The sequence below is a fragment of the Suncus etruscus genome, chromosome 9, assembly GCF_024139225.1.
Source record: "Suncus etruscus isolate mSunEtr1 chromosome 9, mSunEtr1.pri.cur, whole genome shotgun sequence".
Classification (NCBI taxonomy): Eukaryota; Metazoa; Chordata; class Mammalia; order Eulipotyphla; family Soricidae; genus Suncus; species Suncus etruscus.
In genome coordinates this window covers 111,394,788-111,533,644 of record NC_064856.1, presented here as the reverse complement: position 1 = coordinate 111,533,644, position 138,857 = coordinate 111,394,788, and the positions used below count along the sequence as shown (strand labels likewise).

General features: G+C 53.2%; 5 protein-coding genes across 5 annotated transcripts; 3 read left to right on the top strand and 2 right to left on the bottom strand.

Moving 5' to 3' along the window:
* Window positions 1-4,230: 4,230 nt before the first annotated feature.
* Window positions 4,231-15,525, bottom strand: IGHMBP2 (immunoglobulin mu DNA binding protein 2). The gene is made up of 15 exons (XM_049781189.1): window positions 15,434-15,525; window positions 14,352-14,518; window positions 12,753-12,942; window positions 12,483-12,580; window positions 11,960-12,123; window positions 11,034-11,234; window positions 10,718-10,826; window positions 10,423-10,597; window positions 8,956-9,135; window positions 8,740-8,858; window positions 8,420-8,514; window positions 7,693-7,816; window positions 6,691-7,527; window positions 5,412-5,584; window positions 4,231-4,425 (listed from the first exon to the last, which is right to left on the bottom strand). Exons 1-15 carry the CDS (start codon window positions 15,517-15,519, stop codon window positions 4,231-4,233), a joined length of 2,913 nt encoding a protein of 970 aa, XP_049637146.1. The 5' UTR covers window positions 15,520-15,525.
* Window positions 15,526-15,707: 182 nt separating this feature from the next.
* On the top strand, window positions 15,708-22,712 carry MRPL21 (mitochondrial ribosomal protein L21). The gene is made up of 7 exons (XM_049781253.1): window positions 15,708-15,814; window positions 18,424-18,481; window positions 19,292-19,377; window positions 20,141-20,304; window positions 21,620-21,672; window positions 21,940-22,043; window positions 22,584-22,712. The coding sequence occupies exons 1-7, from the start codon at window positions 15,712-15,714 to the stop codon at window positions 22,649-22,651; spliced, it is 636 nt and encodes a 211-aa protein (XP_049637210.1). The 5' UTR covers window positions 15,708-15,711; the 3' UTR covers window positions 22,652-22,712.
* A 14,924-nt stretch (window positions 22,713-37,636) lies between these two features.
* On the top strand, window positions 37,637-83,743 carry CPT1A (carnitine palmitoyltransferase 1A). The gene is made up of 19 exons (XM_049781198.1): window positions 37,637-37,757; window positions 51,261-51,408; window positions 54,847-54,986; window positions 58,264-58,435; window positions 59,906-60,007; window positions 60,702-60,839; window positions 61,673-61,750; window positions 62,613-62,720; window positions 63,908-63,995; window positions 64,847-65,042; window positions 65,801-65,989; window positions 66,676-66,781; window positions 73,067-73,183; window positions 73,926-74,090; window positions 78,311-78,445; window positions 81,002-81,154; window positions 82,296-82,409; window positions 82,851-82,943; window positions 83,450-83,743. Exons 2-19 carry the CDS (start codon window positions 51,268-51,270, stop codon window positions 83,534-83,536), a joined length of 2,322 nt encoding a protein of 773 aa, XP_049637155.1. The 5' UTR covers window positions 37,637-37,757; window positions 51,261-51,267; the 3' UTR covers window positions 83,537-83,743.
* A 3,678-nt stretch (window positions 83,744-87,421) lies between these two features.
* On the top strand, window positions 87,422-125,326 carry TESMIN (testis expressed metallothionein like protein). Its single transcript, XM_049781218.1, has 9 exons — window positions 87,422-87,829; window positions 90,573-90,731; window positions 93,434-93,554; window positions 96,072-96,148; window positions 100,669-100,760; window positions 118,278-118,380; window positions 120,324-120,461; window positions 123,399-123,574; window positions 125,134-125,326. The coding sequence occupies exons 1-9, from the start codon at window positions 87,422-87,424 to the stop codon at window positions 125,324-125,326; spliced, it is 1,467 nt and encodes a 488-aa protein (XP_049637175.1).
* A 1,031-nt stretch (window positions 125,327-126,357) lies between these two features.
* GAL (galanin and GMAP prepropeptide) lies at window positions 126,358-135,499 on the bottom strand. The gene is made up of 9 exons (XM_049780893.1): window positions 135,426-135,499; window positions 134,693-134,765; window positions 130,047-130,071; window positions 129,476-129,636; window positions 128,968-129,060; window positions 128,578-128,632; window positions 127,404-127,490; window positions 127,207-127,278; window positions 126,358-126,425 (listed from the first exon to the last, which is right to left on the bottom strand). Exons 1-9 carry the CDS (start codon window positions 135,497-135,499, stop codon window positions 126,358-126,360), a joined length of 708 nt encoding a protein of 235 aa, XP_049636850.1.
* Between the last annotated feature and the right edge of the window lie 3,358 nt (window positions 135,500-138,857).

Below are 138,857 nucleotides of genomic sequence, written 5' to 3'. Positions count from 1 at the left end.
GAGCAGAGCCAAGAGTCAGCCCTGAGCATAGCTGGGTGTGACCTAAGAGAAACCAATGTAAGTGTGGGTAGAGGACGCGAGGCTGGAACTTGGGAACTGGAACTGGCATGCAGAGAACCCCCTAGCATGGCATGGTTCCCCCTAACACGAGCATAGGGCAACCCTAGTGGCCCCCAACACTGCCAAAGAAAACCTCACACCTTACCAAAAGCCAAAACCAAGCCCACAAAACACGAGTGGGCTGGATTGTGGGAGAATTTTTGGCCCCACCAAGGGGTAGGAACAGTCTCACGGAGTCTGAAGACCAAAGCTGGGTTGAAGCAAAATTCAGGTGCACAGGGGCGTCACCACTGAGTGAGGGGGCTGGGGCACACATCACCCCAGCGTGTTCCCCTGAGACACCACTGCCTGGCACCCGGCACCCCCTGAGCCATGCTTAAAGCTGAGTTGGAACCCTCTGTTATGTTGTCTTGGAAACAGGGCATCTTTGCCCAATGAGTCAGTCACTGGCGCCTCTGAAGTCTCAGCGGGAACATGGCGTCATTCCAGCCCCCCCCTCATCCCCTCTTTCTGCCAGGCCGGGGACCCACAGTGCCTCGGTGGTTCCTGGAGGAGACAGCGCCTTCCTGTGTCCCTCTCTGCAGCACATGCCCAGGTGGGGAGCACTTCTGTGCAGGGCCGGATTCGGGGGACCCCTACACCTGCCGAGTGACTTCAGTCTCTAGGCCAGGGGTCCTCAAACTTTTTAAACAGTGGGCCAGTTCACTGTCCTTCAGACTTTTGGAGGGCCAGATTATAGTAAAAACAAAAATTATGAACAAATTTCTATGCACACTGCATATATCTTATTTAGAAGTGAAGAAACAAAATGGGAATAAATACAATATGTGGTCCGCGGGCCGTAGTTTGAAGACCCCTGCTCTAGGCCTCTTGCACACTGGACTATCAGGCAGGTTGGGGTGCAGGGGAAACCCCAGGATGCTTGGGAGCTGCCACAGATCCCCTGGGTGCAGTATCTAGGGTTCCCCAATCTGTATTAGGGAGTTTTGGGGTTTCAGTGGCATCAACAGTCTCTGGGCTCAGGACAGAGCAGAGAAAGCAGCTGGCTCAGGTAGGAAGGCACTTGCCTGGCACGCAGTCAATCCAGCTTCTGTGCCCAGCATAACAGGGTATCCCAAAGACCACCAGGAGTGACCCCTGAGCACCAAGCCAGGAGTAAATTCTGAGCATTGCTAAGTGTCCTGTTCCCCCCTGCCAAGAAATGTAAAAGTAAACGCCAGAGTGATCAGACAGAAGGAATGAGGCCCTTTCTTGCCTTGCTTACTGCGCTCAGCCCCAAGCACAGAGCCAAGAGCAGCCCCCTGAGCACTGCTGGGTGTGACCAAGGAGAGAGGTTCAGGGATGAAGCTCAGGCAAGCTGGTGTGGTACTCCATATTTGGTGTCCTGCACTGTGAGGTCCCCCAAACACCACTCAGGGTAGCCACTGGGTCCCGGATCCTGGCTTGGTGGGTGCAGCTTTTTGGTTTTGCTTGATGTGGTTTTGTTTGGGGCCCACCCCCAGTAGTGCTCAGGGCTTACTCCTGGCTCTGCACTCAGGGATCACTCCTGACAGGCTCGGGGAACCCTATGGAATGTGGGCAAGGCAAATGCCCTCCCTGCTGTGCTATTACTCTGGTTCCAAAAGGGTTCACTTTTTCTGGGACCCAAATATTCCTTTGTTTCATAAGGTATGGCTGGGTCTGGCAGGACCCTGAGAAAAGCCATTTCTGAGTGAGGACAGACAGACAGACAGACAGACAGACACACACACACACACACACACACACACATTCCCATATAAGTCTGGCCACAGACCCCAAAGGAACGAAGGGGCCATGTGGGAGAGACCCCTTGGCACCCGAGAAGTCAAGGCTGGTTTGTTCTAATGAACCCAGTGACAGAGCAGAAATGGCAAAGCCCAGACACCTCACAGGGCCGGAGAGAAACTCAAGCGATGCCAAAGCCCCAGTGCCAGGAACAAACTCAGCAGGAAACAAAAATGAAGGGAGCTCCAGAGTCGCCCGTCAGGGGGTGCCCCACTTGGCCACGGGCACCCGGATGATGACATGTGCCCCTCCCTGAGTGGTGAGGGGTGGGGGTGGGTCCCCTAGAATGAAAAACCAACAAGTGAGGCCAGAGCAAAAGTCCAAGGGGAGGAGGACGTTTGCCTTCTATGTGGCTAACCCGGGTTCGATCCCCGGCATCCCATAGGGTTCCCTGAGCACTGCCAGGTGATTCCTGAGCACCACTGGGTGGGAACCCCAAACAAAAAAACCTCACAAAGTTCCACAACACAATGGGGGGAAGCCGGGAGTTCCCATGGGGTGTCTTGGATGAGGGGTTCCCGTGGGGGTAGCAGATGAGGCGCTCCTATAGGTCAGTGGGTGGCCCCCTCATTCAGGCCACAGCCCCTCCCAATGGCCCTGGCCTGCTGGGACCAGCGGCCGCGTCCTTGCTCTGCTTCTCCTCCAAGCAGAGAAGTTTCCAGACCAAATAAGGTGGCGCATTTTCCGATCTCCTGGCACTGATCACTGCCTCGTCCCTGTGCCAGGATGGAGCTCAGCCCCCTCAGGAGCCCTAGCCAGGCTGCGGGGGTGGGGGCAGGGTGACAAAACAAGGGGCTGAGACCCCCGCCTGGCCAGGGCCTCTACCCAGAAGGACCCTGTCTCTCCCCAGGGCCTCTCACTGCCTGGGCTCAGAGCGTCAGTCCAAACTGCGGTCAAGGGGGAAACTGAGGCACAAGACTGCTGGAAACCCACCTGAGCCTCTACCCAGAAGGACCCTGTCTCTCCCCAGGGCCTCTCACTGCCTGGGCTCAGAGCGTCAGTCCAAACTGCGGTCAAGGGGGAAACTGAGGCACAAGACTGCTGGAAACCCACCTGAGCAGAGCCCAGAGCGGGGCTGAGCCTACATCCCCCAATAAGAAACTGCCCTACCAACCCCCTGACCTGAGTCTGAAGTCTGTGGGGGGTCCTCTAGCCTCCCAGGGGGACAGCACCCTCATAATGGGGAGATCCTGATCCAAGCTTCACACAGCAGTTCCCCAGAAAATGCCCCCAAACCTTCTCTTCAGGCCTCCGGGTCAGGGGCAGCAACCAGGCCTGAGTGACACAGCAGCCTATCTGGGTAGTGTGAGGGCAGGGGTGCAGCCTAAGGCCACAGAAGCAGAAGCCACTCACAGGCCTAACCCCCGCCTCCCGCCTCTATCACCCCCAACCCCTCTCCACCCCTGCTCTACCTGGATCCTTCACCAGCTCGAGAATCATGGGAAAAGTACGTTTCTCTTAGTGAGAGGACATTGGACCAAGCACTGCTTGTGTGGGGCAGGTGGATACCCCGAGAACCGAGCGGGGAGCCTCTGGGTAGTGGCAGAAAACTGAGCTGGTTCCTTTCCACCCAAAAGTGGGTTCGTTTCAGAATGCTGGGAAGAATGGTGGGTGTCAAGGGCGTAGGTCCAGGAGTTTGGGAAGAATGGGATGGCGTCAGGTGTGGCTGGACCCCGGAGCTGCGCTACCAGGTGAATCCCTGCTTGCCTGGTCCCCTCCTCAGAGGCTTCCTCCAGCTGTGGGGCTGGCTGAAGCCCCTTTGGGGGAAGCAAGTGAGTCTTTGTTCCCTTGCCATGTGGGACTCTCATACCCAGATATGGCAGACCTATGGGAGAGGCGGGGCTGATGGGTTGGATTAGAGCCCCAAAAGGTGTTTCCACCCCCGACAGGCTGCTTCCCTGTAACCCACAGGTGAGGCGTCCACCACGGAGTCTGCCCACTGGGCTCTCTACCCTCACTGTCCCACACAAGTCTAGGTAGTCAAGAGACCATGCCGTGTGTCTGCACCGTTTATTTGTGTAACAGCTGAGATGCTGGAACACCCGGCCCTGGGCTGAGGGGAGATCCAGGGGGCCTTCTTGAGCCCGGGCACCCCAATCCTGGCTAGCCAGGGGCCATGGGGACACCCCTGATACTTTCCCTGAGTCTAGGCCCCAAGCAGTCTCTGATGGGGCAGAACCTTCCGGATCCTCCTGGGAGTGCTAGAGTGTGAGCAGGGCAGGTAGGAGGGATGACTGGGGTGGGCAGGAAAGCCCAGCATCCCCTGGGAGGGGGATGAGAAAGATGAGAAGGATGGAGGGAGGAGGGTGAGGGTGTGGGCCCAGCGCCCCTGCAGCACTGCGGTGGGTGGGCCTGTGGCCCGTGTCACTTCCGCCCCCTCCCCCGGCCCCTTCTCTGCCCACTCAGCTCATCCAGCTTCCGGTCCAGCTTCCTCTGCAGCTGGGCCCGCCGGGTGGGGTCCAGGCTGCGCTCTCTGGTCCCGCTGCCGGGGTACAGCACCCCCTCCCGGCTGATCTGCTGCCGGGCGTGCACTCGCGCCTGCTCCCCGCAGCCATGGACCTGCGGGGATAACAGCGGTCAGGGGCTGACTCAACCCAGGGGTACCTGCTGCAGGAAAGGACCCCCCAGCTCCCAGGAGGAGGGTTTCACATGCCGCCTTGGGCTTGGCTCTCTGAGTGACACAGCCCGGGGCAAGGTCTGCTGGCTTTAGGTTCTTTGCCTCTTTTGGTCTTTGACCAGGATGGAGGCCAAAGGAAGATGGCTGAATTATAAGATGCAGGGCTAAGAATGGCCGAATGCTTGAAAGGTTATGAGATAGGCCACACACCTGTGGTGGTCAGGGCATGAATAAAGCTGATGCTTCCTGATGCCTGCCTGTGAGTGAGTTCTATACCCATCGCTTTCCTGAACCCCAGACCCGCCGGTAGATGGGGAATGAAGCCACGTGGCCGGGGCCTAAGAACAAAGGCCTCCATCCTTCACCATCCAGTTCAATCGTTAATTATTTAATGCTATAGGAACCCACCTTTCTGTGGTTCCAGAATGGCTAAGGGGGGGTGTGACCCCAAAACTCCAAACCCATACCCCTGCCTCAGCCACCCACTGGCCTGACTCCCACCCATCAGGTGACCCTATCCCACCCAAGGCTACGGGGTGTGGGGGGGGTGACAGAGCCAAGTACTCCCAGCATGGCCCTGTGAACCCCTCAGCTTTGAGTCTCTATCCAAGGACCCTTCCTCCAGGCAGCTGGCCATACTGGCCCTGGTGTGCTCACCGGGTCTGTGTGCTGGACGTCTGTCTAGGTCCCATCAAGCCCGGCACTCCCTGACCTCTGCTGCTCGGACCCCAGCTCCAGGCAGGAGTTGTAGTGGCCCAGCCAGTAGGAACCAGGGGTGCCTCTGCCCACATTTTTGGTTTTTGTGTTTGTCTCTGTCTCTCACTTGCCTTCCTGCTGCACTGAGCCATTCACTTATACCCCATTCCTCTCCTCCCTCCCCTTCTCCTCTCCCTGTGTCTTTGTGTCTGTCTCGGTCTCTCCCCCCTACCTCGGGCAGGTGGTGGCTGAGGCAGTAGCGCCGCCTGCAGTGCAGACACAGCTGGCCCAGGGTCACAACGCTGGCGGAGCAGGTGGGCAGCGCACAGATGCTGTCAGCCCTCATGGCCGCTGAGACCAGCGTATCGAAGTCATCCCCAACGGGCAGCTCCAGGGCTGAGTGTCCTGCAGAGACAGAGGGAGGGTTGGGGGCTCTGAGGGGGGCCCAAGGTCCCATCTGAGGATCTGGTGATGTTGTGCACCCTGAAAACAGGGCCTGAGAATGGCCCAGAACCCCAACATGAGAACAGATGCAGGTGGCCGCCCAGGCTGAAAGGACTGTGGGAGCCCAGAAGACCTGGGGTGAGACTCGTGACATCACAGCAGGGCGACTTGGGCAAAGCACAGGAGATGCTGGGAACGGCCTGACTGCTGAGACGGTGCCCTGCCCCTTCTTGCAGGAATCCCCCCAGAATAAGACCCCATCCAGAACCCTAAGGATGCCCACCCCATCCCCGGCTGAGTCAGCAGGAATCTCAGCCCTTTATTATTTTACTTTACATTTTTCATTTTTTGATTTTTGGGCCACACCCAGTGACGCTCAGGGGTTACTCCTGGCTCTGTGCTCAGAAATCGCTCCTGGCTTGGAGGACCAAACCATGGTCTATTCGGGATCAACCGCATGCCAGGAAAACACCCTACCGCTGCTCCATCACTCCGGCCCTACTTTTTTTCATTTATTAAGCTCTTCCTTTTGTTTGGTTTTGGTTTAGTTTTGGGGGCCAAACCCAGTGGCGCTCAATGGTGACTCCTGCTCTATGCTCAGGAATCGCTCTTGATGGTGCTTGGTGACTCCATGGGGATGCCGAGGATGGAACCCGGGTTGACCGTGTGCAAGACAAACACCCTCCTTGATATCCTAGCCTATCCAGTCCCACTTCTGGTTCTTTTGGTTTGGGTTTTGGGGTCACACCAAGGGGTGCTGGGGGCGGTGTCCTGGGAAGGGCATCGCTCTGGGCAGTGCTGGGACACCATGCAGTGTTGAGGATCAAACCTCCACCCACAAGGTCTGTGCCCAGCGTACCCCAAGTCACTGCCCAGGCCCCAGCTCAAAAGTTTCCAGGGGACCAAGAGGCTTCACTTCACTTCCTCCATGGGGCGGTGAGCCCCGGCCTTGGGGAATGAGGCGAGTGGGATGCTGAGCCACACCAGGTGGGGCTCCTGGGACTGTACCCCCTATCCCAGGGCCAACTGACTCGGGGCCTTGTCCATACAGGTTGGGGCTCACTCACCCCCGGACTCTTTCTTCTGGCTCTTTCGGGGGGTCTTGCGGGGCCTTTCCCTGGCCTCCGGCTGTGGCCCCTGCCAGCTGCGCTCCCTCCGCAGTCGCTCCTCATGCAGCGCCTTCAAGTCCAGTGGGTCTGGGCCTTTTGCCTTGGTATCTGGGGGCTCGGCCTGAGCGGGGCCGGGAGGTGCGGGATCAGCGGGGTCAGCAGGGTCCATGGCGGCGACCACGGTGGCGGGGGTCTCCCGCTTGCTCACAGTCAGGATGCGCTGCCGACCCTCCCCAGAGCTCTCATGCCTCAGCCCCAACTCCTCGGCCAGCTGGTGGACGCGCAGTCGGTCCAGAGCGCTCAAGGTGGCGGGGAAAGGCAGCTGCATGTCCCCGCTGGCCACAAAGGCCAGCAGCCTGGCCCGGAAGCCCTCGATGGTGTCCTCACCAATCTCTGCATCCTGCAAGGCCTTGCCCTTAAGGCTGGAGTGAGTCTGAGCTGAGGCCTCTGGGCCGGGCGGCAGCTTCTGCTCCTGCCTGCCCACTAATGCGGCTGCGGCCTTCTGGGTCCCCCCTGGTCGTCTCCCGGCAGACTTCTTGGAGGCAGTGGCACCTTGAGAAGGCTTAGCTGCTGTTCCCTGGCTGGGGGCCGGGTGGGAGTAGTTTTCGGGGACGAGGTCGTCCAGGTATTCAAAGGCCGTGCGTACCTCCCCATGCTCGGTGATGTGGTCAAGCAGGCGCCGGAGAAAGGAGTGTTGGCCCACGGTGTGGGAGTCGCAGATTAGGGCCACATGACGGCGTGCTCGGGTGACAGCCACGTTAAGGCGCCGGTCCTCAGCCAGAAAACCCACTTCTCCTGTGGGGTGGGGTGGGGTGCTGAGCAGGGGACCCCAGTTCCCCCTTATACACACACACACACACATACACATACACACACACACACACACACACACACACACACACACCCAACACACACCCCCCTGACTCCATGCCAAGCCCCAGGACACCCCTTCTGTCTCACCTGCCCTGTTGGACCTCACCAGAGACAGCACTGCTGCCTCCTTCTCCCGGCCCTGGAAGCCATCCACGGACTTAATCTCTAGCTCGGGGTGCCGGGCTGCCAGGCTCTGCTGTAGGAGGTCCACCTAAAAACAGCGCCCCGCAAACTCAGGGCCCTGCCAGCCCCGAACCCCACCACCAAGGTCCCCATTTCTCCAGGCTCATGACTGGTCCCTGCTCAAACCAGTGGGGGCAGGATGGCTTAAGCCACCTGAGCCCCAAGGCTGGAGGGATGGATAGTGGGGGGTTTGGGAGTTGGGTCTTCGCTTCCGCCCAGACACAGTAAGTGCGGACTCCGGGCTTCATGTCCAGGGTCACGTGGAGAATGACCCCAGGGACGGAGAGGCTGAGCTGGAGCACAGGAAGAGCCGATGAGGCAGACAGACGGAAAGGCCGGCAAACAGACAGATGGACAGGCTGGTGAACCAACCGGCATGGTAGAAGGACAGACAGGTGAGGCAGATGGAAAAGGGACAGGTGAGGAAGATGGGTGGAAAGATGATAGACAAGTGAGGCCAGTAGAAGGACAGACAAATGGGCCAGTGGAAGGACCGATGGACAGACATCTTGTCTGCAGTATACTCTGGGTTTAGAGCCAGCTGGGAATGGCCAGGCCCACCAGGCTAATAAATGCCCCTTTCCTCTCACTGGCCTCACTGGACTAGGGGGTCCCCCAACCCCCATTGTACCTGGCGTTGGTACGGGGTGATGACGGCAATGTCCCTCGGCTTCACCCCAGCGTCCACCAGAGCCTGGATGTGCAGGTTCACGAGCCGCACCTCACCTGCATAAATTGAGGGGCTGGGACTCAGTGCCCCCAAAATCACCCCCACCCCACCCCCAGTACATCACCTGGAACCCAGCCTCCGTGCCCACAGAGCAGGGCAGGAGGCTCCCACCAACACAAGCGTCTACCTCCTGAGGCCAGGATGCCCCTATTTCAGCCCCCATCTGGCCCCAGCACCCCAGAAACTGCGGTGCGAGCTGGAGTGTGGGTGCTGAACCTCACCAGGGTTGCCCCGAGACTGATCTTCCTCCTCCTCCAGCTCCAGGAGTCCACAGCCGGCTGTGTCCACCAGCAGCAGGGCCAGGCCTGTCTCCTCAGTGTCAGCCACACCCGGAAGGTCCCTGCATGCAGGTGACGCCCAAAGTGAGACTTGAACCTGAACTTCCTCCAAGCCCCCCAGACCCTGCAGTCCTGGCCGGCCAGTGTAGAGTCACTCACCGCAGGAGGTGGTTAGCCACGGACGGGTGTGCTGTGAGCTGCCCATCGTACATCGCATCGGAGGCCCAGCGCATGATGGCTTCGTGCATGCGGTACTGCGTCGTCAGCATCCGCACTGCCCCGGCCCGCTCCTGCACCAGCCGCTCCATGAGGCTGAGGGCCAGGCCCTCCCGCGCCGCCCTGCATAGGACAGGGCTTGGGTTCCACCCCAGAGGCCAGCTCCAAACCCCTCTAATCCTGGCAGGCCCAAGAGGCAGGAGGGCACTGTAGGTCTGGACCCCCAAAATGAGGTCTGTACAGGACACTTACCAGAGGTGGAGGGCAGAGAGCCCACCCCGCTCCCAGGACCCCAAAAGGGTCTTGGGCCATGATACCCTCACTTTATTTCTTTCTCTTTTTTGTCTTTTTTTTTTTTGGTTTGGGCTACCTGGTGGCATTCAGGGGTTACTCCTGGCAGGCTCGGGGGACTCTATCTGGAGATCCAATCTAGTCAACTGCATCCAAGGCAAATGCCCTCCCTCCTGGCTGTGCTATCGTTCCGGCCCACACCTTCTGATTTCTGGACTCTGGGGCCCCCTTAGAGAACAGTGGCCAGTGGCTGGTCAAGGAGACCCCAGACTCCTTCAAATGCTCAGAGCACCTCCGGAGCATTGTCAGCCTGCTGGGACCCCTCAAAACTGCACGTCCAGTAACTCCCATCCTGGCCGCCTACACCCAGGTGGGGGACAGTGAGACCCAGAGGTCAAGGCCTCAGTCTTGGTCGTCCAGCCACAAGCTACAGTGCCAGGACCCAGCCAGGCCACCAGGCTCAGAGCCCATGGGGGCAGGGGGTGGCAGTGTCCTGGGGGAAGGCCAAGCTCTGGGTCTGTTCAACCCAGCCTCAGCGATGGCCCAGTCACTGAACAATGAACAGATAGGCCCGGGCGCCCCCTGCTGGCGGAACAGGCTGAGCAATGCAAAGAGCCAGGACCAGCCAGTCCTCCCGGAACAGAAGGAAAGTTCTAGATAGGGTGAGGGGGACTGGGGCGGAAATGACAAGGACTGGGATGAGTATGGGGGTCTACGCAGTGTACATCCCAGAAGTACAGGATGGAGCCATGCCTACAAGGGGCCCAGCTGGGGTACAGTAATGGATGGGGGCAGGGGTCACTGCAGCAGAAGGGACAAGTCCCTGGGGAAGGAGCGGGAAGGGTGTTCTGTTCAGCTGGTGTACTGGACATGCACCAGGATCTGGGAGGCGGAGAACTGGGGCCTTGTACCCCAACCTCCAGAAGACCCTAATCTAAGCTGGGGCCTGAGAACTAAGCACGCCCCTCAGGCCAGTGCAGTCCTGGGACACAGGGACCTGGGGGGGGGACACAGAGACCCAGGAGCCCAGAGAAGGGCCAGACTCCAGAATGGGCAGAGGGAGAATGTGAAGAGGGCAGGCCTATAAAAGGACAGCGAGCGGGCATTCAGGGCTCCCACCTGTTCGAGACAACGATGGGCGGCAACTGCTTGTGGTCTCCGGCCAGGATGCACTTGGGGGCCTGCAGCAGCGGGATCCAGCAGCTGGCCTCCAGCGCCTGGGCGCACTCGTCGATGACCACCAGGTCGAAGTGGGCCTCGGGCAGCAGCTTCAGGGGGCCGTCGGGGGAAGCCCCTGCAGACCAGACCCAACCCGTCCTGAGTTGGAGTCTGGGCCCCGAAATAAAGCAGCGACACCCCTCCCCCCATGGCCCCAACCCTGTGGCTCTCCTGGGGCTTGGGGCTCTGCACGCACCCGTGTTGGTGGCCAGCACCACGTCAGCGGTCTTCAGGCTGCCCAGCACTGCTGCTTCCTCGCGCTCCCGCAGCTCCCGCCGCAGCTCCCATGCAGTTCTGCTTCTAGCCTGCAGGGAGGCACCAGAGACTGTGGCTGGGAGTCAGCGACACCCCACCCATCCCTGCAGCCTCCCTCCACCATCGGCTCCTGCAAGGAGATTCTAGGAACTTCCTCCACTATGGAGCCACAGCTGCAAACAAGAGACAGGGCCGGCGGCAACTTCACCACCTAAGGGGTCTGGCCCAAGAGGGCACCCAGGCCAGCTGGGATATACCTGCGCCTGGTCGATGTCCTGGCGGATTTCGGCTACAATACCAGTGTGCTCGGCCCGTGCCAGCACCGCATCCAGGCAGTGCTCTTGGATGGATGGCAGGAGACGGGCCGGGTGGCCCAGACGGAGTAGCCGCAGATGGCAGCGTGCCAGGCGCTCCACAAGGTTGTCCACTGCCACATTGGAGGGGGCACAGCACAGGACCTGGGGGGGAAGATATGCAGCTTACAGGCTTCTCTTTTTATTATTTTTTGTTGTTGTTGAGGGGGTGTTTGGGCTACATCGGGTGGCGCTTAGAGGCTACTCCAGACTCTGCACTCAGAAATCACTCCTAGCAGGGATGCCGGGAATCAAACCCAGGTCAGCTGTGTGCAAGGCAAATGCCCCTACATGCCTTTCTGAGTGAGGCAGCTTGCACTGAGGTAGACAGAAAGCACATGGTCATTCCTGCCCAAACCAACATGATTCCAGAGAACCCAGGCCAGGACAATGCCAGCCATTGCCACCCATCTGCCCCAGGACTGCAGCTGCAGAGCAGAGGGGCTATTCAAACCCCAGCCCCTAGGAGCACCAGGAAAGGGGGCCAGGCTGGCCTTGGGCAGAGACACCCCCATCTCATAGACACACCAGCATGGAACCAGCTTGGCTCCAGTCTCAGCCAAGAGCCCATTCAGGAGGAACCAGAGAGACTCAGGTATGTGGACAAGAACCCTGGATCCCCCTAGGGAGTGTCTGCCCCAGCTTAGTACTTGGCCCAGGACATACTGACCAAGGATAGCCCAACTGTTTAGCACACTCTGGGGCCACCGGCAGACCTCGGTCTTGGGATCCACGGAGAACTTACACACAGCACCCAGAAACCTGACCTGCCGCTGGGGCCCAGACATGCTCCTAAAGCAGCAACAGAAAAGGGTGTGTCCGGGGCCCACCTTCAGGCCCTGCCTGACTGCCTGCTGGATGATCTCCACCACCGTGGTGGTCTTGCCGGTGCCGGGGGGACCGTGGATGATAGCCAGCTCTTTCTGCGACAGCGCGAAGTGGACGGCTTCCTGCTGTGAGGCGTCCAGGGATGTATTTCCAAGGGCCAGAGGAGCTGGGGGGGAAGGCGTGTGGGTAAGGGTGGGTGGAGAGGAAGGAATAAGGTCCCCCCTTTCCCAGAAGCAGCCAATCAACACAGCTGACCCGCCAGTTTCCAACCCAACGGGGTGGTGGTTGTGGGGACCTGGCTGTATGCATGTCCCAGTTGGGTTTGAGGGGGACACAGCACATGTGGGGACACTCTCTCTCATCTCTCGCTCTCTCTCTCCCTCCCTCCCTCCCTGCTCTCAGGAAGCTGCAGGCCCTAGAGGCGTCAAGACCTCCTAAGTGTCTGTCACTGGGGTGGTCTCAGAGCCAAGAGAGACCAAACTCATGTTTACACAGACCCCGTTCGTCTTCCCCAACTGTACTTACAGATCTCGCTGGCGGGGCTCAGGTCTGACTCCCCAAAGAGGACTTCAATGAGTGCGGAGGCAGGGCTGGAGTGGCACTTCCGGAGGGTGATGAGAGCACTGTCAAAGGAGACAGGGCAGAGGGAACTGGGAAGCAGCAAAGACGAGAGACGGCTGCGCCCCAAGGTCCCCTCTATGGGAAGCTCAGTTTCGCCCACTCCAGACCACCAAAGACCAGCTGCTTCAAGGCAGGTTCCAGGGAGCCCAGACTGGCTAGGGGCCACACGCTCACTTTTTCAGGCGACGGTAGGTGACATCGTTGGTGAGTTTCAACAGGCGGTAGAGATGTTCCTGGTTTGAGCTCAGCTGGAAATCCTGGGAGTCGTCAAAGGCCACGGTGAGGGACCTTGCGGTGACGCGAGTCAGGGTCCCTGTGGCCAGCAAGTTGTCCCCCTGGGCTTCATACAGGCCCACGATGTCACCTGCACACAAAAGACTCGGCTCTACCCTCTGCTGTGAGCACTTGGACAAAGAGCCCTGCATGCTTCAAACATCAAGTCACTCAAGTGAATAAAATCAGTAACGCAAAGGAAAGATTTGCGGAAGGAACTAGGGGCCAGAGTGACAGCACAGTGGGGAGGGTGCTTGCTTGCCTTGTACATGGCTGAGCCGGGTTCGATCCCTGGCATCCCATAGCATACCCTGAGCCCCGACAGGAGGGATTCCTGAGCACAGAGCCAGGAGTAACCCCTGAGCACTGCCAGGTATGGCCCAGAAAAAAAAAATAGTTGGGGGAACAAACACCTGAATCCAACGTGACAACTGGCCCAAGACAAGAAATGAATTGCCTAAAACAAGAATGTGACTGCTTGTGTGGGTGTGAAAGCACAGTGGGGAGGGTGTTTGCCTTGCATGCAAAGACTCGGGTTTGATCCTCGGCGTCTCATAAGTCCCCCAGAGCATTACCAGGAATGATTCCTGAGTACAGAAACAGGAGTAAGCCCTGAGCACTGCAGGGTGTGGCCCCAAAATACAAAAAGAATATGGTTAGGGGCCAGAGCGATAGCACAGCGGTAGGGTGTTTGCCTTGCACACGGCTAACCCAGGACAGACCTGGGTTCAATCCCTGGCATCCCATATGGTCCCCTGAGCCAGGAGGTATTTCTGAGCACATAGCCAGGAGTAATCCCTGAGCATCACCAGGTATGGCCCCAAAAGCAAAAACAAACACAAAGAATATGGCTATGGGGCAGAGCAAATTCCTGGCATGTGTGAGGCCCAAAGAACCATCCCAGCACCTCTCGAGCTTCCCCCAGAATGAAACCAGAAAAGAAGTGAACAAACAGCAAGGCAGCTATGCTGGGAACCCCATGGTGCCAGGGACCAGTCAGGGACCTCATTCATGTGATGCATTCAGCCCCGAGATGTCTACCTCTCCCTCTCCTTGGGGGAACAGGGGTGCTCTCTGTGTGTTCCTCAAAGATGAAGGATTTTCATGAGTGCAGCAGAACTATTTACTACTGTTGTTCTGGGACCACACCCGTCAGTGCTCAAGGGTTCCTCCTGGCTCTGTGCTCAGGGATTCCTCCTGGCAGGCTCAGGGGACCATATGGGGTGCTGAGGATGCATGCAAAGCAAGCGCCCTACCCGTTGTACTATCTCCCAGGTCGTCGTGTTTTGCTTTCCTTAGAAGGGGGACAGTGGCTGCAGGAGCTCTGGGCATTGTGCTGGACCTTCAGAGTCTGCCAGGAGGACCCGTGGGGACAGCCGTCAGTGTGGGTGGGCCAGCTCTTCTCGGTGCTGGGGACACCAGGATTCTGCAGCCCGCTCCCCGCAGAGCGTCACGTCACCCCACCCCTAGAAAAACAGCATCAGCCTCCCCGCCACTGACCGAAAGTGAAGTTGTGGGCGGGAAGAACGGGGACGCCGCCCCTCCTTGGCTCCAGGGTGACCAGCAGCCGCCCGTACAGCCCTGTGCGCTGGCCCGAGACCTGCAGCTTCAGCAGACAGACGCCCTTGCGCTGCAGCTCCTTGGTGGACACACTCTCCTGCCAGCACCTGTGTGTGGGGGGAGAGAAAATGAGATAGAGAGACAGAGAGAGTTTGGAGAGAGATAAAGAGAAAAAGAGGAGAGAAAGAAAGAGAGGAAGAGAGATGGCAGAGAAAGGGATGAGAAAGAGGAGAGAAAGGGGGAGAGAGAGAGGAGAAAGAGGAGAGAGAGAGGAGAATGGAGAGAGAGAAATAGAGAGGAGAGAAAAAAGAAGGGAGAGAGGAAGAGAGCGGGGAGAGACGGGGTAGAGAGGGAGAAAGAAGGGAGAGAGGGAGAGAGAGAAAGGAGAGGAGAGAAGGAAGAGAAAGATGAAAGAAAGAGGAGAGAAAGGGAGAGAGGAAAGAGAAAGAAGAAAGAGGGGAAAGAGATAGGAGGAAAAGGAGAGAGAAGAGAAAAGAGAGATAGGAAAGAGAAAGAGAAAGCATAAAAGAGGAGAGAAAGAAATAGAGAAAGAGGAAAGAGGAGAGAAAGGAAGAGAGGAAAGAGAAAGGGGAGAAAGAGGGGAAAGATAGGAGAAAAGGGAGAGAGAAGAGAAAAGGGGAGAGAGGAAAGAGAGTACAAGAGAGGAGAAAGAGAGAAACAGAAAGAGGAAAGGAGAGAGAAGGAGAAAAGAGAAGAATGAGAGGAGAAAGAGATGGAAAGAGGGGAGAGAGGAAAGAGAAAGAGGAGAAAGAAAAGATAGAAAAGAAAGAAGAAAGAAAGAGAGAAAGAAAGAGAGAAAGAAAGAAAGAAAGAAAGAAAGAAAGAAAGAAAGAAAGAAAGAAAGAAAGAAAGAAAGAAAGAAAGAAAGAAAGAAAAGGAGAGAAAGAAAGAAGAAAGCAAGAGGAGAGCAGGAGGGAGAGGGGGAAAGGAAGGCTTGGGAGCAGCGCAGCCAGACGTCGCAGCGCCAGGGCCGGGCGGGTGGGCCGCCAAGCCGGCGCTACCTGCGCTCCTCCACGTCGGCGTCGCGCTCCAGCTCCAGCAGCTCCAGCTGCTTGGCCACGAAGCGCTCCACGGCGCCCGAGCCCATGGCGGCGGCTGCTGTTCGAGCGGGCCCGGTCCCGGCCCCGGCTCCGGCCCCGGCTCCGGCCCCCGCGCGGCGGCCCTGCGGCGTTTCCCACCCGGGCGGTGCGTCGACGAACGCGGTCCGGGTGGGGGAGGGCGGGGAGTCGCGCGGCCGCTTCCGGGTCAGGCTTCTGCTTCCGGGTCGAGCCCGGCCAAGATGGCGGCGCCCATGCTGGCCGCTTCGCTGAGGCTCTCCCTGGGCCGCCTGGTGTCCTCGTGCGGCCGCCGCCTCCCCAGCAGCGCGTCGGGGCCCGGAGCGGGTGAGGTTGGGGCGCGCGGTGCAGGGCCGCAGGGCGGGGGTTTCTTCCCGGGTCCAGGGCGACGTGATGCCCGGCCCGGCTTGGCCGGGTTTTGGAGCATCGAGACCTGCGTCCAGACCTGGAAGCTTGGAGCTGCCCTTTGGACTCATTTATTTATTTATTTGCTTATTTACTTAATCATTGACTGATTGATTTTCCGGTTTCGGGTGTCACACCCTGCAGTGCTCAAGACTCACTCCTGGCTATGCATGCAACGATCACGCCTGGCTGTACTCCGGGGATGCCGGGGATCGAACCCGGGTCGGCCTCCTGCAAGGCCAGCGCCCTCCCCGTTGGTGTCGGTTGCTCTGATCCCAAACCTTCTGCCCATTTGAGGGCGTCGCTCGCTCTTGAGGGCGTCGTCCTGGTTGCTCTTCAGCTTCTGGGCCCGCAGTGTGGAGCGTTGGCCTGGCAGCCCAAGGCTCAGAGAGTGACCTGTCAGACGCCCCGCCCCAGGCCACACAGCGGGCCAAAGGGAGCAGCAGATCGCACAGCTTTGCTCCCACCGACCTCGGGCTTTCATCGTTGTGCTCAGACTGAGCCTCCCTAAAATGCATATACAGTGATCTCATCTGCGCCGTGGCTGTGCTGTGTCCACGCCTGTCAGCTGGGTCCTCCAGCAGCCGACTGGCAGAATGTAGGCACCAGCCTCTTCTTCCGCAGGCAGAAGCCCCTTTATGCCCACCTGAAAGGACCGCAGTGATGTCTATGAGGGTCTTTTATTAACCCCAAGTCATTCGAGTGTTTGACCTTGAAGAAAGAGTTGCCCCCCCTTCTCCAGGGAGCCGGCCAGTCTTTCTAACATAACACTGTGGTTATGTTTGCCGGAGTTCCAAGTGGGATCCCTGGCACCTCTTTATCCCTTGGGTACCACCCCAAGCCACCCCCCATCTCAGAACCTGAGTAGCCCCTGAGCAGCAAAAAAAGGTGCCCGTGGACCAGAGCCCGGAGTAGGTAGACAGAAGTAGCTCTGTGGGGTATGAATGTTGGGGACATGAGGGCCCAGTGCTCAGTTCTCTTGACTCTTGTGGGTCTGTCATTTCCCGTGATGAGACTTGGGTTTGGAGAATATGGGAAGGACTTATCCTCCACCTGAGCATTTTGCTGCTTTATGTTGGGAGGGAAGATTACAGGGGACTTTCGAGCCTCTGGGGTCTGGAGATCTATGTGGGGTCCCACCCAGAGTGACCATCTCCTTTTGTCCCATTAATTTGCCTCCACCCTTGGGGACCAAGCCATAAGCACTGGCCCTGCCCTGATGGGCTCAGGGATTCTGGGAACAGAGAGACTGGTTTGGGGAAGGAGCCCATCCCGGGATGCTGCTCACTGCACAGGCCTGTGTTAGATTGGAGAATCGGGGACTGGGCAAAAGACTCTTTGGGGGGAACTTCTGGAGGAAATGGAAATTACCCACCTTGTTGGGGACCAAGCACTGTCGCAGCAAGGTTCCGAGACTTGTGCAGAAAGAGTGGGGCAGACGGGCTGGGGAGCACAGGAGAGGAGGTCTGAGGGTCTGAGAAGATGGGACTGCCTCAGAATGAGCATGAGGGGTTGTTAGTGAGAATGGAGTATGAGGCATCACTGCGGTTGTGGGGCAGGGTTTGAAGAGAAGTAACAGAAGGGGCACTTGAGGGTGTAGTTTAGGATTGGATGGGGAGCCTGTGAGATGGGGTGTCAGGCTGTGGGTGTGCTGTGGGGTTTGAAGCCCACTGTCCCTAATGTAACACCCCCAGGGAACAGCCAATTCAGAGCCCAGATACAAATCAGGTGCCCTGTGCCAGTGAGAGATCAGCACAAGGACCCCCCCAGAAGGTCTGCTCAGGGATGAGCTGTTTTGGGGTGTTATAGAGGTGACACGTGGAGGTGCTGAAGCTGCTCCCTGGTCAGTGCTCAGAGGACTACGTGATGTGGGGGAGCCAACCCGGGTTGCTATGTGCTAACCAAGTGCTCAGTCCATTGCTCTTTCTTGTTGGAAACCACTCCCCACCCCCCAGGTTCAGAGGTGTGGCCTGGTGGGTTGTGAACTGCACTCAAACGAAAGTAGTGGGGGGGGAGGTGCCACCAGGGCATTCACGCCAGGGCCTTAAACATAAGCTCTATAAGCTTCTGTATGGAAGTCCCGCCTTGCCCTCAGACCACGCCCCTAGTCCCATCAACCGCCCACCCAATTAGACAACGACCACACCCCATCAGACTGGACACCCAATCTTTGTGTCCCATCCTGAGACTCTTCAGACCCTGCCCCTGCCTGTCTCCCTCTTGTGCCAAGCTTCCCCCACTCCACCCACCACTGCCAGGGTGCCCGCACCCCTCTAGATAGACCCCTGTTGCACTGTGAGTGTCCTGCCTCCCCACCCCAAATAGCAGCTGGCTTGGTGCCCTTTCACCTGCTACAGGCATAGACCACCACCTACCCCAACGGAAGACAGAGTGACTGGGACGGGGGCGGAGGGTCAGTCCTGCGGACCTGGGGTCCAGGTGCCGTAACTTGAGTGCATTCGGGCCTGGCCCAGCGCTGTCTAGAGCGGAAGCCCTGTGAGTTCAGTAATGGCCTATTTCTCATTCTTCAGCCTACCTGCAGCCCGTTTCCAGAAGCTTCAGCTCGCCAACCAGGACATTTCCGCCAGGGTAAGACCCCATGCAGGCTGGGGGTGCCCATGACTATGGGCCTTGAGGTGACAGTGTCCATGGGCAGGTCTGAGGTGGGATTTGGGAGAACATTCAGATTCTCTCCAAACTAGTTTTCTGGATTACATCCTGTTCTCTGGGGGGGGGGGGGGTAGGGGTTGCAGGGTTGCTGGGGACCCATAGTGTTCCTGAGGCAAGTCTGCATGCAGCCCTCTCCAGCCCTTCTGGAAATTTTTTGGTTTGATTTGGGGGGGGGGGTTGGTTTTGGGGGGGGTCACATCTGGCAGCGCTCAGGAATTACTCCCGGCTCTGCGCTCTGATCTCGATCCTGGCAGGCTCAGGGGACCTTATGGGATGTTGAGGATCTAACCCAGGTCCATCTGGGTCTGCCGTATGCAAGGCAAACACCCTGCCAATATGCTATTGCTCCAGCCCCATGTTTTGGTTGGTTTTTGAGCCATACCTGGCAGCGCTCAGGGGTTACTCCTGATTCTGTGTTCAGGAATCGCTCCTGGCATGTTTGGGGGACCTTACAGGAAGGATGCTGAGGATCAAACCTGGGTTGGCTGTGTGCAAGGCAAACAACCTCCCCACTGTGCCATCCCTCTGGCCCCACTTCTGGAAATTCTTTGACTTTTTCTTAGACATGTGACACAGTGACATGTTCCAGAATGTGGGTGGTCCTGGACCCCTAAGGAGGGAGTCAGAGACCTCGGGTCCAGGACAAGGGGCAGGGTGTGGGAATGCCACAGCCGGGTCCAGAGTAGCTGCTTAGCCCTTGTGTGATACAGCGTGTGACTGTCACTACAGATATGTGCCCCCCACATCGCTGAGCTCGCCACCCTGGCCCACCGTGGTTCTGCCAAACCCCGAGGAGGAGATCCAACACCATGCTGGTAATGGGGCACCCGAACCCCCAGTGCAGCCCAGCTCCTTGCCAGTTCTGCTGAAATCCTATTGCTTTGGAGCAGGCGGAGGGAGGGAGGAGGACTGTTTTGTCCCACTGTGCTTGGGGACATAGGTGTAGGGACAGACCTGGGGTGTCTGCAGGAAATTGGGGGTCTTCCGCCACAGCCCCAGGGCATGCAGATGCCAGGCCATGAAAGGCAGATTTTATGCTTGGTCCCTTCTGCTTTATTTTCCGGAGAGTGGGAAAGGGGGGGGTGGTCTCAGCCTGTCACAGCCCCTGGGCACCAATTTCCTTGGGTGCCAAGCGGGAAGAGGTAGGGACCCCAAAACAGAAGAGCAGCTGAGTCGATGGAGGTGTAGCCAGAGTTGAGGGGGACAATTAATCCTCCTTTTTTTTTTTTTTTTTTTAAGTCTTCCTTTTTTATTTTATTTTGTTTTTTGCGTCACACCCAGCAGCACTCAGGAGTTACTCCTGGTTCTATGCTCAGAAATTGCTCCCGGCAGGCTCTGGGGACCATATGGGATGCCGGGATTCAAACCGGAGTCCGCCCTGTGTTGGCCGCGTGCAAGGCAAATGCTGTACCATTGTGCTATTGCTCTAGCCCCCCATGTAGTCTTCCATATCCCAAATGCCTCCCCACTGCCTCGAGCCAGCAGTGCCCTAAATTTATTCATGTGTCATTGAGAGGCCAGGGTCCCCCCTTCCTGGCCCTGGGGGAGCAGAGCCCTGAGTGCCCCCCATCTTTATAGCCGTGGTGGAGAAGGTGAACCAGCTGATCGAGGGCGGCCAGTACGGTCGGCTGTTCGCCGTGGTGCACTTCGCCGGCCATCAGTGGAAGGTTACCTCCGAAGACCTGATCCTCATCGAGAATGACCTGGACGCCGCATGCGGGGAGCGGATCCGGCTGGAGAAGGTGCGTCTGTGTGGGGAGAAGGTTGTCCCCCACCAAGCAAGCTCCCAGGCACTCCCGGTACAGGCACTGGGGCTGTCCCTAAGTCGGCCCTATGACAGCCAGACCTAGGGCTTCCATCTTCGGATATGGGGAAAGGGGCCAGGCAGTGGGCAGGGCTGGACACTTCTTTGAGAGGAAATCAGGGTTTCGGGACACCCTAGGAAAATTCACCCGTTTGTTTTTGGGCCACACCTGGTGCAAAAATGGGTAACTCTAGTCCAGTGGTCGGCAACCACATGTGGCTCTTTACACTTTTTTTTTTCTTTGTTTGTTTTGGTTTTTGGGCCACACCCGGCGGTGCTCAGGGGTTACTCCTGGCTGTCTGCTCAGAAATAGCTCCTGGCAGGCACGGGGGACCATATGGACAACCGGGATTCGAACCAACCACCTTTGGTCCTGGATCGGCTGCTTGCAAGGCAAACACCGCTGTGCTATCTCTCCGGGCCTGGCTCTTTCCACTTTGAATTTGGCTCTTCTGTGTGCCGGGCAGCCGCTCCAGGAGTCAGAACTCTGCTCCTAGCCTCTGTCAGTGCGCACCCTGTGTGGCTCTCAAAGTAAATTTCAGTCGTGGTTTTGGCGAGATTTGGCTCAGTTGAAAAAAAAGGTTCCTGATCCCCAAAGACAAATGTAAGGGAAAGGAGATGCTCTAAAGACTAAAGGGAGCACTGTGTTCAGTTAGCCAGCCGCACACTTGGTACCTCATGGGCACCCACCCAGAACCCCCAGGAGTCCTGGTCATAGCCGGACATTGTCTTTAAAAGGGGGTGGGCAGATAGTCCAGTGGGAAGGGAGCCTGCCTTGCACGCAGCCCTACCCCAGTTTGATTCCCCAGAACCGCACAGGGTCCCCTGAGCCCCACCAGGAACAACCCGAGTGCAGAGCCAGGAGTCAGCCCTGTGCACCCCCAGGTGTGGCCCGAAAATGTATAAAGGAAAATAAGACAGAGAAAAACAACAACACGGAGGCAGGTTCATGGTGTGGGCGTGCTGAGTGACGGGCACAGAAGTGGGCAGGAGGAAGGAAGCCAAGTGCCCACGGAGCTATCAGGCACCTGAGCACCCACGAGTGGCCCTGGTGACGCTTCGTGTTACCAGGAGGGGGTAGATGGGTGGTGAAGATGAGGCAGGTTCTCGAGACTCTGTCCTGGGAGCCTGCGGTGCTAGTGTTCTAGAATCTGGATTCCCCACATGATGCCACTTTCAGCCCGCTGTTCCTGGGGACTTCCCTGTCCCTCCACCAAGCTGCTTCCCGTCCTCATGACTCGTCTCTCCTTCAGGTCTTGCTGGTCGGCGCTGACAATTTCACGCTGCTGGGAAAACCACTCCTGGGGTGAGGCTCCTGGCTCCGGGGGTGCAGGGATGGGAGGGCCTGTGATGCGAACAGCTGGGGTAGGGCCTCTAGCACAGAAGCCAGAATACCCCTGACTTCTGCTGGGAAGTGCCCAGTAACGGTCCAGTACCATTTCCCAGTTTGCTGGGCAGCTATGTAGGGCAAGCACCTCACTCTTGTTTCGGGGTGATAGGGAAGAGGGAATGACCATTGTCATGGCGGAGAAGCATTAGTTGCCAGGCGGGTCACATGTGTCCTTCCTTCCAGAAGGGACTTGGTGCGTGTGGAGGCCACCATCATCGAAAAGACCCACTCGTGGCCAAAGATCAACATGAAGTTTCGGAAGAGAAAAAACTTCCAGAGGAAGAAAAGTGAGTGAGCGAGAGAGCGAAGGAAGAGCTGTCGGGATATGGGCCACACCCCATAGCTAGGGCCCTAGGGACGAGGATGGGGAGATGGCCCCTGGCAGGAACTCTCAAAAGCTACTCATTTTGAGTACCCCAGTCTCCCCCAAAAGTCCAGCTCTCCTGGACCCCCCTTGTTACCCACCTGATGTCCAGACACTGAGAAGGACAGGAGGTGGCTCTGAGACCGGCAGAAACTTTGCCCACAGGGTGCCCCTGGATCCCCAGGACCCACTTCCAGGCAGATGTGTTAGGGGAAGGGGAGGCTGCAGAGGTGGGGAACTGGGGCTGGAAGTCACCTCTGGGGTACCCAGAGCCCCATAGCTGGAGCAGAGGATGGGCGCAGGGGAGCCCCAGCAGAGGGTGGGGTCCTGAGAGCCACTGGCCCCTCTGTCCCAGGGCCTCATGGGGACGGGAACAGGGTGGGGGAGTCCCTCTCCGGGAGGTGGGAGATGGGCACCCCCAGGCAACAGGAGGCGAGACTGAGCTGCGACCTTCTCTCTCCAGTCACCATGAACCCCCAGACCATCCTCCGCATAAACAGCATCGACATCGCTCCAAGGCTTTGCTGCTGACTGTTGTGGCCCGAGAGTGAAAGAAGAAAACTCAGGGCTGGAGCCTCATGGGACTGGCTGAGAACATGTGGCTGCACTTGGCCGGGCCGAGGGGTGCCTGCCGAGCAGAAGGCCCCGTGCCCCCAAGATCTCAGGAAGCAAGGGGTGCAGGCAGGGGGACCCTGTGAGCCATCTCAGGCCTGGGAACCAGTTTTGTACCTAGAGGCCGTGGATCTGGTTCCTGACACCACCTGGGTCCCCCCCAAAGCCCGGCCATTTGTGGCCCAGAAAAGGAAACAAAGAAAGAATTCCAGGCACGGCCTCCCAGGGCCGGAAGTGAACCCTTTTGTTCATGTTTGCGCCGCCCCAAGTTCTTGGCTGCTCTCCACCTCTCGGCAGGTGGCAGGGCCAGGCTGGGTGGGGGGGAGGGATGCGGGGGCCATCTGGATTCTTCCTTGGGGTGAGGTGCCTGTGCCCAGCTATTGCCACTCACTTCCTCCTTCCTGCCTTTGGCACGCTGCCTTTATAGTGTTTTGTTTTGGGATTGCACCCTGCTAATGCTCAGGGGTCACTCCTCCCGCTGTGCGTAGAGATCGCTCCTGGTAGTGCTCGGGGGACCCTAAGAGAGGCCGAGGATTGAACCTGGGTCAGTTGCGTGCAAGGCAAACTTCCTCCCTGTTGTGTTGTTGCTCTGGCCCTCCAGACACTCGAAGCTTCTGTCAAGTACATTTCAGGCTCAGGATCTCCTCCCTGGGGGTGGGGGTGGCCCAAGGCTCCATCACAGTCCCAAGGCCCCCCCCCAGAAGGATGGACCAGCCATGGGACCCCGCCGCAGACCCTTAGACTGGGTATCCCTTAATAGCAGGTACTCCGGGGCTGAGGTCAGCTCTGATCCGAGCTCCCACTTCTGCTCCTATGTCCTGTGCCCGGTGTCCTGTAGGGGGCAGTGGCCCAGCGCAGGCTGCTGGATCCCTCAGGGGCCTGCTGGAGAGTTTCCCTGGGGTTACTTCAAAAGTGGATGGGGTGCCCTGTCTCCCTGCTGTCCACCTCCCAAACAGACCAGGTACCCGCAAACCCGGGATCAGGCAGCAGGTGGCAAGAATGGTGTAACCCCGAGAGGCTGAATATGGTTTGTTCCTCCCAGGCCTGCCCACCCTTGGGGGGACTTGGCCGACAAGTGCTCCGTCGGGTCTGGAGACAGATGCCCCTTGCAGATGGGCTTTGGCACCGGCCCTGACAGCTCCGAGGTGGACAGGGCTGGACTGGCCTTGTGGGAAGGAAGGTGACAGACAGCATGGGGACCCACTGAAGGATCATGTGGGCCTCGGGGAGGAAGCAGCACAAACCAGGGGTTCCGAGAGCACACACTAGGACCACTGGGGCCACAGAAAAGTCTACAAATGCCAAGTGACAGCTTTGTAGCCTCAAGGCTGGGGCGAACAGCCAGGGAGCGTGAGCACGTCCAGGCTGGTGTGTTTGTGAAGTGGGTTTGCAGGGGAGCCAGCACACGGAAGACTCCAGAGTGTGGGTGTAGGGCCAGAGTAATAGCACAGCAGTAGGGCATTTGCCTTGCAAGCGGCTAGCCCAGGACAGACCTGGGTTCGATTCCCAGCATCTCATATGGTCCCCTGAGTTTGCTAGGAGCGATTTTTGAGCACAGAGCCATGAGTAAATCTTGAGCACCATGAGGTGTGGCCCAAAAAAAAAAGACAAAAATGTGGGTGCAGCCCAGGGCCAGATGGCCTAGTTGCCTAACTCCCTCCTGCACACCTGGCACCCTCAGCTGTCCAGCTGTGTCCAGCCTTCCCACCACCCGAATGCAGAACCAGGAACCCCATGAGTACCCTGAGTGAGTGCCCCCAATCCCCCAAGTTGAGCCCAACACACAAGCAAAGGTAGGGTCCGGGGGGTTCTGCACACTGACAACAGTGGGTGGTACCCCCACCCCAGAGCCCCCCATCCCCCCTTGTGCCTCTGCCTAGAGCCAGATGTGTGGTTTAGATGGGGGACTCAGTAACCCCAAACCTCTCTCCCTCAAAATAAAAATGTAGAAAATCAGTTCAGAGCCAGAGATGGCACAGCAGGTCGGGTGCTGGTCTTATACATGGCTGACCTGGGTTTGGTCTCCAAATTCTGTCAGGTGTGACCCCAAAAGTAAGTAAAGGGAAGGAAGAATGATCTGGAGAGATGATCTCAGGCCGTACACAAGCTGCACATGGAATTCCCAGTCTGAACCCCAGAAGCCCACAGTCCCCATTGACATGCTGCAAGGGGTGCTTGCTAGGTCCCCCTTGTCCACAGCCCAGACATTGCTCCCAATGGATGGGGTGTTCCAGAATTTACCCACTAGGGACCGTAAAGGGCAGGATTGCACCCCCAAGGGTCTAAGTCATGTGGGGACTGCCAGGTGGGGCAGGGCTGAGATCCAGGGGATCAGGGAGCCCTACCAACTCACACCCTACATCTGGGGCTGCAGGGCACTTTTTGGGTGCGGGCAAGGCCGCCCACGCTGCCTCAGAGATAAGGCTGGCTGGCTGGCACATCTGCCAGTGGCAAGCCAGTGCCCTTTGCCCCACTTCCTGCTCCCACAGAGGTGCAACCTGAAAGGTCTGTGGTCTCCACCCTCCCCCACAGCCTGCTCCGCTCCAGCCTTGATCTGCCAAGCCTAATGTGGGGTCAGAGGAGCCATTGTAAAGTCACATGGTGTGGGAGTCACAAGGAGTGGGGCTGTCGGGTCCAAACCCAACTGCCCCGTGACCTTGGACAGGCAGGTACCCCAGAAGAAGTGCCTGTGTGTGTACTTAAGGCACTTTCAAAACTTGGCTAGCACTCGCTACCCCCCAATTCTGGGCCCTTCTGACACTGACAGCAACGTCCCCCCTCACAGCCAGGGTCATAGGGCCATGTGGGGCTGCTGTGCTGGCCAAGGTGTCTCAGTTTCCCCTCATCTTCTGCCCTGCCCCGCAGGGCTGCAGAGCCAGACAGGCCCCTGCTAGTTGTTCTTTCGTGTGACTCCAGGTACCTGGCAACCTGCCTTCCAAAAAAGTCTCTTCTCCGGGAAGAGCCTGAGGGGAGCCTGCCCCTTTAAACGGGGGACTCAAAAGAGTCAGGTTCCCACCCCAGTTCACCCATTTTTCCTGGCTCCGTGCTCAGAAATTATTCCTGGCATGGGGTCGGAGCAATAACATAGTGGATAGACCATTTGCTTTGCATGCTGTCGTCCTGGCTTGATCCCTGCTATCCCATGTGGTCTCTGAGCCTACCTGAAACGATTCTTGAATGCAGAGTCAGGAGTAACCTGAGCACCACTGAGTGTGGCCCCAAAACAAACAAAAAGCCCAAAAAAATACCCAGAAGTGATCCTAGAGCCCAGAGCCTGGAGTAACTCCTGAGCACTACTGGGTGTGGCCGAAAAAAAACAAAAACAAACAAACAAATTTAAAAAAACTTGGGGCCGGAGAGATAGCATGGAAGTAAGGCGTTTGCCTTTCGTGCAGAAGGTCATCATTTCGAATCTGACTTCCCATATGGTCCCCGTGCCTGCCAGGAGCAATTTCTGAGCATGGAGCCAGGAGTTTCCCCTGAGCACTGCCGGGTGTGACCCAAAAACCACACACACACACACACACACACAAAACTTATTCCTAACAGGCGGGGAAGGCGTTTGCTTGCAAGCAACCACTCGGGTTTGATGCCAGCGCTGCATATTCCCAATCACTACCAGGACAAGGTGCTCTGAGCATGGGATAGGACTGAGCCCTGAGTACTTCTGGGTGTGACCCCCAAAAGCAAAAAAAAAAAAAAAAAAAAGAAAAAGAAAGAAAAAACTGGAACCCTCCTCGCATAGGCCAGCCCAAGCCTGACTTCAGAGGGTTTAGTCTGGAAGTGTTTCTCCACATCTGGCCCAGGCCGGAAGCTCAGCTGCTTGAAAGGTACCACCAGGCTTGGGGTGGATGGAAGTGAGCTGCCCCAGAAGCATTTCCCAGCAGGACCCCGGGAGGGATTACAGGTGGGAGCCACCTGCCTTGTAGACAACTGTTTCCCAAAAACGCCACCAGGGGTCGCTCCTGAGCACCTTCAGGTGGCCCAGCCCCTCCCCCCTCAAATAGGGTTTTTGGGGTCCAGGGAGAAAGCGCATGGACTGGGCACAGGCTTAGCTTTTGTTTGGGGGGCCACATCTAGCAGAGTTCCTGGTTCTGCATTTAGGGATCATCCTGGCAAGGCTCAGGGGACCCTATCGGATGTCGGGGACTGCACCCCGGTAAGCTTGAGCTTAGAGCCATGTGTAAGGATGCTCTGTGGCCCAAAAACAAAACAAACAAACACAAAACGCTGGGTTTCTCGGGCTGAAGTGATAGCACAGCAAGGAGGGGGTTTCCTTTGTACGTGCCAACCTGGGTTTGATCCCCGGCATCCCATAGGGTCCCCTGAGCCTGCCAGGAGTGATTCTTGAGTATAGAGCCAGGATGAACACCTGAACACTGCTAGGTATGCCCCCCAAAAAAGGTTGCATGCAATTGTGCCATGGGTGAAGGGTCTAGATGCCTTGCATGCAACTGACCCCAGTTTGCTCCCTGGCATCATTCATGGTCCCTACAAGCACCTTCAGGGGACATCCCTGTACATAGAGCTGGGACCACCTCTGAGCACCACTGGGTGTGGCCAGAAACATCACCCCTTCACCCCTAGAAAAGAAAAAAATTATCTAAGGATGCATTTTGGTTTTGTTTGTTTTGGGGGTCACACCCAGCATCACTCAGGGATTACTTCTGGCTCTGCGCTCAGAAATTGCTCCTGGCAGGCATGGGGGACCCTATGGGATGCCGGGATTCAAACCACCATTCTGGATCTACTGCGTGAAAGGCAAACACCCTACCTCTGTGCTATCTCTTCGGCCTCCTAAGGATGCATTTTTATTGGTTTTGTTTTTAGGTGACCCCACGGATGCTTAGGCGTTACTCCTGGCTCTGCGCTCAAGAATCTCTCATCAGGAGCCAAAGCAATAATAGCACTGCGAGTAGGCATTTTCCTTGCACGCAGTTGACCCAGATTCGATCTCTGGCATCCCATAGGGTGCCTCAAGTCTGCCTACCAGGAGTAATTTCTGAACACAGAGCCAGGAGGAACCCCTGTGTGGGCCACAAAAAAACAGAAAAAAAAAGGACTTTCATGGCTGTGCTTGGGGGATGTCAGGGATCCAACCCAGGTTAGCCACATGCAAATTAAAACACCTTAAACTACTGAACATTCCAGTCCTCAGGTACATTATTTTTCTGCCCTCTGCCCAGCTGCCTAGACACCTACCAGGTTTGACTCCCTGGGAGAGGCTGAATCACTTAGGGGCCCCTCGGACTCAGGTGCCAGCATCCCGACCTTGACTTGGCTCTGGAACTCCACCCAGGGGCCAGCGCAGGGCTGGGACTGACCTTTGGATGGTTCTTGTTTCAGGCAAAGCTATACCCAGGGCCTCGGGGTCCACTGCGTTACGGCTAAGTACACCCTAGGCTGGAACACCAGGTCCCTCCAGAGGGGTAGGACACGGCAGAAACATGGGAGGGAGTGACCTTGGGAGAGACACAATCTTGCTACAGGAAGGAGCAAAATCAACAGCTGCTGCTCTTCTAAGTTAGTCCTGGGGGGGTGGGGGGGCCAGAGGGACCCAGTTAGAGGTGGGCAGAGATGGCATATCAAGGCTTTTTTCCGTTTGGAAGCCACAGTCAGCGGTGCTCCTCACTCTGTGCTCAGGGATCACTTCTGGCAGACTCAGGAGGAGGGATCATAGGGATGCTGGGGATTGACCCCAGATCCGACATATGCAAAGCAAGCACCTTACCTGCTGTGTTCTCTCTTCTCTGACTCCAGGTCGATAAGTTTAATTTTTGGTTTTGGTTTTGGTTTTTGGGCTACACCCAGTGACACTCAGGGGTTACTTCTGGCTATGTGCTCAGAAATCCCCCTGGCTTGGGGGACCATTTGGGACGCTGGGGAACCAAACTGCAGTCCATCCTAGGTCAGTGTGTGTAAAGTATTGCCATTATTCCAGGTGGATTTGGGTCTCATACTCTGTGGGGAGGGAGGTAGGAAGACCAGGAAGAACAGACAGAAGGAACCAGGACAGGAGCACAGCAGGGAGACCCGACCTGGGTTCAATCCCCAACACTCCATAGAGTCCCCTGAGCACCGCCAGAAGTGATTCCGAGCGCAGAGCCAGGAGAAAACCCTGAGTACTACCTTGTGGGCCCCAAAACAAAACAGAAAATGAGCATGGGGCCGGAGTGATAGCACAGTGGGGAGGGTGTTTGCTTAAATGCAGCTGGCCCGAGTTTGATTCCCCCACCTCCCATAGGGTCTCCTGAGCCTGCCAAGAGTGATTCCTGAGCACAGAGCCAGGAGTAAGCCAGTGCCAATGGGTATGGCCCCAAAACAAAAAAATAAATAATTAAAAGTTAAAAATCTTTTTTGTTTGTTTGTTTGTTTTGGGGTCATACTCAGAGCACTCCTGGCTCTACACTCAGAAATCTCTTCTGGCAGGCTTGGGGGACCATATGGGATGCCAGGATTTGAACCACTGTCCATCTGCGTCTAAGGCAAATGCCCTACTACTGTGCTATCTCTCCGACCCCAAAAGTTAAAAATCTTGGAGCCAGAGCAGTGGTGTAGGGCGTAGTGTCTGTCTGTCTGCCTGTGTGCACTAGCCTAGGACCAACTGTGTTCGATCCCCCGGTATCCCATATGGTCCCCCAAGCCAGGGACGATTTCTGAGCATATAGCCAGTAGTAACTCCTGAGCATCACCAGATGTGCCCCCCCCCAAAAAAAAAAACCCAAATAAGAACAGACAGAAATGAGTTCCCCACATCTAAGGGGAGCTAGGAGCAGAGGAGACCCACCCAAAGGAGGGGCCCAGAGGCACTAGGGGTGAGGCTTGAGGCAAGAAGACAAGCTCTGGGGTTTTCAGGAGCTGAACACATCTACACTCCCATTAAACGTGTCATTTCAAGAAGTAATGAAGGTTAAGATCTGATCTGATCCATGCCACCAGCTACACCCATGGGCCTTGGCCTCTGAGAGTGGTGTAAACACACTCAGCCTTGGGGAATGTCAGAGAGGAGCAGCCTTCGAAGTGCAGCTGGCCTGGACCACCCCCCTCCCCAATATCCCACACCTCACACCCCAGAGCCAGTCACTAGGTCACTTCCTCCTTCTGTTCTTCCAATTCGGACCCCTCTTTTCTTTCCATCCTGCAAAAGTCTGGGTTGGCTAAACCCGGCGGAGGGGGGCTCAACATGGGAAATCCATTGATCTGAGTAGGGGCTGGACACAACCTGGAATTCCCCCCCCCCAGTTATGGGCCCCCCACCTCACACTCTTCACAAGTGTTAATTCTTGTATGTGTATTTGGGGTAATCCAGGAAGGCTTTTTGGAACAGGTGGTGTCTGAACTGAACCTTGCCAGCTAAGGGCTGGATGGTGTTCCATGTAGGAAAGTTCCAGGTCAGAGCCGGCAAAGTCGGGGGGCTCTGTCAGGGGGTGAGTGGATGACGGATATAGCCTGTCTCGTGATAATCCCCACCCCCATACACAGGATTGACCCCTGATAAAAGTCACAGACTTCCGGGAGGGAAAGTTCCAGAGTAAGGGAACAAGCTTGGGGACAGGGACAGACACCTCAGGCAAGGACATAGTTTCTGTCAGGAGAGAACATGCTGGACCCTCAGCCTGTGGATTGGTTGCAGTCTGAACCTCTGAATTGTGCCCTGGAATAAAAAATGCCAGCCGGGGACCATGAGTGACTCAGTGCTCAGGAGACACTGGTGGGGAGGGGAGAGGCTGGGCAGGGCCTAGGGGCCCCCCTACTATCCTTATTGTGCCCTATTTTGCAACAGAGGAAAGTTCAGGGGCTCAAGGCTGGGAGCGGGCAGAACAGTTGCTGAATCAGAACCCCGAGATTTCCCTGAAAACGTTTGGGGGGAGTTGGAACGGGGGGGGGGGGGGGAGTTCTCCCCATGGGAGAACAGAGGCCCAGAGGGCCAGAACAGGGCAGGGGTGGGGTTGGAGGAAGCTCTGAGCTGGGCCAGGCGGGGCAGATCCTAGGAATGAGGGTTGACCGAACTGTTGTGGGAGCCTGTCCTGGTAGCAACAGCCGTCCCAAGAGCACCCAGCCCCCGGGCACACAGGACACAGGACCAGCCTTCAGAACCTTGTACTTGCCTAATGGCCGGTTGTCATGTGGAAATGAAATGACCTTCTTACTCATTTTGGCACATTGCTCGGCCCTTTCCCTTTGGGCCTCACAAATTATCTGCTTAGGTAGTCCCAGAGGACACATCAAAGACTCTGACAGTCCTGGGTCACCAAGGGAAGAAGGAAAGATAGGAGGGAAGTGAAGGGTACAGGGGTTTCCCTGGGCTGGAGCGATGGCACAGCAAGGAGAGTGTTTGCCTTGCACATGGCCAACGTGGGTTTGGATTCGATCTCTGGCATCCCATATTATTCCCCCGAGCCTGCCAGGAGTGATTCCTGTGTCCAAAGCCAGGAAGGAACCCATGAGGGGGGTGCCCCAAATGTGGCTCCAAAAAACCAAAGTCAAAACAGAAAGATATGAAAACAAAAGTACAAACAAGAGGGGTACCACTGAGGGAGCCGGACAGGCGGGACAACAGAGAAACCCAAGGTTTGATCCCTTTAGGGTTGAGCATCCTTAGGGTCCCCTGAGCTCTGCCAGGAGGGATCCCTGAGTATAGAGCCAGGAATGATCCATAAGTATCATTAAGTGTGATTCTACAGAACCCCCCAAAAAATTCACTGAAATTCTCATTTTTCCCTTATGGCTGCTTTGACACAGAAGCGTATGTTGTGACTGAATCACAGAGCACTTGCCTGGCAGCTGTGATACCCTGGATTGAACTGACACCCCCTTCCCCCCAAAATCTACCAGTCAACTTTACTGAAGGTAAAGTCCCAGATGCTGGGGGCCTGCACGCACCCCAGGATGTGTCAGCCTGCGGCCAAGACACCTTAGTTCAATGACTTGGGTCATTTTTCTCCAGAAAGAGGCTTTATTATTTTGGTTGTTTTTCTCTCATTTTGTTTGGGTTTGGGTTTGGGGGCTACACCTGGCTCTGTGCTCAGGGAGCACTCTTGGGGAGCATTCAAGGAGACCTTGTGAGGGTTCTTGAGATCAAACCAGGCACTTGCAAGGCAAGAGTCTCGCCCTCTGCACCTTGGCTCCAGCCCCGGGAAGGGGTTTTCCTCGGCCCTTGACTGGAATGAATGATTTTCATGCCTCTGAGAGCTGCATTTAGTGAGGTTGGTAGCTGGTGAAAAGTAGCATTGAAGACCTCTCCAGAAGGGCTTCAGACAGTGATTCATGATTCGGGCAGTTTCAGTCACCACAGGGTTGCAGCAAATGGGAAAATTTGACCCACAGAAACCAAATGAGCCTTGAGCCCGTTTGGGGGAAGAAGAGCGTTTCCGGGAAGGCCTGTTCTGTTCCCTGGGGTGGCCCCGCTACTTCCTGTCTGGGAGCTGCTACCATTGACCAGGACTAATTATATTACATGATGTGTGTTGTTTGTGTGTGTGTGTGTGTGTATGTGTGTGTCTGAGTGTGTGAATGTGTGTAAAAGTGTGTGTTTTTAAAAGTGAAGTTACATGGGGCCAGAGAAATAGCATAGAGGCAAGGGCGTTTGCCTTTCATGTAGAAGGACGGTGGTCCAAATCCCGGCATTCCATATGGTCCCCTGATCCTGCCAAGACTGATTTTTGAGTGTAGAGCCAGGAGTAACTCCTGAGCTCTGCTGGATGTGACCCAAAAACAAACAAACAAAATAAAATGAAGTTACCTATGGAACTTGGGCTGCTGCCAAGGGTATGGTACAAGCCACTGCACTTGTGGTCTCTTGGGAATGTATCTTCATTCATTCATTCATTCACTTATTCATTCATTTAGTTCATTTTCTTCATTCATTCATTAGTTCTTTATTCTGTGCATGAGCCCCTTGCTGAGTCACACATGGCTCTGACCAGTGTCTTTTGCCCAGCACCACCTAGTAGCAGACTCATTTAGCACAGACCCACCACATGAACACGAGGAAGCCCCACGTTTGGTCCCAGCCCCACCACATGCCGAGTTTGCTCCCAGCAGCTCTGCCGTTGGTGGGTCCCTTTCACTGCAAGTTTCTGTTTGGTCCCTGATGCAGGTACCACAGCCAAGGGGTGATGCTCCTGGGCCCCACAGTCCATTCTGTGACCCCGGATGCTAACGGAGGTAGCTGCAGAGAAGGGAAGGGAAGTGGGAAGCATCGGAGGCTCTTAAATTCTGTTTAAAGTGATTGATGGGGCCGGAGGAATAGCACAGTAGTAGGGCGTTTGCCTTGCATGTGGCCAACCCTGGACAGATCCCGGTTTGATTCCCAGCAGCCCATATGGTACCCCGAACCTGCCAGGAGCGATTGATTTCTGAATGCAGAGCCAGGAAATAACCCCAGAGTGCCGCCGGGTGACCCAAAAACCAAAATACATAAATAAATAAATAAATAAAGTGATTGATTAAAGGGCCAAAGCAATAGCACAGAGAGAGAGAACTGGCCTTGCACATGACCAACCTAGAGTTGATTTCTGGCATCCCATATTGTTGTGTGTGTCACCTCCCACCACCCCATCCCTCACTCCCTCAACCAGCCAGATGTGATCCCTGAGCTAAAAGCCAGGAGTAAGCCCTGAACACCTGGGGGTGGTACCCAAAAGCAAACAAAGTGACTGATTAAGGTCTTGGGGCTCAGCCAAGGGCCTAGGGGGTGGGAACTTTAAGAGGGCAGGATGGGGGGACCCTCAGTGGAGTTGTTGTTTCTGCCAAGATTCAATCCTGCACCCAAAGGCAGTCATGGTCTCTGCTGAAAACCTGGCCTTTCATTTTTTTGGGGGGGTTTGGGTCACACCTAGCAGGGAAGCTCAGGGGTTACTCCTGGCTCTATGCTCAGAAAATGCTCCTGGCAGGCTCAGGGGACTTATATAGGATGCCAGGGATCGAACCTGGGTTCATCCCTAGTCTGCTACGTGCAAGGTAAATGCCTTACCACTGTGCTATTGCTCCGGCCCTGGCAGAGTTAATTTGAATTTGGCAAGACCCACTTGGTGACAGGAGATGGAGGAAGCTGACTGGACCTTTCAAAACACCTCCCAGATAAAACATACATTCTCAGGAGAATTTCAGGGTTTGAAATAACAAGCATTTGTTCTTTGCTGGGACAAATATTCCTGGTTTTCTTTTATTGGGGGGGGGGCATACCCAGTGGTGTTCAGGGCTTATTAGCACTCTGACCCCCTTGAATATTTTGTTTTGTTCTGGGGCAACACTAGCAGTGCTCAGGGCTTACTCCTGCTCTGCGCTCAGGAATTACTCCTGATGGTGCTCAGCGAACATATGGGATTCCAGGGATCAAACCCAGGTCTGGCAGTGCGCAAGGCAAGTACCACTGTCTCTCTGGCCTCCCCTGGAGCGATTTCTAATGTCTCCGCTCATCTTCCTGGCCCTCAACCAAGCTCTGTAGCTTCCGGACTTGGCTGGCACCAGCCCCACTTACCAGCCCTGGCTTTGCCGGCCAACAAGCTGCCCAGTATCCCCCATGGCATGGGCACGCTGCTTACTGCCTATGGGACTGGGGCTCGCCTTCAGAGGGGGTTGAGGCTCCTGTGAAAGGAGAGGTAGGGAAGGTCAAGGAGGCCCCTTTGCATGCCAGGGGAATGGGGATCTGAGCTCCAAAGTCACTTTTGGATGCCAACCAGTTGGGGAGCTGCCAACCAGAGGTGTCTGGGGAACCAGAGGGCCGGGCGTCACTGCGGCTTGGCAGGACGCAGGGCTGTCAGGCCTCTTGTATTACAGTTGTTCCTCTGCCACAGCCAGGACAGTGGTGCCACAATGCTGCGTGTTTCAGAAAGGAAACTTGGGGGTGGGGGGGCTGGAGAGACAGGATAGCAGGAAGGCACTTGCCATACCCTGGGCTGACGAGGGCTCCACTGAAGATCCAGTAAGTCCAACTTAAGCACCGAGCCAGGAATAAGCCTTAAGCATGGCTAGGTGTGGCCCTAAAATACAAAACAAAACTAAAACAAAAACAAATCCATCCCCAAACCTAGGAGCGATAGCACAGCATGGAGGACATTTAACTTGCACGTGGCTGACCCAGGTTCGAGACCCAGCATCCCAGAGGGTCCCTGGAGCCAGCCAGGAGTGATTCCTGAGTGCAGAGCCAGGAGAAACCCATGAACACCACTGAGTGTGGTCCAAAAACCAACCAACCAAACCAAAACAACAACAACCATAAAAACAAAACAAAACAAAAATAACCCCATGGGAACAGAGTGATAGCACAGTGGTGGGGGCCTTTGCCTTGCAAACGGCCAACCTGGGAATGAACCCAGGTTCGATCTCTGGCATCCCATGTGGTTCCCTGAGCCTGCCAGGAGCGATTTCTGAATACAGAGCAAGGAATAATACCTGAGCACCACCAGGTGTGCCTCACTTCCCCCAAATAACCCCAAAACATCTAGTTTTGAACTCGAGAACTTGTGCACAGAATGGCTGGACACACAGAAGGGTGTGTGTGTGTGTGTGTGTGTGTGTGTGTGTGTGTGTGTGTGCGTCGGTTCAAAGACAAACAAACATGTTGAGACTAGCGTGATCATGGAGAAACCCCATTTCGGTCCCTGTACACGTCTCATTAAACTTTTACGCGTTTGGCTTTTTTCCACAAATAGCTATTTTTGGAGTCATAAAAGGGAAATCTCTTAGGGTTAATTAAAACATGACATGAGGTAGAATAAAAATCGTTCCCTGTAGACGCCGTGGGCAGTTGCGACAAAACCGTGTAATATTCGGTTCAAACCGGGAAGATTCTAGGAAAGTCCGAGTCTGGGATATTTTGGGTCCAGAGGGATTTGGGGACCAGACGGAGCTCGGAACTCTCCAGGCGGCTCCCAGCCTGGGCTTCAGATTTGCTGCCACAGCCTTGCGGACCTGGGGAGCTGCAAGTCAAGGTGGCTCCAGGCGCTGAATTGTCGGGGTGCGCCCTGCGAAGCTCCCAGGCTTCGCGGGGCACCTGGGGCGAACAGACTGGCACCGGCGCCAGTGCAGGCAAGGCCCCGCCTGTAGGTGTCCCTGAGACCACGGGCAGGGCCCGGAGCTGGTCAAGGGCGCTGAGTGGATCCCGCAGGCGCACAGCGGGCGCGCTCCAGCCGGGAATGTGACCTTGGATGGGGACAGGCCGCCTTTCTAGGGAGAAGAGGGAAGGGCATTCGGGGTGACGGGTCCAGGACGCAAGGCAAGTGCAGGGGAGGTCACTGCAGCAGGGTCACGGTTGATGCAAACCCCTCCCCAGGACCCCCATTCCTTGACATCTGCAGGTTAGGGATCTGGGACTGTCTGTGGGCAGCTGTGGGGGGCCGGGAAGTGCCAAGTTGTAACGCTCTGAACAATGCCAATTAATGGGGGGAGGAGGTAAAGTCAGTGGGAGCTACGTAGTTTGTTTTGGGGCCACACCCGCCAGTGCTCAGGATTCACTCCAGGAGGTGCTCAAGAGATCCTATAGGACGTTGGGGATCTAACCTGGGTCAGCTGCGTGCTAGGCGAGCGCCCGCCCTCCATTCGGTGGCGGATAATTTGCTATTATCTCGCCTCCCCCGATGCAAAACGAAAATAAGGAGAGCTCCCAAACCTCCTTCTAAACTCGACAAGAGATTTAAAAATAAAAAAAAATCAATTGCAAAAATAAATAAATAAATAACCCACTGTGATAGCGCACGGAGCTTGGCCAGGTTTTTTGGCTTGGGTTTGGGAAAACACCAAGTTCCGTAGCGGGTGCTGGGGACCGGGCCTGGGCCAGCAGGTGCCCAACAGAGCTTCTCCAAAGGGAGGCTAAGAAATGCCACCCCAAAGGCCTCCAAGGGTGGAGGCCTTTGACTTCCTGGGTCCTCCCCTTCCCGGGATCTGGGGCGAGGCAGGGTTCCAATTATTGAAGGTCCAGAGAGGGCCCCTGAGTCCCCTCGGGGGCGGATATTGGCCACACTTTGCGCCGCGGGAAGGAAATCCAGGAAAGACGCTCCAGGCTCCGCAGGGACCTCGCGCCGCGACACGGGCCCAGCACTTGGGAACCGCGCCCGTGACGTCGCGGAAGGGGGCCGGGCCCCGATGCCACTTTCATTTTCTCTTCCAGACCCATCCCGGGCGACCCCAGGCCTCCAGCCCCGCAGCCTTGCAGCCCCGCAGCCCCCCTAGCCAGGAGCGTTTGCTCCGGGGACGCGCGCCCCGATGGTGCGTCTGCAGGACGCGCGCCGGGAGCGCACGGCCTGGAGAGCCCCAGGAACTGGGTGCTCGGAGCCGGCTCCGCCCCGAACCGCCCCCTTCCCCTTCCCCCTTCTCCGTCCCGCCCTCCGGCCTCTGCCCACGGACTAGCCGGTTTCCTAAGCGGCTCAGTGACCCATACAAGCTTCCTCGGTCCTAGTGTCCCCAAGTCCAATCACTTCGCGTCCTGGCGCCAATGAAGCGTCGCCTCCCCCAAACACCCGCTGGTCTGGCACTGGGGCAAGGTGCCCCTGGCGCTTTGGAAAGAACCTGAGAGTTGGTATGGATAGGGGTGAGGGTCCCCCTAAATGGTGGATGGATGGATGGAGAGGGTGACGCATGGATGGGTAAAGCAGGGACCCTCTCTCCCACCCAGGTGAGCATCGACAGCACCCGCGTGTCTGGACTTAGACGTCTCCAAGAAGATAGCCAAGACCCCCGCCCACATCCCCCAGTTCCAAGTGGGGCACTTCTCAGCTGGAGAAACTGAGGCTCGCAGGCTTGCGGGGAGCTCGCCACGCGGGACGTCCAGTCCGTCCACGCGGGTCTCAGTTTCTCCACCTGCCACGCTCCCGGGGCGCCCCATCCCCGCCCCCTGGGCCGCGCTCCGCCCCGCGCGCGCCCGGAGTCGCCTCCCGCTCGCCGCGCCGCAGCCCCGCGCGCCCCGGAGCCAATCGGCGTGGCCGGCGTCGGGTGCACCCGGCCTCGCCCGCGGCCCTCCCGCTCGGCCCCGCTCGCCGCTCGCTTCCACTCGGCCGCCGCCGCCGAGCCTCGGACCAGCGACTCGGTAAGGCCGGGCGGGCCGAGGCCGGGCGACGCCCTGCAGGGCTGCGGCGCGGTGCCGGGTCCCGGGGCGCGCGCGCGCTTGGAGACCCCCGGGACCCCGCGATGGGGACCGGGAGACCCTCGGCTGGGCTGCCCAAGGGGACCCCCTCCAGGTCCTCCGGGGTGCCTCGGGAACCGGAAGCGCGAGCGGGGCGGGGACTCCCCACTTCTCGCAAGTGGGACGAGTTGGGTAGGTGGGGGACTGGGGGCGCGCGCGGGGTGCAGCGGGAGGGATGCTCGCCCTCCAGACATGGCCGAACGCCCTGGCCCCGGGCCAGTCGGCCTCCGAGTTCGATCCCGGCCCCGTTCGCCGCCCCGGGACCCTCCGGAGCGGCTGCGATGCGAGGTTCCGACGGAACCCCGTGGGTTAACCCGTGCGCGAGCGCGCGAGGGATGTTCCCTTGGCTCGCCGGGGTCCCCATCTCCGCGTCTCTCGCACCGGGACGGGTCAGCGGCTTTTCTCTGCCCCACGCTGGGAGGATGGTCAGGCCTCCCCTCCCCAACACCGCCTGGACGCGCCTCCGAGACCCTTAAGGATGGTTTGGGTTTGGGGAGGGGGGCCCCCTGGAGACGCTCCTGGGTCTGTTCCCCACTCGGGACAATGCGTGGAGCGGCGGGATCTCTCCCAGTGCCGGCCCTGCTGTGCAGTGTTTGGACACGCCCTTGACGCGGGGGTGTGGGCAGACTTGGGGATTGGGTTGGGTGACCGGGCAAGGGGGGCTTCTGGGCTCGCCAGTGCGCCCCGGTTGGGTGCTGTGCCAAGGACTGGTGGGCGAGGAAGAGCTGGCCTGGCAGAGTGGGGGCAGGGGTGGCACGTGACTGGGCCTGGGCGAACTTGACCTCTGAGCCCCGACGGCGCTACTGGGACGAGGTCCGAGACTGCAAGAGCGCGCACGGGGTGTTCGGGACGCGCGCATTGCAGGTGGGTCTCCAGTTAGGTTTTTTTTTTTCCTTTTGCAGCCGTTGAAGGCCGGTTCCAGGTCTTTTAAAATGCAAATATAAAGTTGGCTCTCAAAAAAGAGAGAGAGAAAATAACGTTGAAGACCGGCCTGGTCTCCCTTTTTTCTCAGTGGAGTTTTGGAAACCCTCCTCCCACCCCACCCTCCAGGAATCCAGCAGGTTAGATACAGAAGAGATTTAATCCTATTCCAAGCCGGGAAGGAATATTCTTTTCCTTTTCAACCCTGCAGGGTTGAAGGATAGCTGCGAAGGAGCTAGAAAAGTGGAAACTTTGTTAGAGGGACCTGAATCAAGTTGGGAAGGAATCAGTGTGACCATTTGAAAGGGGGGTTTTGGTTACATTATTCTCCTGCGCGGGGCGTCTGGTTTCTGGTCATTCCAGATATTCCAGCCTGCTTAATTCCCTCTAAACCACACGAGGAAATAATCACGTTGATGATGATGAGGATGGTGGTGGTGGTGATAATGATATGTATAAAATGGCCGCGTTCAAAGCTGGTCCATTATTTTGTAGCCAGCCTCGCCTCCCCACCCACCTTTTTTCTTGTAGCCTTTAGGGCGACTGGCAGCGAACTGGATTAATGCAGATGTTAAAGGATTCTCCAAAGGAGATGTCTGGCCTTCCGCCAGCTGGGACCAAGGTGCTTGATCATAGCTGACGCAAACTTGGGGTGGTGGTGGTCAGGGTGTTCTGGAGGGGTGCCCTGCTTCTTTCTGTGCGCTCGGGGACCCCTTTCTATAATGTCTTATCACAGGGTTTCCTGCCCGGAAAGCATCCCTGGATGGGCTTTTGCGCTTGACCCTCTAGTGGAACAGCAGCTGCTGAATTGGGACCAATAAAAATAAAATAAAATAAAATAAATAAAAATAGAAGGGTTGGTGTTTGGGGAGCTCCGTGCCCAGCCTGCGTCCCCAAAAATGCGCCCTTTGGGAATGGCATAGCAGAATTTGGAATCCTGTGCCAGAGAGAGCCAGGCGCCAGTTGGAAAACTGCAAAACTTGGGGCCTAACCTCGAAATGCATGCCACCCAAGAGGGAATCAACTAGACGTGGGTTCCATACTCACACACACACACACACCCGCCCCGCTGGGCGCTGCCACCCTTGCTTGGCCCGACCCGGAGCGCAGCGGGCAATGAGTGATCTTGCAGCTGGCCAAGCCCAGGCCTCTCTCGGTGACTCCCGGGGCCCGACAGCCTTACGCAACCCGGGTGCCCTGCAGAAGCCCATTCATAGAAACCCGTGGCTTGGGCCGCGAGCGAGCCTCCCCACGCCGCGCCCGGGAGGCGCAATTGCGCACAGAGCGCGCGCGTCCGTCCGGGCCTGGGTCCCCCTGCAGCCGGGTGGGTCCCCGATCCGGGGTTGTGTCGTTGAGTGTGTGTGTGTGGTCCCACGAGGGCCTTCGGGTCTCCCCACGGAGGCTGCCAACCCCGGGCGATGCGTGCCAGCTCACCCCGGAAGGCTGCTCCGGGCACAGCCGGTGGAACCGGATCTGCGCGCCCGGGACGCGGCGGGCTGGAGCGGGGGCGGGGCTGGCGTTAACCTTTCCCCTAGTTTTTCTCCGCCGTCACGTGATTCCTGCCGCAGGGAGGGGATGCTGGAGGAGGAGGGGAGGAGGGCGGGTTGCGGGGCGGGGCGCCCCGAAGTCGCGATCGCCCAGCGGGGGACGCTGTGCCCGGGCGCACCGAGTGACGCGCGCGCGCGCGCAGCTGCTGTTTGTTGCCTTTGGACCGGCCGCGAGTTTTCCCCTTTGTTGGAAAAATTGTTTAGTCACCGTGCGGTGGGGATCCGAGGGGAGGAGAAGGGAGAGAGGAGGAGGAGGAGGATTTGGACTTGGGGGCTTTTGCATTTTTTTGCAAAAGAAAAGTTTTGGCTCAGGCCCCGTGGATGGGAAAGGGGCTTCTCCCGGTTTGGAGCTTCCGTGGCTTTGAAACTTGGGCAAAGGGGCGGAGGATTTTTAAAGAGCAAGAAAATAAAAAACGTTTGCAAACCGCTGGCACTTTTGGGGCGTCCTCCGGGCCTTGAGCAGGTCACCCCCCCACTTCCCCCAGCGGAAGCCGCCGTTTAGCCATTCCTTGGATGGTTCTAGAAATAGAACCAGGCTGCCCAGAGCATGTGCAAGGGTGGGGAGTGGTGCTGGTGGTTGTTTTTATTTTATTAAATTTTTCCTTCGATGCTATTTTTATAAATAAATTATTTAATTGAATCACTCTGTGTGTGTGTGTGTGTGTGTGTGTGTGTTTAAAATCTGTGGCTTAATCCAAGTAAGAAACAGCTGCTTCTCGAGGCCTAATAATCCGGTGACCTTTGGTGAATGTCACTTTTTACCGCATGCAAATATTGGGTGAACTTTGCTGATGTCACCTGTGGCCCCGTGCAAATAATTGGGTGGACTTTGGACTCCTGGCAGGCTCTGGGGCCCAGGCCAACCTCCATTTTGAGGCCTGGAGACCCCAAATCTTCACCTTGGGGTGTCCAGCCTCCACCTTCCGGCCTTGTTTTTAATTTATTTATTTGTTTATTTATTTATTTATTTATTTATTTTTGTCCAGGCCTGTTTGGGGAGTTAATGATTGAACGTTGGTGGCCTAGGGATGCCTGAGTTCACGCCAGGTGCACTGCTTGGGACTTTGGGAAATGGACTGGCACGGCGTTTTAGGGAGGGCCTAGGTGAGAGCCCCAACTTGGTTAGGTCAAAAAGGAAGGACTCGTCGCCCCCAGTGGCACCCGGCCTAGAACCCTGCGAGTCTCGACTCCCCTTGGCTAAGTCTCCACCTGCTGCTGCCTGCCCTCCACCCTGTCCTTGGCTGTGGAGCAGTGGGCGAATATTTGAGGTACCCTGTCCACTGGACTCTCTGAAGGGAGCACGGCTGGTGTGGGGGAAGGTCAGGGGAGGGAATGGGGTGACCCAGAAAGCTCTTCCTGCAGCTGCTTCCTGCCCTCAAGGATTCAGCCTGACACCTGAAAACTCCTTTGGTTCTAGTCAGGGGATCCCTGGTTGGGGGGAGGGCGAGGAGGTCCCCCCGCTGCTGGTGCCCATTCCCTCTACCCTGGCATGTCCTGAATCTGCCATCTGGGGCTGTCCTGATGCCTGATCCAGGGGGCAGGATTTGTGTGTGTGTGTGTGTGTGTGTGTGTGTGTGTGTGTGTGTGTGTGTGTGTGTGTGTGTGTGTGTGGCTTCTGGGGGGAACAATTGGGGTTCATCACACCACCCCCACTGAGGTCAAGTCACCCATAACAACCTGCCTGAGGCCACTTCCATGACCTTGGATTGACCTTGACTTTGTTGAGTTGATGGAGGGTTTCACAGGGCCCTGGATCGGGGTCCTGCAGGTAGAGGACAGGGGGGAGACTGTTTCCTTGGGTCCTCACGGGAATAGGGATGACACTTTTGGCCGAGACATAGATGGCACTTTCTCCCCTTGGTGCACCCTGTGCTATTTGCAAGGGTTGCATCCCTTTTTCAGGGGACCTCCTAGGCAGTGTTCAGGAAGTCCGGGGTTCACTCTTGGTTGTTCAGTGCCAGGGGCCTGATGATGTGGTGCACAGGTAAAGCTGGATGCTTAGGGGCAGCTGGGGCTACCAAGTGGCGATGTTTGGGGGACCCTGTGATGCATAGTCCCTGGCTCCTGCACCCCTTGTTGTGGTGCCCACCAAACCTGGCACCGCGGAGCCTGGGTGGCATTTTCTGAGACAGCTTTTTTAGTGCCATCAAAGGCTTTTTTCCTTTTAATTAATTCGGATTTTGGCCATACCCGACAGTGCTTTGGGGTTCCTTCTGGCTCTCAGTTCAGGAATCACTCCTGAGTGGTGATCACTCCGATGGGATGCTGGAGATGGAACCTAGATCAGCTATGTGAAAGGCTAGTGCCCAACCTTTTGGGCTGTCTTTCCAGTCTGTATTTTATTTAATTATTTATTTTTTTATTTTTGGGGGCCACACCCGGTGGTGCCCAGGGGTTCCTCCTGGCTCTGTGCTCAGGAATCACTCCTGGTGGTGCTCGGGGGAATCATAAGGGATGTCGGGGATGGAACCCAGGTCGGCTACGTGCAAGGCCAAGACCCTCCCTGCTGTGTTTTCGCTCGGGCTCAGTGACTTGTATTTTCTTAATAACAAAACAGTCTTATGACTTGGGGTGACCGATGCAGGAGCCCCAGGTTTAATTCCAAGCACACATCGCCCCACCCCTATGCCAGGTGTGGCCCCAAAGTAGCAAACCCAGGATGAACCACCGCCTTTGCTTAGTTGCTGCTTGCAGAGCCGTTAACCGGAGCTAGAGTGAGTCCGGCCTGAGCCTTTGTTCCATCTCCGGCTTCACTGGAAACCAGTATAGGGGGCCCAGGAGAGACTGGGGTGACTCCGAGCCCCTTTGCCACACGTTCTGACTCAGCACATCTTCCCACAGTGGCCACTACCTGAGCAGGAGTCCCCTCCGGACAGGAAGTGGGCATATAGGCAGTCTTAGGGTACTCACCTGCATATGGGGGTTGCCTCAACCCCGGAAGTGCCCGTTGCCCTAGGCCTCTATGACCTCCCCTGAAATAGGAAGTGGGTCCAGCCGACTTGCTTCTAAGGGGCCCCCATCAGACTGAGGGGACTGTGGTCTGTGCAAGCCTGCATACTGGCTTGGGAATATGTAGAGAGCAAGACACTCACTGAAGGGGTTGGTAGAGCGGAACCCCAGCCGGGCCCTATTACATGTGCTCCATGAGGGAACCCCAGTTCAAAACCTTGCAGGTACTTTTTTGGAAAAAGGATTTTGAGGTGAGGCACTGAGTCCAGACTGAGTGTTTTATGGAGTTTGTCTTATCTGGGATGTGTTTTTCCCCATATGTGGTTTCAGCATGTGTGTAGGTGAGGAGTGAGGGGGCAGCCATCTCTTGTAAACCTGAGCTTTTATTTATTTATTTATTTATTTATTTATTTATTTATTTATTTATTTATTTAGTTAGTTAGTTAGTTAGTTAGTTAGTTTTAGTTTTTGGGTCACAACCAGCAGTGCTCAGGGGTTACTCATGGCTCTACGCTCAGAAATCACTCCAGGCAGGCTCTGAGGACCATACGGGATGCTGGGAATCGAACCTGTCCTGGGTTGGCCGCATGCAAGGCAAACGCCCTGCCACTGTGCTATCGCTTCGGCCCCTCCCTGAGCTTTTTAATTTTATTTCTTTTGGGTGTTGGGTCACACCTGGCGGTGCACAGGGCTTCTTCCTAGTTCTGTGCTCAGGAATCACTCCTGGCAAGCTTGGGGCACCCTATGGGATACCGGGGATCGAACCCAGATCAGCCGCATTCAAGGCAAATGCCTTCCCTACTGTTCGATCGCTCTGGCCTGTTTTGTCGGGTTTTGTTTTGGGGGCAGATATTGGGTCATACCCGGTGGTGCTCAGGAATTAGTCCTGGCTCTGTGGTCAGGGATTGCACCTGCTGGGGCTTGGGGGACCTATGGGGTACCAGAGTTCAAACCCATATTGGTGTGTGCAGGATGAGTGCCCTCTCTGCTGAACTGTCTCTCTGCCACCCCCTCCCAGCTTTGAGCTTCCCTAAGTGGAGATCTGGACCCCAGATGGGGTCATGCCTCTGATTGTGGGGGAGTATCGTGGAAAGTTGGGCAACAGTTGAAGGTTTCTGGACATCAATGTTTTAAGATAAGTTCAGTCCAGTGCCTCAGAGATTCAAGGTGCTTCTTTTCTAGCTTGTTCAGCCCCCCTATAAAGTGGGGTCCAGAGGGATAGCACAGTGGGGAGGTCATTTGTCTTGCACATAGTTGACCTGGGTTCGATCCCCAGCATCCTATGTGGTCCCCCGAGTCTGCCAGGAGTGATTCCTGAGCGCAGATCCAGGAGGAATCCCTGAGTACAGTTGGGTGTAATCCCCTCGAAAAAATAAATAAATAAAAGGGTTCAGTGTCTGGATGGAAAAAAGGAAGGCGCCCCAGTCCTGCCCCGAAGTCCAGACCAGGGGCCCAGACTCTACTGTAGTGGTGGGTCTGGCTCACCCACACCTGTGTCCCCCGGAGAGGTGGGCTGTGCCGACCCCCAACCTGTGTTCTTGGGAGCTGAGCTGCCCCTCCCTGCCAGACAAGCCCCAGAAGCCCCCCATAGACTAGAAAGATGGATAGGAATAACCCCATTTGCTTGTGGCCCTTCTATAGGTCACTGTACTATGATTTTTCTTGCCTGTGCGCTGCTGACCCAGTTCCATGTCTGTCACATCAGGAATGTGAAGTGGCACTTCTGAGGGTCATCCCGACTGCTCCAGGGGTGAGCCAACATGGCTCTGCGGGGGCTGGGGCTGGGAGATTGCGGGGCTGGGGGTTGCTGGTTCAGTCGAACACAGCCAGAGCCTGAATGGTCTCAGAAGAGCCTCTCCTGGCCTTCCAATGGGAATTTGACGGTTGAAAGCAGGAAAGTCTTGTTCAAGCTGTGCCTGAGTCATGATTTTTCTTTTTTTTTTTTTTTTTTTTTGGTTTTTTTTGGGTCACACCCGGCAGTGCTCAGGGGTTATTCCTGGCTCCAGACTCAGAAATTGCTCCTGGCAGGCACGGGGGACCATATGGGACGCCGGGATTCGAACCGATGACCTCCTGCATGAAAGGCAAACACCTTACCTCCATGCTATCTCTCCGGCCCCCATGATTTTTCTTTACTCTTTTGTTTTTGTTTTTGGGACACACCCGGCAGTGCTTTGGGCTTACTTAAGGCTCTGTGCTCAGAAATTAGTCTTGGCAGGCTCAGGGGACCCTATGGGATGCCAGGAATGGAATCCATATAGGCCATGTGCAAAGGCAAATGGCTCCCAACTGTTCTCTTATCCATCCATCCATCCATCCATCCATCCATCCATCCATCCATCCATCCATTCGTCCTTCCGTCTGTCTATCCGTCTTCCTTCCTTCCTTCCTTCCTTCCTTCCTTCCTTCCTTCCTTCCTTCCTTCCTTCCTTCCTTCCTTCCTTCCTTCCTTCCTTCCTTCCTTCCTTCCTTCTCCTTCCTTCCCCTTCCTTCCTTCCTTCCTTCCTTCCTTCCTTCCTTCCTTCCTTCCTTCCTTCCTTCCTTCCTTCCTTCCTTCCTTCCTTCCTTCCTTCCTTCCTTCCTTTCTTCCTTCCTTCCTTCTTTCCTCTTTCTTTTCTTTTTCTCTTTCCTTCCCTCCAGTCTTTCCTTCCTTCTACACCCAGCAATGCTCAGGGCTTCCTCCTGGCTCTCCACTCAGGAATCGCTCTGTCAGTGGTGGTGCTCGGGGGACCCTATGGGATGACCCGGAGATCAGCCTACAGACCTGGCAAACCCCTTCCCCAACGCCCTCTCTCTTGGGCCCCAAGAAGGAACATTTTCTAGCTTCCTCCTTCAGAGCGCGCAAGTGACTCTTACATAAGCATGCCTTTTTGCCCTGAGCTGCCCGCCAGGTTTCGAGCCTGTCAAACCATTGCGTTCTGCCTTCCTCTGTTGCTGTTCCCACTCTGCAGACACCCGTGGGCCATACAGTGTCTCTCCATGTCTCCTTGGCTGTGATGTTAATGGTGTCCCCCGGAGGGCGTGTTGCTGGTTGTACAGTTTTGGGGTTGATTTCCACACCACAGTTTTGCTTAGGCTGTTTTGAAATCTATTGGAGCACTTTGGCGTGGGGATTAACCGTCAGCACTTTCTTGACATCTTGACTGTCACAGTGTGGGGGTGTGTGGAGGCCATCCAGGAGCCCAGGGGCTATGTACAAACAAACCCCTGTTCCTGTGTTCTTGAGGAGAGGTGTCGACCAGACCAGGTCGTTGAGGGTTCTGAATGCATGATTTTTGTCCCCCGCTTTCTTTTTTGGTTTAAGACAATTGATTGTGGCAAAAGAGGACACACACGGTGAGTACTTTGAGGAAAAGGGGAGCATTGTCTGTTAGAAACAGGGAACAGTATTTTGACGGAGGCTCTGGATGCTGACATGAAGGGAGTAAGACTTGAGTCACAGCTGTTTGTGACCTCGAAGTGTGAAGCGGAGAGTCGGGGCCTGGAAAGTCTGAGCTCCAGAAGATGGGAGTTTGGGGTGCATGACTCCCCAAAGTAGGGTCACAGATGGCACTTTGGAATGTGGGTTTGAAAGCAGGGCAGGTGAGGTCAGAGAGAGAACCAGGGAGTTCGAGGGCGTGGAGTGGGTGTGGGCAGGCCCGGCCCTGCATGGGGGCAGGAAGGAGTAGGGAACCCTGGGAAGGTGAGAAAGAAAGCCGGACACAGGCTGGAGACGCGGGTCCCCAGACCTGGTAAGTAGGTCGTGGCGCCTCTCCAACCTCTGGTTCTCCAGTCCGGTGCTGTTTTTGTGGGAGAGGATTAGCTTAAGGGGTTTATGGAGCCTGGCCAGGACCTTAGCGCCCTGTACTTCTCCTCTGGTGCCCTTAGGATTTCTTTCTGTTTTATTTATTTGTTTGTTTTTGGGCCACACCTGGCAGCACTCGGGTTACTCCTGGCTCTGCACTCAGGAATCGCTCCTGGTGGGCTCAGGGGACCATACAGGATGACGGGAATCGAATCAGGGTCTGTGTTGTGTTGGCTGTGCGCAAGGCAAATGCCCTGTCGCTGTGCTATAACTTCGGTCTCCAGGGTTTCTTACTGTTTTTTCGTTTTGTTTTGTTTTTGGGTCACACCCTGTGGCGGCGCTCAAGGGTTGCTCCTGGCTCTGTGCTCAGAAATTGCTCCTGGTGGGCTGGGGGGACGACGACGGACCATATGGGATGCTGGGAATTGAACCTGGGACTGTCCCACGTTAGCCGCATGCAAGGCAAATGCCCTACCGCTATACTATAACTCCGGCCTTCAGGATTTCTTTCTGTTTTTGTGTTTGGTTTGGGGGCAAGACCCGGCAGTGCTCAGGGCTTACCCCGGTTCTGTGCTCAGGAATCCCTCCTCTACTGGTGGAGCTCAGGGGAACCTTCTGGGATGCCTGAGTGAGATAGCACAGCAGGGAGGGCTTTTGCTTTACAAAGTGGCCAACCCAGGTTTGACCCCTGGCATCCCGTGTGGTTTCCACGAGCCTGCCAGAAGCGATTTCTGAGCACAGAATCGAGTAACTCCTGAGCTCCATTGCCAGGTGTGGCCACAAAACAAAAACAAAACAAAACAATTTTTTTTTGTTTTGCGGTCATCTCTAACAGTGTCCTGGACTACTCCTACCTCAGTGCTCCATCTCTACTCTGCAGAACTCAGGTGGGTGCCAGGATTCTTTCTGGGTACAGAAAGAGCCCTTTGGACTCAGCCATCTCCCCAATACCTGGGTCCCTATGCTTTGCCTGGATGAGCCTTGGGGAGCACTTTAGGGGCTTCTTTTTTTTTTTTTGGTTTTTGGGCCACACCCAGCGGTGCTCAGGGGTTACTCCTGGCTGTGTGCTCAGAAAAAGCTCCTGACAGGCACGGGGACCATATGGGACGCCGGGATTCGAACCAACCACCTTTGATCCTGGATCGGCTGCTTACAAGGCAAACGCCGATGTGCTATCTCTCCTGGCCCCTTTTGGGGCTTCTTGATACAGGGTGCTGACAGGCTGACCCGACTCTCTGTTTTGTGTGATTGGAGACTTTCTGGAAGGTTCTCCCCAGCCATCAGTGATCCCAATCTGCTTTGTTCCTGAGCAGGCTGGCAGGGACACTTCTTTGGTGCACAGGGGTTACTCCTGGCTCTGTGCTCAGAAATCACTCCTGGCAGTGCTCTGGGATCCTAGGGGATGCCAGAGATCAAACCTGGGTATGTGCCACGCTAACGCCCTCCCCGTTGTGCTCTCGCTCCGGCCCCAAGATTTTATTTCATATTTCTGGTCTTTCTCCCTCTGTGATTTCTGTGATTTGTCCTGTTCTTTCCATACCCATCCAGGAACTTGGGGAGCCACTCAGCACAGGGGTCCTCAGCGACCTCCTCTGTCCACCCCCGGTGGTGAATGACTTGGGTTCAGTGACCACCAGGGCCAGCACAGCAGAGGAGGGCCAGGACAGCTCTCTACTAGAGAAATGGGGAGTGGGGCTGGCCGGGTGCGTTTGGACCCTCGAAGCTGAGCCTTGGCGGTGTAGAGGGGCTGGAGGGAGGCACGTGATGGCACCCCCGGGCCCCACGAGACCAGGGGTGGAAGTGCTGCTGCATGCCTGTACTGTGGGTGCTCAGGTGGTGACACGAGCTAGACACGGGCCCGGGTGCCAGCTGGCTCTAGGGGTTCATCCATGTTCTGGCACATCACCTTCCTGGCTCCCTGACAGGGCTACATGCGCCGTGGCAGGGCTGCATGCCTGGGCCCCCCTTCTGTGTCAAAGGCCTTCGCGGTCTTCTGACACACTGACCCTGGCAGGGCCGTCTCTGGGTTCTTTTGGGCAGAGCTGGGTGCCATGTCTCCTTCACCCAACAATCATGCCCCATGTCCCAGTGGGTGAAAGGTGGTGCCACAGGCTGAGTTCCTGGCCAGGTGCGGGTGCTCCACTCCCTGGGTGGTTGCGACATTGGGTGTGGAGAGTGGATGCTGGCTGGTACTTTCTCTTTTTTTTTTGTTTTTTTCTGGTTGACTGCATTCAGCATGATACCTTCCAGTTTTATCCACTTAGTAGAAAATTGCATGATTTTATTTTTTCTTATAGCTGAGTAGTATTCCATTGTGCATGCCACAATATGGCTGGTACTTTCAAGCCCGTCTGCTACTACTGGTTTGTCCTTGTTGTGGGGTTCCCTCCCTGCTCCCCGAGGCACCCAGGAGGACAGCTTTTTTGCTTTTGTTTTTGGGCCACACCCAGTGGTACTCAGGGGTTCCTTCTGACTCTGTGCTAAGGCATCATTCCTGGTGGTGTTTGGGAGGCCCTAGGGGACGCCAGGGAAAGAATCTGGGTTGGCTGCATGCAAGGCAAACGCCCTCCCTGCTGTGCCATCACTTCAGCCCTGAGCAAAGCCCATCTGAGTATTGCTGATGTGGTTCATAAAACAAAAAAGAAAATAGAAGCCCTGGATTAGAGCCCCTTTACCTTGCCAGGAATATCCAGAGCCCAGAGCAACCCCCTGAGCACCACTGGGATGTGGCCCAGAAACAAAACCATGAGCTGGAGCGATAGTACAGTTTGTGTGTGTGTGTGTGTGGGGAAATGGGGGGGAAGGCGTTGCCTTCCACGCAGCAAATCTGGGTTCGATCCCCAGCATCCCATAGCATCTCCCGAGCCCACCAGGAGTGATTCTTGATCTTAGAGCCAAGAGTAGCCTGTGAGGGCGGTGGCGCTGGAGGTAAGGTGCCTGCCTTGCCTGCGCTAGCCTAGGACGGACCGCGGTTTGATCCCCCGGCGCTCCATATGGTCCCCCAAGAAGCCAGGAGCAACTTCTGAGCGCATAGCCAGGAGTAACCCCTGAGCGTCACAGGGTGTGGCCCAAAAACCAAAAAAAAAAAAAAAAAAAAAAGAGTAGCCCATGAACACTGCTGGGTGGAACCCCAAAACAAAATAAGAAAAAAGAGAGCTTAGTTCTTTCCAGAAACAACCAAATTGTCATAGGACACCTCAAAAATACACTAGAGGGGCCGGAGCAATAGCACAGCTGGGAGGACATTTGTCTTGCATGCTGCCAACCTGAGTTCAATCCCTGGCATCCCATAAGTTCCCCTGAGCCTGCCAGGAGCGATTCCTGAGCACAGAGCCAGGAGTAATCCCCGAGCACCACCTCCAAAACAAATTTTTGTTTTGTTTTGTTTTGTTTTTGTTTTTGGGCCACACCCAGCGATGCTCAGGGGTTACTCCTGGCTGTCTGCTCAGAAATAGCTCCTGGCAGGCACGGGGGACCATATGGGACACCGGGATTCGAACCAACTACCTTTGGTCCTGGATCGGCTGCTTGCAAGGCAAACGCCACTGTGCTATCTCTCCGGGCCCCCCCTCCCCAAAACAAGTTTAACAAGCAAAAGTCCAGCCTGTGTCTTGGGTTTCTCCGCTTGCTGGTGACAGGGACACATCCCAGGGGCTGTGGATGCTGTTTCTATGGGACCAGTATCCTGGTCCCTGGGTGCATCCAGAAATGGAGGTTCTGACTCATGTGACCATGCACACATCCTGGGGTGGGGCACTAGCCATGGGTTATCTGGGGTGGTGGAGGCTAGCGCATTTCCCTCCTGTTCCCCCATCCCTGCACGCTGTCTCCAACCCTCTCCTTTTTTTTTGGGGGGGGGCCACGCCTGGTGACACTCAGGGGTTACTCCTGGCTATGTGCTCAGAAATTGCTCCTGGCTTGGGGCACCATATGGGACATCAGGGACCGAACCTCGTTCCGTCCTAGGTTAGTGCGTGCAAGGCAAACGCCCTACCGCTTGCACCACCGCTCCAGCCCCCTTTTTGAGCATCACCATCCACATCACTGTGGGGCAGGGAAGGTGGCATCTAGGTGTGACCTCGTGACTGCTGAGGTGGGGCTCGGGGTGCAGGTGGGATCCTGGGAATGAGCTGGACCTGCAGCCCTGTCGTCCCCCAGGAGCCGGAAAAGCCCCCAATGGCTCCTCTCCCTTCTCTTCCCGCACAGAAGGAAGATGGCAGAAGCGCATCAGGCCGTGGCCTTCCAGTTCACCGTCACCCCAGATGGCATTGACCTGCGGCTGAGCCATGAGGCGCTGAAGCAGATTTACCTGTCGGGCCTCCATTCCTGGAAGAAGAAGTTCATCCGCTTCAAGGTGCCCTCTCTCCCCCCTCCCCCCCGCGCTGGCACCCAGGGGTGGGAACCATGTCTAAAAAACCCAAATGCAGGATTTTTTTCTGGGTTTGGGGCTACACCCCGAGGCACTCGGCTCACAGCACGTGGCGTGGGTGCTCCCCATCCCCTGTGTTTCATCCCCAGTTCCCTGCGGTTCACTTCTTTTTTTTTGTTTGTTTGTTTGTTTTTGTTTTTGGGCCACACCCGGCAGTGCTCAGGAGTTTCTCCTGGCTGTCTGCTCAGAAACAGCTCCTGGCAGGCACGGGGGACCATATGGGACACCGGGATTCGAACCAACCACCTTAGGTCCTGGATCGGCTGCTTGCAAGGCAAATGCCGCTATCTCTCCGGGCCCTGCGGTTCACTTCTGTGGTCTGCGGGATCCCACAGAATCTCAGGACTGGGACAGCAGGTGGGACAGCCTGGAGCTTGCTCTGCCCTCTGCTGAGCGTGACCCCTATTTTTTTCTATGGGTCATACCTGGTGACACTCAGGTGTTACTCCTGGCTCTGCTCTGAGAAATTGCTCCTGGCAGGCTCGGGGACCAAATGGGATGCCAGGATTCGCCTTGGATCAGCTGCGTGCAAGGCAAATGCCCTACCGCCATGCTATCTCTGCAGTCCTGAGAGTGACCCTGATTAAGAGGCAAAAAAGTCAGGGGGCCCAAGCAAGAACACAGCGGGAGGGCATTTGCCTTACACACAGTTGGCCCGGTTCCATCCTCAGTCTTCCTCAGTGTCTTCTGAGCACCACCTGGAGTGACCCCTAAGTGCACAGCCCCGAGTAAGCTGGAGCGAGCACCTCTGGGAGTAGCTCCCACAAAAATACCCCAAACTCACGACCTAAGGAAAATGAATGAATTTAAGACTCTTCGCCCCTCCTGAGGAAGTAGCTATGACTGAGCTCAGCTTCCGAGGTTGGCCTGGGGGACACATGGAGTCTGGCGCTGGCTGTGTGTGTGTGCGTGTGTGTGTGTGTGTGTGTGTGTGTATGTGTGACTATCTGTGTGTATATGTCTTTCCGTGTCTGTGTGTATCTGTATATCTGTAGGTCTGTGTTTGTGTGTCTGTCTGTGGCTGTGTGCGCACACACACCTTTTCTAGGGCTCCTCGTTTGCCTGGGGGTGGAGGACTCCCCCTGTAGGTGAAGCTAGGACTGGGCCTTGGTGCACGGCTGTTCAAGTCTCCAGGAACAGGTGGGGTGAAGGTCACTGTCGCTGTTGGCTAAGGACAGGTGATTCTGGGCCGTGGTAGTGGCTCCCCCCTCGTCAGTGCGCGCTGATGTGAGGCTGCGAGTGGGGGCCGTAGGGTATCTGTGCCACTCGTCAAAGGAGGCCGCCTCCTCTCAGCCCTTCAGCCCTGTCGGTTAGACCAGCCTGCTCCACATCCATCCTCTTGACGCTTATCTCCGTAGCTCTTTATCTCTAAGAACCTTATTTGTCTTTCTCCAATGCACTGTCACTCTCCCTGTCACCTCCCATCACCTCCCTGCTGTCCTTCCTTCTTCTTTTTTTTTTTTGTTTGTTTGTTTGTTTTTGGGCCACACCCGGCGGTGCTCAGGGGTTACTCCTGGTTGTCTGTCAGAAATAGCTCCTGGCAGGCACGGGGGACCATATGGGACACCGGGATTCGAACCAAACACCGCTGTGCTATCTCTCCCGCTGTCCTTCCTTCTTTCCTTCCAGATTTCCCAAGTAGGCCTTGATGTTTTGAACTCAGATAAGAGAAATTTAGACAATTTAGTTAAAGCTTATTTTTTTTTTAATTTTTTTGTTTTGTTTTTAGGGTCACAGCTCAGTGGTTACTCCTGATTTTGTGCTCAGTTGCCCATGGCAGGCTTGGGACCATATGGATGAACCTTGGATTTGGGTTGGCAGTGTGCAAGGCAAATGCCCTACAGCTGTGCTATTGCTCCAGCCCTTATATTTTTTTCAAATTTTAATTAATTTATTTTTGGGATTTGAAGCCACTCCTAGCAGTGCTCAGGACTTCCTCTTAGCTCTGTGCTCAGAGACCTCTCCTGGTGGTGCTCAGGATCATATGGAATGCCAAGGATCGAACCTGAGTTGGCTTCATGCAAGGCATGAATGTTCTCTCTGCTGTGCTCTGGATCCAGCCCCAGGGGGCTCCTGCTTTGCACAAGGAGGCCTTGGTTTTGCTCAATGCCCCTCATGGTGTCTAGTGTCTCACTGGAAAGAACCCTGAACCCCAAGCCAGCCACCACCAGGCAAGGCCCAAAGATTGAGAATTATTTTTGGTTTTGGTTTTGAGCCACACTTGATGCTGCTGAAGGGTTCCTCTTGGCTCTGTGCTCAGAAATCACTCCTGGCAGTGCTCAGGGGATCCTATGGGATGCCGAGGATCGAATCCTGGTTGGCCGTGTGCAAGGCAAAAGCCCTCCCTGCTGTGCTATTGCTCCAGCCCTGACAATTTTATTTTATTATTTGTTTATTAATAATATGCATTTGATTTATTTTGGATTTTGGGCCACACCCAGTGGTGTTCTGACATCAGCCACTCTTGGTAATGCTAAAGATTTCCTCCTAGCTCTGCGCTCAGAAATCGCTCCTGGCAGGCTTGGGGGACCACATGGGATACTGGGATTAAACCCAGGTCCTACCGTTGTACTGTCTCTCTCTGCTCTGAATTTTTTTTTTTAATTTTCATTTCCATTAAGATGAAAAAATGCTCTTGAAGTCCTGCGGCCACACCGCCGCTTGCCATGTCTGAGTGTCTTCCATCCTGAACTACAGTTGGGGAGCGAGAAAGCTTTGGGGGTGGGGAGGAAATCCCAAAGTCGGGGCTCATGCAGGTGCCAGAGCACAAGCTTGATAGGTGGTCTAGGTTCTGTCCTGGGGTTCAACCACCACGAGGTGGCCCCTCAAACCTAATCCCCCAAAGAGTCCCCCCAAATCTGTGTCTCAGTTTAGACAGCCTCATACAGGCTGTTTCTGCTTCCTGCTCCACCTCCTTTCAAGCAATTTTGGTACAACTTTTGGGGGGCATTCGGGACAGGTCTGGGATATTTTGCACTGATTTCCAGTAGAAAGGCTTCCACATTCTACTATGCTTTTGGTGCAGTTGGTGGGTGCTGTTGGTGGACCTGGGTTCAGAAGTGACAGGGAAGTGTTGGAAAGTTGGGTCTGGGGTAGCTTAGGTGGGTGCTTAGTTTGGGGTGCCATGTCTCCTGGCTGGCTCTGTGAAACCCCCTGTGACGCTTTTTGGGAACCATGCTTGGCTGCTCCCAGGCGTGGTTCTTATTTCCCAGGGTCCCTGGGGTGAAGCTTTTAGGGGAGATTATGGGCTTCGATGTAAGCGCAGGGATGCAGTTCGAAATGCTGCAGGGTGATACTACGTGGCCCCTCTGCACTGGCTGCAAACCCCCCCTCACCAGTCTCTCTGGGGCGGGTCTGTTCTAGAATGGCATCATCACCGGTGTGTACCCTGGCAGTCCCACGGGCTGGCTCATCGTGGTGGTGGGTGTCATGTCGACCAGCTACGCCAAGATCGACCCGTCCTTGGGGATCATCGCGAAAATCAACCGGACCCTGGACAGCACGTAGGACCTGCGGGCCGGGCACATGGGCAAGGGGGGCGCCTTTTCTCTGTGTCACAAGACCCCAAGGTGTACCGGCACCGTGTTGGTGTTGGGGCCCCGTGAATTTATACATAGCTTGTCTCCCTCCACCTGGCTCATCCCAAGAAGGGACTGTGGTGGATTCTGGGGGGGGGGGGCTTATAGCCCTGCAACTCCTCATTAGAGTGACTGAGACCCCCAGAGCCACCCCAGCTCAACTCTATAACGAGATTTTTTTCTTTGTTTTTTGAAAACAACAACAACAACAACAAACTAAAAGAATAGCACAGTGTGGAGAGCATTTGCCTTGCATGAGGCTGAACCCAGGTTCGATTCCCGGCACCTCATAAGGTCCCCAAAGCCTGTGAGGAGTGATTCCTGAGTGCAGAGCCAGGAGTAACCCCTTAGCACTGCTGGGTGTGGCCCCAAAACAAAACCAACAAACAAAAAACACCGAAATCAATTTTACTTTTTCCTGAAATTTTTCCTAAGCGAGTTTCAGATAGGCTGTATTCAACACCCACCTCCCTGCAGGGCACTTTCCGTCCACTGTAGATTTTTCTCGAAGGTCTAATTCTCCACTACAAGGTACCCCTGATATGGAGCTTTCCCTAGATACCCTTGTGCCAGGCACTGGGCACTGTGGGTGTTGGATGTGCTCCCCAGAGCCATGCTGGGATCCCTCTGAGGTCTCTTGGACCCTGTGACTTCTCACTCGGTGCCCAATTGTGGCTCTGCCTGCCTCCCCCTCTTGCTGCTTCCTTCGTGTTCTCCAAACCATCTCACAGACCATTGCAGGGTGAGAGCTGTCCCTGGTACCCCGCAGCATGGGTCTATGCAGGGTAGGGAGGTCACCTTCCACATGGCTGGCTCTATCCTCTGCTCTCCTAGCGAGGGGCCGATGATCTTGATAAGCATTTTAGGGGGGCCCCTGAGTCCTTGTCTGCTTGGCTGGACTGGTGGGGGGAGGATCCTGGGGTCTGAGCTGCTGCTCAGCTGCTGGCCCATCTGTGGGAGGAGCAGAGCAGCAGGGGAGCCCCAGCCTACATGAACCGGGCTCGCCTGCACTGTGGAGAAGAAATGGACAGAGCTCTGTCCCCCAACCCTGCTCCATCCCACAGCCCCTGGGCTCAGGGTGACCAATATGCGTCTGTCTTGGTTCGGCCACCTCTCGAGTCTCCAAGCTCCTGTAGTTTTAGTGTGGGGACCCCCCCCCTCAATCTCTGGTCACTGCGGGCTTTTCCCATATCCTGCCTGGATCCTGGTTCATGTCACAGGCCAGGCTGGGGTTTAATCACGGGGGTGGTCCTTGAGATGATCTTGTAAATTGGATTATTGGAAGGTGGAGCGATTTCAGCCTCGTCTAATCCAGCCCTTTATTGGATTTGTTCCTCTCTCTAAACCCACTTGGGAAACTGGGCCAATCCAGTCTAGTATGTGTAGAAGGGTCTTTCCCAGCCTGAGGCTATTCCAGAACATTCTTCCTGGGATAATCGTAGGGCCATGGTTTTGCTAGTAGAGGGGACTGTTCACTCCCCCTATGGCCATGCAGGGGCATACGTTCCTTAAAAGAGCTGCTTGGAGCCGGAGTAATAGCACAGAGGGTCAGGTACCTGCCTGGCATGTGGCTGACACAGGTTCGATCCCCAGCATCCCATAGGGTCCGCTGAACAGCAGGAGTGATCCTTGAGCTCAAAGCCAGGAGCAAGCGCAGCACCCTGCTGGGTGTGAGCCTCAAAACCAAATAAAAGCAAAAACATTAACAACAAATAAAATGACTTAACTAACAAGCTGACGCTTCTCTTCAAAGTGGGTTTATATATTAACCTCCCCCCCCCCATTGGCCATTCATTTGTGGATATTAGAATATCATTTGCTGGGGCGGTATGCCTTGCATGTGGTCTACCTGGGAGGGACCCGGTTAGATTCCCGGCAACCCTATGGTCCCCCAGCCTACCTGGGGCGATTTGAGTGCAGAGCCAGGAGTAACCCCTTTGCGCCGCTGGGTGTGGCCCAAAAACCAATCAATCTATCAATCAAAGAATAAGGTTAAAAATAAAAAAAGAATATCCCTTGCTACTTGGGACCCAGATAAGTTTTCTTTTCTGTTGAGCTGCAAACAGATTGTTCAAATAGATTGTTTCTCACATCCCCAAATCCAGGCTTGCAAGTTTATTATTATTACTAGCTTTTTTTTTTTTTTTTTTTTTTTGGTTTTTGGGTCACAGCCGGCAGCGCTCAGGGATTCTTTCTGGCTTTACACTCAGAAATCGCTCCTGGCAGGCTCGGGGGTTATATGGGATGCCGGGATTCGAACCACCGTCCTTCTGCATGCAAGGCAAACACCTTATCTCCATGCTAGTCCTCCGGCTCCATTATTAGCTTATTATTGCCATGAAATATTTCACTTTTATTTTGGGGGGACTTGGAAGCCATCCCTCGCAGAACTCAGGGGCTGCTCCTGGCTCTCTGTTCAAAGGTTGCTCTTAGCAGTGCTCAGGGCAGTACTGTGTGTGCCGGGTTTCGAACCAGAATTACCACACGCATGGCAAAAGGCCTAACGTGTCCCGTCCTGGCTGCTCTCTGGTCCCTGGAGCGTGTCCTTCTTCTCAGCAAACAAGAACATTGTCTCCCTTTAGGACTGTTGATAGATTTTTGGGGGTGTAAGAACAGGGTATTGAGAGTGGAACACAGGTCCTGAGGCAGAAGCCTGAGTCTTCTCTGTGCCTGAGTCACCTCAGATCCTTCTTTCATTCCTTCTGAGTGCTCCAGCCTCGCTCCCGCCAGCTCTCTGCATTGGTCTTGCTGTTCCACCCACCTTTCTCAGCTGGGGAGCAGAAAGAGGGTGGTTGGGGTGCACTGGGTGCCCTCCTGAGGGAAAACAGGTGACCTGAGTCTTTTTTTGGGGGGATTTGTTTTTGAGTCACACCTGGAAGTGCTCAGGATTTAGTACTAACAGGGCTTGTTGGGATATCAGTAGTATGTATGTAGGATGCCAGGGATTGAACTCAGGTTGGCTGCGTGTGAGGCCAGCTCCCCTCCTTGCTGTCCCATGGCTCTGGGGTGACACTCCCCTGGGGCCTCAGCGTGTCCTCTGTCCCCATCCCGTGTCCTTGGCACCAGCCAGGAGGGGTCAGGGCCCCCCAACCCCGCCTTCGGGCCGTGGGAGAGAGACGGGGTCCCCCCGACCGGCCGTGCGTGTGGTCTCCTCTCCCCAGCCTCGTCCCCACGCCTGCACACGTGTGTGTCCCGTGTCCAGGGGCTACATGTCGAGCCAGACGAAGAAGGTGGTGAGCGGCGTCCTGTTCGGCACGGGCCTCTGGGTGGCCTTGATCGTCACCATGCGCTACTCCCTGAAGGTGCTGCTGTCCTACCACGGCTGGATGTTTGCCGAGCACGGCAAGATGAGCCGCGCCACCAAGATCTGGATGGTAAAGCGCCCCCCACCCCACCCTACCCCTGTGCCCGGGGACAGAGTGAGGGATGCCAGCGCCGCCCGTGTGGGTGTGGGTGTGGGTGTGTCTGAGCATGTTTGAGTGTGTCCGCAAGTGTGTTTGTGCATGTGTGTATGGTACGAGAGTGCTTGTGAGTATTTGAGTGTGACGTCCGCCTGTGCATGTGTGTCCATGTGTGGAAGTGAGTTTATTTGTATGCACGTGAGGGTGTGTTTGTAGTTTGTGTGTCTGAGTGCATATGAATGTAGGTTACACATGTCTACATGATTGTGTGTGTGTGTGCTCATCAGCCCGTCAGGGGCTGCCTGTGGCCTCCTCCCTCTGAGGCTCATGCTCTGCGTAGGCTCGTTAAGGCCCCCCTGTGTTGCTTAATGGGGGAAGTAGCTCCCACCTCTGCTCGGGGACCACACAGTGCTGGGGATTGAGCCTGCGCCTCCTGCAGCCCTTTGTCCACTTCCCTGGGCTTGCAAGTGTGAACTCAATGACACCATCCTGTTAGCCCGACATCCGCACTGAGCAGTGGATGTCTGGAACTTTCCTCACGTTCCTGCGGCTTGTACACACTGGACAGCACCCTCCTGCATCCTCACCACTGCCCCAGAAGCCCTCTTTCTGGCCCCGTTTCCATGCATCTGTCTTAGACTCCCCTTTAGTTTGGAGCGACTGGAGAAAGAATGGTCGACGGGTTTTCTGGGTTCGGAACCTGGGGCCTCGCTGCACCCAGCTCCCAACTCCATGCCCTTGGGGCCCCATGGGAGGTTCTGCCCTGTGGGGAGTCACAGGCCTCAGGGTGCCCACACCTAGTGACCTCAGGGCTCCTGCAAATGCTGGGTGGCTTTGGCGAGTGCCTAGCTGTCCCACAGGCCATGAGTACATCGAAAGCCCATCTGGCCACTCTACCGATGGAGTCTTTGCCCACTGGCCCGAGCTGGTAACCAGCAATTTTTTGCACTGTCCAGTCTCGCTGGGTTGCTGTGACTCTGGCTTGCATCCAGAACATTCCAGCAGTTTTTCCCAGCCCTAGTATGGAGGCTGGTTGCGGTTGTGCCAAGTGCCGGCCCGTTCCAGGGACACAGCCTACTTCCCCCTCCTCAAGCCTGTGGGAAGAGACATCATACAGACTTGGAGCACTGTGGCCGAGCTGAGAGCCTGGGGCAGGCTCGTGGGCGCCGTGTCCTTGCAACGCTGCTGGGACCAGGCTGTGTGCCAGAACCTTGTTTAGCTGCTATTGTCCTTGTTGGAGGCTAGAGCTGGCCAGACCCCGGGCTTTGCACTCTGGCTCTTATCCAGCCTGGGATTTGGGGCTGGGGGATACCCCAGGCTAGTTTGGTTTGGGGAGGTTTCTTGGTTGGGTCTCAGAGCAGGAAGGGGCAGGACCTGGAGGACAGATCTCACCCAGGGTAGAGGTGGGAGGTGGAGCAGAGTTTGAACCTGGTGTCTGCGCAGGCCATGGTGAAGGTGTTCTCGGGCCGGAAGCCGATGCTCTACAGCTTCCAGACGTCGCTGCCGCGCCTGCCTGTGCCCCCCGTCCAGGACACCGTCAGCAGGGTAGGGTCTGGGTGTCCGATGGGCCGTCAGTGGGACAGGGCACCTGTGGGCTGGACAGTTGCAGTGTTGGGGTGCTTGTCGGGCTTGTCACGAGTTTCTCGGCCCTGTGGCTCTGAGGAATCCAACACATACTCTGCCTGATGGGTCAGCATATCTTAGAGGTGCTTTTAATTTCATTTTTTGTTGGTTTGGTTTGGCTTGGTTTGGGGCCACACCCAGAGGCACTTGGGTTACTCCTGGCTCTGTGCTCAGAAATTTGCTCCTGGCAGACTCGGGGAGCCCTATGGATGTCAGGGACGGAAGTATGCAAGGTAAACATCCTACTGCTCTGCTGTTGCTCTGGCCCCTAATTTCGTTTTCTTGAAGTAAAATTGTTATTATTTATGAGCTTGAGCCATAGGACAGCAGGGAGGGTGCTTGCCTTGCACACAGTTCTAACTCCGGTGTTCCTTATGGTCCCCCAGTTGTGCCAGGACTGATGCCTGAGTACAGAGCTGGAGTGAGCCCTGAGCACCACTGGGTGGCATCCAAACAAAAAACAAACAGGAAGGAAGGGAGGGAGGGTGGGAGGGAGAAGGAAAGGCAGGCAGGTGCTAATTGATGATGGCTGAGTTAGGCTCCGGTGTGGGGGGCTCTGGCTTCTCCCTTTTCTTTCCCCCATGGGAACAGAGTGTTCTGCCCCCCCACCCCCCAGTACCTGGAGTCTGTGAGGCCCCTGATGAAGGACGCCGACTTCAAGCGGATGAAGGCCCTGGCCCAAGACTTCGCCATCACCCTGGGCCCCAGGCTCCAGTGGTACCTGAAGTTAAAGTCCTGGTGGGCCACGAATTATGTGAGTCTTATGTTTCTAGGCCACGGGGTGCCTGGGGCGCTGCTTGGGGCTCTCCAGGGCCACCCCGGGTGGGGGCCGTGTGTGGTGCCACAGATGGGACCAGGCTTGTGGCATTGTTGGTGCCTCATTCAAGACCAGAGTGCTTAGTCAGGACTATTCTTGACTGTTCTCGAATGTTCTCGGTACTTTGTTGTGAATGTTCTTTTGTCTCGTAAGCCAAAAACTTTCCTTTGCCCGGTGGAAAGGGGCAGATCTTAGCTGATGGGCACAAGTGGTAGCAGTGTGCCAGGACAAGCCCTCTGACAGTCTGGAAGTGGCCATGGCTGGAGGGGACAGGAGGTGTCTGAGGAGGTGGTGGGGGTTACTTTCTTCCTGGCTTTGTCTGGAGTGGGTGGAATTCGTAAACAGCTTCATGGTGACCTTCCAGCTCTTGGCTGCCCCCCACAATGCATGTTCCTTCTACACAGGGCAAGGTGGGTGCTGGGTCCGGGTGTAGCCAGGAGGGTCCCCGTCTTTGGGGAACACCCCTGGGACTCCCACTTGGGCATATCATGTTGGGGCCCACAGGGTCATCCAGCTGTGCTGTGAAGAGGCAGCTTTTTTGGGAGATTACCAGTTACAGGAAGATCATGCCTCATTTGAGGAGGAGTTTTTTGGGGGGAGGGCTTGGAAATGACTGTACAAGATGTGAGCATGGTGGAGCCCCGGGGTGGAGCTCATGAACTTCATGTCCCTGAGGCCTACAGTTCCATCTTGGTCCCCCCAAAATGCAGCCAAAGTGGGGGACACCCGGTAGCATCGGGGCTGACCTCAGCTACTCTCTGTCCGCACAGGTGAGTGACTGGTGGGAGGAATACGTGTACCTGCGGGGCCGAGGGCCGCTCATGGTCAACAGCAACTACTATGCCATGGTGAGTGCCTGGTGCCCGATGCCACCACAGACCCGCCCACCCGCGGGCGCCTCTGCTCTGCCCGTAGCGGCTACCTCTTCCGTAGGCGCTGGCACATTGGGGTCCTGGCTCCTTCTCCACCTCAGCCCTGAGTATCTTTATGTCTTCTTCGCCTTAGTTTTCTTTCTCTCCCTCCTTCCTCTCATTGTTTCTTTTCCCTTTGTTTTATTTTTTTATTTGACTTTTTTTTTTTTTTGGTTTGTTTGTTTTGGAGCTACACCCAGCGGTGTTCAGGGGTTCCTCTGGCTCTGTACTCAAAAACTGCTTTTGGCAGGCTTGGGGGACCTTATAGGATGCCAGGAATTGAACCCGGGTCAGCCACGTAGAAGGCAAAAGCCCTCTCTGCTGGGTTCTCATAATTCTTTTTAAGTGATCGCACATCTTTGTTCCAGGGCCATACCAGGTGGTGCTTGGAGGCCTTGGGGTGCCAGGGATCAAACTCAGGGTCTTAGACATGCTTGGCACGTGCTCTACGGCTTGAGCCATATTCTTGGCCCCAGCAGCATTTTACTTTATTTTATTTTATTTATTTTGAGGGGAGCCACATCCGGTGACACTCAGGGGTTACTCCTGACTCTGCACTCAGAAATCACTCCTGGCAGGTTCAGGAAACCATATGGGATGCCGGACATCGAACCCGGGTCTGTCCTAGGTCAGCCGTGTGCAAGACAAATGCCCTACTGCTGTGCTATTGCTCCAGCCCCTGTTCTGCTCATTGGAGACTCACTTATTGCTGGGACTGATGCGGGAAGGGCTGGGTATGGTTACTGGGAACTGGGGGGCTCTGTCCCTCTGAGCCTGTCTGTCCCCCTCCCCATCCCAGGACCTGCTCTACATCATCCCTACGCACATCCAGGCTGCTCGGGCCGGCAATGCCATCCATGCCATCCTGCTGTACCGCCGCCAGCTGGACCGTCAGGAGATCAAGCCGGTATGTGAACGGCGCCCGGGACCCTCCTGCCAGGCTTTCCTTTGCACCGTGAGAGGGTCTCCAGTGAACCATGAGCTCGGGCCCGGCCAGAGCCCCCCAGGCCTGGCCCGTCCCCTCCCAGTTGCCTGGACAAGGTGGCCTTTCTTAAAACTTGGTGTCCGGGGCCAGAGAGATAGCACAGCGGTGTTTGCCTTGCAAGCAGCCGATGCAGGACCTAAGGTGGTTGGTTCGAATCCTGGTGTCCCATATGGTCCCTCCGTGCCTGCCAGGAGCTATTTCTGAGCAGATAGCCAGGAGGAACCCTTGAATACCGCCAGGTGTGGCACAAACACCAAAACAAAACAAAAAAACCAACTTGGTGTCCAAAACTTTGTGTGGCATTTCTTAGAACTGGTACAAAAAAGCCCCTGTTGTGTCTTCTCACTCCACAGTGCTCTTCTGAGAGTTAAATCTCCAGGTATCCCGAGGATAGTCTCTGAGGATCCTTTAGCATTTGTCCTTCTACCTGGGGAGAAAACCTTATTTGTAGCAGGTGATAATGTAGCTGAACGCAAGCAGGGGAGAAATAGGACGTTGTTTTTATGTGGGGGCAGCAGTGTTGGGGACACAGGACTGTACCAGGATGTGCTGAGGGACCCTCCCTCTCCTCTCCTCCTTCTTCCCTCTCCCTCTCCCCTCTTCTTTCTCCTTTTCCCTCACTTTCCTGCTCTTCCTCCCCCTTGCTCTCCCTCTTCCCTCCTCCTCCTCTCCCCGCTTCTTTTTTTTTTTTTTTTTGGTTTTTGGGTCACACCCGGCGTTGCTCAGGGGTTACTCCTGGCTGTCTGCTCAGAAATAGGTCCTGGCAGGCACGGGGGACCATATGGGACACCGGGATTCGAACCAACCACCTTTGGTCCTGGATCGGCTGCTTGCAAAGCAAACGCCACTGTGCTATCTCTCCGGGCCCTCTCCCTGCTTCTTGTCCATGGGACTCAGACCCCAAGGTGACCGTGCAGACACACTTTATAAACCTCTGCACTCCCCAGGCCCGTCTCACTTGCTACCAGTGGGCTGAGTCTGTGTAAATGATGCATTTACCCTGGGGTCCCTCTCCCTGCATTCTGCCAGGCAGCCCCAAGTTCACCTGCCCCGCCCAGTCCCCACCAACGCACCTAACCCACCTAACAGAGCGAACGCCTTTATTCCAGATCCTTCTCCTGGGCTCCACCATTCCGCTCTGCTCTGCCCAGTGGGAGCGGATGTTCAACACATCTCGTATCCCTGGAGAGGAGACAGGTGAGCCGGGGTGGGGGTGTTCTCCAGTGCTGGAGGAGTCCCCGGGGGCCCCTTCTGTCTCAAGGCTGTGCAGCTCTGGGGCAGGAACATCTGTTTCTGCCTCTGGGGCTCTTGGGGCCCTCTGTTCTGGCTCCCACTGGAGCCTTCCTGATACGAGGGGTGATTTACGAGGGGTGCAGGGGCCACTTCTGGATCTGTGCTTAGGGGCCACTCCTGGTGCCTCAGGGAACCAACCCTAGGGGATGCCAGTGATCAAATCTGGATTGATTGTGTGCAAGGCAAAAGCATTTCCTGCTGTGCTGTTTGTTACTTTGGCTCTCTTTCTCCTCTTCTTCTTCCTCCTCTTCCTCTTCCACTTCCCCTCCCCTCTTCTCTCCTCTTTTTCTTCCCCCTCTTCCTCTACCTCCCCCCTCTACTCCCCACCTCTTCCCCGCCCCTCACCCCTTTTCCTCGATATACCTTGTGGTGCTTGGACATCCCTCCTAGCGGTGTTTGGGACCCTGTGACACTGGGGTGAACCCCAGGGTAGGTCCATGTGGGCACCTCGCAATAGGGCGGACCCCAGGGCTTCAGAGGGGCCTCAGGAGGGTCCCAGAGGACGTATCCAGGAACTGTTGCCCTGACTCTGCCCAGCACCCCACCGGGCCCTTCCCACCTCCGTCCTCCCAGAGCACCCCAGCCCCGTGGCACAGCCGATAGCGAGTCACCTCCCGGCACTGACCGGGCATGGGCCTCCTGTCCTCCACCAGCCCCGACCCAAGCTCACTGCTCCTGTCTCTCTGTCTCTCCCGGCTCTCCCGTCCCTGTCCCTCCTGTCTATGCGCCCCTCACCCCTTCCCTCTGTCCCGCAGACACCCTGCAGCACATCCGCGACAGCAAGCACATAGTGGTCTTCCACGGTGGCCGCTACTTCAAGGTGGGCCTGTACCACGATGGGCGCCTGCTCAGGCCCCGCGAGCTCGAGCAGCAAATGCAGAAGATCCTGGACGACCCGTCGGAGCCGCAGCCCGGGGAAAGGGAGCTGGCGGCCCTTACGGCGGGGGACAGGTGGGTAGGGGACAGGCGGGAGCAGGCAGGTGAGGGGCTGTGATGTGGGGGAGTGGGGGTGCAAAGGGCCCACTCACATCCGCCAAGAGCCTATTGGCTGCTGGGAGATCTGGGGCACGTCCTTGTGTGTCCTTGTCCTTATGTTTGTGTGTGTGTGTTTGTATGTCTGTCTTTATGTATGTTTTGTGTTTGTATGTGTGTCTCTGTATGTCTGTCTTTGTGTGTATGCTTTTGTGTCTGTGTTTGTCTCTGTCTGTCTGTGTGTGTATGTTGGAGGAGCCATGGCCATTCCCTTTTTTTTTTTTTTTTTTTTTTTGGTTTTTGGTTTTTGGGTTACACCTGGCAGTGCTCAGGGGTTACTCCTGAATCTACACTCAGAAATCGCTCCTGGCAGGCTCTGGGGACCTTATGGGATACCGGGATTTGAACTACCGTCCTTCTGCATGAAAGGCAAACGCCTTACCTCCATGCTATCTCTCTGACCACATGGCCACTTCTTGAGATGTCTGTCTCAGCTCTGCCGGCCTTGCAGAGAAACGTTGGCATGTGGGCCCAGGGATTGAACTTGGGGCCTCACAGCTGCCAGGTGTGGGCTTTGCCGTGGGGGCATCTCTCCCTGCCCCAGCTCACCCTGAATGTGGCCATGGTGTTAGCATGCCAGGCTGTTTTCGTGGACACTGGACTCATGGCAGGGTGCTCCCAGCTGGCACACAGGACCGTGATGTGACCTGGGCCTCACTGTGACCCCTCCACCCCAGGGTGCCCTGGGCCAAGTGCCGCCAGACCTACTTTGCACGTGGGAAGAACAGGCAGTCGCTGGACGCCGTGGAGAAGGCAGCCTTCTTTGTCACCTTGGATGAGACGGAGCAGGGCTACCGGAAGGAGGACCCGATCACCTCTATGGACAGCTACGCCAAGTCGCTCCTGCACGGCCGCTGCTATGACAGGTGATGTGGGGCTTCGAACCAGGGACACCAAAGGGAAGGGTGGGGGGTAAGAGTGCTCTGTCCCCTCCACATGTCAGGATGGGCAGGTCCTGAGGTGATTGTGATCCCCATTGGCCACAAGGCCGTGTCCTCCTCAGCACTGACCAGGAGCATTGAGTGATTCTATTCTTTGTGTATCTGTCAGGGCTGCCGGGATCGAACTCTGGGCCTTGCATGTGCAGGCGAGCACTTTACTACTCACACCTTGGCCTCTCTGAGGTTCTCTCCCTCTCTTTTTTTTCTTTGTTTGGGGGCTACACCTTGCTGTGCTCGGGATCATTCTTAGTGGAGTTTCCCTACGGGGTGCAGGGATCTAACCTGGGTCAGCTGTGTGCAAGCCAAGTGCCCTCCCCGCTGTGCTCCCTTCTTGTGGATTTGGAAACACTAGGGTTGTGTTCAAAGCGAGTTTTCGAAGCCAGTGAGGTCGTACGGCAGGTGAGGTGCTTGCTAGGTACACAGCTAACCTGGGTTAGATCCCCGGCACCATAAGGTCCCCCCAGTATAGAGGCCCCAACCACCACCAGGGGTCGAATCCAGCCCCTATAGGCAGAGCCCTAAGTTGGCCTCTTCCCCCTGCTGCCCACCTTTGTCTCTTCTCCCATGAAACGCGCTTCACGAAGCCCGCATGCTGGTCTGTCTCTCTGCAGGTGGTTCGACAAGTCGTTCACCTTCATCGTCTTCAAAAATGGCAAAATGGGCATGAACACGGAGCACTCGTGGGCAGACGCGCCCATCGTGGGGCACCTTTGGGAGGTGAGTCCCTGCGGAGGGGGAGTCCTCTCTGGGCACTCCAGTGGAGGATGGTACAGGCAGGCTCACTTCACAGTGACGCCTGCTCAGTGCTGCCCCTGGTGACCAAGAGACTGCTGGTGCAGCAGGCTTTAGGCTCTGTCTTCTGGTCCTGGAGTTTCTTTCTTTAAGCCAGGGGTCTCAAACTCGAGGCCCTCCGTACAACATTTTGTGGCCCTGCCGTAGAGGAATCTATTTTTGTTTTGTTTTGTTTTAGTTGTTTGGGTCACAGCCCCCAATGTTCAAGGCTTACTATTGACTTTGCACTCAAGGATCACCCCTACTTTGCCTCCTGTGGCCCCCAGGTAAATTGAGTTTGAGACCCCTGCTTTAAGCTGTTGATGTACATTGGGGACCAGGGCCTTGTTCGGGGGGTCACCAGAGCCTCCAATTTTCTAAAGACAGACTCCCTTCTTTAGGGAACCGGGGATTAGTTTGTAACACAAAAAGAATGAAATTCCACTAATTGACTTTGTGTTACTTTGATGCCTCTTGCTCTTAGCATGTGTTTCTTTTTTTTTTTTTTTTTTTTTTTTTTTAATTTATTGGGCCACACCCTGTGACGCTCAGGGGTTACTCCTGGCTATGCACTCAGAAGTTGCTCCTGGCTTCTTGGGGGACCATATGGGATGCCGGGGGATCGAACCGCGGTCCGTCCTAGGCTAGCGCAGGCAAGGCAGACACCTTACCTCCAGCGCCACCGCCCGGCCCCTTAGCATGTGTTTCAACATTGAGGCAAACATATCCTTATTTTTAGAAGTAGTCGTACCCATGGTTTACTTGGTTTACTTGCTTCAGTGATTACTCACGTTTTTCCTGACCTTATGTCAGTGGGTCTGCAGTAACCCAGTGAGATCCTACCCTTGCCTGAATAAAATTAAAAAAGGAAATAAAGAGAAGAGACAGCTTACCTGTTCCAAGGGTCCCTGTTCGGGCGACAGCTGCCGCAGGCTGCAGACTGCTTAGCCATTGGAGGGCAGCACTCGGGTCCTCCTTGGCAGACAGTGGGCAAAGGGTCAGCGTAACAAAAGACTCGAAGTCTTGGGTGCTGGAAAGTGGTTAATAGCTTTGGCTTGAGCCTCAGCTACAGAGCAACTGCATTTATTTCTCTAGGTTATTTATACATCTAACAGCAGGATATTGGCAAAAAATCAAGATACATCATTGTACAGGTTCCTCATTCCAATATATATTTAACACATATTAGCAATGTTCTAGGCATGCTGATCTTATCAAGAGTCAAATCAAATCTTACTATTTTTAAACAATGGCACTCTGATGATTGTCTACATTTACTATATGACCTAAGATTAATAGCTAATATGGTTAATCTTTGCTTGATTTTAGAAACCTGCCCAGCCTGAATTGTGAGCAGGATTTTTTATTATATTTAATATGTTATAAATTCACCATATTAAATCTATGTCTGGGGGGGTCCAGGTTTAAGTCTCCAATCATAAACTGCTTTGGTCCAAGTCTTCCACAACTTTCATTCTTTTTTTTTTTTTTTTTTTTTTTTTTTGGTTTTTCGTCCACACTCATTTGATGCACAGGGGTTCCTCCTGACTAAGCGCTCAGAAATTGCCCCTGGCTTGTGGGGACCATATGGGACACCGGGGGATCGAATCGCGGTCCTTCCTTGGCTAGCGCTTGCAAGGCAGACACCTTACCTCTAGCGCCACCTCACCGGCCCCCACAGCTTTCTTTATTTGCTTTTTTAGTAAATCCTTTTATTCCTGTGTAAGATGAAATTAAAGAGGCATTGCTCTTAATAGTATTTCTAAAAAGGGCAATTTATAATAAGACACTCTTTTTCCTTTATGTACCACTCCTCTGTTACCAGCCTCATCCTATATAAGGTGAGGGATCAGGTGTAGTTAATCCAATGCTAAGTGGATCATAGTCTAGTCCTATATATATGTGATTCTCATCTTTTGCCCTGTATTAGATATAACCATCATGTGCCTTGCTTTTTCTTAGGAACATAAGAAATCCTGTTTTCTTTACCTGATCTATTTCTGCCTTACTATAGGGACATTCATATGAATCTGTCACAGTCCTACAAGGGTCTCCAGCTGTCAGGTTTTAGGCGATGGGCTTTTCCTTAGATTTTTCTATCAGAATCTTTCCTACTGGGAAAGGGGGCAGCAAAAAAAAAAAAAAAAAAAAAAAAGAAAGAAACTTTCCTACTTATAACTGATTCAAAGTTATGGCTAAATGATTCTTACTATTGTTATTCTTAAGAATATTAGTGAAAAAAAAAAGAATATTAGTGATAGCTTTTAAGCAAAATTCCTTGATTTTCTGCTAAAGACTTCTTTTCTAAAAAATCATTCTTGGAAGTTTCTGTGTGATTTGTAAAATCATTATTGTGTTCTTAAATAATTATGTTGTTGGTTTTCTATAGAACTCAGTGTTCTCAGGTTACTATAGCATAGAGTAAGAAAAACAATTATTATTCCCAGAAGCAGTACATGACGAGGGGATATTTTTCTTTCTCTTTTTCTTTTTTTTTGGTTTTTGGGCCACAGCCGGCATTGCTCAGGGGTTACTCCTGGCTGTCTGCTCAGAAATAGCTCCTGGCAGGCACGGGGGGACCATATGGGACACCGGGATTCGAACCAACCACCTTTGGTCCTGGATCGGCTGCTTGCAGGGCAAACACCACTGTGCTATCTCTCCGGGCCCTCCTTCCTTCTTTTCTTCCTTCCTTCCCTTCCTTGCCCCCTCCTTCCCTCCCTCCCTCCCTCCCTCCCTTCCTTCCTTCCCTCCTTCCTTCCTTCCTTCCCTCCCTCCCTCCCTCCTTCCTTCCTTCCTTCCCTCCCTCCCTCCCTCCTTCCTTCCTTCCTTCCTTCCCTCCCTCCCTCCTTCCTTCCTTCCTTCCTTCCTTCCTTCCTTCCTTCCTTCCTTCCTTCCTTCCTTCCTTCCTTCCTTCCTTCCCTCCTTCCTTCCTTCCTTCCTTCCTTCCTTCCTTCCCTCCTTCCTTCCTTCCTTCCTTCCTTCCCTCCTTCCTTCCTTCCTTCCTTCCTTCCTTCCTTCCTTCCTTCCTTCCTTCCTTCCTTCCTTCCTTCCTTCCTTCCCTCCTTCCTTCCCTTCCTCCCTCCCTCCTTCCTTCCTTCCTTCCCTCCTTCCTTCCTTCCCTCTCTCCCTCCCTCCTTCCTTCCCTCCTTACTTCCTTCCTTCACTCCTTCCTTTCTTCCCTCCCTCCCTCCCTCCCTCCCTCCCTCCTTCTTTCCCTTTCCCTCCTTTCTTCCCTCCTCCCTCCCTCCTTCCTTCCCTCCTTCTTTCCTCCCCTCCTTTTCTCCTTCCCTCCTTCCTTCTTTCCTTCACTCCTTCCTGCTCTCCTTCCCTCCTTCCCCCTTCTGTCTCCATCCATGTTTATCTTCCCACTGTCTGACATATTCTCAACCAGGACCTGCTTCCCCTCTGGTACCCAGCCCAGCCTTCTGCAGCACCACTTCTGGGCAGAGGTTTCCTCACCTGCTCCCCAAGTCTGGGCTAGGAGCTATGGTCAGACCTTCAGTGCTCTCTCTGTCCTTTTGGTTTTCCTTCTGGTTTGGTTTTTGAGCCACACTCAGCAGTGCTTTGGGATTACTCCTGGCTCTGTGCTCAGGGGTTACTCCTGGCTTTGTGCTCAGAGTTTACTCAGGGCTCTTCTCAAGAATCACTCCTGGCGGGGCTTCGGGACCTCATGTGAATGCTGGGGATCAAACCCAGGTTGCTTGTAAACATTTTTGCTGTGCTGTTGCTCCGGCCCTTTTCTTCCATGAGAGAATCTTTGCAGCATTTCTGCTCGGAGAGGCTTTACCTGTGGGCAAAGGAAAAACAAATTCAAGGGGCCCCGAGTGGAAGGAGCAGTAGGGGCTGGCAACTTTCCTCCCATCAAAGCAGCCTAGCATCCAAAGGGCTTCTTCACCGCGCCAGGCTTTGCAGATGCCAACAAAAGCCAGGGGACGCTTTCAGCTGAAATAAGGCAGCCAAGATCAAACCTCCTTCAGCGTCTCTGCGCAAAGCCGCAAAGCACATTTTCAGCCCATTTGCACAGCATAATAGATGCGGCCTGTTTGCCTTGATCCAGGAAATCTCTGAGGCAGAAGTGCTGGAGAGGGCTTGGGCATGGTTGGGCACAGGACCCAGAGTCATGAGCTGGAGCACATAGGGTAAACTGAGCCAGAAGAGAGTGCCCTGATGAGACTGGGCCAGTCTCTTAAGCCCTCGGTTGGGTCAGGATGAAGGATTGTCTTGCTCACAGGGTGGCCACTGAGGTGTGCTCTTGTAGCTGCTGCTCCTGCCTCACTGAACCCCGTCTCTTGGGTAATTTGTGGGGACAGGAGTGCCAGCCCAGGCTCCTGATAATGAGGTCCCGGCAAGATTCGACCCCTATCGTGGAGTGTTCGCTGGGTTGAGTGTCTGAATTGGCACGAGCTGGACTCTGTGGGCCAGGCTGGCTCTTCCCATGGGCTCCTGAAGGTTTCCTCATCTGCGGGCACCCCAGACCCCCTCATCATCTGACTTTAGTTACTGCTACCCTTCCCCACAGGAATGACATCTCCGAGTCTGGGGCTTCTTCCGAACTGGATGTGATTGTTGTGTGGGTCTCAGCTTTTCCCTTTGGGGGGGGCTGTAATTCAGAGGCCAATGAGTGCAGCCTCTGAAAAGGGCTGTCCTGGGGATGAGGGTGATATTTTTTGTTTATTTGCTTTTGGTTTGTGGGGGCCACACCCAGCCTTGCTCAGGGGTTCCTCCTGGCTCTGCACTCAGGAATCACTCTTGACAGGCTCGGGGGACCCTATGGGATGCCGGGGATCGAATAAGATCGGTCACATGCAAGGTAAATGCCCTTCCCACAGTGCTGCGGCTCTGGACTCCTGCATAAGGTTCTCCTGTAGCTGTCAGCACTGTTAACCCCAGAACATTTTCATCATCCCTCAAAAAAGCGCTCCGGCTTCTAGAAACAGCTTCTACTTACAGCCTTGGACTTGGGCCATCCTGGACCTTTTTGACAACGCCTTCCCCAGGGACCTCCAAGGACGCAGACTTTTGTATCTGGCTTGTCCCCCAATGCTGGGTACCTGACTTCCTTCCATTACTTTATCTATACTTCTTTGGTTCATTTTGGTTGGCCCCAGGTTTCCACCATGGGGTCACCTCACTGGTCCCTCCTCTTTACTGTTCTTGAGGGGCAGGAGGGAATGGCAGGGTCCAACATTGTGTGAACCTGGGGGCAGGGCTTATCTTTGGGGCACAGCGTTCGGGCATATAGTCAGTACTGTTGGAACAAAGATGTCGAGGGCCCAGAGCAATAGCACAGTGGGGAGGCCGTTTGCCTTGCACACAGCTGACCTGGGTTCGATTCCTGGCATCTATCCCATAGTGTCCCCAAGCACAGCCACGAGTGATTTCTGAGCACAGAGCCTGGAGGAACCCCTGAGTGCTGCCAGGTGTGGCCAAAATACCAAAATGAACAACTAAAAGGGAGAGAAATAAGAATCCTGGGAGGTTGAAGTGATAGCACAGTGGGGAGAATATTTGTTTTGCACATGGCTGACCTGGATTCAATTCCCAGCATCCTCTTGGGTTCCCTGAGCATCACCAGCTGTGGGCACCCCCTCCAAAAAGAGTGAGGAGGTGACCTTTGGTTTAGCCCCCAGCATCCTGGCAGTCTTGGGAATGGGAACAGGCCACACTGTGCCACTTGACTTAAACCTGTCCAGGCTCTGGGCAGGGCAGATGGCAGCCAGGAGTCTGTGCACAGCTGGACCCCAAAGCTTAGTCAGAGTGGTTCTGGGGTGTGTATCTGGGGGGTTTGCACCCCAGGGTGCCAGGAGCTGACCCTGGGCCTTCTGCATACAAAGCAGGAGCTGGGGCTGGAGTGGCCAGTGAACCCCAACACTTGGCCTCGGAGCTAAGCCTAGATTGTGCAGGGGTCTCCATGGGGGTCGCCCCAGAGCTGGAGAGACGGTTTGTGCTCAGCAATGCTGGTCACGTGGTGAGTGTCCTCTCGAGTGGCACCTCTGCCATCTCCTTTCATTTTTGGAGGGTAGAGTGCTAGAGAGATCCTGTGAGTCAGGCTATTAAAACAGTGCTCAGGCCTGGCAGTGCTGTCCGGGGCTGCTCCTCCGGACAGTCCTGGGGTCTGAGACAATGCAATGCCAGGGCTCAACCTTGAGAACACTCTCTAACTCTCTCTCTCTCTCTCTCTCTCTCTCTCTCTCTCTCTCTCTCTCTCTCTCTCTCTCTTTCTCACAGTACGTCATGTCCACAGACTGCTTCAAACTGGGATACACAGAGGATGGGCACTGCAAAGGGGAGCCCAACCAGAGCCTCCCGCACCCCACACGACTGCAGTGGGACATTCCGGAGGAGGTGAGGTTTTGCGCAGGCAACGGTTCCAAACTTTCCACCACAAGTTCTCGTGCCGGGGACCAAGCTCGTGGGGGCCAAGTCCTGGCCCAGCTCTTTTGGGCCCTGAAACTGGACTCGACCCAGGGCCACATCAGTTCTAGTTCCTGGGCAACTCCAGCTGTCTCATCTCTGGTGTGGAAACTTCCATTATGGGGGAGATATTTCTGTTTTCAGTTCAGACCAGACGTCACAATGGAAAAACCAGACTAGAACTGATGAGATAGCATAGTGGGGAGGGTTCCTGCCTTCCACAAGGCTGGCCCAAGTTCAATCCCAAGCAACCCATGTGCTCCCTGAGCCTTGTCAGGAGCCATTCCTGAGTATAGAGCCAGGAGTAAGGCCCCAGTTTCACCAGATGTGAAGACCCACTCCTAAAATAAAAGAAAAAAGGCAAAGGGGCCCAGGAGAGGATACCGTGGTTGGTTTCTTGGTACCCCTGTTTATTTACAATCTATCCCGTGTCACTGGGGTCCCCCAGGGAAGTTGATAGCCCCCAAGTCCTTCGTCCCTCTAGCTCAAAGTCCCCACAGCCCTTCCTGGGAAGTATCGTGACTGGCATTTTGCAGCTTCTAGGAGACCCTCAAAGAACCTGGAAGAGCTGCCGGGGGGGGGGGGGGTTTCGCCCTTTCGGGGTTCTGATGTCCACTTCCCTGATGGGCGAGGTATGCTCAGCTAGAAAAAACTCTCATGTCCCTTTCCTCAGTGCCAGGAAATCATCCAGACATCCCTGAGCAGCGCGGACCTGCTGGCCAGCGATGTGGACTTCCACTCCTTCCCCTTCGACGCCTTCGGGAAGGGCCGCATCAAGAAATGCCGCACCAGCCCTGACGCCTTTGTTCAGCTGGCCCTGCAGCTGGCGCACTACAAGGTGGGTCACAGCCGGGCAGAACTGCAGCACTACAAGGTGGATCACAGCTGGGCAGAACTGCAGCTGCCGGGTTCCGCTGGGCAGCACCCCTGCGGTGGTGGTGAGGGCAGAGCTGGCTTCTCTGTCTTTCTCATAAAGGGAGTGGCTGCGGCTGGTGGCCAAGTGCCCACTCGGAGTCCCCTCCTTGGTCCCAGGTTATTTACCAGAGACCCTTTATTCCATTCCAGTAATGTTCATATAGGACAGAGGAACTGGGAGGATATGTGCTGGGTGGCAGGACCAGCAGACATAGCAGGATACCCAGGGGGGAGTGAAGCGCCAGGAAGAAGATAAATACTGGGGCTTAGGAGAAGCCCCCCAATGTTGTGTCTCAGGAGAAACACAGTAGGCTATAAAAGTAGCTTGTAATCTCCTCTAACCAGAGGTCTCTGTGAGAAAGGAGAGACAGCCTGGAGCCAAGCCTGAAAAGGAACCACTAATCTTGAGGGGACGGTGCTCTTTGTGCTGTCCTGTCCTTCCCCATCTCTTGAGCATTGTCTCTGAAGTTTCGCCTCAAGGAGAATCACCGAAACAGTTGCATTAGGGGGTCACTCTGGGCAATTTCTCAGTGGGCTCCCCCAGAACAGCTGCTCAATGGGGCCCCCCAAGACAGTTGCACTATGGAGATCCCCCAGAACAGTTGTTCTGTGCAGTCCCCTAGAACAGTTGCTCATGGGGTCCCCAAAGACAGTTACTTGCATTATGGGGTCCCCAGAATATTCACTATGGGGGTCCCCCAGAACAGTTGCTCAATGGCGCCACCCAGGACGTTGCTCTATTGGGCTCCCAGAACCGTTGCGCTACAGGGCCCTGTCTGCCAGGAGGTTCAGGAAAGGTGTCACAGGGGATCCAACAGCATGGAACTAAAGGCCTCCCATGGAGACATGTGTCCCTCACCTCAGTTATGAGGCAAGAAACGGATGAAGGGAAAGGAGCCGGAGAAGCTGAACAGGAAGAAGCCACTGCACTCCCTTCCCAAACAGCGGCTTCTCCAGAGAGAGATTCACATACAGGGAGGAGAGACACGCTGGGCAGTGGTCACCCCCCAAAAGAACCAGGAAGACATAAATGCCACTTAAACCAGGCAGGCTCTATGAGCGTTAAGGTGATCGAACCCGAGGCTGCCCACACAGGCCAGGCCTCCTTGGACCACATCAACCAGCAGCTTCCTGGTCCCCAAAAGTTTCCTTATAATTCTGTGGGTGGAAATCAGCCGGGGAACTGGTGTTGAAAGGGAACCATGGGGGCCGGGAAGGTGGCGCCAGAGGTAAGGTGTCTGCCTTACAAGTGCTAGCCAAGGAACGGACTGCGGTTCGATCCCCCGGCGTCCCATATGGTCCCCCCAAGCCAGGGGCGATTTCTGAGCACATAGCCAGGAGTAACCCCTGAGCGTCAAACGGGTGTGGCCCAAAAACCAAAAAAAAAAAAAAAAAAGAAAGGGAACCATGGGTAGCCAGTATTTAGGCACCCCAATGAATGGTCAAACAGCCCACAGGGTGACCCACAGAAGCGGGGTTTGTTCTGAAAGAATTCTTGTAAGTTAAACATGGGTGGCCCTTGTGTGACATCTGTGCACGGTCCCTAAGAAAACAGTGACAGGGGCCGGAGAGATAGCATGGAGGTAGAGCGTTTGCCTTGCATGCAGGACAGTGGTTCGAATCCCGGCATCCCATATGGTCCCCTGAGCCTGCCAGGAGTGATTTCTGAGAGTAAAGCCAGGAGGAACCCCTGTGTGCTGCCGGGTGTGACCCAAAAACCAAAAAGAAAAAAGAAAACAGTGACAGGGGTCAGAGTGATAACACAGTGGGGAGGGCATTTGCCTTGCATGAGGCCAACCCTGCTTCCATCCCTGGCATACCATATAGTCCCTCGAGCCTACCAGGAGTGATTTCTGGGCACAGAGCCAGGCGTAACCAGAGTACAACCAGGTGTGGCTGATAAAACAAACAAAAAAGAAAAAGAAAAAAATATTGTATGGGGCTGGAGTGATAGCACAACTTTTGCTTTGCGTGTGGCCAACCCAGGTTTGATCCCCAGCATCCCATATGGTCCCCTGAGTACCACCTGGAATAATTCCCAAGTGCAGAGCCAGGATTAACCTTGGAGCATTACCAAGTATGGTCCAAACCCCCCGGCTCCAAAAAGAGGACGTACAACAGTAGGAAGTGCCACCCATCACAAAGAACATTGTGCCGTTCATCAGGGGTATCAGGCAGATGCAAGTATAAATGACTACTCCCTGTGAGAACTGGGCAAAGCCAGTGATGGTGGCTGGGAGAAAGGAACCTTTACTTGAAAAATGTTGAAGGTTCTAGTGAATATGGCCAGTTTCCACTGAATGTAGACGGTTTCTATCGCCTTGTTAAAGTCCCCAGCGACAGTTGGAACCATCCATCTCTTTGCAACTTCCCATCTTTCCAATAAGAATATTTGCTTGTGAGGCTGGAGGGAATGGTGAGGGCATTTTCTGGTTTGATCCCTAGTACCTCATATTGTTCCCCCAAACACCGCCAGGATTGATTCCTGAACGCAGAGCCAGGAGTAACCCCAGAACTTTGGGTATGGCTGAAAAACAAGCACAAAACAGGACACTGGCTTGTTTTTTGTTTTTGAGTATTTTGGGGGAACCCTGAGGTCCCCCACATGCTCTGATGTGTTCCAGGCCCCTGAGCCATCTACCTGACTTGTTTGCTCTGTGAGGGTAGAGACACCCCCTTTCTCCCTTGCTATTCTGTCCCTCGGACATCAGACACAAGAATGGGGGTCCTCAAAGTGCAAGTGGTTGGTTTCGGGGAGACCTTGGGTGTGTGGGCAGCTGTGGTCGCCCCAAATGTCTGTCTTATTTGGAGAGTAGAGGGGTCCCTCCCTTCCCTTGCACCCCCTCTTGAGCCCCATCTGTCCCCTCACCCCCATCTTTGTTGATATCCTCAGCCTCCGTCTCTGGATTCTATTCCACAGACGCAGGCCACATGCTGACGGCGGCGGCCAGTTGAGGCAGGTTGAGTGGGGCTGTGAGCGTGTCCAGCTTGGCCAGGGGGGGCTTTGTGCAAGGGCAGCGGGTGTGGGGGTGTCAGTGGTGGGCGGCGTGCATGGCCGTGCTGACTGCTCATGCAATAATACAGGTTTGATGTGGAGAAATTGCAGTGTGTAACTTTTAAATGACTAAAATGCAAGGGGGGTGCGAAGCAATAGTACAGCGGGGAGGGAATTTTCCTTGCATATGGCCGACCCGGATTTGATCCCTAGCATCCCATGGGGTCCCCTGAGCCTGCCAGGAGTAACTTCTAAGTGCAGAGCCAGGAGTAATCCCTGAACACTGCCAGGTATGGCCCCCCCAAAAAAGAGTGGGGATCTAGTTTACTTCATCTGGGGAGTGAAGGGGGGTTTCTGTGTATTCAGCAGGTGCTTTGAGTGGGCCAGAGGCCAGACACAGCCGGAACAGGGCTGGAGGGAGTGACTGGCAGCCACTGAACATTGAAATGGCCCATTTGGGGGTGTCTGTGCCCCTGTTCACCTTAGGTGTCTCTGTCACCACAGTCACTAGATTCAGATGACACCCCTGAGTACCCAAAAGAATGGTCTCTGGCTCACAAAATGACACTAGTAGGGCCAGAACAATGGCACAGTGAGAAGGGTGTTTGTTTGCCCTGCATGCAGCTGACCTAGGTTCAATCCTCAGCATCCTATAGAGTCCCCTAAACCAGCCAGGAGTGATCTCTGAGCTCAGAGCCAGGAGTAACCCCTGAGCACCACTGGGTGTGGCCCCCAAAAAAATTCCACTTGTCTCTTTGGACTCCCAGACTCCTCACTGGGAGGGTGTGTAGCACCCCAGAAATGGAACATCCATGGGGCCGGAGAGTTGGAACAGTGGTAGGGCATTTGCCTTGCATGCGGACAGATGATGGTTTGATTCCCAGCATCCCATATGGTCCCCTGAGCCTGACAGGAGCTATTTCTGAGCACAGAGCTAGGAGTAACCCCTGAGCGCTGCCAGTGTGACCCAAAAACCAAAAAGAGAAATGGAACCCCCTGCCCTTCCCAGTGCTAACACCACCTTCCCGCCTGCTGAATCCCCCAGCAGAACCAGGTGGTACTAATGGGCTGATGGGGGCCGAGTCAATGGAGCCCCCAACGTGTGAGCAGTCAGTAAGACCCCCTGTGCCCCCTTGTTTCCCCCCCAGGATATGGGCAAATTCTGCCTGACTTACGAGGCTTCCATGACGAGGCTCTTCCGAGAGGGGCGGACAGAGACCGTGCGCTCCTGCACCAGTGAATCCTGTGCCTTCGTGCTGGCCATGACAGACCCCACAAAGACGGTAATGGGGCTCCCCTTTCCTCCCTCTGCACGCTGGGGCCTTCCCATTTCCAGCATGGCAGGAATCATAGTGTGCGGCTGCACTTCGGGCCAAGGAGCAGGGCACTGGGTGCAGAGATGGGCCCAACTCGGGATTAGAGGGTCGTCCCCTGAGCAGCCTTGGGGATCCGGGAGGTGTCACCAGCTGAGCCATGGGCAGGGGACTGTTGACTCCTAGTCGAGCGACATGGAGAGGCATGACCCGGCCTGAGTTGGGGACTGGCTGTTGCCATTGAAAGGGTCCAACAAGAAGTGGTTCGACTCGATTCATCTGTTTGGGATGATGTGGCTCCACTTCGTTTTGGAGCGTGAAGCGAGTTCAGGAGTCCCAACACACAAGCTTTCCACTCCTAAGAAGCAGGCAGCTCAGTAGGGAAAGCCGGAAACTCAAGAGATCGTTTTTTCCTGAGACCCCCCCCCCCCCGCCCAGGGATTTGTATTAATAAGAATCAGACCATACCCTGGGGTGGAGACTAAGTGGTCTCAACACCAATCCAAGGTGCTACATTCAAAAATGTTTCTGTGGGGCCGGACAGATAGCATGGAGGTAAGGCGTTTGCCTTGCATGCAGAAGGTCGGTGGTTCGAGTCCCGGCATCCTATATGGTCCTCTAAGCCTGCCAGGAGCGATTTCTGAGCCTAGAGCCAGGAGTAACCCCTGAGCGCTGCCAGGTGTGACCCCAAAACCAAAAACAAAACAAAAAAAATGTTTCCAACCAATGAGTCACAAGGTAAAGATCAAACTCGCAGCCCACGTTTGCGGCCCTCTGTACAACATTTTGTGGCCCTGCCCTAGAGGAATCTTTTTTTTTGTTTTGTTTTGTTTTAGTTGTTTGGGTCACACACACACACACACACACACCCAATGTTCAAGGCTTACTACCGACTTTGCCTCCTACGGCCCCCAGGTAAATTGAGTTTGAGACCCCTGGAGTTGGGTGGCATCAGGTTAATCCAACATCTCCCCCATAAATTGACTTTATAGAAAATTGCAGAAATATGAGGTAAAATGAAGTAATATACATCCCAAGGGAGATTGAACTTTCAAAGGGAAGGACGAATGCCTTTACTGAAAAGCTAAAAGGGATGGCATAATTTTGCAGAGGCCCAGCAAAAGTTGAAAAAATAGAAAGAAAAAACTTTTGGCTTTAGAAACAGGGTGTCCCTCTCCATGAAGCATCCTGCCATAAGATCAACTACAGACTCCACGCACGCTAATTTGTTTAGCCCCCAGAGTCTTTCTTCAAGGTCCCAGGAAGGGTTTTTGAGGGTTGTTTGTTTTGTTTTGTTTTTAGCTTTTAGTTTTTGGGTCACACCCAGTGGCATTCAGGGGTTACTCCTCTATGCTCAAAAATCGCTCCTGGGGGCCGGGCGGTGGCGCTAAAGGTAAGGTGCCTGCCTTGCCTGCGCTAGCCTTGGACGGACCGCGGTTCGATCCCCCGGTGTCCCATATGGTCCCCCAAGCCAGGAGCAACTTCTGAGCACATAGCCAGGAGTAACCCCTGAGCGTTACCGGGTGTGGCCCAAAAACCAAAAAAAAAAAAAAAAAAAAAAAAATCGCTCCTGGCAGGCTCAGGGACCCTATGGGATGCCAGGGACCAAACCCGGTTTGCCATGTGTAAGTCAAATGCCCTCCCCACTGTGCCAGCAGTCAAGACTTTTTTTTTATTTTTTATTTTTTGGTTTTTGGGTCACACCCGGCAGCGCTCAGGGGTTACTCTTGGCTCAATGCTCAGATCTCTCCTGGCAGGCTCGGGGAACATATGGGATGCTGGGATTCGAACCATCGTCCTTCTGCATGTAAAGCAAATGCCTTACCTCCGTGCTATTTTTCCGGCCCCAAGATCTTTCTTTTTCTTTGCACTGGAGAGAGAACTCATGGCCACTTCATGCTGCCAACACCCAGCTTCAGGCTCTAATTCCAGGAGCCTTCAAGCAGGGGCCTTTGGCATTGTCACCACTGTCACCACTGTCACCAATTTCTTTCCAAAATGAGACGTGATGACCATTTGGGGTCTGCTCAGAGCCTGCCAAGCAGTCTCAGCTTAGTTGATGGGAAGAGGTGAGGGAGGCTGGGCTGGTTGGGATAGGACCCAGAGACTCAGCAGAAGGTGGTGGGGTGTATCCAGCATTACTGACTACCCGGGACAAAGAAATCATGGGTAACATGAACTACAGCTGAGACCCCATCAGACCTGCTCTTGAAATGGAAAGAGGGGATCAAGAGGGTTCGAGTCTTTCTGTGGGATCCAAGGCCGCATCCCCTCATGCCCCGTACCCCAGAAACTTACTTCCCCTGTGAGACCACGTAGGCCACGTGAAAGGCATTTCTTGCATGCTGTGCGGTCCCATGTGTGGACAGGATCCCAAAATAGGGTCCTGGTTCCTGCGAGAGGGTGAGGCCCCTCAACTTCATCAACCCCCATTTTAAGTAAGGCCAGTGGGGTTGGTGGGGCTTCTGATCAGGTCACCTTGCAACTGTCCAGAAGCTGCCATTACACCCACTGACCTGTCTGCAGATGGAGCAGAGACGTCAGTTGTTCAAACTGGCCTCGGAGAAGCACCAGCTGCTCTACCGCCTGGCCATGACCGGCTCCGGGATCGACCGGCACCTCTTCTGCCTCTACGTCGTGTCCAAGTATCTCGCTGTCGAGTCCCCTTTCCTCAAGGAGGTGAGCTGGGGTGGGTCCCAACAATGCTGCCACCTCCCTCCGGAGGCTCACTCGCCCTTCTGTGGACACCCCACTCACCATCTTGAACTAAAACATCCCTCAGTCACGAGCTCTGAGCACAGTGGGCAATGCTGGGGGTCCCCACAGAGCTGGGGGGAAAACCCAGACCATCCCACCCCCATTTACACCATGTGCTCCAGCCCTCTGGGCCCCTTCCTGTCTCCTTGCTTTTGTATTTGTTTGTTTGTTTGGGGGCCGCACCCAGTGGTGCTCAAGGGTTATTCCTGGCTCTGCACTCAGGAATCACTCCTGGCAGGCTTGGGGCACCCTATGGGATGCCAAGGATTGAACCTCGGTTGTCCGCGTGCAAGGCAAACACCCTCCCCATTTTGCTATTGCTCCAGCCCCTGCCTTTGTATTTTTGGGGGGCCACACCCAGCGGTTCTCAAGGCTCTCTATCTTGGCTAGCTCTGCACCCAGGTGTCAGTCCTGGCAGGCTCGGGGACCCTATGGGATGCTGGGGATTAAACCTGGGTGCAAGGTAAATGCCCTCCCTGCTATGCTATTGCTTTGTTCCCGCCTTTGTGCTTGCTTTGTTTTGCTTGGCTTTTTGGGCCACACCCAGTGATGCTCAGGGGTTACTCCTGGCTATGCGCTCAGAAGTCACTCCTGGCTTTGGGGACCATATGGGACACCAGGGGGTTGAACCGTGGTCCGTCCTAGACTAGTGCTCGCAAGGCAGACACCTTACCGCTTGCCACCACTCCACCTTTGTTTTTGATATAATTTAGTGGTGTTAGTAATAGGGAATGCTGTGATTGCAGGTTTCAGGGCTCACACTTAGGGATGTGGGTGGTATGTACCTGGGCATGAGCCCAGGTACCTCATTCAAGGCAAGGCAGGTGCTCGACGGCCGAGCCAGGGCTGATCGGATTCTGAGTGTCCGAGTTGGGTTCTGGAGTCTCGCCCCATTTACCAGCTGCTCCGGAAGGCAGCCCCCGCCCTGTCGAACTAAACACGGCACTCCCCCGCACCTGTTGTGCTGGCCATCTCTGTGCCATCCAGTAGAGGCCACTTGCACAGACAAGCACACGGTTGGGAGGCACCCACTCACGGATTCATTTCTGGGTGTCTCTCCCAGGTCCTGTCAGAGCCCTGGAGACTGTCCACCAGCCAGACGCCACAGCAACAGGTGGAGCTGTTCGACCTGGAAAATAACCCGGAATACGTGTCCAGCGGAGGGGGCTTTGGGCCTGTGAGTAACCGCCCGGCTGGCCCCTTTCAGGACACCCCACATTCCTTCAGGATGATGCCCGTCCTGAAGATACTCTTGAACTGGGGAGCCCCCCACTCGGAGGCTGGAGCAAGCACAAACTTCCCTGTGGGAAGTGTGGGCCCTATCAGCACCATGGGGTCCCCGGCACTGCTGGCAGGAACCCTGAGCACCAGAGAGCACTGTGGGGGGGTGTGTGACATCCTAATAAGGAAGGAGTTCCCACTGGCTGCTCATAGAGGTCTGTGGTGGGATTTCTCCTTCCTCCTCCTCTCTTCTTCCTGCTCCCACTTCTGTTTGATTTCAAACAGGATGTGAGGTTCCCCCCCCCAGCAATGACCCCTAGCTCCTGAGTGGCCTCCCACCAAAATTTCCAGGGTGCTCCAGCTCCCCATGGCTAAGTGTTGGTGATTTTGTCGGTAGGTTGCGGATGATGGTTACGGGGTGTCGTATATCCTCGTGGGTGAGAATCTCATCAACTTTCACATCTCTTCCAAGTTCTCCTGCCCAGAGACGGTAAGCTGAGCAAAACCCTCCCCCTATTTTTGCTTCTGTTTCCTTTGAGGGGGACACACCTCTGTTCTGAGAGAAACTTTCAGTCTGTTTGGTATGGACATTGGTCAGGAAAGAAAACTTGAGAATTTTCCCCTGGCTGAGAGAGCATCTGTCTTGGGAGAAGTGATGGTGACGCTTGTAGTTCCAAATGTGGGGTCACTCAGACTCTCTGTGACATTGGGGAGGTCCCAAGATGAGGGAGTACAGCAAGAGGCAGAGAAAATTCCAGCACCCTAAATCCTTTTCAGTCTTCTCCCCATTGGGCCTCACCTGACAGGCAGGACCCAGGGCCCATTGGCAGGGAAGAGGTGAATTTGTTCCAGGAAGGCCCCCCGGGTGTGTCCCCTTTCCATCCCCCTACTCGGGGTGCCTGTCAGTGCACCTCGACTCGGCGTGTGGACATCACTGTGGGCACGGGAGGTCGGACTGGCGTCCACACTGACCCACCTCTGCCTTTGTCTCCAAAGGACTCACACCGCTTTGGGGGGCACTTGAAGCAGGCCCTGATGGATATACTCGCACTCTTCGATGTGGGGTCCAACTCTGCCAAGTAACCGCACCCCGGGATCACGGCCGGGGAGGACAACAAGCTCTTGACATGGAACCAAACCCGACCAGACGGTAGCCGTCGATCCCAATTCTAGATCCGGACGCAAAACTGCGCCTCGGGGAAAAAAAAAACACTGAGGGGGGGTTCCTTCTTGCCAGATGTTGAGTGCTTTTGTCTGACTCCATGACAGGCCACCCTGCTTCTCCAGAGGAAATGTCAGCGCCCCGTTCTGGGCAGGTCTGCGAGTCACAGGCCCCTGTGATCTTCCCCTGACTGGACTCTGTGTTCCCTTATATTTGTGAAGGGATTAAACAATTGTTGAGTTCATTTAGGTATTAGCGGGGCTGCGACTTCTCACACATGGCAGCCACAGTGCCCGGGACCCCAGGGAATTCCAGTTGGCAGAGAAGACCCCAAGAAGAGCGAGATTAGAGCGAGAGACGTTAACTGTTTGTCACTGATTTGCCCCTAACGCACTAACTCCACGAAACTCCGGCCTAAAGGCCTTTAGAACCCCCAAGGGGTCCTGCCCCACCCCATTCCCATCCAGCTGGGTGACCCGCCCATATATGTCTGTCTCCACGGCTTATGCAAATCGTACCCCCATCTTCGTTTCTCTGAACCCGCATGTCTTCAGAACAACCCAGTGCCTTAAAACAAAGCCATCCCTAACTGTTCAGGGATATGTTGGGTAAAAGCTGAGGAAGTGGAAGGGTCTGGGTACCCCCCTAAATAAGCATTCCCCTGAGGGGTCCCAACCCCCCAGGAAAACCCATTCCATGGGATCCCCTTTCCCACACCTCAGCTTTTATTAGGAAGCCACAAAAGTAGAGAAAATGGATGGTGAGAGGCCAAGTCCAGAATCTGGACTGAGGAGAATGTCGGTTGGGCCTCAGGGAAGAACCCGGAAAAAGGGGAGCTTGTGTTCTACCTGGACAGAAGCAGGGGTCCCCAACAGTAGGATGCTTCCTCATGCCCGCTGCCAAGCCAGAAGGCCCACTCCCGCTGGCCAGCTGGCAGGTAGGGTAGCCATCAGATGGCATGATTTTCCTCTGAGGTGTCTGGCTGAGCCAGCCAGCCAGCATACCACGTCCAGGATTCCACTCAGACCACTACAGGACCCTGTGCGGGAAGCCACACAGCCCCCGGGCTGTACCCCCAACGCTGCCAGGTGTCTGAGAAACTGTCCAGTCTGCTGACCACTGTGGCCCTCATGGACCCAGCCCTTGAATTATATATAGGACACAAGCTCCTCTGTGTCGCCTTATCGGAACAGGCCACGGGCTTCTTCACTCATAAAGCAAAAAGGAATAAAACCAGGTTATAAAAATAAATAAAGCCTCACCCACCGTTCATCTGTGGAGAATGCTGAGAATGAGAAGCAACCTCTAAGGGCTGCCCTCTTCCCTAGCGGGTGACCCTAAATTGCAAATCAGGCACCGCCCACTGTTCACCCGCTGAATGTTCCCCTGGAGTTGAGTGTAGACGTATTAGCACTTACACACACACACACGCACACACGCACGCACACGCACACACCTGGGCCTGGTCTCACGTGTTTCCCACGTCCCTGTTGTCCATCAACGGCATTTTCTATCCCCGGATTGGAAGAAGTGTGTGCTTTTCCTTGTACGTGTGGAAAGGGGGTGGTAAGAGTATTATGTATTTAATTTAATTTGGCACAAGCCAGAGGGCCCCCCGGGGGTGGTTTTTGAACTTGTTGGCCTCATTCTCCATGCATGTCAACTCCACCCGCGCCTTCAGATGCAACTTTTGGAAGTACGATATGAATGTTCCCATGAATAAAACCATTAATTCCCGCAACAACAGCATTGGCTTCCGGCTCTTTTTTGTCGTGTGTGAGGAAGGAGATTCTAAGTCAGCTGACACTGAGGCACTTGGTTTCAGTTTTGTGATTTGGGGCTGTGCTCGGGAGGACATGGGGTGCCAGGAATGGACTTGAAGGTTGTGTGTCCACCCAGCATGTGCTTCAGCCCTTGGAGCATCTTGCAGACCTCAAACGTGGACATGTGGGATAAGGGTGCAAGGCTCCCAAGAGGACCTGGGGAGCAGCAGGGTGACCGTTGCTAGGAACAGGAAGAGCTTTCCTGTCTGGGTAGGGCTGTGGAATTGGGTCCTGACCCCTGACCTCCTTGCCCACAGCAGCTCCTGGCCCTGGGGAGGTTGGGGGTCAGTGTTCCATCGATGCCTCCAGTTCCAGTTTCTCATGGATCTCTCGGTGCCTCTCTAGGATACCCTCTAGACACCCACCCAGGTCCCAGACATCAAAACCCTGTGAAAAGGGTCTGAGCCCCCAAAACCTGCAGGAATGGCCCTGACCACATCTGCTTGGGAACCCCTCCTCTTAGAAATAAAAATTGGTGGCTGTGATGGAAAACTAGCTCTCCGAGGAGGGACTGATGGGTGTGTAAGACCCTGGCTTCGTCACATGCATATGGAAGGCATTTGTGCAGACTGACCTGACATCCAGTAGCAGAAGGAGGCTCTCTCTCTCTCTCTCTCTCTCTCTCTCTCTCTCTCTCTCTCTCTCTCTCTCTCTCTCTCTCTCTCTCTCTCTCTCTCTCTCTCTCTCTGTCTGTCTCACACACACACACACTGGCTGAGCAGTGTCGATGTGGGTGGCATCTCCTCGTGCCACGCATCTCCTTGGCACACAGGATAGAAAATGACACATGAGGAGTCCGGTTTGGAGGAGGATCTGTGCACTTGTTCGGAGGATGAGGTCACTGCTGGTCTTCCGCTGTAGGTCTTTACTACTAACATCTGGCTAACGGGGAAGAAATTGCACCCAGTTCAGTGGGATTCTTACACCTTGAGATTCAGTCTTGGGGTACAGTGCAGTGGGGAGAGCACAGCTGACCTAGATTCGACCCAGGTCATCCATATGGTCTCTGGAACCCACTAGAAGTGAGTCCTGAATGCAGAGCCAGGAGTAATCTCTGTTGCTAGTGTGTTCCAGAACCAAAAAGGGGGAGGGGGAGGAAGAAAGTGGGGAGGAAAGTTCCCCTTCAAAATCTGCATCAGAGCCCGGAGAGATAGCACAGCGGCGTTTGCCTTGCAAGCAGCCGATCCAGGACCAAAGGTGGTTGGTTCGAATCCCGGTGTCCCATAGGGTCCCCCGTGCCTGCCAGGAGCTATTTCTGAGCAGACAGCCAGGAGTAACCCCTGAACATAGCCGGGTGTGGCCAAAAAACCAAAAAAAAAAAAAAAAAAACTGCATCAACACCCACCGGTCCTGGAAATACCCTCCAAGCCCACCTGCCCCTACAAACGTGGCCCAGGAAGCCTTTGGGCTTCCGACCTGGAGAGCCCGCCATAGCCACGCCCATCCGACCAACACCCCGCCCACAACAGCAGACCACGCCCATAACAGCAAGGACACGCCCGTCACCGCCCCGCCACCAACCTGACCACGCCCACAGCAGCCCTGTCACGTGCGCCACAACCACGCCCACAATGGCCAGGTCACGCCCACGATGGCCACGCCCACAACATCGGGCCACGTTCGCCAAGGTCACGCCCATTCAAAAATCACGCGCCCGTAACTGCAGACCACGCCCACCAAGCAAGGACACGCCTATCACAGCCCCACCTGCACCTGCCTGGCCACGCCCATAACCGCGTGGCCACGCCCCTCAACCACCAACGGTCGCCTCGACCTGCCTGCGGAAACCTACCAGGGACGCCCGAGGGGCCCGGACCTGTCACCGGCCTCCCGTCTCGACCCCGGAGACACAGTGCGGACCCCCGGGGATCCCCATCTCCTCGGGACACCCCTTGACAGCCCCGGGCCCCCCCATCCTTGCCCCAGCGCCCACCGGCTGCCTGTCGCCCTCGCAGGTGCCGCAGGACCCCCGCGCTCCCCGACATGGAGGAGGCGCCGCTCCTGGGCCCCGACGACGCCATGGTGGGGGAGCTGTTCGGCGCCGACGGCCCCTTCGCCGACGAGGCCGTGAAGCCGGAGGACGACGCCTTCCAGGTGTTCCCGGACCCCCTGCTGCAAGCCTTCAGCCCGCCACCGCCCCCCGACGCCCAGGGCCCGACGAAGGCCGAGCTGCTGGGGGGCGACGACGGCGCCCTGGGCGACTTCGCGGGCCTCCCGGAGCTGCACCCGCTGGAGGACCCCGCCGTGCCCGCCGCGACGCCCCTGCCGCCCGCCTACAACGTGCACTTCCTCTCGTCCCTGCTGGGCCCCCACCGAAGTCCGGCCGTGCTGCCCCTGGGCACCTGGCCACGCGACTCGGCCGCCGCGCCCCCCGCCGTGCGCATGATCCCCGTAAGATGCGCCCCGACTCCACACGCACATGCTCCACGAAGCCCACCATGCATGCGTGGTCAGGACTGTCCACGCCTCCATACACTTCACACCTGCCAGTCCACATGGACAGTCCACCCACCCACCTGCGCCCCAACCGCACACTCAGGGCTCGCCCTCCCCAGACACCCCCCCCAAGGAATCCATTGGCCTTTCTACCCCAGGGTGCATGGACTCTTGGGTTGGGGGGCCAGATCCTCCGTCCACTGACTTAGCATAGAAGCCCTGTCCATCTAGGACAAGTTATTCTAACCCTGGGTCGAGCCACTTAGGGGGAGAGAGTCATGGCTTTTCCGTTGTTCATATTTCAGTTTCACCCTGAGCTAGATAAGGCATCTGATTTTACAGCAAGATGCCGCAGTTAATACCTGTGTTTCCTGAGCCTTGACATCAAGTTAAGAGCTTTCCTCTGCTAACAGTGATTGCTCAAGTGTCGGCAATATAGGTTGCTCCAGTGTAGGTAATAGAGCGCTCAATTGTAGGCAATATAGTAAATTGCTGCCAGTTTTCTGCTGATGGCCCTCTTCCCTATGGACAACCACCGGCAGTTTTCTACTGCGTTGCAAACATCAGTTTTAAAAGGAACTTTAGGACCCCAAGCACGCATGCTAGTCGTCCCCCAAAGGGATACACTTTGGAACCTTCTATTCTTTCACTCTTAAGTCGTTTTTGTAAATTAGGAGTAAGTTATAAACGAAGTCTTTTAGTATTTATATGATTTTATTTATTAATGTATTATTTAAGCACCGTGATTAAAACATGCTTGTAGTTGGGTTTCAGTCATAAAACAAATACACCCCCTTCACCAGAGCAACCTTCCCCCCACCAGTGCCCCTCATTTCCTTCCTCCCCCTGCCTGTCTTCGACTCAGGCACTCTATTTCTCTCAACTATCATCATTAGGATAGTTGTTGGTGTAGTGATTTCTCTAACTGCACTCGCCAATCTTTGTGGTAAGCTTCATATCATCTTCATTGTCTCTGGGTATTACCAAGATGTCTTTTGTTTTCTTTTTTGTTTTTGTTTTTGGGCCACACCCTGTGACGCTCAGGGGTTACTCCTGGCTATGCGCTCAGAAGTTGCTCCTGGCTTCTTGGGGGACCATATGGGACGCCGTGGGATCGAACCGCGGTCCGTCCTAGGCTAGCGCAGGCAAGGCAGGCACCTTACCTCCAGCGCCACCGCCCGGCCCCTTCTTTTGTTTTCTTAAATCCCACAGATGAGTAAGACTATTCTGTGTCTCTCTCCCTCTGACTCATTTCACTCAGCATAATAGTTTCCACGTCCTTCCATGTGTAGGAAAATTTCATGACTTCATTTCCTCTTTTTTTTGGGGGGGGGTTTGGGCCACACCCGGCGGTGCTCAGGGGTTACTCCTGGCTGTCTGCTCAGAAATAGCTCCTGGCAGGCACGGGGGACCATATGGGACACCGGGATTCGAACCAACCACCTTTGGTCCTGGATCGGCTGCTTGCAAGGCAAACGCCGCTGTGCTATCTCTCCGGGCCCGACTTCATTTCCTCTTAATAGCTGCATAGTATTCCATTGTGTAGATGTACCAGTTTCTTTAGCCGCTCATCTGTTGTCTAGGAGCTTGGTCTCTGCTTTTGGGGCTTCACTTGAATCAGTGCTTCATGATGAAAGGAAAGGTGTGGGGGAGAGGCTGGGTTTCTGCTCTCCTCTCCATTCACCCAGAGGTGCTACTGCTGATCTAGTCTCATAGATCTTCCCCCACAGTAGTGGCTTTTCTCAGGAGACTAGAAATGATGGACACCTCACTCTGCTCTCAGGTAAAATGTGTGTGTCCCAGTATCTTTGGCTTGTTGGACTAGCATAGCTTCTTGCCAGCACCAAGTGGATTCACCAATACAGGGAGGGAGTGAACTTCTGTAAAAACATTACAGATCTCTTTGATCATAATTCAGTTTTAATAGAATGCTAGTTTAAAGGAGAGAGTATTTCAGCAGTACTTCATTACTTTTTTGAATATTTATAGATATTTGCTAATTCATATAGGTGTAATGAAACTATTAATGGTTCAGTAAATGTTTAAGATGAATTGCTAGTTTCCTTTCACTTAGACATACCGATCTTTATTTCTCTTCTGTAAAACTATAGTATTTCACTATAGTACCTACTTTAGATATTCTTTTGTTTGTTTTGGGCCATATCCAGCCACACTTAGGGGTTAATCCTGGTTCTTCATGTAGGACTCATTCATGGTGGTGCTCAGAGGCTGGAGATAAACCTAAGTCAGCCACATGCAAGGCAAATGCCTTACCCATGATGCTATCCACTCTGGCCACCTAGATGTTGGCTGTATGGAGCTTCAGTGCATAAATATTTGTTAATAGGAAAAGGGGCCACTTTTAACAATATAATTTCTGGATCATGGAGATAGCTTAAAAGAGCTGGAGCACACACTTTGCATATAGGAAAGCCCCCAGCACAACGTGGTTCCTGGAACATCATACAGAGCAACCCCCAAGCAGTGATCCAGAGTTAGTCTGAGCAATGTCAAGTGCGCCCCTAACCTGAGTAAAAGTAACTTCTAGAGCATGGGATCTGACTCCCACATGTCTCCCACATGTAAGCCCTGGGTTTGAGCCACAAAGTAACACATACATACATACGAGGGTGACACAAACATGAGAATTTTTCACTCCGTAAAACACAATGTAATTTCTAAAATGATTTTTTTCCAGGTTGAAATAAAAGAAGTAGGTGGTACTGTTGCAGGCAGTAGTTCAGAAGAAGCAACTTTCCAGAATACTCTTGCTCAGGAACCCTGTTGCAAGTTCCCTTCATCACAAGAAGCAGACAACATCTCCAGCTGCTCTCATCAGAAAGACTGTAACCCAATGGTAATGATGCCAATGAAAATGAATCTTTTTTTTTTTTTTTTTTTTTTTTTGGTTTTTGGGTCTCACCCGGCAGTGCTCAGGGGTTACTCCTGGCAAGCACGGGGGACCATATGGGACGCCGGGATTTGAACTGATGACCTTTTGCATGAAAGGCAAACGCCTTACCTCCATGCTATCTCTCCGGCCCCACGAAAATGAATCTTAACTTTATGCTAAATATTTGGCCCTTGTTGCTAAGCCGGCGGTTTTTGCTTCTGTGATTGCTTTTTGCTCTATCAGCAGTTTGGTTGTCTTGTCTATTCACAGAGGGACATGGAGACTTTCTAATGTTTCTTTTCCATCAAAAATTCTTATTTATCCTTAGCAAAGATGAAAATGAGCACATTGCAAGTTATTTAGGGAGAGCATCCTGATGTCAGAGAGCAGAACTCTCGGTCAGGAGTGAGTGGCCTGTGGTGGTGGGAGGATGGAGCATGATGAGGGCTGGGAAAGGAAGAGAGCCAAGAATCCCATTCCAGTCATTTCTTTAGCAAAGAGCTTGGAGTACAAAGAACCCAAGAATGAGCTTTCTCTCAGAAACTATTCTGAGGATGCCTGAGAACTAAGATGTTGGCTAGGAAATGCTTGAAAAGCAAAAATCCTTGCAAACTTGGGCATGGCTATATCAGACACCAGCACTCACCCCTCTATGATTTGTTCTACTTAGGCTCCTGATTCTGAAAGCAAAAACTTCCCAGGACACCAGAATTAAAGGGGTGGGATGAGAACCTTTCTAGGAGGTGACATTAATGATACTAACTCCCTCAAGGGGTTGGCAAAGCTTAGGGTTGTGCAATAAAGGACTGGAGCATTTACTCTGGGCTTTTGCCAGTTTTTTTTTTAATGTATGTGTGAAGTGGGCTATAAGGTTCTCATTCAGATACAAGCTGAGAATGTGGTTCTGCAGTAGAGCACATGTGTGAGACCTAAATTTGATTCCCAGGCTCACATACCAAAAAAATAAATCTTTTGCCCCCAAGTATAAATACAATTTCCACTGAAAGTGAAAATGTACCTTCTTACTATCAGATCTATATAGATCCTTATTTATAATATTGATATTTTGGGCTTATATGGGTTTTACTACTAGGAAACCCAAAGCAACCTGAAAGTAAAACCATAGCTTCTCTGGGTATTTGTGGCTTTTTCACCAGAATTAGACTTTGTACAAATAAGCCTGTCTTTCTTCTCTCTCTCCCTCTCTTCTCTCTCTCTTTCTTCCTTTTTCTCTCTCTTTCTCTCTTTTTCTCTTCTCTCTTTTTCTCTCTCTCTCTCTCTTTCTCTCTCACACACACACACACACATACGGTGGCACTTGGGTTATTCCTGGCTCTCCTGGCAGGCATGGGGGATGCCAGGATTCCAACCACCATCTGTTCTGAATACCTTGCTGCATGCAAGGTAAACACCCTAATGCTACGCTATCTCTCCAGCCCCTTCTCTCTCTTAATTTTAACATTTTTGGGGACCAATCCAGAGGTGCTTGGTGGGTACTTCTGGCTCTGAGCTCAAGAATCACTCCTGGTGGGGCTCGGGACCACATGGGATGCCAAGGATTGAATTCAGGTCAGCTACATGCAAGGCAAGTGCCCTCCGCACTGTACTATTGCTCAAGCCGAAATCACTGTTTCTCTTAACCTTTGTATCTACACTGCATTGCCTCAGACAGGCTGCCTCCATGTCTGCTTCACTAAACAGGTGTGATTGATTGAAATTGAAGGTCTTTACTGGCTGGCTGAAGATTTTTATCTCTCTAAAAATTATCTCAGGGGTCAGGGAGAATACAGTGGATAAGGTACTTGCCTTGCATGCAACTGCCCTGACTAGGTTGCCAGGACCCTATCTAGTTCCCTGAGCCCCCCTAGAAGTGACTCCCCGAGAACATAGGAATATAAGCCCTGAGCACATCCAGGTTATGGCCCCAGAGCCAAAATAAAAATAATGGTTATAGTTTAGGTATCATGGTTCTAGTGTTAAGATGTATAGATTTGGTGTACACAATTATTGTGCCTTGCCTCTAGCAAAGTGCTTAAAGACCCACTTTCACTGTCTTTATGTTGCTTTCTAGTCTGCTAAGGATTAGTGGTTGGAATCCAGCAAGGCAATCTCAGTGCTAAGAAGGTGTAAGAAGATTGAGATGGTTCCTTAGAATTTTTCAGTACTGGGCCTAGAGTGACAATATAGTTGGTAGGCAGTTTTTTGTTGTTTTTTGGGGTCACACCCAGCAGTGCTCAGGAGTTTCTCCTGGCTCTGCGCTCATAAATCGTACCTGGCAGGCACGGGGGACCTCCAGAGATCATGTTACTGTAAAGTAGGAAACTGAAAACAGTTTTTCATTTTTCACTAAAACTTAAGTTCTGGATTAAAGATGTTTGCATAGCTTTAGATTTATTTTGGTTCATGTTTTGAGTTGGTTTTTTTTTTGTTGTTTTTTGTTTTTTGTTTTTTGGGCCACACTCGTCGATGCTCAGGGGTTACTCCTGGCTGTCTGCTCAGAAATAGCTCCTGGCAGGCACGGGGGACCATATGGGACACCGGGATTCGAACCAACCACCTTTGGTCCTGGATTGGCTGCTTGCAAGGCAAACACCGCTGTGCTATCTCTCCGGGCCCATGTTTTGAGTTTTTAAAAATGAAATATGACCATATTTTTTTCACTTTAGGTGATATGTCAATTGAAAGATGGTACACAAATGTTGTGTATTGACAATTCTGGCGCAAGAGAACAAAAAGCACTTCATTTGGTTCCTCAGTATCAAGACCAAAATAACTATCTACAGTCAGGTACAAAGTGAATTTATTTATTTATTTATTTATTTATTTATTTATTTATTTATTTATTTATTTATTTATTTTGTATGTGTGTGGCTTTTGGGTCACACCCGGCAGTGCTCAGGGGTTTTTCCTGGCTCTGTGCTCAGAAATTGCCCTGGCAGGCACGGGGGACCCTATGGGATGTCGGGATTAGAACCGATAACCTTCTGCATGAAAGGTAAACACCTTACCTTCATGCTATCTCTCCGGTCCCTATTTTTTTTAAAATGCCATGTATAATACATATGGTCATGTATTTGACTTTGTATAAAGAGTTAAATAAAAACAAAGCAACATTATTTGTTTAATCATCATGAGTTCTAAAGTAACTATCAAATGCTGATTTTTAATTTTTAATTTTTTTGGTCTTTGGACCACATCCAGCGATGCTCAAGGAGATAAAATCTGGTGCCAGAGAGATAGCATGAAGGTAAGGCATTTGCCTTTCATGCAGAAGGTCATTGGTTCAAATCCCGGAATCCCATAGGGTCCCCTGAGCCTGCCAGGAGCGATTTCTGAGCGTGGAGTCAGGAATAACCCCTGAGCACTGCCGGGTGTGACCCCCCAAAAAAGGGGGATAAAATCTGGGTTGGCCATGTGCAAGGCAAGCACCCTACCTTCTGTACTATTTCTCTGGCCCCTCAAGTCCTGATTTATCTATTCAGAAACAACTTTAAATTAGTGCAACAGTAAATGACTTGTAAGTACTTGTTTGCACTGAAATGTCTTATGAGTGACTAAAGGTGAATTTACATAGTTTTACAAAATTACAAAAGTTTGGCACTAACACCTGAAAACTAGATGTCTGTGGATAACATACACCATTATGTTCCTCTAAGTCTTGAGTTAGCAAGAATATTATATTATGATTCACTGACTGCCAAGATGTCGTTTCACTGGGCCTTTGAAGTACAAGGGAATAAAGAAAGAGTTGGACTCTCACTCCATCCTCATGGTCTTTTTTATCCAGGAACAGATAAAATGCCATCAAGACATTTTCTTTTCTATGATGAAGAAGCAGAGAATTAGGGCTTTGGTCTCCAGAAGCCCTTTGCTGTATACCAGGCTCACATTTTCTGTCTTCATCTGACCCTTTCTACCATAAATCCATAACAAAATCTACAGCAAAAATCCTAATGATTTTAGATGAATAGAAGGAGGTTCGTTTGGAGAACACATGCTTTACGAATATATTTCCTTGTCATACAAGCACTTCCTTATTTGTAATAAGCTGTGTGCATATAATCACATTATCACCATAAAATAGATTAATTCTGTTAGATCTGAGTCTTTTTTTTTTTTTTTTTGGTTTTTGGGCCACACCCGGCAGTGCTCAGGGGTTACTCCTGGCTCTATGCTCAGAAATCACTCCTGGCAGGCACGGGGGACCATATGGGACGCCCGGGATTTGAACCATGTACCTTCTGCATGAAAGGCAAATGCCTTACCTCCATGCTATCTCTCTGGCCCCTAGATCTGAGTCTTAAGGTAGCAGCATCGTTCAAGGATACATAACTGGGTCAGAGAGATAGTATAAAGGATAAAGATTAAAGCACTGATTTGCATGTTTACAGCCATGACACTGGTTTGAATTCCAGCACCACCTACGGTCTGCCAGGAATGGTCCTTCCCTAAGCGAAGTCTCATGTTGGTCCTTGAGCACTGCCAAGAGTTGTTACCCTCTCCCAAAAAGTGTTTCATAAACTTGGAGAAGGAGATTAGAGAGACTCAGCTCTTTCCTTCAACTAAGACCCACCCACAAAGGAGGTTTTCAGGGTCCTTGGTGTCTCAGGAATGTTTTTCCTTTTTTTTTTTTTTTTCCTTCAGGAATGTCTTTCACAGGGCTTAAGTATCAAATGGCCCAATACAGTAGTCGGCAACCTGTGGCTCTTTACACTTTTAATTTGGCTCTTCTGTGTGCCACTGGAGTGGGCAGCCACTCCAGGAGTCAGAACTCTGCTCCTCGCCTCTGTCAGTGCGGCTGTGTGGCTGTGTGGCTCTCAAGATAAATTTTAGTCGTGGTTTTGGCGACTTTTGGCTCAGTTGAAAAAAAAGGTTGCCGACCACTGGCCCCAATACATGTTTATATCCGAACAACCTCAACCACTTGAACAGACGCCACAGAAATTCAAGGTCGTTCACGTGCTGTCCAACAGATGTCGCTGTGCTTTCTTTGAAAAAGTCTGGGATGAGTTCCCTATAGTGCCCAAGGGCTCCTTTTACACACGGCTTGGGAATCTGGGCCCCCTGACTGTGCACTGCCGAGAAATGGCAGGAGGCACAGTTTAGTTCAGTTTTGTTTTAGCTTAGACTAACCCTGAGAACTCAAGTAGCTTTTAGTACGAAGAAAAGAAAGAGTATAGTAAGTTACAAATAGGATCAAGGTAAGTTTATATGACTTTACACATGACAAATCCATGCTTTCTAACGTGTGCAAGTGGGAGAACAAAATATGCTTTCAAGTAATTGTAATTGTCTTCCTTACAGAGGTCCCGAAACCAATGACTACATTAGTAGGAAGATTTCTGCCCGTACCAGCGAAGTTAAATCTCATTAACCAACAAGTGAGTCCCTTTTTTTAACAAGAATTACACTGGGTATTATTGTTTTTTAAATATTAATTGTCAAAATTGGAAATACCCAGGAAATACAATTTACTTTTCATTTAAAAATCAACAAAGGATAGTATAGTGGGTAAAGTACTACATATGTTCCTCTGAACACCAGCCACTAGGAGCGATCCCTGAGACATCAATTCCTCAGCATAATATATATATATATATATATATATATATATATATATATATATATATATATATGCCCCAAACATTTTGTGTATACATACACACATATATGTCTTGTTTGGGTTTGGGGGCACACCCACTAGTGCTCGGGAATCACTCCTGACAGTGCTTGGGGATCAAATGGGATGCTGGGTACTGGACCTGGGTTGGCCACATGCAAGGCCAGTGCCTTATTTGCTATATTATCTCTGGCCCTATCTTGCCCTTTTCGACAACTATTCTTCGCTCCATTTGCTGAATTTGTCCTTTGGCTCTGTCAGCATGTACTAGCCATTTGGTTAGAACATCCCTTACTAGGAGGTTGGAACAGTAGTTCAGCAGACCGGGTGTTTGCCTTGCATGATGTCAACCCAGATTTGGGTCCCAGCATCCCATAGAGTCCCCTGCAAGCATCACCAGGTGAGGCCCAAACAAAAACTTTTAGAACTTTTAGAGTTCTTGATGGTGGTGGATGGGTGGTGAGGCCTTTCTCGGCTCGGCAAGGTGCCTGAAGCCCCTATGGCGGTCTATAGGAATCAGGGTGATGGTGAAGAAATGACCAACAGGCAGTCAGTAGAAGTCAGGAGACACGAAGCTTTATTATTAGGCCCTAACCACCATGTGCATATCTTACATGACTTCTAAGCTAAGCAGCCTCTCTGCACCCAACCTGTCTCTCATCTCTCCATTCTATCTTCCTGCTGAGGCTTCTCTTCCCCCTCTCCCAGCAAAGGGCTGGTCTGACCATCAGGTAAGATTAGCATTTAGCCTTGGGGAGGGGTATCATCTGAACCTCTTTCATTCTCTATGCGACATTATCAATGTCTTGTGCATTTTTGGTTTGTTTGTCTACATTCACTCTTGGGAATGCAAGTATCATAGGAGCAAAGACTTTGTGGTTATTGTTTGTCTCATAAGCGGGAAATAGAAGGGAGCCTGGCATATATAGAGAGCATTCACTTACCCTGCAGTAGGGCTGTTACACTGATCTGAGCACCTAAAATAGATCAGATAAGTAGCAGTAAATAAACCCCCCAAACCATTGACACAACTCTGCTTCTTGCAGCTTACATGTTGTGTAGGTGTCACAAAATAAGCAACAACCCTAATCATGATTGTTAAGCTGGGGCAACAGAGGGTGGCCCAGGAGCAGGGGTTTGGTGAGTGGAAGCATTTTGTAAGTTTGTACAGGATTGTCCCCATCTTTGAGTAGGTGACACTTCAGATTGGGGGGTGAGCCTTGTGAAGATCACATGGGGAACATTCTAGTCACAGGGAACAACATTGTACAGGGTCACAATAACATAGGGACAATGAAGTCAGTGGAGCAGAGAGAGAGAGACAGGTGGGCAGGGAGAGCGAGCAGCAAGAAATTTAAAGCAATGGGAGGACAATGGCATTCATTCAAAAGGGGTTGGTTTGGAGAAGAGCAAACCTGTAAAGACAGGTGCACCTGCTACTGAAATCACCTTGGTGAGCGGTGGGGTGATGAAGACCAGGTGGTGGCAGTGGAGATGAGTAGGAATAGCTTCCAGAGGAAAGAAATCCGGTGGAATTGGAGAGGGGAAAAGGCATCCAGAGAGTCTGAGCTCTGAGCTGTCTCTTGCACTTGCAAGCAAAGATGGTGTGTCCAGGCAGAATGTACAAGTCCAACGGTCAGAGGAAGTTCTGGATCACAGGGCTGGAGAGGCTGGTGTAGAGAGTGTGGAAAGCAACTGGTCAGAGTTGCTCTCCGAGGCAGTGGGCACTAATAAAGACCTGTATGCAAGTGAGTATTCTCAAGTTTAACCAGGAAGGGAGAGAGTTGAGATAAGTGCCGGAGATGACAAGATTGAGCCAAGATCAGATCACATCAGAAATGGTGTGAACCTGCTGATACTGTCTGCCATCTCCCGCATCTTGGCTGCTGCCTCTGCACTGTTTTTCTTTCTCTCCAGCTTCACCCCTATCAGAAAGGCTCTGATTGGACTTGCTTTCTAATATCTTTCCCTAGAAAGTTCCATTTTGATTATAACTTTTATTTTACCTCTTCCCCTATCTTTCTTTTGATTATTATTGTTGCTCTATTGTCTCCCCCTGACTTCTTATCCAATGTGGACCTTGAAGCAATTACTTTTAATAGTGCATCTCCAGCAGCCTTAGAAAATCTAGTTTCCTTGCTAAGCCCTACTTTTTTTTTTTTTTTTTGACCAAAGTGGATTACAATTTTGTAAATTCTTTAGAATTTTACCATGGACCCAGGAGCCATGGGAATCACTTGAGAACTCGTTGGAAAGGCAAACTTCCCTACCCCCAGACTTGGGTAAAAAAAAAATCTGCATTTTACCCAGAGTCGGAGATAATGTGATTAAGAAGAACTATCTTGAAACTTTCTCCTTGGCTAAATGTTGCTAAAGAAGTTCTTAGAGGAGCAGGAGAAATTGTATCATGGGTAGGGCATTTGGTTTTGCACAAGATCCACCTGGTTTCAATCTTCCACATCTCATGGTCTCCTGAGACTCCCCAGAGTAATTCTTGGGTGCAAAGCAGGAATAAGCTATAAGCATTTAGGGTATGGTCCCAAAACAGGAATAAACAAAAAGTTCTTGGAGTGCTGGGGTGATAGATAGCACAGTGGGTAGGTAGGGCATTTGCCTGACCACGACCAACCTGGTACCAGTACCTGGGTTCTATCCTCAGCATCCAATAGGATTCCCCAAGCTTGCCAGGAGTGATTTCTGAGTACAGAGCATTGAGTGCCACCAGGTGTGGCCCCAAAACAAAACCCAACAGACAAAAAGTTCTTCGGAACTAGTATAAGAGTGACCAAGATTTACTATCTATGTTGGAATTGAAAACCACCATTACGTTTTTCTACCTCTGCCTTTCTAAATAAGTAAGCAAAGGGAATGAAGAGGAAATAAACTTTATGCAAAGAAAAGAGAACTCTGAAATCCTTTTCTCTTAAAAATGCAAAACTCTGGGACCGGAGAGATAGCATGGAAATAGGGTGTTTGCCTTGCTTGCAGAAGGATGGTGGTGCAAATCCCGGCATCCCATATGGTCCCCCAAGCCTGCCAGGAGCAATTTCTCAGTGCAGAGCCAGGAGTAACCTCTGAGCGCTGCTGGGTGTGACCCACAAACCAAACCAACAAACAAACAAAAGCAAAACTCTTGGACTGCCATTTGGAAATGTCAGCCCAATAGAGAGGTGTCTGGGACTTGTGGAAGAAGCAATGATTTTAGTAACTTGTGAACACAACCTTACTGCAGTCTGAGGGAGAGGGGCCACACCATGTCTTAGCAGAGAGGGAAAGTCTGGGGAGTGAGGATCCTTACTCCCCCCACCCCCATTTCCAAACTTCTCCTCCCTAAAACTCAGGATTTGTAATGAAGAAGTTAAACCCAGAGTGAATTTCTGTGTCTTCCAGCCAGAGACAAATATCAATCACACACAATTCTAAAAAGGATAGAAAAAAAAGATGGAAGATGGTTATCTTAATATTATGCATATTATTTTTAAATTTCAAGCTGGGGGAATAAGAATAGTTTAACTGATACAAATATTCTCAAAAGTTAACCAACTTGATCTATTACTTTTTGTATTTTCTAGCTCCCAGGCTAGCATTGATTTCATTACTTTCTATATATAGCTGTGAATATTCACTCTGAGCCACACTAATGAATAATAAAAAAAATAATGCACAAGAAATGAGAGAGCAAACGGCATGAATAATACAGAAATTATGACATTGCTTTGGAATTGGTTAAAATTGACAAAATGTGTTTTTAATAGGCAAAAACTGATTGCTAATGTAGCTTCAAAATGTCGAAACAGGGCTGGAGCGATAGCACAATGGTTAGGGCTTTTGCCTTGCACGAGGCCAACCTGGGTTCGATCCTCGGCATCCTGTATGGTCCCCCGAGTATGCTGGGAGTAACCCCTGAGTGTCGCTGGGTGTGCCCCCCCCCAAAAAAAGTCAAAACAGTTTACACAATTTATAGCTCATAATAATAAAAAAAAGATTTTAGTATTTCTGTGCAGCTGTTTGAGTGCTGTGTCCTGCTGGTCAGTATTGGACAAGCTGGCCTGTGTCTGGGATCCGTTTCCCTCTGTCCACAGCCCCGAGAAGGCCTCAACTGCCTGTTCAGACATTAGTGAATCAACCTGGGAAAAAGACCCAGGTGTTATTGGAAAGAGATTGTGATGTAAAACCTTGGAGGAAATAGGATCATTTTTATTTGGGCCTAGAGACTCACTGGATGGGGCTTATTAAAAATACAGACTAATTCAAAATATGTTTGTTTTCAAGACTCTGCAGCTTGATAATGGAGCTTTACCATCTGTATCCAATGGTTCTGCTTTCCCTTCAGGATCGACTCTTTCAGGACCCCCCAAAATAACTTTGGCAGGGTAAGGATTAAAAAACAATTGCCATTTACTTTCAAATAAGTTTGTGCAATTTTGGGGTGGATTTGTGACTTCCTTCAAAGTTATGAAATTTATTGTACCTGTGAAAGGTCTAAAAATTATGATCTACATGAAGCAACGTCGTTAACCATGTTCTGTGCATGTTGATTTGTCGTTTACCTTCGGTTCATGGGGCTGCATCTGTGCCCGAGAGGCTGGCTGTTCTTCAGACCTGAGTTGCATGTTGGTCTGATTTATTGCTTGTCTGTTGTCATCACTGTAAGTAATTATATGGTGGTTGCTTTGCGTCCCTGGTAGTCTGAGTGTGCTCTCGTGTGCTACAGCCCTCTGCCTTCCCTGCTGGGTCAGTTCGTACTTCTGGTATGTGCTTGGTTAGCATGCAGCCTCCAGGGGGGCTAAGGCTGCATTAGCCAGGACCTTGTCTTGCTATTTTAAAGCTGTGTTTATAATTATAACTACCCTAACCCGGCGGTTTGAAACTCTTGGTCCAGTTAACCTTCTTATATTAACAGTTGGACTGGGCAGCCCATGTTACTCATTGAGTTAAAGTTAGTCATGGGAATCAATATTATTCCTGACTAAGAGCTTTTAGACACACAGTCTAATGTAGTCATATGTCTCAGAGTCTGAAAAAAAAATGAGGTCAAGCCATTTACACAAAATAGATGGAGGCCTCTAGTGCTTCCAGGGCTCCTGCAGTGTTCTGCTGTCAACACATCTTCATTGTGGCATGGGTAAGTAAGTGTGGACCAGACTATGAAAGATGGAGTGACTTAAAGACTTGATGGGAAAATAATTGATTATTATCAATGCTTTCGCCTCTGCATGGCCACTGAAGAGGGGGGCTTGCTTCAGTGGTTCGCTGCTCCAGAGCCTGCGGCGGCTCTTTTAGCAGGGTATATTACTGTGCTACATGTTTATGACTGTCAAGTTTCATGGAACAAGATGTGCAGAGGCATTTCTTCTCTTTCTTTTTTTTTTTTTTTGTTTTTTTGTTTTTTTGTTTTTGGGCCACACCCGGTAACGCTCAGGGGTTACTCCTGGCTATGCGCTCAGAAGTTGCTCCTGGCTTGGGGGACCATATGGGACACCGGGGGATCGAACCGCGGTCCGTCCAAGGCTACCGCAGGCAAGGCAGGCGCACCTTACCTTTAGCGCCACCGCCCGGCCCCTCTTCTCTTTCTTATGCAATGGTTCTGTGAGGAGATGCAGTTGCGATTACTGCAAATGGTCCTCACTATCATGTTCTTAACATTCCTGGGAAAAGCAAAATCTATGCAAGCAACTTGCACCTTCTGCTCTTTGCATGGCATCTTTGAATACAGAGGCTGACCTAAGGGGTGACCCAATCCTGGAAATGCTCATTCATTCTCTCACTCTCTTGTCATCTGGGAGCATCTGACCACCACTAGTGTCCATGTAGGTGCTCCAGAGCAACCAGAACAGAGAAGGGAGTTTGGTACTTCTAATACTTTAGTTCAAGGGAACTAAAGTTGTTCCCTGCAGGAACATCAAGAGCCATTTACAGTTGCTCTCAGGTATGGCTTCTGTATGTCATTGCAGAGGAGCCGCAATGAAGCCTTGCCCATGCAGGAGAGTTCTTCTTTCTGTCTCCTACATCCCCCACCCATTATCAGCCTAGTAAGTTTTCTTTATCAGTTACATATTCTGCTTTCTTTTGAAGTGATCACCAAGTTGCAAGTGATTTTTCCACTATAAATTATGTACCAGGAACAAATGGATTTTGTGTCTGTACCTAAATTACTGGAGTCTACGTCACTCCACTCAGGGTTTTTGCCTTAGCAAAAAGCACTACTGACAGCATACTGGACCCTCTTCTTAATTTTATACCTGTGCCAAGGGAACAGTCAGAATACTCTCTGCTGGTGATTTCAAGCTATCTGGGTTTTTAAGCATGACTAACATAACCTACCTCTTCACTTCTTTAGATGTTCCCTTAGCTCACAAATTCAAACTAGGCCTGAAGACACCTGCAAGGCAGCTTTCATCTCAGTCTGATTCAACTATTGCTCACCTAGTAGTAATAGAGCATACAAGCTCAGGTCAGTTTGGGCCTTTGGCTAGGGATCTAGATGGACAAATTCAACTCAGCCATTCTTCCTTACAAATGGGTGGTCAATTATGACTTATTAACTAGCTTGTCACAGTAATTAAAACCTCGCTCCTTTATACAGTTTTAATAGCCTGATTATCCACCAGCTATTAATGTTGAGGCTTTTAAAAACATCTTTGATGTATTATTTTTGGTAATGAGTCTTCTTCTATGGACATTTTCCCCTTAAAAATGGATAACAACAACACCCTATTGTGTCAATATGCTTTTCTGAGGCAGGCTTGTGCATGTGTCTCCTAATTTTTTAATTTTCAAATGGTCCTAAGAAGGTTCTCAACTATTAGCAAACCTATGGAAGATTTTTTTCTGGTTTAATTGCTCTGGCAACCAACTGTATGGAGCAGTAAACCCTACTATCTGATCTCTCCTAGTGAGAGATTTTAACTCATGCCATTACTGCAACTGAAATTTGTTTAACAGTGAACTCACTACCTTAAAAATTAATGTCAAGTTATATGACTTCAACAATATTTTATTTTAACTTCTCCCATCTATCTTCAATGATCTTTCCTCTTCATTTTATACCATTTATAATATCAAAGAATTTGCTCACTGATTGTCTCTTCAGTTTCTCTTAATTTTTCTATTTTATATATCTCATCCCAGACTTTTGGTGGGTTCCTCTAGGAATGTCGCCAGAGGAGCTTCTATTTTTATTAAAATAAAACATTTTAAAGAGACTCTTTATATGTCTCTGCAGCATGATCACAGTCTGGGTTTAATGGTTTTTCCTTAGTAAATGTCTGTTGACCTCTTCCTGACTCTCTCTTCTCAGTGCATTATGGATTATAATTCTCGCTCCTTCCATAAGTCTGGCTGAACAGCATTGGAATGTCTACATGCCCTCACACCCCTTCTTTATGAAAGTTTTGGTTCTCTAGACAGGGAGTGCCAGGCTACTCTATGCTTCATTGGGTAGCAGGTTTCAAGGGCCAAGAGCAGTGAAACGTGGGGGTCCATGATCCCCTCCGTTGAGAAACTCAAGCATGACCCAAGATAGAGGAATCAGGGTGTGAGTCAGCCCAGTCTGCTACCTCTGGGCACCCACACGGACAGAAACCTGAAGCTCTCTCTGTAGGGAAAAAATAAACTGATGCATAGGGTTCAGTGACATGATGTGTGGGGCACATTGTTATTCCTCCAGAAAGAATAGGTAACAGCTCACTCATGAGTCAGGCCCCATTAGTAATTTTGAATGGGCAGCAGGATGGGGCCACTAAGCAGGAGTGCAGCTGTTGAGGATCACAGTGGGATCATAATGAATGCAGTGCAGGTGGATCTCAGGGCCGAGTGGAAAGAAGGGCCGAGTTTGGAGTCAGGTCTGTGCTCAGTCCTGAGTTAATCTGAAGAGGTAGTGTATGTGAGAACATGGCACTTTTCCCAGCAACTTCTTTTCAGGTTGATTTCCACAGTGATTCCAACCACAGAGCAGTGAGATGTGGGCTCTAGGTGAAGGTAGAGATGCAAAAATAGGGTTGACAAGTGCCGTGTTGTTACCACAGGACACTAAGACCCAGGTGTGTTTCTGCCCAGAAGTAGCAATGGGAGGTTTGCACACTTAGTCTCTGGAAGCACATTGTTCAGAAAGATGGCCACATGCCCTGGCCCCAAGGAAAGCAACTTCCTGCAGCTGATGTCTCTCTGCATCTGCCCATTGTCTTCACCACAACCTGCTGAGCATATTACGTTGCCCTGATTTTGTAGCCAACAGCTTCCCTTTGTGTGCAGCAGCATCCAGGATATGTTGGTCTGTCCTCTAGAATCAGAAGACAGCATCTGACTAATCCCCAAGAGAACAGTTAGGAATGAGGCCCAGTGCTCCCAGGATATATATCCTGGCCAAGCTTTGACAGCAGTGGTAATACTGTAGTCAGTATCCCAGTGAAAGTTTACCTGTTGTGATGGGATTCATCCATTTATTCCACTAGTGCTTAGATTTGGCAAAACACAAAAATGAGGTTCAGTGTGGGAGTGGGGTCCACATACAAGAGAGAGGGTTGAACAGAATTGAGAGGGAAGGCACAGCAGTAGCAACCTACTCTGCACTCCTTGCAGTCTATGCATGCTGGAGTTGGCCAGGCTAGTTCCAAAAGGCCAAGAGATAACTCCTGCTATTCCTGCTTCGTGGCCAGGTCCACCTGAAGTAAAGCCCAGAACTATCTGGTGTTGCAGTTTTGCTCTATTTGCTCTAGAACACCAGTTGAGTACTTAGCTTAAAGAGTAACTATCTGAATACATTTTCTTTTTTAATTCTTGTAGAGTAACTCTTAGTTCATGGGACACAAAGTCTAAAAAGCCATGTAACTGTACCAAATCCCAGTGTCTGAAATTGTAAGTAATCACAAATCCTTCCTTATTCAATAGAAATAGAAATAAGGTTGTTTAGAAATCACTAAGTGGAGCAGAGTCTCACCCGCCAAGATGGCGAGAGCCCTAAGCCAGAACCACGAGTAAGCCACCCTGCTTCCTGCAGAAACCTGCCCCAGGTCTCTGGTACCATCATGACTGCCAGCACATTATGGCCCACACGGACCCTTCAAATGGTGCCGTTTCCTGCAGTTTGGGTTCATCAGCACCCAAATGACAAGTACTAAAAAAGCTCCTTGTTGAGCACTAACTGTACTATTTCCAGTTTTTAGAAGTTCGGAAAATGAATTTACTCTATGGAATTTTTCTCAGAAAAAAATTCTCAAGAGGCTTGATCAAGGGGCTGGTAGAGTCCATAATAGAATCACAGGCTGGGTGGTTGGGGACACTACAGAGGAAACTGTAAATGGATCTAATTACTATGAGCCTGAGCTTCCTCCCCACCCAGTGTAGACCCTCGTACTGGTGTTATCTGTCCCGCTCTCGGCTCTTGCCAGGGCTGCTTGCTGTTCAATATCCCCAAAGTCTGCCTAGCTTGAAGTGGCAAGTTGGAAAGGGAAATGGCCCAGTCCCATAGCTCACAGCCCTAACCACAGTCTCCGCGTGATCTTTCCATTGCAGAACCCCTGCTGAAGTAACTGAGAGCTCCATTGATGGGACGGTGGCATGGGGGTGCAGACGTGGGTAAAAGTCCAGAAGTCCTGAAACTGAAAAAAAAAAAAAAGCCAATTGAGTTCTTTAAAGTAAGCCTTAAATCTAGGGTGTCTATATGAAAACATTGAGCTGCCATGGTTTAGCCTGTGAATGAAAGTCACATGCCTCTCTGCACGCTGGAAACATCAGGAGACAACTGATCTGGAAGTCTAACTGTGCAGCTCAGGGTGAGGAGGAAGGAGAGCAGAGGGAGACACTGGACCTGTGACATTGTCAAGCCAAAATGGCTTTAACCCGATGGACACTTGCAATGTGGTGGTGGACAAGGTGGTAATGTGTAGAATGGACATAAGCAGACAGGGTAATAAGTCTCCTGTGAACAGGGGCTGGATGTGAGGCTTGGGGGGGGGCAGATAACCCTGGTACCTAGAGCAAGCTAGAGACCATGATTGGGGGCAGTATGGTAATCTCTAAGGATCTGGGAATAAGGGTTTCTTCACCATGCACGGCCAAATAAATAGTTTTCCACCTAAAAGCAGATTTCCAAATCCAGCAATAACTCCAAACTAAAGAAAGAACCTGCCATCGCCAGGGCTGTGGGTAGCACTGGCACCAAGGACAGGAAGGTTCCCAGGACACCAAGGCACCAAGGCCCCATACTGCCTGGGGAAGGAGCCACTGTCTCTTGGGGTGTAGGCACTGCCTTGTCCAGAGAAGTGCCAGGCATGGCATATAGGGGATAAAGGCCTCATGTGGCATTTTCAGCCTCTGCCTCCCTTCCCTGTAGCTTCCTTATGCTGTACCACAACAAAGTCAAGTTGTACTCAAACTTGAGTACTAAGTTTGTTGTACTCAAGACAATAGAATGTAACTTTCTGAGCACTTATTCTACTCTTTGGGGATCTCTACTAGGTTAAAAATCAAGAGAGATTATTCATTACTTGACCATTGATAGAAACCATGACTAAGTTTTTTTAACTCAAGGCAAAGCCTAGACAGGGGTAAAAATCCATGATGCTATTGAGTGCAATGGGAAGTATGGCTGGTCCACTTCTCCTGAGAAGTGACTGTTTTAATTGACTCTGTTCTCAGGCTTTCCGTAAAGACAATGGTTCTGTCTCTCTGTCTTGGTGTGGTAGGAGTCTACATTCACCCTTCACCCTCCTCCTCCAAGCAGAGAGAATTCTGCCCTGACTAGTTCTTACATGGTCCCTCTTGACACTTTTATATACTTCAAACTTTTTATGATGTTCCCTTAGTCATAAGGAATTGGGAGTTACGGCTATATGCTAAAATTAATCTGTATTCTTAAAGTGGTTTTGATGCAACTTAATAAAAATGTAGTTAAGTGTTTTGTGATTTTATTGGAAATTATTAAAACATATTGTAAGATCTTTACCATTCATGTATACATTTTCATCTCTGTTATACATGCCTTCCCTAATTTTCAAACATTTTAAACATTGAGTTGTTTCATAAATGGTTAATCAAATCATATTGTGAAACCTTTTTCTAAGAGGACCTTAAAAAATTTAGGCAAGGGCCAGGAAGGTGGCGCTAGAGGTAAGGTGTCTGCCTTGCCAGCGCTAGCCTAGGACGGACCGAGGTTCGATCCCCCGGTGTCCCATATAGTTCCCCCAAGCCAGGGGCGATTTCTGAGCGCATAGCCAGGAATAACTCCTGAGCGTCAAATGGGTGTGGCCCAAAAACAAACAAAAACAAAAACATGTCTTCTCCAGATAATTTTGGGGCCGGAGAGATAGCATGGAGGAAAGGCGTTTGCCTTTCATGCAGAAGGTCATCGGTTCGAATCCCGGCGTCCCATATGGTCCCCCGTGCCTGCCAGGAGCAATTTCTGAGCATGGAGCCAGGAGTAACCCCTGAGCACTGCCGGGTGTGACCCAAAAACCACAAAAAAAAAAAAATTTAGGCAGTTGGGCCAGAGTCGGTAGGGCACAGTGGGTAGGGCATTTACCTTGCATGCAGCCGACCCCAGAACAGACCCAGGCATCCCATATGGTCCCCCAAACCTGCCTGAAACAATTTTTATGTACAGAGCCAGGAATAACCCCAAAGCACCACAGAATATGGCCCCAAAACAAAACAATTTAGGCAGAAAAATGGATACTAAATTTTAAACTTCTGAACAATAATTTCAGTGATAAAGACCATCTTCAAAAGAGAAATCTGGGGGTGGGGCAGAGAGAGAGCACAGTGGTAGGGCATTTGCCTTACATGCAGAAGGATGGTGGTTCGAATCTTGGCATTCCATATGGTCACCTGAGCCTGCCAGGGGTGATTTCTGAGTATAGAGCCAGGAGCAGCCCCTGAGCGCTGCTGGGTGTGACCCCAAAAAATAAAACAAAAAAGAAACAAACAAACAAAAAAAAACAAAAGAGAGAGATCTGGGGCCTGGAGAGATAGTACAACTGGCCTTCCATACGACTGACTTAGGTTCGATCCTTGATATCCTATATGGTCCCACAGCCAACCATGAGTGATTTCTGAGTTGTAGAGTCAGGAATAATAATGCCCTGAGCATTCCTGGGTATGGTGCAAAAAGGGAGCTGTCGTAATAGTACAGTGGCTAGTGTGCTTATCTTACATGTGGCTGACTTGGGTTCTATCCCTGAATACCAGGTATGGTCCAAAAACGAACCAATAAAAAGAGTGAAGAGAGAGGAGGGGAAAGAGAGATCTCTATCATTTCATAAGTATTTATTTAAAGGAGGAATTCTTGATAGGTATAACTATTTAGTTGTCCTTGTATATTTATTCTGAACAAATGCAAATTCAGAACTTTAAGCATCTTCCCTCTCAATTCAGTTTTTGTTTTGCAGTGTTCAGGAACCATAAAGGATGCCAGGGGGCGGGGTCGAATGTGCGCAAGGCATACCCCGCAGTGCTATCACTCCAGCCCCTTAATTTATGTTTTAAAATATTAATTTTATTCTCCAGTTTATAATCTCTGTTCACTGAGTCTTATATTTGCTTCTTGATTTTTTTTCTCTTCTGATTTATCACCACATTTTGTGATTTTTTGTTTTTGTTTTTGTTTTTGGGGACCCACCTGGCAGCACTTAGGAGTTACTACTGGCTCTTTTAGAAATCACTCCTGGCAGGCTTGGGGGATCATATGGGATGCTGGAGATTAAACCTGGGTCTGTCCTAGGTTGTCTGTGTGCAAGGCAAACACTCTACCACTGTGCTATGGCTCCGGCCCCAATTTTGTGATGTTTTAACTTGTGAATCATTGGAATTTTAAATGTGGGAGACCTTTGAGATTTGTCTGAATATATAATCCTTTGATGAACATTAATGTTTGCTTATTCCTGGGGCTTTCTCAACTCTATCCTTCCTCTGCCACCCTTGCCATTGTAACTTGAATGACCAATCTGTCCTCTTGGGAGAGAGGAGCTATTCTGCCGAGAAAAGTCCACATGGGGAATGGGAGTTTGCCATGGTCAAGGTGTATACCCTGACCACAGACTTGGGCTTTCACCTAAATTATTAGCATGAATCGATGTTTCCATTTGCAAAACTGTGTAAAATTCATAAAGATTATTTGTAAGTTATTTATGACTCTTTTACCTCCTGGCCTTAACATAGGTCTCAAGTCATGTACATTTTTCTAATACACATGGATTAAAGTAAGAAGTGGCTTTTGGATGAATCACACGTTTTTAGCTGAATGCAGTCTGAATGATCACTCTATATCTCTTTCCTATTAGTGCTTCTTGATGTCCTTATTTATTTTGGTTTTTGGGTCACACCCATCAAGAATAGATATCAGTAGATGCTTGATGCTCAGGGATTACTCCTGATTATGTGCTCAGAAATTGCTCCTGGCTTGGGGGACCATATGGGACACCAGGGGATTGAACCGAGGTCCATCCTAGGTTAGCACTTGCAAGGCAGATGCCTTACCACTAGCGCCACCACTCAGGCCCCTCTTAATGTCTTATTTAAGAAATCTGTGGAGCGGTAGCAATAGCATGCTTTGCCTTTCATGTGGCCAACTCAGGTTCAATCCCCAGAATTCTATAGGGTCCCCCAAGCCTGTCAGGAGTTGTAAAGGTTTGGGACCAGAGTGATAGCACAGTGGTAGGGCATTTGCTTTGCAAGTGGCTGACCTGGGACAGACCTGGGTTCAATCCCTGGCATCTCATTTGGTTCCCCGAGCCTGCCAGGAGTGACTTCTGAGCACAGAGCCAGGAGTATCCCCTGAGCACCACCAGGTGTGGCCCAAAAATTAAATTAAAAAAAAAAGTTTGTTTTTTTTTTTTTTTTTTTTTTTTTGGTTTTTGGGCCACACCCGTTTGACGCTCAGGGGTTACTCCTGGCTATGTGCTCAGAAATCGCCCCTGGCTTGGGGGAACCATATGGGACGCCGGGGGATCGAACCGCTGTCCGTTCCTTGGCTAGCGCTTGTAAGGCAGGCACCTTACCTCCAGCGCCACCGCCCGGCCCCCAAAAAAAAAAGTTTTAAAGGTTTGCCCTTTTGCTGTTGAGGACTTCATGTACCTAGAACTGGCTCTAGCATTAGGTCAGGATTTGATTTTGTGTTTGTTCCTATGTCAGTTAATCCTTCAACATCATTTATTGCAAGACTCCGATAAAGTCCCCCTTGATCTGCAGTCAGTTTCCTGCATTCTCAAGAGCCCAATACACAAACATGGGTCTACTCTAGTTTGCACACAGACTGCTCCATGCTCGGATCCCACTTATTAGTTATAACAATTCATCTATAATTCATGTTTTTGACAATCGTTTGTCTGCAAAATAGACCAAATATAGACTCACTCTCTCATTCTCTCATTCCTTTTTCTTATCCTATTGTAAGAAACTCTGTGATAGAAATGGGTAAACTGGGCAGTGTTGGGCTTAGTGCTGATTTTAACAGAAATAATGAAATTCCTGTTGTTGTTTTTTTTTGTTTTTTTGTTTTTGGTTTTTGGGCCACACCCGGCCGGCGGTGCTCAGGGGTTACTCCTGGCGGTCTGCTCAGAAATAGCTCCTGGCAGGCATGGGGGACCATATGGGACACCGGGATTCGAACCAACCACCTTTGGTACTGGATCAGCTGCTTGCAAGGCAAACGCCAAAATTCCTGTTTTCCCTGAGTGAGATTTTTCCCCCAGGTTTTTAAGAACTATTTTGGATAAGGAATAATAGATGCTTGGAGGGAAAAACAAAGAGACTGCACTGTAACACTTAAAAGGCTTCAAGTAGTAGATCATTGGCCTGGAACCAACCTCTTTTTGCAGCCCTTTGGTCTCGAGTAGTTGTTGATTTATGTTTGTTTCCTGGATCCACTTTTATATTTTATATTTTTCTTGAAAAGTGTTGATTTACCCAAATTATCAGATCTATTCTGTTTCTATTTCTATAGCTCAATTTAAACATTACTTCTGGATCTGCAATTGTAAGCTTACCATTTTCCAACTCTGGGACCCAGAGCTATGACAGGGCTCAGGGGCACATGTTTTGCACTAAATCCTAGTTCACTCCCTGCACCACATGGCCCCTGAGCACTGCCAGGTATTGCTCTGAAGGCCTCTGAGTAACACCAGGGTGCCTTGCTGGTCCCCAGAGCCCAGACTTTGAATCGTCTATCCAGATTGGCCAAGTACTGCCAGAGAGTTTGGGTGCCCCAAAATGATTTTCTAATTTTAATTTCTACTATTATATGTAAACAGTCTCATGAGAATTTTGTAAACTTTATCAGTCCTTTTTTGTTTGTTTGTTTTTGTTTTTGGGTCACACCCCGTTGCGCTCAGGGGTTGCTCCTGGCTTGATGCTCAGAAATTGCTCCTGGCAGGCCCGGAGAGATAGCACAGCGGCGTTTGCCTCGCAAGCAGCCGATTCAGAACCAAAGGTGATTGGTTCGAATCCCGGTGTCCCATATGGTCCCCCGTGCCTGCCAGGAGCTATTTCTGAGCAGACAGCCAGGAGGAACCCCTGAGCACCGCCGGGAACCACCATCTTTCTGCATGCAAGGCAAACACCCTATCTCCATGCTATCTCTCCAGCCTCATTTTATCAGTCTTTTAAGAGTGTTAGCTTTCAGTTTTATTGGTTTTCTCATTTATATTAGTATTTCATTAAACGTGTGTGTGTGTGTGTGTGTGTGTGTGTGTGTGTGTGTGTGTGTGTGTGCGCGCGCGCGTGCTCTGCTGGGGATTGAGCCCAGGGCCTCACATATGCAAAGCAAGTTCTTTACCCCTCATCTATATATCTCCAGCCCAATTGACTCTAATAATTTCTCTCTGCTATTCCATTTTACACCCAATGCTTTAGTAACTTTCTGTATTCAATGCTTGTCTTACTTTTAGTCTTATTTTTATTTGATAGGAAATGCACATAAAGCCGCCCCATATGTATTGTTTTACTGCATCCTGTCAAGGTCTTGGAAGATATGTCCATTTTCACCCAAAATGTTTTGTAACTTTCATTGTAATGAGGCTTACCTCCTGAGTTAAGTTAGTATACATTTTGAAGTATACAAATATGTATGTATGCATTTCTGTGTATGTTTTTATATTTGAAACTACATTTTTACTGTTAATGCTTAAATTTAATTACACTGTGGTTAGACAATGTGGCCTCTGTGATATCAATTCTTTGAAAACTTTATGACTTAATGTCTGGTTAATTTTTAAAATATTTTTTTATTAACTAAAGAAAAATGTATTTTCTATTTGTGGATATGTTTACTTTCCATTAGCTCAAGCTTGTTAAATTTTGTTTTCAAATCTGCCAACTGCTTATTGAATTTTGTGATTTGCCTATTTTTTAGAAAAGTGTTAAAATTTCTTACTATGATTGTGAACTTATATATTTTCCTTGTTTTATTTAGGTTTACATGTTTGAGTCTATATAGGACATACAAATTCATGGTTGTTATATCTTTACTGTGAATTCTTTCATCACTTGTTAAACATGCCTCTGTATCCAGTTTTGCTTTGTTTTTAGTTTAATATTAATGTTACTATGCCAAGTATTTTGTTTGATATTACTAAGTTATATACTTCACAACATCACTTAACTTTCAGGTTTTCTGTGGGGGTGGTTTATTCTATTTATTTGCATAAATATAACTAAGTTTAAGAAGAGCAAATCTAGGGCTGGAGAGATAGCATGGAGGTAAGGCATTTGCCTTTCATGCAGAAAGTCGTTGGTTTGAATCCCAGCATCCCATATGATCCCCCGAGCTGCCAGGAGCGATTTCTGAGCTTGGAGTCAGGAATAACCCCTGAGCACTGCCGGGTGTGACCCAAAAACCAAAAATAAATAAATAAATAAATAAATAAATAAATAAATAAATAAATAAATAAATAAATAAAAAATAAAATAAAAAGAGCAAATCTAGTAGCTTGTATCTTTTTTTTTTTTTTTTTTTTTGTGGTTTTTGGGTCACACCCGGCAGTGCTCAGAGATTATTCCTGGCTCCAGGCTCAGAAATTGTTCCTGGCAGGCACGGGGGACCATATGGGACGCCGGGATTCGAACCGATGACCTCCTGCATGAAAGGCAAACGCCTTACCTCCATGCTATCTCTCCGGCCCCAGCTTGTATCTTTTTAATAAGCTTTTTTTATCTTCTGGTTTTTTGTTTTGGTTTTTTGGTCCCACTCAGTGGTGCTCAGGGGTTATTCCTGGCTCTGCACTCAGAAATCGCTCCTGCAGGCTCAGGGGACCATATAGAATGCTGGAATGTGAACAGGGGTTCATCTTGTGTTGGCTGCGTGCAAGGCTAACACCCTACCACTGTGCTATCACTCTGTTCCTTATCTTTTGTTTTTAATAGGCTTCTTTAATCTATTTATATTCTTTGTTTTTGTTTTTGCTTTTTTTGATTGTTTTTTGCATCACTCCCAGTGATGTTCAGGAGTTACTTCCAGTTTTGCACCTAGAAATCACTCCTGACAGGTTCAGGGGACCATATAGGGTGCTAGGGATTGGACCTGGGTCAGCTCTGTGCAAGGCAAGTGCCTTACCCGCTGTGCTATCACTCTGGCCCCTCCATTTATATTTTTTTTTAGTAATATATGGGAATGTAGGCTCACTCTTGGCTTTACTCAGGGATCACGTCTGTAGCCTTGGGGGGGACCATATGGAGATTGCGGGTGGAACCCAGGTCCATCACATGCAAGACCAGCATCATACCCACTCTGGGCCTTCCTGGACTCTTTTTTTTAAGGTTTAAATTTTATCTCATTAGGAAAAAATAATCTAGTCAAATAATAGCATTCCATTAATGCCATTCTGCACATTGAATTTTTTGTTTTGTTTTGTTTTGTTTTTGGGTCACACCCGGCGGTGCTCAAGGGTTACTCCTGGCTGTCTGCTCAGAAATAGCTCCTGGCAGGCACGGGGGACCATATGGGACGCCAGGATTCGAACTGATGACCTCCTGCATGAAAGGTAAACGCCTTACCTTCATGCTATCTCTCCGGCCCCGCACATTGAATTTTTAATTGTGGTAGAAATAAATGCAACAAAATTTACCTTACTATTTTTTGTTTATTTATCTTGGTTTTGGGATCATATCTGGTGGAGCACAGGGTTTCTCCTGTGCTCAGAAATAACACCTGGAGATCAGGGACCATATGAGATTCTGGGGATCAAACACAGGTTGGCTATGTGCAAGGTAAATGCCCTTTCTACTGTGCTATCTCTCGTGCCCAAAATTTCCCTTTCTAAATGTTTAATTCACTGGCATTGAGTATATCTACAATGCTGTGTCACCATCATTGTTACTGATTTCTGGAAAACTTTCATCATCCCAGTTTTGAACTCTGTACCCATTCAGTCTTCCCACCCTACCTTCTCCCCAACCCTGAGCATCTCTGCTTGGTTTTTGTCTCTGAAATCGCCTGTGCTAAGCATCTCACCTACGTAGATTCATATCTAATCTTTATCTTTTATGACTGCCGTCATTCCCTTCGTAAGGCCTTCCCGTCTACCCATGTAATAGCACATGTCTGTTCCTTCCATTTTTTAGGCCAGATACAGTTGCAGGTGGGCATGAGTCTGCGTGCCCATTGACCCACTCAGCTGCATGGGCGGGGGTGGGGCTGCTCAGACCTGCCTGCTCTTGTGAGTGTTGCTCTGGGCACTCAGGTGGCAACTCTATTTGCTTGAGGGGCCTTCCATTCTGGGAAATGCTGTGTTCAGGGCTCTGGCAGAGCTGGGGGAGGGGTCACCATAAAGGGTGCCAGGGATCGAACCCTATGGCTCTGGTCCTCTGCACTTCTTTTCTTTTTTTTTGATTTTTGGGTCACACCCGGTGTTACTCCTAGGGTAACTCCAGGGGTTACTCCTAGCTATCTGCTCAGAAATTGCTGCTGGAGGCACAGGGGACCATATGGGATGCCAGGATTTGAACCAATCACCTTAGGTCTTGGATTGGCTGCTTGCAAGGCAAACGCCGCTGTGCTATCTCTCTGGCCCCTGCACTTATTTTCGTTTTTGTTTTTTTGTTTTTTGGTTTTTGGTTTTTGGGCCACACCCGTTTGATGCTCAGAGATTACTCCTGGCTATGCGCTCAGAAATCGCCCCGGGCTTGGGGGGACCATATGGGACGCCAGGGGATCGAACCACGGTCCATCCTATGCTAGCGCCACCTTCCCGGCCCCTGCACTTATTTTCAAGTTGACCAATTTCAAGCTCTCTTTATGTCATTGTTGAGCTTCTCTGGTCTGACCTACATTTTTCTTTCTCTTTTCTTTTTACTTCATCTCCTCTTTCTTTTTATTCTTTTTTATTTTCTTTTTAAGAGTTCCTTTTTTATTTTCGTTATAAAATTCTATTAAACTTTTCATTTTCCAGAACTTTTTTTTTTTTTTTGCCACATCCAGCAGTGCTCAGGGGTCACTCCTGGCAGGCTTGGGGAGCCCTATGAGATACCAGGGATCAAACCCAGGTTGGCCACATGTAAGGCAAGTACCCTCCCCACTATGCTATCGCTCTGGCCCCTTTCCAGAAAATTTTTATATTACATTTTAAGAACCATTTTCTTGCTCCGTGGATACAGAAGTTATCTCGGGGGCACAGGGCTCCCCCAATGTGCCGGGGAGCCTGGGAACTACTTCTGGTAATATTTAATCCAGTGGTTGAACCCTGTGCTGAACATTCAACCCTGTGGTTCAGGGATCAAGCTTAGGGTCTCATGCCTGCCAGGAAGTGCCCAGCCTTTGAGCTATCTTTGTGACTCTTTCAAGACAAGTTAAAGCCCTCCCCCGTTTTCTCTCCCTTTCCTTTCCCTACATAGTCTTGCTTCCTTGCATTTTCCAAGACTGTGTAAAATGGTGCTTTTTAGCTGGAACTTTGTTTCTATTTAAGAATGAGGCCTCAAGGCCTGAGCAATAGTACCAGGGAGGCATTTGCCTTGTATAAACAAGACAGACCTGAGTTTGATCCCCAGCATCCCATAGGGTCCCCTGAGCACTGCAAGGAGTGATTTCTGAGTGGAGGCAGGAGTGACTCCTGAGCACCATCAGGTGTGATCCAAAAACAAAAACAAAAAAAAGAGAGAGGAAAGAGAAGAAAGAGAAGGAAGGAAGGAAGGGATGAAGGGGGAGGGAGGGAGGGAGGAATGAAGGAAGGGCTGAAGAGATAGCATGAAGTAGGGCGTTTGCCTTGCATGCAGAAGGTTGGTGGTTCAAATCCCAGCATCCCATACGGTCCCCCAAGCCTGCCAGGAGCGATTTCTGAGCAGAGAGCCAGGAGGAACCCCTGAGCGCTGCCGGGAGTGATCCAGAAACAAACAAAAAAAAAAAGCTGGAGCTCCAGGCAGGAACAGCGCTAAGAGCCTGTGGGGTTACTGCAGCTTCTACTCTGCAGCCTCCAAACCCGGGGCTTGAACCAGGGCCCAGGGCTCCGTGTCCCTCTGCTCTTTGACCAATTGCATTCATGGCCCAACCCACCCCCAAATTTTGTCTTACATCACAGAGTCCATGAGAACTGAACTTTGGGTCCTAGGGACCAGCAGGTGCTCTAGGAGAGATCTGATCGCATGGAACTCAGCCCACAGTGCTCACAGCCTTCGTGCCTTTGAGGTTCTGTTGTATTCATCTCAGTATAGCCTGCACTAAAGGATATGAAGGTGACATGAAAGATATGATAGAAAGAACAGCGTTCAGGACTCCAGCAATGGAAGCTGAGAGATCTGCGGTCAATCAGACTGCTGGCCTTGGAGATTTCCTGGTCTATGAAATAGCGTCTAGTGGTGTAGGAAGTGTGCTGGTGCCTGCTCCCTGGGGCACCCTGAGCTCAGTGAGCCTGGAGGCAGGGCATGGAGGGCTCCTGGTTCCTGCTTCCCAGTGGAAACACTGCCTGGAGGAAGCTCACCTCAGAGAACTGGGATGGAGCAGAGCCGACATGGACTTCCTGGGCTTGAAGCTCACTTAGCGACTCTGCTGGGGAGCATTGTGGGTCTCTAGGCAGAAGCTGGAACTGAGAATGGCTGCCCAGCACCCCGAAACCTCCCTGGAGGACAGGTGCCAGGTTGGTGTTAGTGGCCATGGCTCCTCCTCGCTTTGAGGTGAATCCCAGGGCGAAGCCAGGGCAGCTGACAGCTAGTCACGGGGAGCCCAGTGGGTATTGAGCCCTCTCAGGCCATCAGGTAAAGCGTATTGGGTTTTGGACTGCCGGGCCTGGCTTACAAAGCTGCGGTCAGAGTCCAGCTTCATGGGTTCTGCCGTGGCCTCATGGGAGACCAGGAAGCATGTCAGACACCCTTGGCTGCCTCCTTTCTGCCTCCTCCACCACAGACTCCAGGGAATCCAGAAAGGAGACCTCTCTGTTGCGTGTGGCTGATCTTGGGAGAGTGGGCGGGGGTGCCTCTGTAATCTCAGCCACCTCCACTTACCCCATGGGTGGGCTCCTGGGAACACTTCAGTGGGCCTCTTGGGGTAGCGGATGGTGAGCATTTTCTGGGACACTGTTCTGCTTCACTAAGTCCTACCTTCTGTTTTTATTTGGGGGCCACACCAAACAGTGCTCGGGTTCTTCCTGGCTCTGTGCTCAGGAATCACTCCTGGTAGGCTTGGGGCACTATGGGATGTTGGAGATCAAACTTGGGTCAGCCGTGTGCAAGGCAAATGCCCTCCCCGCTGTGCTATTTTTTGGCCCCCAACCAAGTCCTACCTTCTGAACCGATGGTTTCCCCAGCTCTTTCCTCTGTGTCGGCCCTGGAGACCTCTTGGTAGTCAGTCGAGCCTGCAGAGAGGAAGAAGCAAGCACAAGTGGTGTAAACCAGGCTGGACCAACAGACAGCAGCCCTGGCGTGCTCCCTCCTGGGCCAGGCGAGCCTCTGACACCCTGTGGTTCTCTTCCCAGGTACTGCGATTGCTTTGCCAGCGGGGGCTTCTGCAACAACTGCAACTGCAATAATTGCTGCAACAATTTACGGCATGAACTCGAGCGGGTTAAGGCCATTAAGGTAACCAGGTTTTCTTTAAATGCCTCGTGTAAAACCATTTCTGTGGGTGTGAGATGCGCTCTCGCTCTCTAGAGATTCCTAATTCCATTATCAGGACAATGAGAGGACAGTTCCCAACAGGGTGGTGTTGGCAGGAGAACAAACGGTCTGGCCGTGGGTCCCATTTCCAGGCCAAGTGTCTTAGTCTCTTCCTGCTGGCTTTGGGGATTAGGAGGCTGTGGAGTGTTGGAAGGTTTTGATGGAAAATCAGGCTTGTGGGGACTTATTGGGGTGTTTAAGAAACTCAGGGACACCTTATGAAGCCGATTCTAAAAGGTGATGATCTTTAAGGTGCAGTGGGGGAAGGCATGGTCAGGCCACTGGAATAAGGGGGAAAGCAGTTTGCCTTGATAGTATCTGATTTCTTTTTTCTTTTTTTTTTTTTTTTTTTGGTTTTGGGGCCACACCCGGCGGTGCTCAGGGGTTCCTCCTGGCTGTCTGCTCTGAAATAGCTCCTGGCAGGCTTGGGGGACCATATGGGACACCGGGATTCGAACCAACCACCTTTGGTCCTGGATCGGCTGCTTGCAAGGCAAATGCTGCTGTCCTATCTCTCCGGGCCCAGTATCTGATTTCTTTCCTGAGATTGTGGGGTAAAGGGGCCAGTGCAGGAACAAGCGGTAGCTGAGGCGGTCCCCAAGACCTCTCCTTCAAGGCTCCAGGATGGAGTCAGTCATTTCAGGCCTTTCTGCAGACACAAGTGTGATCAGAGGAGGGAGGTCACTTAGGCGGAGCCATCCTGCCCGAGTTTCCTCCAGGGTAGCTCATCCCAGGGCCCTTGGACTTACGAGGGAACCTTCAGGAAGTAATCTGGACACTCTCCATTGCCCCCTATACCACAACTGGGCTGTTTCCCTCAAATAATGTTTTTGTCATTTGTTTGGGGCCATATCTAGAGGCATTCCTATGGCATGCCGGGGATTGAACTCGTGTCATCATGAGCAAAGCAAATGCCCTCCCTGCTGTGCTATTGCTCTGGCCCCTCAAATAATGTTTTAAATAATGATTTTTCTAAAATTCATTTTAATTTAATTTATCCTTTGAATTGACTTGTTGGAAATAATTATAAATTTTGTTTGGGGGTGTACTGATAGCATTTAGGGTGTGCTCAGGGTCACTCACAGTGGGTATGGGGGCCTTGTAGGGGCCAAAACCTACATGCCACCTATCATTGAGCTGTATCTGCAGACTTCTCTCACTTTTGATCAGTAGAGTCTGGAGAAAATAGGGCTCTCCATGTTGGTCGATCTGCTCAGTTTCCTAGGGCAGATGGAAACTAGGACCATATATGCTTGGCATTCTGCTGTTTTTGTTTTTGTTTTGTTTTTGTTTTTTTAGGAGTAAAGGGCACACTCTGTAAATAAAAGTGCTAACAGGGCTGGAGAGAGTGCAAGGGGGGGGGGTGCTTTGCCTTGCATGTGTTTCACCCAAGTTTAGCTGGCACTCCACAGGGTCCTCAGAGTCCCATCAGGAGTGACCCCTGAATGGAGTGCCAGGAGTAAACCCTGAAAATCACCAAGTGTAGCCTCCAAACAAGAGAAACAAGAATGTGGGCCACAGTGATAGCCCCGTGGGGAACTAGAGGGCTGAGGACATAACTGGGGGCCGTTAGCAGGTGCCAGGAGACCAGGAGTCCCTGGGAAAGTATATGAAGAATGAGGGAAGGGAATACACTGCCAGAGGCACAGGGATTTTCTAGGCGCTCGAAATCAAGGCACATGGGAAGAACCAAAGGTACTAAAGACAGGGAGTATGGAGGTGGATGGGGACAGGAGACGGTCTGAGAAGCGCTGCTCACTGGGTCCTGCTCAGATCATCTCAAACGACAGCAGAAAACTATGTTTTCTGAGAGGTGTGCAGCACCCAGCACTGTGCTCTGATGGCGTTTTGTATTGTCTTGGGAGGCGTGTCTGGACAGGAACCCGGAAGCTTTCCAGCCCAAGGTCGGGGATGGGCAGCTGGGAGCTGTCAGGCCGCGGCATAACAAAGGCTGTAAGTGCAAGAGGTCAGGCTGCCTGAAGAACTACTGTGAGTGCTTCGAGGTGAGTGGAGGGCAGAACCACGCGAATGTTACTGAGAAGGCAAGTGTCTCCATCACCGGAATTTTTGTGCTTTCAGGTCAAAAGCTGCAGGGCCAAAGCAGTACCACCCAGTTTGCCTTGTATGTGACTGACCCAGGTTCCATCCCCACCATCCCATATGGCCCCTGAGTGCCACCAGGACTGATTCCTGAGCACAGAGCCAGGAGTAGCCTGTGAGCCCAGCCGAGTGTGACTCAAAAAATAAATTAGTAGGGGCCGGAGAGATGGCATGGAGGTAGGGCGTTTGCCTTTCATGCAGAAGGATGGTGATTCAAATCTCGGCATCCCATAGGGTCCCCCAAGCCTGCCAGGAGCAATTTCTGAGCATAGAGCCAGGAGTAACCCTGAGCGCTGCTGGGTGTGACCCAAAATAAATAAATAAATAAGTAAATAAATAAGTAAGATATAAAGAAATGCTCTGAGGGTCCAGGACTATGGCTCGAGCAGTAGAACACGTGCCCAGTATGTCCGAGACTCTGAGTTCAATCCCTGTCACCCCAAGGCCTCCAAGCACCGCCTGGTGTTACCCTGGAACAAAGAAGATTGGCGATCACTTAAGAATTTTGAGGGTCAGGACGAGAGCTTTTGCCTTGCAAGGGGTAAACCCAGGTTCCATCCCTGACATCCCATAGGGTCCCCCAAGCCTGCCAGGAGTGTTTCCTGAGCACAGAGTGCTTTGTTGGGTGTGGCAAAAAAACAACCAAACAACAACAAAGAAACAAAAGAACGAAAAGTGAGCGGTATCCCCCAAAGGAGCCCCGTTCACAGTGCTCCTGGCATTGCTGCTCTCCACAGCGCCTCGCCCCCGTTGGCAGAAGGGATAGGACACTCAACCCTTTTCTGGGGCACCTAGAAAGCTTCAGGGGAGGCCCAGGAGTGCAGAACCAACCACACACAGAGCCTCTGAGCCTCTGCTGAGCCACACAGAGAGAGCTTCAGGGCCTGGGGAAAACCTGCTCCGTGTGGCAGTGCCAGCTTTCAGGTGCCCGCGGACCGAGTGGGCTTTCTCTCCCAGCATCCCACTGCCTTGTGGTAGAAACCAAGTCCCCCCACCCAAGCCCAAGGGTTCCCTTGAGCCCCCAACCCAAGAGGCCAGCCCTAGCCATGATTTTGCTTCTGTTTCTCCTGCACCCCATCCATCAGCGACTGGCTTCCTTCTTCACTGGAATTGGAGGAGTAGGAGACAGCGGCCACTTTCCCCTTGAACCCACGGCCACAGAGTCTCCCAGTTCCCTTGTCTGCCACACCTCACCACATCACCTCCCACTTTTTGACTTTTTTCGCTCTTTTCCCCCCTCATCTCTCCTGATGTGGCAGGTGTTAAGAGCCCAACACCAGTGTCACCCCTTCTCCTGCTTTCATGTGGTAGATAGTGGGTGCAGGTGTCCAGGGTGGGCGCCCACACTTGGCCTTGGCAGTGATGCTCACTGAAGCTTGTGCCCTCTCACAGTGGTGCTCAATCACACTCGACATGCGAGGCCCATGTGTTATGACTGATAAGAGCTGCGGTGCTGGAACAGTGCTCATCCTTGGGCATTTCAGAGCCATGGTGCTTACTCAGCTTTCTATGTGTAGGGATCACCTGGGGTCACACCTCTTTGGTAGTACTCACACACCTGCTTGTGGCACCTGGGATTGCAGTTGTCAAACACAAAGGTTGGGCAGCCAGAAACATGGTGTGTGTTGTGTGTGTGCATGTGGGGTGAGGGGCTCCAGGAGCTAGAACTCATGACCACATCTTTTTTTTTTTTTTGGTTTTTGGTTTTTGGGTCACACCCAGCATTGCTCAGGGGTTACTCCTGGCTGTCTGCTCAGAAATAGCTACTGGCAGGCACGGGGGACCATATGGGACACCGGAATTCGAACCAACCACCTTTGGTCCTGGATTGGCCGTTTGCAAGGCAAACGCCACTGTGCTATCTCTCCGGGCCCAACCACATCTTATAATTGATGTGTTCTCAGCTCTGGGCTGTTTCTTTCTCCCACCCTCTTTTTGGGTGAGAATATTGGCAGTCACAGATGTTGCATGATGCCCTTTGGATGGGCTTGGATGCTGATGGGATGAATGGTAAATGGAGGGGCCTTTCTTTGCCGTCCCAGGCCATATGGCTCCAACCCCCTCCAGCCAGTGGGTATCTGGATTCAGGAAAGCGGCGGGTAGAAAACTCACAGGCAGGCTTCAGGGTATATCATCTTTATTCCAGGCTCTGGCCAACATGTGTGGCCTATATCATAACCATTTACACATGCTATTTAATTTAAGAAAAAAGGGGCAGATGTAACCCTATCCCCCATTCTTCCAGCGTAACCTTACCTACAGAAAGACTTGCCCATTTCTGTGCGGGGTCTTTGGTAGGTAACAAAAAGGCTTTGGCCGGAAGGGCAAGGGAATTTGGATTGAGGAGGAATTGGGAGGAGGCTGCTAGAGAAAAATGGCAGGAGGAGAGATGGCTGAAAGAAGCTAAGACTCAGGGCAAGCTGAGGATAGCATGCGTAAATGGTTATGATATAGGCCACATATGTTGGCCAGGGCCTGGCCATTCATCCCATCAGCATCCAAGCCCATCCAAAGGGCATCATGCTGCAACAACAACACATACACACCAATTTTCTTGGGTCCAGAGAGACAGCACTGCAGTGGGGTGTTTGCCGTGTATGCAGCCGACCAGGGAGGAATGAGTTTGATTCCTGGCATCCCATATGGTCCCCTAGCCTGCCAGGGGTGATTTCTGAGTGCAGGGTCAAGAGTAAACCCTGAGTGCTGCTGGGTATGGCCCAAACACCAATAAATAAATAAATAAAGTTTAAAAACAACAGTTTTCTTAAAGCCCAAATACCATTTGTTATTCAATGACTTCTAGGGCAAACTCATTTTTACTTAATCTTTTTTTTAACCAGGCCCAAATCATGTGTTCTTCTATTTGCAAATGCATTGGCTGCAAAAATTATGAAGAAAGCCCAGAACGAAAAGCTCTCATGAACATGGCAAACTGTCTGGGTGCTGGAGACTTTGAAGGCAGTCAGCATTTCTCACCGAGCAAACTGTCAGTGTTCCCCAAATTCAGGAAGGAGAGGTAAGTGCTTGCTTGGGATACCCACTGCCCAGGCCCGGAGGAAGGTAGAGCCACTTTTGCCTGGGTGTGACGGGCATCCATGTTCCCTGCTAAGCTGCCCTGTGGCCCCCACAAAAAGCCCTCCTGGTGAGGGCTTTGTCCAAGCTGGACTCAGAGCCCAGCTGTGGGGTTCACCAGCAGAACCCCCAAAAGGGGGAGAGGGTGTGACCCCAGCCGGGAGACCTGCCCACTCTTCACGGGAAGTAAGGGCTTCGTTCTAGCCTGTTCTAAGGGAGCACCGAGTCCTGAGTTCCACTGTCCCTCTCTCACATCACAATGCGGAGGCCCAGAGCAGTTCGGCTGCAGTCACCGTCACCAGTAAAAGACTTTGAGAGCCAAGGCCGGTGCACAGTTGGGAAGGTGCTTGCCTTGCACACAGATGCTCCTGGTTCGATGTCCAGCATCTCATAGGGTCCCCAAGTTTGATCCTTGAGTGCAGAGCCAGGAGTCAGCCCTGAGCACCACCAGGTGTGACCCCAAAACAACAAACAAAAAAGACTGACTTTGAGGTCACTGTGATGCCTCATGTCACGGCAAATACCAAATGTCATTACTTAGGGTCCTGTAAGACCAAGTTCCCGCTTGCGGTGTTAGGTGTAGGCTAGAGTGGCTCCCAGGATCTGGATGACTCTTTCAAGTACCTCTTCTGCAAACAAGGTGTCCCAGCTTAGGCAAGCCAGGGTACTGGTGGGCAGGCAGGCAGATGCTGAACCCGGCTTTGAGTGACCCTCCTGCCCCAAGGAGGCCTGTCCTGCCAGCCTGTCACATTTGGTCTTCACAGAGACAGTGTCAGCCCCAACCTTTACCAGTTTCATACCCACTGTCGAGACAGAGCACTGTGGTCATGGGCACTTAGGCTCAAGGGGTGTCTGAGGGCTGTCTAAGGGTCTGGTCCCCACCTTTCAGAACCCAATCAGACTGGTGGGCCTTCAGATTGCCCCATAAGTGCTTCCTGGAGGGAGAAGGCGAATTGTAAGAGGCCCTGGCTCTGGGACCAGTGCCCAGGACATTGGGGTTGCCCCTGCCCACAGCTGCTCAGAGTACCCCCCGAGGCATGGGATGGGGGGAGAGAACTTGTCTTCCCCCCCACCCTGTCTGCCCCAGCCTGTTTGATTTTTTTTGGGGGGGGGCACACCTGGCATTGCTCAGGGGTTACTCCTGGCTGTCTGCTCAGAAATAGCTCCTGGCAGGCATGGGGGACCATATGGGACACCGGGATTCGAACCAACCACCTTTGGTCCTGGATCGGCTGCTTGCAAGGCAAACATCGCTGTGCTATCTCTCCGGGCCCCAGCCTGTTTGATTTTGAGAATTTGAATGTGCACAAGGGGGCCTGCAGACCTGCAGCTGGTCACCACCCACCTCTCCCAGTTGCCATGGGGGGTGTCAATGCTGGCATATGGAAGGGAGCACTCCTGACTCTCTGGTACTCTTCCAAGCACGCTCCAGGCAGCCCCTTGGTGAAGCAAGGGTCGGGGGAACCAACACTGGGCCTGGCACTGACCATGAGCTCCCCACAGGTGCGTCGCCTCCTGCATCTCCTGGGAAGTGGTGGAAGCCACCTGTGCCTGCCTGCTGGCTCAGGGCGAAGAGGCCGAGCGGGAGCACTGCTCCCAGGGCCTGGCTGAGCAGCGGGTCTTGGAGGAGTTTGGCAGGTGCCTCTCGCAGATCCTCCGCATTGACTTCGAAGCCAAAGGGCTGAAAATGGAGTAGCCGCGTGCCAGAGCTGGACCTTGTCTGCAGGGGGCCCCTGGCTCTGGAAGTCTGTCAGTTCTGTGGGGGCACTGGAAGGGGGGGTTCCGCCTGGAGGGAGCCAGTCGGTGGGAGGTTACCCCTTCTTTGAGGACAGGCTGCACAGGGAGAATGGATTTCCAGAGGTCCCAGTTTGGGCCTACACGTGGGGGCCGTGGAAACTCATCCTGTGGCCAGCTACTGGGGAGTCCGCAGCAAGCATCAGGGCCCCAGGACCCAGAATCACGCCCCACCCGCACCCTAAGGTTTCTGGTGCACACCTGCGAGCCCCAAAGCCTGGTTCAAGCTAGACCTCCCATGGGGCCCGGAGGAGCCCCGAATACAGCTGGAGCCTCGCTTCTCGATCCTTGCGGGAATGTCTCGCTCTGGTACCCAGGAACCTCCCTAGTTACTGTTCCACATTGTTGCTTTAAAATGTCCTTCAGGGGACTAGTTGCTGGCAGGGTGGGTGGGTGAGAGCCGTTAAGTGTGGTTGGTTCTTTCTCTGGTTCTACTGTCAAAGTAAAAGAGAATAAAAAGCTCCAATGCCTCCCGCTGTAGCAATGAACTCTTAATTGGAAAGAACTCAGCTCTGAGTCCCTGCCCTGAATGTTCCAGAACCTTCTTCCATGTTTTCTGTGTGTGGCTCAGACCATTGGCAAAGCTCATTTACAAACACACACCCCCTGGTGGTGAAGCGGGAACTGGGCACCCCTTTCTCAAGCCAGGAGCTGAAGGAGGGTGAGGAGGAGGCTGACTTGTGTGGGTGGTGTGGCTGCTGCCACAGAATTGCCGGACAAAGCATGTTGCACCCGGCGACCTCTCGGGCCAGCACTGGGGGCAGAAAGCCAGAGGCCGGACAGAGACACAGAGCACAAAGCTGCGAGCAGCTGCTGGGTTTTATTTGGCCCCTGAGAGGCAGGCAAGGAAGAGCTAGGGGAAAGGTAGCAGAGCTGAGAGGAGCGGAGGGTCAGCGGCGTGGAATCTGCCACCCGAGATTCTCCACTGAGGCCTCAGGCCTGCACCTGGTCTTCGGGAACTGCCAAGGGCATGTCGGGTGGGCTCCCCAGGACGCGAGCATCTGTGGGAAGGTGGCAGGGGGGCTGTGGCCTCACCTCCTCACCCACACCCCTCTCCTCACCAGGCCAGGGACATGTGTGGTTCCCCTTGAGTCAAAGAAACTAAAGCACTTCTCCTGGGAACCTGGTCACCAGGATTAGAAGGTCCCACATTCTGCACGGACCCTGCCCTACCCGTGGGAAAAGCTCAGGAAAAGCTTCACCGTTAGCTCTCCTCATAACCACTGAGGCAGGTGATTCAGACAGACGCCCAACCAGGGCTTCCTAGCCAGCTAACTCCACCCCCAACCTGCGCGGCGTGGAAGGAAAGAGCACCCCCACTCTCGCCCGGCCCGAGAAGTGAACCCCGGCAGGACACTCGCTGGACCAGAGGCGATGCGGAATGCACAGAAGAGCTTAGGGTGCCTCGGGCCCTATTGGAGGCTTTGCTGATTATCTGTGGAAAGTACTAGAAGCCTGGGTGGTTGCTGGCCCATGGATCAGTGTGGTCTGGCCCCAGAAGTCTGCACAGAGACACAGGAACACGAGCTTCTGCCCCGGGGAGTTCAACACGTAGTCTAAGTGGACGTCAAAGGCCCTGGCTTGGAAGACCCCTTGCTGGAATCCATGTTGCCTGAGCCCCTTTCCGGGTCAGTGTGGACACCCCAGGCCTGGAGGGTTCGCTGGAGAGCAGCATGCCACCCCCAGGCCACCTGGAGAGGGATACAGGCCAGCCCCCTGCGGTGCCACGCGCCCCTTCCCTGGCCCTGTCTGTACCCTGGGAGCTGTGAGGCACTTGCCTACCTCGGACACGCAGGAAATCCAGAAGCTCCAGGGCGGCGCGGACCAGATTGTTCTCAGGTCCCTGAAAGCTCCCTAGAAAACAGCCTTGGTGTCTCCCCAAGCTGTGCCCCCTGCAGCAGCCCCAGGGGCTGCCCAAGGATCTCCCTCCATTCCCACCCCACCCCCCGAAGCAGCCCAGAGCCCTGGGGTCCCCTCACCAGGCCGCCCATCCGCCTCCAGCTGCAGTTCCCGTTTGCCTGCTGGACCACGCTGCTCCGGGAAGGGCCTGTGGTTGTCGAAGGCCTCTGAGTGCAGAACAGAAAGTTCCTGAGCCCGGAGCAGGGGTTCTTGTCCTGACCCCCAAGCCCAGACAAACACAGTGAAAGTCAGGCCAAAGGAGGGGCTGGGAGGCACCAGAACCTGGCTGTGCCCAAGCCAAAGGGGTGAGGGGTGGGTGTCTGATACCAGCAAGGGGAGGCCTGTCTGGGTCGCTCTGGGGGACAGGGATGCGGGAGAGAGCAGGGAGCATGGGGGGCAGAGGAAGGATCAGGGGACTGTGGGCATGCTGGTGTGCTGTAATGTAGGGCACACTGGGTGGGGACAAGGCTGCACATGTGTGCTGGGGGACATCGGGGCAGGCAGTTTTTCTCCTGTGGGCCCTGTGTGCAACGGCGGGAAACGGCAGGGTCATCCCTAGGCTGCTGGTGGGGTGGTCTGGGAAAGGTCTTCATGCCACCTTCGTTGGGGACGGTCTCTCAGGCAGCCTGGGGTGTCCTGCCCCGCCCACTCATTCCAGGGTTCACTCTTGGCCTGCCGGGGGACCTTCTCCCAGGCACTCTGCTCTTCTCAGGACAGAGCCTTCTGCCAGGTGAAGGGCAGTGGAGAGTCCCTGGGCCTGTCCGTGTCCAGCCCAAGTGGCACAGCGTGGCCCCCTCAAGTGGCAGCTCCTGGCCAGCGAGCCCAGGGGGTCCTTAAATGCTGCACTGCAGGGAGAAGCCGCCTGCAGATGAGCCCTGGAGATGAACCCCGCAGTCTTGAAGCTGGGGTGGGGGGGGGTGAGGGGGAGGAGTGGTTCTGGGGAAGGGCCCGAGGGAGCCCCAGCCGCTGGGCTACCCTGCCCCCAGCCAAGTGCAGCCACAGGGAATGCCCAGCACCCTACAGGGATTCCCTGCTGCTCCGAGCACTGTCCTCACTCTCAACATTGGCCCAGGACAGGACGGTCCCTGCTGCGGCCAGGGCACCCGGCCAGTGTCCCTGAGCAGCCTTAGGGGGTCCGGGCTGGACGTGCGGTGGGGCCTGCAGCCAAGAGACCAGTCTGGGAGGTTGTGATGGGACCCCATCCAAGGTGATCTGCCTGGGCTCCTGAGGAGCGCAAGGATGCCCGTCACTTACGTGGCCCTAGGAGGTAGCCGGCGCTGTTGAGGGTCCAGCCTCGCTTGGCCTTGCGCTGCGTGGGAGAAACAGGTTGGGGGGGGGCGCATGGGGTCCCCTGGTCCCAGCTCACAGACTCCCCAAAACAGCCCCCCTGTGAGCGCTGCCGAGGGCACCTGGGGGACACTTTTCTTCCCCGCTCCCCTGCGCCCAGGGCTGGCGACCCTGGGAAGAAGTGGGGTTCGGGGGTCATTAGGCGTGGCCCCCCAATACAAAGTGACCCTGGCGCAGTTACCAAGTCCGCCGCGCACCCGAGATGCTGCGTCTCCGCGCACCGACCGCGCCCAGCGGCGGGTCCCCAAGTGGCCTCCGGGGTCGGGCCGGCCCCCGCCCTCCCGGGCACCCACTTACCGGCGCCCCGAGACCCGCGGCGGCGGGCAGGGCAGCGGCCAGCAGCAGGGCGGCGAGCAGCAGGGCGGCGGCCCCGGGCATCGGCCTCGCCATCTGCGGGGAGCGGAGGGCGCACGTCGGGCCGGACCGGGAGGGCGCAGCGGGGCGACGCGGGAAGCAGTGCGAGCAAATGGGGCGCAGAGGGGTAAAGTGGGGCGACGTGGAGAAAGGGGCGCAGCGGTGCGCAGCGGGAAAGTGGGACGAAATGGGGCGCAGAGGGGCGCAATGGGGACGACGTGGGGTGCATCGGGCGCAGCGGAGCTCATGGGACGCAGAGGGGCGCAGTGGAGAAGTGGGACTCAATGGGGCGCAGAGGGGTAAAGTGGGGCGACGTGGAGAAAGGGGCGCAGTGGGAAAGTGGGACGAAATGGGGTGCTGCGGGGCGCAATGGGGCGCGGGGGGAAAAGTGAGGCGCAGCGGGGCGCAATGGAGCGACGCCCCACGGAGCGCGGAGACCCGGGCGCGCTACCTCGAGACCAGAAGGGCGGCTCCGGGGTGTCAGCGGCTCCTGGCGCCCGCGGGCTCGGGGGGCCGGGTCGGGGCGCAGGCGGCGGCGGCGGCGGAGGCAGGCGGGATCCGGGTCCAGGCGCTCGCTCCGACGTGCCCGGAGCGGAGCGGCCGCAGCAGCCGCTATTTATCGGGGCGCGGCTGCGCGTCATGGCTCCGGCCCGCCCCGTCCCCCCACCCCGCGGACAGCCTGCCTCCTCCCTGGCTGATGCCACACACCCTGGGGAGGGGCGCCCCACGCCACTCGGGCAGGAGACCCTCGCCCCCCAAACAGGCCCTGCCAGAAAGAGACCCAGGCAAGGTGGCCCCGGGCTCTGGGAGCAGCTGGGAGCTAGCGGGTCCCCTTGAGGGGTGGTCAGAGGAGATGCCCATGGCCCCAGCTGGCCACTCTGCCCCACCCGACCCCTCCAGGGTGCCCAGACCCAGTCCTGATGCCCACTCCTGGGGCCGAGGGTGTTCCGGGACCCTCATTCTGGCTCACATGGGCGAGGGGGTCCCATTGGCAAATGTTTACCCTAACAGTAGCCCCCAACTTTCCAGGAGCAGGGCCATGAGTACCTGCAGGGGAGCAGGGCAGGGTGGGGTGGGGGCCCTAAGAGCAGTTGCTCCCATTTCAAGACACCCTTGGCACTGCCACCCGTCACCCCGATCCACGTCACAAATCTCCCCTTGGTAGTGTGGCCCGGAGCAAAGGGGCTCCCGGAAGGAAGTCAGTGGCTTGGGACACCCCAGGGTGTCCACTCTCAGCACCCCTGCCCCTCCTTTGGTCTGTGTCTGGCAACCCCCGCCTGGGGCTCAGGTATGGATGGCCCCGTGTTCAGACAGGGGAGAAGGGGGACAGGATGCCCCGAGTCCAGCGCTGTTTCCGGCACAAGCTGTGCCAGCCCACAGCCGTGCGTAATGGGCTCAGCGGTGACCCCAGGGGCTCATTGTCAGCCCGTCATCTGCTCAGTGTGTGGCAGACAAATGAGGCCCCATTATGGTAATGGACACCGAGCAGGCGCGTAATTGCCGGGGCGGCATGAGCTGGTCCCTTCCCGAGGAGCCCTGTCAGGCACCCCAGAAAATCACGCAGAGTCTCAGCCTCAGGGTGGGGGCCCCAGCAGTCCCCGAGTCATCCAGGCATCCTGGGATACGGACTGTCCCCAATTCATCCTGCATCCCCAGGAGACAGGCCCCAGATGTCAAGGACTGCTACAGACACTGTCTGGCAGAGACCAGCCACCATCCAAATACTCATTTTGGCCTCCAGTCAGAGCCTGACCTGACCCATGAGGCAAGCTCTGCATAGGAGAAGCCCCTGGCAAGAGGAAGAGAGTCCCTGTGAGAAAGTCCCTTTGGGGTCCTAGTCCTTTCTTCCCTGCAGCCTGGAAGGTGGATGTGAGCAGCCACTTGGGAACACAAGATAATTACCGGGCCCGGAGAGATTGCACAGCAGCGCTTGCCTTGCAAGCAGCCGATCCAGGACCAAAGGTGGTTGGTTCGAATCTCGGTGTCCCATATGGTCCCCCGTGCCTGCAAGGAGCTATTTCTGAGCAGACAGCAAGGAGTAACCCCTGAGCAACGACGGGTGTGGCCCAAAAACAACAACAACAAAAAAGTAATTACCGAAAGACTTCAAGACCAAATGATCCTCAGTCTCTGGGCTGCTGACTTGACTTTTCTTACCATAAAGAGAAAGAAACTTTTCTTTTTTGTTTGTTTTTTTGTTTTGTTTTTGAGCCACACCTGGCGACGCTCAGGGGTTACTCCTTGCTCTGCTCTCAGAAATTGCTTCTAGCAGGCTTGGGAGACCATATGGGATGCCGGGGATCGAACCTGCAAGGCAAATTCCCTACCGTTGTGTTATTGCTCCGGCCCAGAAAGAAATTCCTTTTATCAACACCAACATTCTTGACAGCTTCCGATTATATGCAGCTGTGGCTGCTACACACCTTGGCAGACATTTCAACAAAAGAAGGAACTGGAATGCCAGCGAAGGAGCTGGTGTTGGCCAGATGGGCAGGAGGAGAGGTTTGTGCTGGAGAGACGGGTCATTCCTCTAGGCAGGGGTCCTCAAACTTTTTAAACAGGGGGGGGCCAGTTCACTGTCCCTCAGACCATTGGAGGGTCTGACTCTAGTAAAAACAAAACTTAGGAACGAATTCTTACGCACACTGCATATATCTTAATTTGCAATGAAGAAACAAAACAGACACAAATACAATATGTGGCCTGCGGGCCATAGTTTGAGGACCACTGCTAGGGTGTCCAAGGAATCCTCAGCGGTTGCTTGCGCATCCCGGGGAAATCTCCTCCCTAAATTCTGTTTCTTCTCTCCCCTTGACTGCACCCCAGCCTCCCTCAGGGCTTCCCCGGGCTCCCACTGCAGCTTACCTGCACATCCTGCCAATCACAGGCCTAGCCAACCAGATGCACCACCTGCCACAAGCCCCACCCACAGGGCATCGCCCACCAGGCCCCGCCCACCAATGAGCTCCTCCCACTAATTACCATCACCAAGCACTGCCCATAAACAAGCCCCGCCCACCCACAACACTCCCGCCGCCAAGCTCCACCCACCCAGAGCGCCACCCACCAACAAGCCCGCCCACCCGTGGCCCCACCCACTCACAGTTCTGTCCACTCACAGCAACGCCCGGTCACCACAAGCCCCGCCCACACCGACCCCTGCCCCACCCAACGCCCCGCCCACCTTCTGCACCCATCGTGGGCCTCACCCCCTGCTCCTCCTCCTCCTCCCCTCCCACTGACCATCACCCCGCAGGTTGGGGACCAGTCTCTTAGGGGCTCTCATGCCTGCTTCGGGGTGACTCAGCCTGGAGGAAGGAGAGACCCCACCTGTCTCCTCCTCCCTCATCTGGGTCCCCCTTTTCCCTTCCCTCTTCCTTACTCCTCCCATACCCCTGTGTGAGTCCTCCCAAGACACAGAAGTAGTGGCTGTCTGTCCCCTGCCAGAGGTGGAGGGGCCCCTGGGTAAATCAGGGGCTTCCCCCAGCTCAGGCTGGGCAGGAGCACTGGCGCGCTGACCACCTCCCAGCAGTCGAGGTCTCGGCTTCCCACCCACAGCCGCCCCTTCCTGCCTTCTGTACCCCGTCCTCCGCCCAGGTTGCTCCCAGCATTGGGTACAGGGGCGTGAGGGGCAAAGCCCGGCCTGGACCCTGTGGACAATCCAACCCTCTCTGGAGCCCTGCTGGATGGGCGGTCACTGGACGCCCCTAGAAGTTTGGGAGGGGGTGGGTCTTGGAGCCACCCTGCCACCCTCATCCCAAAGTCCTTCCAGTTTGCCTTTGCTCTCATCTCAGAGGAACCACCACAGGGGCCTGCTGGGGTATGTGGCCCCCAGGCCTCTCTGTCCTTCAACTCCACAAGTGCCCAGGAATGAGCTCAGCAGGGGGTGCCCCCAGCTGGAGTGACCCCCACGCCAGGAAAGGGGGTCTGCAACTCCTAAAGCAAGTCAGGCCTCTCTTGATTTATTTGTTATTTATTGGAAGGTAGAGTTCAAAGGAGTTTCAGTCCTACAGTGTCCAACCAACACCTCCACCAGGGCACATTTTCTGTCCCCAGTTTCCCTCCCACCTCCCCCAAAACCTGCCTGCCTCTGGGAGAGATATCTGTCTCTGCCTCTCCCTGTCCCTCATCCCAGCCCCCAGTTCCTGTCCCGAGTGCTCCTTCCCAACTCACCAGTGTTCCCTTCTCTGCCCTCCCTGTGTCCCCACTCTCTGGGACAAGCTTCTCCCTATGGTCCAATCCTCCTGGCCCTCGTCTCTATGGTCTCCAGATATTAATACCACATTATCTTTATCTTACACCCACAAATGAGTGCAATCGTTCTGTCTGTCCCCCTACTCTGCCTCATGTCCCTCACATCAGACTCTCCTGATCCATCCAGGATAAGCAAATTTCCTGACTTCATTTTCCTCACAGTTGCATGTGTGTGGGGTCTCCTCCTGACACACACCCCCTCCTGGCCTCTGTCCGCTGAGCCTCCTTCCTTTCCTTGAAAGGCTCCTTCTCCCAGCTACATTCGCACAAGGCAAGGGAGCTCCCAACAGTGGGACAGACTAGGCCCAGGTTAATCTGCTGTCCAAGTCGCTGTCTGAGTAACAAGCGGTGCACAGCTGCTTTCTGGGAGGCTGTGTTGGCGGGTCACTTTTTATTTTGGGGGCTTGGGCCACATGCAGTGATGCGAAGGGGTTTTTCCTGGCCCAGCACTCAGAAATTGCTCCTGGCGAACATAGGGGACCATGTGGGATTCTGGGATTCAAACCACCTTCTGTCCCGGATGGGCTGCATGCAAGGCAAATGCCCTCCCCACTCTGCTGTCGCTCCGACAGACTCTGTCTGTCGGGTCACTTTTAAGGGGTTCTGAAGGGACACAGTGCTCTATGCTTGACCACCGGGCCAACCCGGGGTAGATGAAACCCCCACACCCCAGAATCTTGCCCAGGGGTGCCTTCCACTTCCGACCAAACACCCCACCTCCCTGTGGTCAGATACGGCCACCTGTGACCACCTGTGGTGGTCTTGGAAGCCACTTCCTGGCGTGGGCAGCAGCCCCCAGGGAGCCCCAGAGCATTGGGCCAGGTCCCACTCTCAGGAGTGGCCCCTGACCAGCTGGGATCATCGTTGGCGATGAGGTGGGGCTGGGGCCCAGGAACCTCCTTCCTCGGCAGACCCCAAGATCTGTCTTTAGTCTTGTCTCCACACCCCGAGCTTCTGTTGGGGCTGGTGGAGGCAGACGCACCCCTGACTTCTCACGAATGCACCCCAGGGCCCAATCCCCCCCCCACTCTACTCCCCACTTCCTAGGGCTCTTTGGAAACAGCCTGGATTCTGCCTAAATCTGGGATCCACAGGGGTTTCCCTCACCTCTGCTCCCCGCCCCCCAGCCTGCCTCTGCCTGCCTCTCCCTGCGTCCCTCCTGCTTCTCTGTAGGTTGGAGTGAAGGGCGTTGAGTTTCAACAGTGGCGAGTTGTTTCCACACTGGGGCGTGGGGTGGCCCCAAAAAGCGATTTACTCTGATCTGAGTTCCTCGTTAAGACTATCTCCTTGGACAGCTCTTGGCAGAGGCGTGGGTGTGGCCCTGTCCCACAGCTGAGCCTGGAGCAGCAGGTTTTGGGGTGCGGCTTTATTCTACAGCCAAGCCTGGGGTGGCAAGTTTTGGGCTGTGGCTCACCTGAGGAACGAGAGAGGTCTGGGGCATAGTGAAGAGTCTGTGACCCAACACGGGCAGACAGACGGCCACGGGCCTAATTGAGAGGAAATGGGGTCTGGAAGTAGGGGGGGCATCGTGTCCTGCACCCCGGAATCCACAGAAGCAGATTGGACCGAGGGGAAAAATCCAATTCCCTCCCCGTGATTGCATTTGAACCGTCAGCCCGGCTGCTCGCAGGAAGGACAGGCCAATTAGCTCGGCCAGGCCCAGCGGGGGACAACAGCTGCCCAGGGCCCCCTCCAGGCTGCACCACCTGGAGAACTAGGGCAGGCTGGGCCCCCATAATCGCAGCAGGAAACGGCCCAGTCCCATCTGGTCCTGCCTCGCCCCCTCTGGACACTGTACCCCAAAGCGGACGCCTGAGATGTTCATGACACAGGCGAGATGGGGTGTACTTTTTGTTCTTTTTAGAGGCACACAGGCGGTGCTCAGGGGTTCCTCCTGGCTCTGCGCTCAGGAATACTCCTGGCAGGCTCAGGGGACCCTATGGGATGCCAGAGATCAAACTTGGGTCAGCCGCGTGCAAGGCAAACGCCCTCCCAGCTGTGCTATGGCTCAGACCACTGGGGTGCATTTTTGCATTTGCCAGGGGGGCCCCAGGGAGACTACCTGGCTTGAGCCCACAACAGGCCTGAGGGACCCAAGGGTCAGTCTGTGGGCCTGGGACCCCAAGGTGCCAGGACCCGTGCCTCACCTCACAGACTGGCCTCCATGTTCGGTCACCTCAGAGTTCACAGTGGACCAGTCCACGTAGCCGCCCCTAACCATGAGTCTCCCTCTCGGCCTCTGTGTCCCCCAGACTCCCCCACCCAGGAGCTGCCGGAGCTCTACCAGGGTCCCAGCTCCATTCTCCTGGTCATGCGCTCAGGTTGTAGGCTCCAGCGGCCACATAGAGTCGCTCCTTCCAAATGTGGGTGAGGGTCCGAGACCCCTCCTACCCAGGGAGGGCAATAAGGTTCAGCTGGACCCTCTCCATGGGCCCTGAGGGCCTCAGTTTCCCTCAGCCCCGTCCCCACCATGGCACAGGGTCTCTAAGGGCCGTGCGAGGCAGCCGCTGGACGTGACCCTGGCCGAGCCCCCTGCCCCCGCTCTGCCCTTTCCTCGCTTCTCCCGACAGATTTAATATCTGAAATGTTAAGGCCGAATGGAGATTTATCTGGGAATTCGATCAGCCATCACCAAACCAGATTCGAGCTTCATTTGAAGCTATTAAAAACACATCTCGGCAATATTGGCCTGGACGACGGACGTAAGCAGGGAACATTCCAGAAAGCTGACCTTTCCGAGCGAGGCCAGCTCATCCGGGCAGGCGCCTGCTGCCTGTCTGGCCACTAGGGGAACATCTGGGGGCTGGGGTGGCGTCAGAGCGCGGGGGGGGGGGGCCGTGTCACCCCCGTCACCCTGCAGCCCCCTTGCTCCAAGACCCCCTTCTGGCCCTTTGCAGGGTGGGGCCCAGGACAGTCATGCATCCCTGTGGGGAACTTGGGGAGTCACTGAATGCATCTGCTCAGTTTGGGAGAAGTCGGGGTTCTGTGGTCATGGCTGGGGCAGTGCATCTTGGCTGCTGGGACTCTCCTTCCTGTCTCTGACTCAGTGCTCCTGATTCTCGCTGTCTCGGGCTGGACCCTCTGAGGACCTTCTGGAATATTCTCAGCATAAAGAGGCACAAGTGGAGGTGAAACGCAGGGAGGGGGCTCGACCGCCAGATCCAGGCCCAGGTCTATCAACTCCAGGCGGCAGGGGAGACACGCCCAGAGCAGAGAACAAGGTCAGGGGCCCATCTGGGGAGGGGTGAGAGCAGCCAAAGGCCGGGTCTGGGGGTATCAACTGCCCGAAGGAGGAGTGGGGGGGCACCCCATGGACACAACCTTTGGTACATTTTGGGGTGCAGAACCAACTGGGCCCCAGCAACAGGTCGAGGGGCTGACTCAGCATGACGGGGACTCCCGACCCCTCCTCCAGATGATGGGGCCGGGGGGCTTTCCAGGGCCACCGTTCACACCTGAGGCACAGGGCCTGCTGGGGTTCAGAACATGCCACTGCCCCAGATGCTGACAGGGCCCAGACACTCCTCGAGGCCCCGGGGAGAGCCTGCTGCAGCCTTGGGCTCGGCACACCTGCCCAGCCCCTCTTGGTGTAGCAGGGTGATGACCTCACCACAGAACCCCTCTTTGAATGAGGACCGGTGCATGGTGGGAGGCTGCCAATGGGGGTGGGGGGAGTGCAGTGAGGCCAGAGAAGGGAGCACTAGGACAGGAGAGGTGGGAATGAGCATTCTGGACAGGAATGGAGGGAGAGTTGAAAGGAGGGAAAGGATTAGTCAGAAAACCCCTTCAGGGGACCGGAGAGACATCACAGTGGTAGGGCGTTAGCCTTGCAAGCAGCTAATCCAGGAGAGATGGCGGTTCGAATCCCAGCATCCCATATGGTCCCTGGAGTCTGCCAGGAGCGATTTCTGAGAGCAGAGCCAGGAGTAAGCCCTGAGCGCTGCCGGGTTTGACCCAAAAACAAAACAAAACAACAACAACAAGAACCCTTCAGGAACAGTATTGCAAAGTAGTGTCTGAAAGAGAGAAAGGGGAGAGAAAGAGACAGCCAGACAGGCAGGCAGGAGGAAAACTGGGGAGACTGGTGGCAGGAAATGTGCCCTGGTGAAGGGTGTTGGACACTGAAAGGGTGTTTGTGACCGAAACTCAACCATCAACAGCTTTGTAACTGTATCTCATGGTGATCGAATTAAAAATTTATTAAAAAAAATTAAACTGAAAAAGACTCAAAGACCTAAGAAATTACACGGAGCCACAAATTGCAGAGAAATCAAATCAATAACATTTGATAATCTGATGAAAAGGGGAAAGAAAATCAACACTGGTGAAGGATGGGGGCTAGAACACGGTAGGACAAAACTCGGTGAAAATAGTCATGCATACAAATTATACATATAAAAAGATGACACTGGGCCCGGAGAGATAGCACAGCGGCGTTTGCCTGGCAAGCAGCCGATCCAGGACCAAAGGTGGCTGGTTCGAATCCCGGTGTCCCATATGGTCCCCCGTGCCTGCCAGGAGCTATTTCTGAGCAGACAGCCAGGAGTAACCCCTGAGCACCGCCGGGTGTGGCCCAAAAACCAAAAAAAAAAAAAAGATAACACCCCCCCCCCCACTCCCAGGGCCAGAGTAATAGCACTGTGAGGAGGGCATTTGCCTTGCACACGGCTGACCTGGGTTGGATCCCCGGCCTCCCATAGGATTTCCCGAGTGATTACTGAGCAGAGAGCCTGGAGTGATCCTAGTGCCAAACAAAAAGACGCCTCCTTGTTCATAAGCTCATCAGTTCCAGCCACCAACTAGGCTGCCCAGGGCTGTCCATTTTGGGGATCCACCAGGCTGCGATTTTTTCCTTGTGTTCTGCAGACCCAGAAATGCTTGAGGCCAGAGTTCCAGCCCCAAACCCCGACTGTGGGGGTCAGTGATCGACCCCTGGTCCCTCATCATGTGATACTGACCTGCCTGGGGGAGGGGCTTGCACTGGAGCATGGGGGGGGGGCCTTGGGGGAACTCAGGCTTGTGAGGTCCTGATGGTAGGACAAAGAACCCCATGGCTGTCTCAGGTGCCCCCAACCGGCAAGCACACTGTTCCTGTCACTGTAGGAGTCCCGTTGATTTTAAGGCCCATCGTTTTGTTTTGTTTGGGGTTCCTCCTGGCTCTGCGCTCAGGCATCACTCCTGGAGGTGCTCGGGGGACTCTGTAGGATGCCGAGGACTGAACTTGGGACATTGGTGTGCAAAGCCAACATCCTCCCCACTGTGCTTCTGCAGGCCCCAATTAGGGCCCATCCTGAGGCGCCTCAGCCCCAGGACTCTGGACTCCGTATCCCCAGCAGGAATGAGGCCACCCTGTTCCTATCTCCAACTCTGCAGCTGCTGGAGAAAAAACATGGGAGAAGTCACCTGGTAAGATAGAGGCTGCAGGGGCCGGAGAGATAGCATGGAGGTAAGGCGTTTGCCTCTCATGCAGGAGGTCATCGGTTCGAATCCCGGCGTCCCATATATGGTCCTCCCGTGCCTGCCAGGAGCAATTTCTGAGCCTGGAGCCAGGAATAACCCCTGAGCACTGCCGGGTGTGA

Bases quoted from the DNA above. Each gene is read 5' to 3' on its own strand.
- CPT1A (XM_049781198.1), top strand. From the start codon at position 51,268: ATGGCAGAAGCGCATCAGGCCGTGGCCTTCCAGTTCACCGTCACCCCA. The intron at 60,840-61,672 runs GTGAGTCTTATG...CTGTCCGCACAG, and splicing joins CCTGGTGGGCCACGAATTAT to GTGAGTGACTGGTGGGAGGA. The intron at 73,184-73,925 runs GTGAGGTTTTGC...CCCTTTCCTCAG, and splicing joins AGTGGGACATTCCGGAGGAG to TGCCAGGAAATCATCCAGAC.
- MRPL21 (XM_049781253.1), top strand. From the start codon at position 15,712: ATGGCGGCGCCCATGCTGGCCGCTTCGCTGAGGCTCTCCCTGGGCCGC. The intron at 18,482-19,291 runs GTAAGACCCCAT...CTGTCACTACAG, and splicing joins ACCAGGACATTTCCGCCAGG to ATATGTGCCCCCCACATCGC. The intron at 22,044-22,583 runs GTGAGTGAGCGA...TTCTCTCTCCAG, and splicing joins AAACTTCCAGAGGAAGAAAA to TCACCATGAACCCCCAGACC.
- TESMIN (XM_049781218.1), top strand. From the start codon at position 87,422: ATGGAGGAGGCGCCGCTCCTGGGCCCCGACGACGCCATGGTGGGGGAG. The intron at 87,830-90,572 runs GTAAGATGCGCC...ATTTTTTTCCAG, and splicing joins CCGCCGTGCGCATGATCCCC to GTTGAAATAAAAGAAGTAGG. The intron at 123,575-125,133 runs GTAAGTGCTTGC...AGCTCCCCACAG, and splicing joins CCCAAATTCAGGAAGGAGAG to GTGCGTCGCCTCCTGCATCT.
- IGHMBP2 (XM_049781189.1), bottom strand. From the start codon at position 15,519: ATGGGCTCGGGCGCCGTGGAGCGCTTCGTGGCCAAGCAGCTGGAGCTG. The intron at 14,519-15,433 runs GTAGCGCCGGCT...CCCCACACACAG, and splicing joins GCCGACGTGGAGGAGCGCAG to GTGCTGGCAGGAGAGTGTGT. The intron at 11,235-11,959 runs GTGGGCCCCGGA...CTTCCCCCCCAG, and splicing joins CAGTCAGGCAGGGCCTGAAG to GTCCTGTGCTGTGCCCCCTC.
- GAL (XM_049780893.1), bottom strand. From the start codon at position 135,499: ATGGTTAGGGGCGGCTACGTGGACTGGTCCACTGTGAACTCTGAGGTG. The intron at 130,072-134,692 runs GTGAGCCACAGC...GCTCCCCTGCAG, and splicing joins AGACCTCTCTCGTTCCTCAG to GTACTCATGGCCCTGCTCCT. The intron at 126,426-127,206 runs GTAGGCAAGTGC...ACCTTCCCACAG, and splicing joins GGATTTCCTGCGTGTCCGAG to ATGCTCGCGTCCTGGGGAGC.